This window comes from Salvelinus namaycush, chromosome 26 (assembly GCF_016432855.1).
Source record: "Salvelinus namaycush isolate Seneca chromosome 26, SaNama_1.0, whole genome shotgun sequence".
Taxonomy (NCBI): domain Eukaryota; kingdom Metazoa; phylum Chordata; class Actinopteri; order Salmoniformes; family Salmonidae; genus Salvelinus; species Salvelinus namaycush.
In genome coordinates this window covers 12,131,545-12,247,343 of record NC_052332.1, presented here as the reverse complement: position 1 = coordinate 12,247,343, position 115,799 = coordinate 12,131,545, and the positions used below count along the sequence as shown (strand labels likewise).

General features: G+C 42.1%; 6 protein-coding genes and 1 pseudogene across 7 annotated transcripts; 4 read left to right on the top strand and 3 right to left on the bottom strand.

Moving 5' to 3' along the window:
- Nucleotides 1–2,174: 2,174 nt before the first annotated feature.
- On the bottom strand, nucleotides 2,175–4,686 carry LOC120021772 (proteinase-activated receptor 3-like). The gene is made up of 2 exons (XM_038965621.1): nucleotides 4,559–4,686; nucleotides 2,175–3,857 (listed from the first exon to the last, which is right to left on the bottom strand). Exons 1-2 carry the CDS (start codon nucleotides 4,623–4,625, stop codon nucleotides 2,761–2,763), a joined length of 1,164 nt encoding a protein of 387 aa, XP_038821549.1. The 5' UTR covers nucleotides 4,626–4,686; the 3' UTR covers nucleotides 2,175–2,760.
- Nucleotides 4,687–31,283: 26,597 nt separating this feature from the next.
- Nucleotides 31,284–34,043, top strand: LOC120021237 (proteinase-activated receptor 1-like). Its single transcript, XM_038964909.1, has 3 exons — nucleotides 31,284–31,539; nucleotides 32,284–33,177; nucleotides 33,380–34,043. Exons 1-3 carry the CDS (start codon nucleotides 31,476–31,478, stop codon nucleotides 33,769–33,771), a joined length of 1,350 nt encoding a protein of 449 aa, XP_038820837.1. The 5' UTR covers nucleotides 31,284–31,475; the 3' UTR covers nucleotides 33,772–34,043.
- A 3,149-nt stretch (nucleotides 34,044–37,192) lies between these two features.
- On the top strand, nucleotides 37,193–40,727 carry LOC120021610 (proteinase-activated receptor 2-like). The gene is made up of 2 exons (XM_038965412.1): nucleotides 37,193–37,365; nucleotides 39,012–40,727. Exons 1-2 carry the CDS (start codon nucleotides 37,290–37,292, stop codon nucleotides 40,088–40,090), a joined length of 1,155 nt encoding a protein of 384 aa, XP_038821340.1. The 5' UTR covers nucleotides 37,193–37,289; the 3' UTR covers nucleotides 40,091–40,727.
- A 2,826-nt stretch (nucleotides 40,728–43,553) lies between these two features.
- On the top strand, nucleotides 43,554–46,277 carry LOC120021468 (proteinase-activated receptor 2-like). The gene is made up of 2 exons (XM_038965244.1): nucleotides 43,554–43,825; nucleotides 44,288–46,277. The coding sequence occupies exons 1-2, from the start codon at nucleotides 43,756–43,758 to the stop codon at nucleotides 45,376–45,378; spliced, it is 1,161 nt and encodes a 386-aa protein (XP_038821172.1). The 5' UTR covers nucleotides 43,554–43,755; the 3' UTR covers nucleotides 45,379–46,277.
- Nucleotides 46,278–55,004: 8,727 nt separating this feature from the next.
- LOC120021879 (cholesterol 25-hydroxylase-like protein 2) lies at nucleotides 55,005–55,925 on the bottom strand. The gene has a single exon (XM_038965722.1). The coding sequence runs from the start codon at nucleotides 55,923–55,925 to the stop codon at nucleotides 55,005–55,007; it is 921 nt and encodes a 306-aa protein (XP_038821650.1).
- A 705-nt stretch (nucleotides 55,926–56,630) lies between these two features.
- LOC120021878 lies at nucleotides 56,631–62,650 on the top strand (annotated as a pseudogene).
- A 17,990-nt stretch (nucleotides 62,651–80,640) lies between these two features.
- Nucleotides 80,641–102,788, bottom strand: LOC120021817 (corticotropin-releasing factor-binding protein-like). Of its 2 annotated transcripts, none has more exons than XM_038965668.1 (7): nucleotides 102,705–102,788; nucleotides 102,286–102,379; nucleotides 101,526–101,683; nucleotides 99,130–99,340; nucleotides 97,447–97,595; nucleotides 96,930–97,047; nucleotides 80,641–80,795 (listed from the first exon to the last, which is right to left on the bottom strand). In XM_038965668.1, the coding sequence occupies exons 1-7, from the start codon at nucleotides 102,783–102,785 to the stop codon at nucleotides 80,641–80,643; spliced, it is 966 nt and encodes a 321-aa protein (XP_038821596.1). In that variant the 5' UTR covers nucleotides 102,786–102,788. The 2 variants fall into 2 exon arrangements, with proteins under 2 accessions (XP_038821596.1, XP_038821595.1); XM_038965667.1 differs by having other exon boundaries at nucleotides 102,286–102,387; nucleotides 102,707–102,785.
- Between the last annotated feature and the right edge of the window lie 13,011 nt (nucleotides 102,789–115,799).

Here is a 115,799-nt window from a genome sequence, read left to right as displayed (position 1 = left end):
AAGACCTGAAAATGGTTGTCTAGCAATGATCAACAACCAATTTGACAGATCTTGAAGAATTCTGAAAATGATAATGAGCAAATGTTGCACAATCCAGGTGTGGAACGCTCTTAGAGACTTACTGTAACGGATGTTTGAAGAAGAGGACCAAGGTGCAGCGTGGTACGTGTTCATGATTTTTAATACAGCTGAACACTAAAACAAAAAATAACAAAGCGGAACAAACGAAACAGTTCTGTCTGGTGCAGACACACAAAACAGAAAATAACTACCCACAAAACCCATGTGGGCAAGAGCTACCTAAGTATGGTTCTCAATCAGAGACAACGATAGACAGCTGCCTCTGATTGAGAACCACACCCGGCCAAGCAACAAAGAAATACAAAACATAGAACACAAAACAGAATGCCCACCCGAACTCACGCCCTGACCAAACCAAAATAGAGACATAAAAAGGATCTAAGGTCAGGGCGTGACAGTACCCCCCCCGAAAGGTGCGGAATCCGGCCGCAAAACCTAAACCTATAGGGGAGGGTCTGGGTGGGCATCTATCCGCGGTGGCGGCTCTGGTGCGGGACGTGGACCCTCGCCGCCGACCCCGGACTGGGGACCCTCGCAGCGGGCTCCGGACAGGAGTGCGACTCTGGCAGCTCCGGACAGGAGGGCGACTCTGGCAGCTCCGGACAGGAGGGCGACTCTGGCAGCGCCGGACAGGATGCAGGCACAGGACTCACCAGGCTGGGGAGACCTACTGGAGGCCTGGTCCTTGGAAGAGGCACAGGATAGACCGGGCTGTAGGGGAGCACTGGAGTCTGGTGCGTAGTCTTGGGACCACTCTTCCAGGCTGAATGCCCAGTCTAGCCCGGCACGTGTGGGGAGCTGGAACAGGCCGCACTGGGTTCTCCTGGCAAACTGGGGAAACCGTGCTTAGAGCCGGCGCAGGATTTCCTGGCCCGAGGAGACGCACTGGAGGTCTGGAGAGCAGGGCTGGCACAATCCGTCCTGGCTGGATCCTCACCCTAGCCCGGCAGATGCGGGGAGCTGGGATGTAGCGCACCGGGCTAAGAACGCGTACTGGAGACACCGTGCGCTCCACCGCATAACACGGTGCCTGACTAGTACGACGCCCGCCACGGTATGCACGGGGAGTTGGCTCAGATCTCCAACCTGACTCTACCACACTCCCCGTGTGCCTCCCCCCCATTTTTGGGGAGGGCTGCCTCTCGGGCTTCCTTGCCAGCCATGTTCCCTCGTAATGTTGCCGCTCAGCCTTAGCTGCCTCCAGTTCCTCCTGTGGACGGCGATACTCCCCAGCCTGCCTCCAGGGTCCCTTCCCGTCCAGGATCTCCTCCCATGTCCAGGAGTCCATTACACCACGCTGCTTGGTCCTTTGGTGGAGGGTAGTTCTGTAACGGCTGTTTGAAGAAGAGGACCAAGGTGCAGCGTGGTACGTGTTCATGATTTTTAATACAGCTGAACACTAAAACAAAAAATAACAAAGCGGAACAAACGAAACAGTTCTGTCTGGTGCAGACACACAAAAACAGAAAACAACTACCCACAAAACCCATGTGGGCAAGAGCTACCTAAGTATGGTTCTCAATCAGAGACAACGATAGACGGCTGCCTCTGATTGAGAACCACACCCGGCCAAACAACAAAGAAATACAAAACATAGAACACAAAACATAGAATGCCCACCCCAACTCACGCCCTGACCAAAACAAAATAGAGACATAAAAAGGATCTCTAAGGTCAGGGCGTGACACTTACCCAGAAAGACTCACAGCTATAATCGCTGCCAAGGTGAATCTAACATTTATTGACCTAGGGGGTTGAATACGTATCTAATCAAGATATACTAGTGTTATATTTTTCATTCATGTTTTACAAATGTTAGAATTTTTCTTCCATATTGACATTACAGAGTATTTTGTGTAGATCTTTGACAGAAAATGCACAACTAAATTAATTTTAATCCCACTTTGGCCAAATGTAATATTTCACATGTATCCTTAAAAAAAAATCAAATAGGTTTTGTAAGGAAACAACACATACAATAGACATATATAGGCCCGCCTGCACACACACACACACACACACACACACACACACACACACACACACACACACACACACACACACACACACACACACACACACACACACACACACACACACACACACACACACACACACACACACACACACACACACAGAATTCCAGTCCAGTCTACTCAGAACACAGAGTCCCAGTATTGATACAGTAGTTGACGTTTTCCTCTCTCTGTTTGTGGTTGGAAGGGTCCCGTTTATGACTTGCCAACAACAAATTGCCAATTGACTCATTCATCCCCTCTTCTCTCCCCTGTAACGACTCCCCAGGTCGTTGCTGTAAATGAGAATGTGTTCTCAGTCAATTTACCTGGTAAAAAAGGGTTAATAAAAAAATATTTTAAAAGAGTCACACACAGATCTTAACCGATTTCACATATGAAACTGGATCTGAGATGAGAAATCTCACTGAGATCCATAACTGTCTCAAACCCTGATCCAGTTTCTGGCCTTATCATCCGATAGTCAGTCACATATTCACAGTTGAGATCTAGATTGAAGTGGCTGGCCCAAATGTATGCCTGATGTTGCGGTCCAAATTCGAATCCAGGTTACGTCAAATTCAGGTGGGGATGCTCATGGTCTTCCCCTTGAAGCTCATGGAATAAATGTGGATTCTTTTGTACGTTTGATCCGGATTAAGATTCAGGTGGAGATGCTCAGAGTCTTCCCCTTGAGGGTCATGAAGTGGAGTTTGGATCCGGCTGATTTGGACATAAGGAGGAAGAGGAATGGGTCCAGGCAGGCATGCAGACAGCACAGACACACTGCCACTTTGAAGTAGCCGTAGAAGCTGTCCTCTTCGTCCGCCAACCGACGCACATAATGCAGGAAGTGGAGGGTCCCGGCGGGGCCGAAACATGCCACGAAAATCACAAACACCAGCGAGCTAGCCTTGACATACAGCGCCCAGTCGTGGTGTGAGTGGTTGAGTTCTCGGACTATCCGTGCATAACACACAGCCGTGACCACCAGCGGGACTAGTAGACCCAGAAAGGTCAGGCCCAGCTTGTAGTAGAGCAGAGGAGCATGGGAGCTGTAGTCCAGTGGAAGAACATCATGGCAAGTGGTGAGGCCTAGCTGAGGGAGGTGGTAGCTCTGCCGGACCAGGAGCTCGGGTATGACAGCAGCCCCAAACACCCCCCAAACAACCACGCTGGCCCAGGCGGTATAGGCCCTCTTGGGGAGGCTCTTGTAGAGAAATGGGCGCACCACGGCCAGGTAGCGTTTGACGCTAATACAGGCTAGCGTGTGTGCCGAGCAGTACAGGTTGCCGTAGAAACAGGCTGTGACGATGCGGCAGGCAGTCTCGCCGAACACCCAGTGGTTGCCGTGGAGATGGTAGTGGGCCTTGAAGACGAGGGAGAGGAGGAGGAAGAGGTCGGAGACGGCCAGGCTGCAGTAGAGGATGGCCGACGACACCCTCCTGACTTCGGTGGCCACGGCGGACAAGATGGCTACGTTGGCCGGGATCCCCACGACAATGGCCAGCATGTAAAAACCGGGGATGACCCACCTGCTCAAGGGGCCGGCGAGGTACGTCGCTGTGTCGTTGCTTAGCAACCACAGCGCCGGAGGGGTAGGAGCAGAGGCAGTGGGGAGGCCAGAATAATGGGGTGCTTGTTGTGTCTGTGTCTGTTGGCTGGCATTAGGGAGAGACACAGACTTTAACTGTATGATTTTTCCTTTAAATGTTCTGGGAATTAGAGTGATGTTCCACTTGGATTTCTTGGCCCTTTTCCCTGGGGAAGTACATGAAGGGGGGGGAGACATTAGGATTTGGTACCATAACAACTCACACTGAAACTACAGGCTATTCAAAACAGCTTTTGTTGTTTGTTTTTCACGTATGTATTCATTTATTTGGTTAACGGTGTTCATTTCCATAGGGATACATAACAAGTGACAGTAAATAATTGAAAGAGAGAAATATGCAGGAAACAAAACACTATGCATTTGGTTTTCTAATATCCTAAAGCATACAGTCAATTTAGTAAAGTTAAGGTATTTTGACATGTAATGACTTAGTTTATTAACTATGGAAATGAGAAGAGCTGCTATGAATGGCCTCAGCTGTTAGTCAAAGTTGTGGTATTCACTGTAACATGCTGGAACACGTCAGGAGAGATAGAGAAACCTCTATCTGTACAAGGTAGATTCATCAAATCTTACACAATGCTTTAGTCATTCCCATAACTACTGTGTAAAGATATGCAAGTTACTGCAACAAAAAAAGGATTTCATAGCGCTAAACTTTCATTCAATTCTACAAAAAACTCCTTATAAATCAAACTTGATAAATCCCACAGTTGGCAAAAAAAAAGTGAACAAACATCTGTACTAAACATTTCCTAAATTATTAGATGAGCATTTTAGTTTCGAAGTCTTTAAAGAATTATAATTTTTTGATCAAATGTTATCAATAATATGTGGTTGTCTTTACCTTTGGATTGAAATGTCACATCCAGCAAAAGAAAAGAAACCATTAAAAATAGCAAAAGTTTCCCCATTGCCAGTTTGTCTGAATAGTCCTTTGAAATAATAAACTTCAGCTATCAACAATATAGGCAGATCTCTCTTGATGTCCGGGTAGGTCACATCTCTGTCAAGAAGTCTCTCTGTACTTCTCTCAAGATTTTCTCAGTGAGTTAAACCAGAGAGAGGAAGGCGGAGCAATAGGCTGTAGAAAAGTATTTGGCTAAGCTATGTCATCCTGGCAGCACACAAAAAACTAGCCACTACCTGTTTGAGCCTAGAGCTCTTTTGAAGACATTGTATTTCTAACATACAGTACCAGTCAAAAGTTTGGATATATCTACTCATTCAAGGGTTTTTCTTTATTCTTACTATTCTCTACATTGTAGAATAATAGTCAGAAAAAAAATCATAACTATGAAATAACACATATGGAATCATGTAGTAACTGAAAAAGTGTTAAACAAGTCAAAATATAATTTATATTTAGATTCTTCAAAGTAGCCACCCTTTGCCTTCATGACAGCTTTGCACACTCTTGGCATTCTCTCAACCAGCTTCACCTGGAATGCTTTTCCAACAGTCAGAATTTCCACATATACTGAGAACTTGTTCGCTGCTTTTCCTTCACTCTGCGGTCCAACTCATCCCAAACCATCTCAATTGGGTTGAGGTCGGATGATTGTGGAGGCCAGGTCATCTGATGCAGCACTCCATCACTCTTCTTCTTGGTCAAATAACCCTTACACAGCCTGGATGTGTATTGGGTCATTGTCCTGTTGAAAAAGAAATTATAGTCTTAATAAGCGCAAACCAGATGCGATGGCGTATCGCTGCAGAATGCTGTGGTAGCCATGCTAGTTAAGTGTGCCTTGAATTCTAAATAAATCAGAGACAGTGTCACCAGCAAAGCACCCCCACACCATCACACCTCCTCCTCCATGCTTCACGGTGTGAACCACACATGCGGAAATCATATGTTCACCTACTCTGCGTCTCACAAAGACACGGCGGTTGGAAGCAAAAATCTCAAATTTGGACTCATCAAATCAAATCAAATTGATTTATATAGCCCTTCTTACATCAGCAGATATCTCAAAGTGCTGTACAGAAACCCAGCCTAAAACCCCAAACAGCAAGCAATGCAGGTGTAGAAGCACGGTGGCTAGGAAAAACTCCCTAGAAAGGCCAAAACCTAGGAAGAAACCTAGAGAGGAACCAGGCTATGAGGGGTGGCCAGTTCTCTTCTGGCTGTGCCGGGTAGAGATTATAACAGAACATGGCCAAGATGTTCAAATGTTCATAAATGACCAGCATGGTCAAATAATAATAATCACAGTAGTTGTCGAGGTTGCAACAAGTCAGCACCTCAGGAGTAAATGTCAGTTGGCTTTTCATAGCTGATCATTAAGAGTATCTCTACCACTCCTGCTGTCTCTAGAGAGTTGAAAACAGCAGGTCTGGGACACGTAGCACGTCCGGTGAACAGGTCAGGGTTCCATAGCCGCAGGCAGAACAGTTGAAACTGGAGCAGCAGCATGGCCAGGTGGACTGGGGACAGCAAGGAGTCATCATGCCATGTAGTCCTGAGGCATGGTCCTAGGGCTCAGGTCCTCCGAGAGAGAGAAAGAAAGAAAGAAATAGATCATTAGAGAGAGCATACTTAAATTCACACAGGACACCCGATAAGACAGGAGAAATACTCCAGATATAACAGACTGACCCTAGCCCCCCAACACATAAACTACTGCAGCATAAATACTGGAGGCTGAGACAGGAGGGGTCAGGAGACACTGTGGCCCCATCCAATGATACTCCCGGACAAGGCCAAGCAGGCAGGATATAACCCCACCCACCTTGCCAAAGCACAGCCCCCACACCACCAAGGATATCTTCAATCACCAACTTACCATCCTGAGACAAGGCCGAGTATAGCCCACAAAGATCTTCGCCACGGCACAACCCAAGGGGGGGCGCCAACCCAGACAGGAAGATTACGTCAGTGACTCAACCCACTCAAGTGACGCACCCCTCCTAGGGACGGCATGGAAAAGCACCAGTAAGCCAGTGACTCAGCCCCTGTAATAGGGTTAGAGGCAGAGAATCCCAGTGGAGAGAGCGGAACTGGCCAGGCAGAGACAGCAAGGGCGGTTCGTTGCTCATCACTCATCACACCAAAGGACAGATTTCCACCGTTCTAATGTCCATTGCTCTTGTTTCTTGGCCCAAGAAAGTCTCTTTTTCTTTTTGGTGTCCTTTAGTAATGGTTTCTTTGCAGCAATTTGACCATGAATGCCTGATTCACGCAGTCTCCTCTGAACAGTTGATGTTGAGATGTGTCTGTTACTTGAACTCTGTGAAGCATTTATTTGGGCTGCAATTTCTGAGGCTGGTAACTAATGAATTTATCCTCTGCAGCAGAGGTAACTCTGGGTCTTCCTTTCCTGTGGTGGTCCTCATGAGAGCCAGTTTCATCATAGAGCTTGATGGTTTTTGTGACTGCACTTGAAGAAACCTTCAAAGTTCTTGAAATGTTCCGGATTGACTGACCTTCATGTCTTAAAGTAATGATGGACTGTTGTTTCCCTTTGCTTATTTGAGCTGTTCTTGCCATAATATGGACTTGGTCTTTGTTATGGGTATGTTCTGTATACCACCAATACCTTGTCATAACACAACTGATTGGCTCAAATGCTTTAAGAAGGAAAGAAATTCCAGAAATTAACTTTTAACAAGGCACACCTGTTAATTTAATTGCATTCCAGGTGACTACCTCATGAAGCTGGTTGAGAGAATGCCTAAAGTGTGCAAAGCTGTCATCAAGGCAAATGATGGCGACGTTGAAGAATCTCAAATATAAAATAGATTTTGATTTGTTTAACACTTTTTTGGTTACTACATGATTCCATATGTGTTATTTCATAGTTTTGATGTCTTCACTATTATTCTACAATGTAGAAAATTGTAAAAATAAAGATACACCATTGAATGAGTAGGTGTGTCCAAACTTTTGACTGGCACTGTACTTCAAATCATCATCAAATCAAATGTATTTATATAGCCCTTCTTACATCAGCTGATATCTCAAAGTGCTGTACAGAAACCCAGCCTAAAATCCCAAACAGCAAGCAATGCAGGTGTAGAAGTATACTTATACTTTCATTGCAGTAGAGTACTTCAAACATACTTGGGCTATTAAGTTTCTGCTGCTGAAGAACTAGTCTCGCAACATCCACAATAAGCAAACACCACCCTTTAGTGGTAACCAGTCAATCCCTGTCATGTGTCGTTTGGAAAACATTATTTTGCCTGGAGTTGTGCCAACCCCTCAGTGAAGCTTTATTGATGGGAATGACGTTTACACCTGCTAAAGGAGCAGGACTATGACACTTTTTTTTTAATAGATCAGATTTTTTAAAAATGGTGGTTAAAACTTCTTATGGCTGAGATCCCGTTAACGGGATGGACTTGACAACAGCCAATGATAGTGCAGGGCGCCAAATTCAAACAGAAACCTCATAATTAAAATTCCTCAAACATACAAGTATTTTACACCATTTTAAAGATAAACTTGTTGTAAATCCAGCCACAGTGTCCGATTTCAAAAAGGCTTTACGACGAAAGCATACCAAACGATTATGTTAGGTCAGTACCTAGTCACAGAAAAACACAGCCATTTTTCCAGCCAAAGAGAGGAGTCACAAAAAGCAGAAATAGAGATAAAATTAATCACTAACCTTTGATGATCTTGATCAGATGACACTCATAGGACTTCATGTTACACAATACATGTATGTTTTGTTCGATAAAGTTCATATTTATATCCAAAAATCATAGTTTACATTGGCGCGTTATGTTCAATAATGTTTTGCCTCCAAAACATCCGGTGATTTTGCAGAGAGCCACATCAATTTACATAAATACTCATAATAAACATTGATAAAAGATACAAGTATTATACATCGAACTTTAGATAAACTTCTCCTTAATGCAACCGCTGTGTCAGATTTCAAAAACACTTTATGGAAAAAGCACACCATGCTATAATCTGAGTACAGCGCTCAGAGCCCAAACAAGCCATACAGATATCTGCCATGTTGTGGAGTCAACAGAAGTCAGAAATAGTATTATAAATATTCACTTACCTTTGATGATCTTCATCAGAATGCACTCCCAGGAATCCCAGTTCCACAATAAATGTGTGTTTTGTTCGATAACGTCCATAAATTATGTCCAAATACCTCCTTTTTGTTCGCGTGTTTAGTTCCAAAATCCAAATTGATGATGCGCAGGTCAGACGAAAAGTTAAAACATTCCATTACAGTTCATAGAAACATGTCAAACGATGTATAGAATCAATATTTAGGATGTTTTTAACATAAATCTTCAATAATGTTTCAACCGGAGAATTCCTTTGTCTTCAGAAATGCGATGGAACGCAGGTCGCACTCACGGGAGTGCGCGTGACCAGCTCATGCCAGACACCTGACTCATAGAGCTCTCCTTCCCTCATTCTTCACAGTAGAAGCATCAAACAAGGTTCTAAAGACTGTTGACATCTAGTGGAAGTGCAATATGACCCCAAAGACACTGTATATTGGATAGGCAAACCTACAAACCTCAGATTTCCCACTTCCTGGTTGGATTTTTTCTCAGGTTTTTGCCTGCCATATGAGTTCTGTTATAGTCACAGACATCATTCAAACAGTTTTAGAAACTTCAGAGTGTTTTCTATCCAAATCTACTAATAATATACATATCTTAGCTTCTGGGACTGAGTAGCAGGCAGTTGACTCTGGGCACCTTTTTCATCCAAGCTACTCAATACTGCTCCCAGCCATAAGAAGTTAAGAGAACTACTCTATTGGCGTACTGATCAAGTCACTTGAGCTATTTAGTCAAACAGAGGGTAACACTCTAGTAAACTTCCGTTTGATGTATGATCTTATCTTAGTAACAATACTCCTAATACTGAATCATATACAGTGAAATATATGACGTGGTAAAATGACACACATTTCTGTCTATGTTTCCTGTTTGTCAGTGAGGCCCTTCAGTGACTTTTTCAGCCAGCACATGGGACTGCAGAGCGAGGAAGGAAATGCCTGTCTGAAGCTGATAAGCCAGTCTGAACAAGAGCCTTTCTACTCATATTTGTACATATCTTTACACGTCATCTTCACATATCTTCTGAGGGAACTGTTGCCTACAGAACAAAACGTTTTGCTAACAAAAAGCCCCCTGCTCTAACTATAGGAGGCAATTAGACAAAACCAATAATGTTTTTACAGATCACCAAAATAGAAGTCTAGAATAAGCCTGCTGATCTAAAGTGTTGTATTTATTTTTTTATTTTGCATTTTTGTTATTTCACTGTGAGTTTCCATCAGGCCCCAGCAGCTCCCAGGTGTGACCCTGTGGCACGTCTTGTTGTTCCTGTGCCTCTGACGCACAGGATGCTAGCTGACAGGAAAGAGATGAGTCTATTCTAATCATGTCTGAATGACCCTACCAGAGAGACCCAAACCACGCTGTCCTATAGACATTTCTGAGACGAATGATTCTCACATGTTACAGACAGGTAATAAATACAACATTTTGGGTGAATACTGTAGGACATGGTGGTGTAATTGATATATGACTGGATTGGGTGAATTCTGTAGGACATGGTGGTGTAATTGATATATGACTGGATTGGGTGAATACTGTAGGACATGGTGGTGTAATTGATATATGACTGGATTGGGTGAATACTGTAGGACATGGTGGTGTAATTGATATATGACTGGATTGGGTGAATTCTGTAGGACATGGTGGTGTAATTGATATATGACTGGATTGGGTGAATACTGTAGGACATGGTGGTGTAATTGATATATGACTGGATTGGGTGAATACTGTAGGACATGGTGGTGTAATTGATATATGACTGGATTGGGTGAATACTGTAGGACATGGTGGTGTAATTGATATACTGTATAATTGGAGGACTACAGTGATTCTTGGCATTTCCCTGACAATAGAGGGTGTAGGGCGTGAGTCCCAAAGACCCTCCCCATTATTGATTAAGGGGACCTTAAGGTTCACATGTTTTGCTGCAGATATAGTCTGATTGCTGATTTCAACAATAAGCCAATGATTGACAAGGAACAAGGAACCTACCCCGACAAGGGCTAGTCATTAACAACACACATGTTTTTAACACCCATGATGGTGCGACGCGTTAAAAACATGAATGCTTTTAGTGCTCTCATAATACAATATAACGTATGATGTTATGTTACAGCAGTGCTGGGCGCACCTGGCCTGGTACGTTCTGCAATACGAACCCGAAGTAAGTAATCTACAAGGATTAAGCAGAAGGATCCACAGGTTCTCTTGTCTCTGCCTTCCTCATTTGACCACTAAGGTCCGTCAGATCAGATTGTATTACAGCCTCTCTGGTCCTGATGACATTCTGCTAGTCTGTATATTACTATTGACTGGGGAGTTTTGCTATTTACCACTTAGTCAGTTATCTGATGTTGATTTAGGGTTTTATGTTATTACACAACATGGCATGGATTATGTAGCATTGCTATTCACATCATCAATGCATTGATACGTTCACTGAGGTTTATGAGTGTCTATTGCATTCATCTGTATATTAATTGGACTGCGTTTTCGGAGAGATATGACTGGGTTTGGCCTGGCTTGATTTTAAGGACAGAGCTAAGTATCTCCAACAGAGGGCAGTGTTGCCCAATTGGCTTTTTATTAAGGCTGACTACAAACTGATAGCTGTTTCAATGATGCACCATCCATGTTGGTCAGCACTGTGTCTCTTTCAGTGGCAGACATAATTGGTCAATTTGGACGTTTTCCCAGTGCTACCCCATTCCTGGTAGTCTAGCTGGTCATTACGTGCCTGTTATATAAACGTATTTAGATCTGGGCTGCGTCTCAAGCCAGGAGAGTTATCCCCTGGAATGATCCCTAGCCAACTAAAGTATGCCAGGGAGCTAAGCCCTCTGGCATACGTGACAGCATTAGTGCAGAAACAGGTTCTATCACAGCTGTCCAAGTGTCTGAGCTCTGTAGAGGGCAGTGAACAAGGACAGAACCGAGGGAACTATCTATAGGGAACCGCTTTCTGGAATGGAACGCAGCGCTGGCCTCGTGCCATAGAGTTAACCCCTGTGCTCTGTGTTGTCATGGCCAGTTTCCTGCCGTCTCCCGTAGCAAGAATGAGCTGGTGTTAGTGTTGAACCAGTCAGTGGTCTTCTGAGCAATGTGACCCAAACACAGGGTACTGTTTTGAAGTCTAGCTGCACCTTCAGTGGAAAGAACAGAATATGACGTAACACACACATGCAAGCACCACACACAAACTAAAACCCACAAACTGAATATATAACTTTACTGTGATAAATGCAACACATTTTTGGGGACAGTTCCACCTCAATGAAAATCCTGATGTTTCCCTAATGAGTAAAGCATGAGGCGGTTGAATGTGAGAGAGTGTGCACTGCTACTGTAGTATTAATGTGAGTGAGTGTGCACTGCTACTGTAGTATTAATGTGAGAGAGTGTGCACTGCTACTGTAGTATTAATGTGAGTGAGTGTGTGTGTTCTTGTTTGAACCCAGGGAATGTGGTTCTGTGTTTTCACGGCCTTCTCACTGCCCCAGGGTAAATGATCCATGCTTCCCCTCTCCCTCCCACACACACTCCTATTCCATCGCCCCACACACACACATATAACCTTTCCCTCAGCCCTCACACAGCACCCATGAATAGTCCCCCATACAGCCAGGCCTAGCTCAACATGATCTGATAGATGAGGATTCACTGATGATTTACTTGCAACATTAAAGTACTGGTGCAGGAAACTGCTTAAACATGTCTCTGTTATTTCAGTTTTTTAGGAGTTTGTAAAGTGTTAATATTGCAATGATTTCACTGTAAATTGTACAATTGTACAAGGATTTCTTGAACATATGTCTTTCTATAAGGGCACAAGGCGAGACCCAGATGCAGACACAGGAGGCAGATGGTTGGAGTCTTAGATGTTTACTCATTCAAAAAGGGGTAGGCAGGAGAATGGTCATGTACAGGCAAAAAGTCAAAACCAGTTTTGAGTCCAGTAAGTACCGAAGGGCAGGCAGGCAGAATAGTCAGGCAGGGAGGAATGGAGTCCAGAAAACAGGCAAGGGTCAAAACCTGGGAGGACTAGCAAAAGAGAATAGAAAAAGGAGTACAGGGAAAAAAACACGCTGGTTGACTTGATAAACATACAAGACGAACTGCCACAGAGAGACAGGAAACACAGGGATAAATACACTGGGGAAAATAAGCAACACCTGGAGGGGGTGGAGACAATAACAAGGACAGGTGAAACAGATCAGGTGGTGACACTTTCTCTCTCTCTAATTCTGGATAGCCATCTTTGTGAATATCTGCCTACCTCTATCATTAGAGGAGTCTTCAGGTCAGATTGCTGTAAACCACTCAGACAGACAGTAGTTGTTCAGTACTGTAACTTCAGCAACATAGGATTGGTTGAACTGGCCTTTACACCTCATTTCCTGTCTCTAGCTGTAACATGTCATGTGATCTCCGGGAAATAGCGGAAACCCAAACCCATGAAACAAAGACACCACCCTAAACACACACACACACACACACACACACACACACACACACACACACACACACACACACACACACACACACACACACACACACACACACACACACACACACACACACACACACACACACACACACACACACACACACACACACACACACACACAGAGACAGAGACAGAGAGAGAAGACAGTCTGTCTGTGCAGAAAGCTATGTCTGGACACAATAGCATCATATTTAATCTGCCTCTGTAGACAGGAAGGACATTAACAGATAACACCAGATGTACCCTGGTGCTGCTGTAGGTCAAAGTTTGACTATCCAGCCTCTTCCGTAAAGAACCATGTTTTTCTTACATGTTTACTTTGCAACTGTCTGTCTCCTACTAACTTTTCCCAGCAGTGGTGGCAGTTATCATGAACATGTCAGATCTGAGAATCCTTAACCAAACTAGAAGGCAGAACCCACCTACTGTTACTCAATTATAAGCCATCACTATGAGTTAATTGCAAACCAGATTCCTGGTAGTGTGTCTAGGGTCACAGTTTCGTTCTCGTACAGTGACTTTATTGCAAACACTGCTTGATTATTTTCTTGCCTTGTGTGGCTGGGAATGGTTTGATAAATAAAAAAAATAGGACAACTATTTTGTGTATGCCACAGATAATGACCATAAGAAGTAAAATATTTCAACATTGTTGTGCATTTCTGGCCAGTTGCCCTCATACAGCATTTTTGTTATTTCCATACTATGCTGAGAAATAATAATTTGCTTACATTCTGTTCAATCCTTCAGACTGAAGTTGACAACGAGACTTTCAGTAACTCCACAGCAAAAATAAGATTGGCACGGCTTTGTCACACTGAGACAACATCAGACATTCTTATCCAGAGTGCATTCACTTTTATACTGGTCCCCAAGGGACTCGAACCCACAACCCTGGAGTTGCTAGCGCCATGCTCTACCAACTAAGCCACACGGGAGCCATATGAGACATCTTTGTATATTACGTAGAGAAAGGTCAAGGTTAAGGCTTATCCTTACACAGCTACTTCAGTAGTGGACTCAAGCCTTCACGGTCAGACTGTTACGCAACTTTCCCCACCAAAATATTAGAAGGAAGGCGAAAGAGAGAGTTGTGGTACTTCATAATCAAAGGCTACGTTCCAATGTACCGTACTAGCATACCACTTTAAGGCATCGCCAGTACATTGCTCCATTGTAAGAGCCAGTAGGTCAACTATGGATATTGGAAAATAGCCTTGCCACGCCTCCAAAGCCGAATAGACTTCTATAAACAACAACAGGGTAACCACTAACCAGTGTCTAAGTAAAAATTACGCAAGTGACTTAGTCACTTATTAACTCTGATATAATCAATGAAGTCATCTGTGGATGTGGATTAGATGGACTGGATAGAGAGTGGACTCTGACCTATGGATAGAGTGGAGGCTTATGTTACCCTACAAGGAGAATTTAGTCATATCCAGTGCAGGGTGTGCTGCAGCGCAGTCAGATACAGCATCTCAAATAAAGATGTATTCGTCACATACACAGTTTACAGCAGGTATAAGAGGAAATGTGCTAGCTCCCTCAACAACGCAGTAACAATAAAAACAATAACATTAATAAGAAGAGTAAAACATAGCAAGTAATAGAAGTAATAAGAGCGGTAGTATGCATAATAATGGACTGTATTAAGCAACACTGTATTTACAATATAAAGTGAGCAGTGACCTTGGTCACGCAGTTCAATAAATAGTATATAATAGAACAGCAGCATTGACTGTGTGTGTGTGTGTGTGTGTGTGTGTGTGTGTGTGTGTGTGTGTGTGTGTGTGTGTGTGTGTGTGTGTGTGTGTGTGTGTGTGTGTGTGTGTGTGTGTGTTTATGAGTGGTTGTGTGTAAGTGTTGGTTGTGTGGGTGGTCAGAACATCATACATTGGCAATTTTGTAGGGCAATATTGCCGAGCAATGTTGCTGGCAACAGAGTGGGGTATGAGACACTGGAGCAGTGATGAGCAGTGAGCAACATGGACATGAATAATAGATTTCATATGAATCAAATCAAACTTTATTTGTCACATGCGCAGAGTTACTTACAAGCCCTTAAGTAGAAAATTGAAAATAAAAGTAAAAAATAATTAAACAGCAGCAGTAAAATAACAATAGTGAGGCTATATACAGGGGGTACCGGTACAGAGTCAATGTGCGGGGGCACCGGTTAGTCGAGGTAATTGAGGTAATATGTACATGTAGGTAGAGTTAAAGTGACTATGCATAGATAATAAACAGAGAGTAGCAGCAGCATAAAATAGTCTGGGTAGCCATTTGATTATCTGTTCAGGAGTCTTACGGCTTGGGGGTAGAATCTGTTAAGAAGCCTTTTGGACCTAGACTTGGTGCTCCAGTACCGCTTGCTGTGCAGTAGCAGAGAGAACAGTCTATGACTAGGGTGGCAGGAGTCTTTGAAAATGTTTAGGGCCTTCCTCTGACACCGCCTGGTATACAGGTCCTGGATGGCAGGAAGCTTGGCCCCAGTGATGTACTGGGCCGTACGCAATACCCTCTGTAGTGCCTTGTGGTCGGAGGCCGAGCAGTTGTTATACCAGGCAGTGATGCAACCAGTCAGGATGCTCTCGATGGTGCGGCTGTATAACCTTTTGAGGATCTGAGGACCCATGCCAAATCTTTTCAGTCTCCTGAGGGGGAATAGGCTTTGTCCTGCTATCTTCATGACTGTCTTAGGGTGTTTGGACCATGATAGTTTGTTGGTGATGTGGACACCAAGGAACTTGAAGCTCTCAACCTGCTCCACTGCAGCCCCATCGATGAGAATGGGGGCATGCTCGGTTCTCCTTTTCCTGTAGTCCACAATCATCTCCATTGTCCCGATCATCGTTGTTGGTGATGAGGCCTACCACTGTTGTGTCATCAGCAAACTTGATGATGGTGTTGGAGTCGTGCCTGGCCATGCAGTCATGAGTGAACAGGGAGTACAGGAGGGGACTGAGCACGCACCCCTGAGGGGCCCCCTTGTTGAGGATCAGCGTGGCGGATGTGCTGTTACCTACAGTACTCTTACCACATTTACATTTACATTTAAGTCATTTAGCAGACGCTCTTATCCAGAGCGACTTACAAATTGGTGCATTCACCTTATGATATCCAGTGGAACAACCACTTTACAATAGTGCATCTAACTCTTTTAAGGGGGGGGGGGGTTAGAAGGATTACTTTATCCTATCCTAGGTATTCCTTAAAGAGGTGGGGTTTCAGGTGTCTCCGGAAGGTGGTGATTGACTCCGCTGACCTGGCGTCGTGAGGGAGTTTGTTCCACCATTGGGGTGCCAGAGCAGCGAACAGTTTTGACTGGGCTGAGCGGGAACTGTACTTCCTCAGAGGTAGGGAGGCGAGCAGGCCAGAGGTGGATGAACGCAGTGCCCTTGTTTGGGTGTAGGGCCTGATCAGAGCCTGAAGGTACGGAGGTGCCGTTCCCCTCACAGCTCCGTAGGCAAGCACCATGGTCTTGTAGCGGATGCGAGCTTCAACTGGAAGCCAGTGGAGAGAGCGGAGGAGCGGGGTGACGTGAGAGAACTTGGGAAAGTTGAACACCAGACGGGCTGCGGCGTTCTGGATGAGTTGTAGGGGTTTAATGGCACAGGCAGGGAGCCCAGCCAACAGCGAGTTGCAGTAATCCAGACGGGAGATGACAAGTGCCTGGATTAGGACCTGCGCCGCTTCCTGCGTGAGGCAGGGTCGTACTCTGCGAATGTTGTAGAGCATGAACCTACAGGAACGGGCCACCGCCTTGATGTTAGTTGAGAACGACAGGGTGTTGTCCAGGATCACGCCAAGGTTCTTAGCACTCTGGGAGGAGGACACAATGGAGTTGTCAACCGTGATGGCGAGATCATGGAACGGGCAGTCCTTCCCCGGGAGGAAGAGCAGCTCCGTCTTGCCGAGGTTCAGCTTGAGGTGGTGATCCGTCATCCACACTGATATGTCTGCCAGACATGCAGAGATGCGATTCACCACCTGGTTATCAGAGGGGGGAAAGGAGAAGATTAATTGTGTGTCGTCTGCATAGCAATGATAGGAGAGACCATGTGAGGATATGACAGAGCCAAGTGGGCCATACCATACCACCTGGGGGCGGCCCGTGAGGAATTCCAGGATCCAGTTGCAGAGGGAGGTGTTTAGTCCCAGGGTCCTTAGCTTAGTGATGAGCTTTGAGGGCACTATGGTGTTGAACGCTGAGCTGTAGTCAATGAATAGCATTCTCACATAGGTGTTCCTTTGTCCAGGTGGGAAAGGGCAGTGTGGAGTGCAATAGAGATTGCATCAGCTGTGGATCTGTTGGGGCGGTATGCAAATTGGAGTGGGTCTAGGGTTTCTGGGATAATGGTGTTGATGTGAGCCATGACCAGCCTTTCAAAGCACTTCATGGCTACAGACGTGAGTGCTACTGGTCAGTAGTCATTTAAGCAGGTTACCTTAGTGTTCTTGGTCACACGGACTGTGGTGGTCTGCTTGAAACAAGTTGGTATTACAGACTCAGTCAGGGACAGGTTGAAAATGTCAGTGAAGACACTTGTCAGTTGGTCAGCGCATGCTCAGAGTACACGTCCTGGTAATCCGTCTGGCCCTGCGGCCTTGTGAATGTTGACCTGTTTAAAGGTCTTACTCACATCGGCTATGGAGAGCGTGATCAGTCTTCCGGAACAGCTGATGCTGTCATGCATGCTTCAGTGTTACTTGCCTCGAAGTGAGTATAGACGTAATTTAGCTCATCTGGTAGGCTCATGTCACTGGGCAGCTCGTGGCTGTGCTCCCCGTTGTAGTCTGTAAAAGTTTGCAAGCCCTGCCACATCCGATGAGCGTCAGAGCCGGTGTAGTACAATTCAATCTTAGTCCTGTATTGACGCTTTTCCTGTTTGATAGTTCGTAGGAGGGCATAGCGGGATTTCTTATCAGCTTCCTGGTTAAAGTCCTGCTCTTGAAAGCGGCAGCTCTACCCTTTAGCTCAGTGCAGATGTTACCTGTAATCCATGGCTTCTGGTTGGGGTATGTACAGTGGGGCAAAAAATTATTTTGTCAGCCACCAATTGTGCAAGTTCTCCCACTTAAAAAGATGAGAGCGGCCTGTAATTTTCATCATAGGTACACTTCAACTATGACAGACAAAATGAGAAAAAAAAATCCAGAAAATCACATTGTAGGATTTTTTATGAATTTATTTGCAAATTATGGTGGAAAATAAGTATTTGGTCAATAACAAAAGTTTCTCAATACTTTGTTATATACCCTTTGTTGGCAATGACAGAGGTCAAACGTTTTCTGTAAGTCTTCACAAGGTTTTCACACACTGTTGCTGGTATTTTGGCCCATTCCTCCATGCAGATCTCCTCTAGAGCGGTGATGTTTTGGGGCTGTTGCTGGGCAACACGGACTTTCAACTCCCTCCAAAGATTTTCTATGGGGTTGAGATCTGGAGACTGACTAGGCCACTCCAGGACCTTGAAATGCTTCTTACGAAGCCACTCCTTCGTTGCCCGGGCGGTGTGTTTGGGATCATTGTCATGCTGAAAGACCCAGCCACGTTTCATCTTCAATGCCCTTGCTGATGGAAGGAGATTTTCACTCAAAATCTCACGATACATGGCCCCATTCATTCTTTCCTTTACACTGATCAGTCGCCCTGGTCCCTTTGCAGAAAAACAGCCCCAAAGCATGATGTTTCCACCCCCATGCTTCACAGTAGGTATGGTGTTCTTTGGATGCAACTCAGCATTCTTTGTCCTCCAAACACGAGAGTTTTTACCAAAAAGTTATATTTTGGTTTCATCTGACCATATGACATTCTCCCAATCTTCTTCTGGATCATCCAAATGCTCTCTAGCAAACTTCAGACGGGCCTGGACATGTAGTGGCTTAAGCAGGGGGACACGTCTGGCACTGCAGGATTTGAGTCCCTGGCGGTGTAGTGTGTTACTGATGGTAGGCTTTGTTACTTTGGTCCCAGCTCTCTGCAGGTCATTCACTAGGTCCCCCCGTGTGGTTCTGGGATTTTTGCTCACCGTTCTTGTGATCATTTTGACCCCACGGGGTGAGATCTTGCGTGGAGCCCCAGATCGAGGGAGATTATCAGTGGTCTTGTATGTCTTCCATTTCCTAATAATTGCTCCCACAGTTGATTTCTTCAAACCAAGCTGCTTACCTATTGCAGATTCAGTCTTCCCAGCCTGGCGCAGGTCTACAATTTTGTTTCTGGTGTCCTTTGACAGCTCTTTGGTCTTGGCCATAGTGGAGTTTGGAGTGTGACTGTTTGAGGTTGTGGACAGGTGTCTTTTATACTGATAACAAGTTCAAACAGGTGCCATTAATACAGGTAACGAGTGGAGGACAGAGGAGCCTCTTAAAGAAGAGGTTACAGGTCTGTGAGAGCCAGAAATCTTGCTTGTTTGTAGGTGACCAAATACTTATTTTCCACCATAATTTGCAAATAAATTCATTAAAAATCCTACAATGTGATTTTCTGGATTTTTTTTCTCATTTTGTCTGTCATAGTTGAAGTGTACCTATGATGAAAATTACAGGCCTCTCTCATCTTTTTAAGTGGGAGAACTTGCACAATTGGTGGCAGTTTTGCCCCATTGTACGTACAGTCACTGTGAGGACGATGTCATCGATGCACTTACTGATGAAGCCAGTGACTGATGTGGTGTACTCCTCAATGCTTTCTGAAGAATCCCGGAACATATTCCGATCTGTGCTAGCAAAACAGTCCTGTAGCTTAGCATGTGCTTCATCTGACCACTTTGTTATTGACCGAGTCACTGGTGCTTTCTGCTTTAGTTTTTGCCTGTAAGCAGGAATCAGGAGGATAGAATTATGATCAGATTTGCCAAATGGAAGGCGAGGGAGAGATTTGTACGCATTTCTGTGTGTGGAGTAAAGTTGGTCTAGAGTTTTTCCCCCTCTTGTTGCATATTTAACATGTTGGTAGAAATTAGGTGAAAAGGATTTGAGTTTCCCTGCATTAAAGTCCCCGGCCACTAGGAGCGCCGCCTCTGGATGAGCGTTTTTCTGTTTGCTTATGGCCGTATACAGCTCATTGAGTGCGGTCTTAGTGCCAGCATCGGTTTGTGGTGGTAAATAGACAGCTACGAAAAATACAGATGAAAACTCTCTAAGTAAATAGTTTTATCTACAGCTTATGGTGAGATACTCTACCTCAGGCGAGCAAAACCTTGAGACTTCCTTAGATGTCATGAACCAGCTGTTGTTTACAAATATACATAGACCGTCACCCCTTGTCTTGCCAGAGGCTGCTGTTCTATCCTGCCGAAAAGCTTAAAACCCGCCAGCTGTATGTTAATCATGTCGTCGTTCAGCCACGACTCGGTGAAACATAAGATATTACCATTTTTAATGTCCCGTTGGTAGGATATACGTGATCGTAGTTCGTCTATTTTATTATCGATTGATTGTCCGTTGGCTAATAGGACCGATGGTAAAGGTAGATTACCCTCTCTGCGACGGATCCTTACAAGGCACACGGACCTTCGTCCACGATACCTCCGTCTCTTTCTCCTGTGAATGACGGGGATGAGGGCCTTGTCGGGTGTCTGAAGTAAAAGTATTCCTCCAGGTGAGTAATCACTGTCCTGATATTTAGAAGCTCTTTTTGGTCATAAGACACGGTGCCAGAAACATTATGTACAAAATAAGTTACAAATAAAGCGAAAAAACATACACAATAGCACAATTGGTTACGGGATCGTAAAACGGCAGCCATTTCCTTCCTTCTTTATACAGTGAGTATACGAAACATTAAGAACACCTTCTCTATGATATTGACTGACCAGGCGAATCCATGTGAAAGATATGATCCCTTATTGATGGCACTTGTTAAATCTACTTCAATCAGTGTAGATGAAGGGGAGGAGACAGGTTAAATAAGAACTTTTAAGCCTTGAGACAATTGAGACATGGATTGTGTATGTGTGCCATTCAGAGGGTGAATGGGCAAGACAAAATATTTCATTGCCTTTGAACAGGGTACAGTAGTAGGTGCCAGGCGCACCGGTTTGTGTCAAGAACTGCCACGCTGCAGGGTTTTTCACACTCAACAGTTTTCCATGTGTATCAAGAATGGTCCACCACCCAAAGGACAACATGGGCCAACATCCCTGTGGAACGCTTTGACACCTTGTAAAGTCTATGCCCAGACAAATTGAGGCTGTTCTAAGGGCAAAAGCGGGGGTGCAACTAAATATTAAGAAAGTGTTCCTAATGTTTGGTATACTTAGTGTATATCAACTGAAAACTCAATTTCCCCATTTATTTAAGAATATCCCATAGCTTTATGTTGCCTGTTGACTGTCACATCTGTATGGAATTTATCAGCTAACAAACAAGCAACAAACAGGTGTTTCCCCTACCCTGGGGATCCACTCAACCTACTTCCAGTCAAGTCAATGACAACGCAGACATAAGGAAAACTAGATTTTAGGAAGTGTTAATGGTATTCACCAAGCTAGCCCACTAGTAAATCATACAAAAAGAAATATAAAACGAGAAGTAGCCTGTTTGTCCCATTGACGTAACATGCATGGGTTGCGGTTAGCGTACTAATCGATTGGAATATTTCATTTACATTTACGTCATTTAGCAAACGCTCTTATCCAAAGCGACTTACAAGTACATACATTCATACTTTTTTTTGTACTGGCCCCCCGTGGGAATCGAACCCACAACCCTGGCGTTGCAAGCGCCATGCTCTACCAACTGAGCCACACGGGGCTATTTCAAAAAAATTTGGAACAGCAGCCTGTTCACATGACCAATATCTGTGCTCTGATTGGAGGATTCCTACAAATTGCCCAATAGGTGGAGCTGCCGATCAAGATTCCCCAGATAATAAAAAGTTGCTAATTTTCAATAAATGCAACTTGTAGCGCTGAAATTAAAGATCCCAGAATTGTTCTATACACACAAAATTCTTATTTCTCTCAACATGTGTTTACATCCTTGTTAGTGAACATTTTTCCTTTGCCTAAATAATCCATCCACCTGACAGGAGTGGCATATCAAGAAGCTGATTAAACAGCATTATCATTACACAGGTGCACCTTGTGCTGGGGACAATAAAAAGCCACTCTAAAATGTGCAGTTTTGTACACTGTAATAAAGCCTTTTTGTAGGGAAAAATCATTCTAATTGACTGGGCCTAACTCCCCAGTGGGTGGGCCTATCCCCTCCCAGGCCCACCCATGGCTGCGCTTCTGCCCAGTCATGTGAAATGAATAGATTATGGCCTAATGAATTTATATAAATTGACTGATTTCTTTATATGAACTGTAACTCAATAAATCATTGAAATTGTTGCATGTGCGTTAAAATTTTTGTTCAGTATAGTTGCCAGTGTTTCATGGCCTTTAGGTACAGATAGTCTCTGTAGATAGTCTCTCTATTCCCACTACGAGAGATGAAGGAGAGTCTGAGGAGCGGAGTGCTGAAAGAGATTTCTACTTTTCAATTCACATTAAGTCCTTAACTTTCGTTATGGCTGGTAAAGCAACATTCTTGGTCTTCAGCTCAAATTGATGATAACTTTTACAGTAGACCCTACTAGCCAGTAAGGACAAACTATTTAACAATCCAATAAACTTTTCTTCTAAAACATATTACAATAATGCAACTTTTTCTCATCAATTAATATTAAATTAGCTGACAATACACAGCTAACTCCTTAGCTAGCTAGCTAACAGACAACATGCTTCATGATCAAGTAATGTTAGCATATCAATAATGAACATTGACCCCTCCCATTCGAATATAAAAGTACAATAACGTTATCATACATTTCCATTCATATTATAATATAGCTAGGCTACACAGCTAAGTAATGTTAGCAAGCTAGCTAGCTAAATAAAACAAAATAATGTCTGCATCTTTCTCACATCAACATACTGGCTGTTAGCTGAATGCTGACGTTTAGCTGAACCATAGCTAGATTAAAGCGCTTTGGCTTACACTACATTAGAACAAACCTGGCTTTATTTAGTCAATATCATGGAAGTCATTAGGCCTATATGTAATAGGCTGTTACTACAATTTCAGGTAAAAACAAAATAAAACAAGTATCAAAAATAAGGAAAATGTCTGTACATTTCAGCTGTTTCAAAAACATTGCTCTGTTCTTGCATGTTTTACTGTAGCGTAAGGGTGTTGGCTCAATGAGACAATTTTGTTTACACTGCCCTGCTTAGAGGGGGTTAACTGTCAGGCGAGTGTCCTCCAGAGGCAGTGTCCTCTCCAGTGGTAAACTATGACTATAGGACCTAGGCCTTCAGAGGAACCAAATATATTCCAATATGTTGTACCAAACTAAAAAATCTATAAATGTTACAGAAAACATAGCTTCACTTAATGCGCCCAACATGATATATTCTGTAGTGGGACCATTCTAGTTCTAGCACAGATAGAACAACAAGACATATTTAACCGGATATATAAATGTGAAGCATCCGGTTGGCATTTCCACTCACTACCAAATATGGTGATGAGAGGAAGTCCAGTGGCCGACAGTGGGAGAAGATTGAGCGAGATATATTTTGGCCGACATTCTGCTAATTTTCTCATCGATTAAACATTTGCTCTCCATACAGTTTTCTGTTTCCAAAACTAGAATCTGTGACAAACGGAGTGTACTAAGTTTGGTACACTTGACATACCTAATTGTTTATAGAGATGACTTTGTTTAGGACGAGTGCACTAAGTAGTGGGCGTTTCCTAATGAACAATATCATGCATATTCAGTAGGGCACAAATGGTCCTCGTCCTCATCTTGAAGGTAGCTAGCTAACTTGGTGGTAGCTAGCTAGCTTGTCCCCCGTAGATAGAGCAAGCTAGCCCATTCACAACTCACAAAAAAAATCATTAAAAAACGTACTTGGCTTAAATAGCTAGGGTTAGTTAAAAAAAATATTTGGTTCTAGTGAAGGAGGAGCAATGCTTTTTGATGACATTATGAATGAATCAAACAGGCCTGGCCGCGCTTCGGCTGCGGTAAACACAGAGACAGAACCACCATGGACACAACATGACACATAGCATAAAATAATGCACTGTTTCCACAACCTATGGTAGCCGATCACCAATAGCGACAACAACAGTGTCACATCAAAGGTGGCAGGCTCATGGTGCTGAAATGACAGTGATCTAATACCTGTGCACTCCATGGCACTGAAGGAGAGCCCATTTTGGTCAAACACATACGCCTCAATCACACCGACAGCATCATTGCGTTTTAGTACACCAGAAGTACATTCATTTCCAATGGAACGCTGCGTTTGCCTTGCAGCATTGCGTTGCAGAGGCAGTTGCAGTGTGTTCTGTGAGGTGCACACGTTGGATTTATAGAACGCATACGTCAAACTGTATGCGTAGACGGCTTGACAGAAATGGTAGGAGAAGGTGAATGTTGAACTTTTGTTGCACATATATCCAGATGATGCTGCATACCATTTTGCTCAATGACACTGTCGGTGTGATCAAGGCTGATAGACAGGCGACAGCAGTCACACACAGCATCAAGTTCAAGAATAAGCAGCCCATTCACTCCAGTAGGCCCCATGTAATCATAACAATTCAAAAGCACAACAATTTAATTTCCACAATGAAATGAACAAACGAGCTATTACTTCCCATTGCAAAGATATTTGATTACATTTATCACACTAACCGGTGGTCTTAAGTATAAATGCAACAACGTTTCACAGTCATTTTTTTCAATGAGATTCCTAACAGCAAGCGAGTTGCAATAAAATACAGTACTACTCAACAGATGATTATCATTTGTAAACAAAGTTTGAAAGTTAATCTTGAAAATGGTAGCAGAAGGTGAATGTTTAACTTTTGTTGCACATATTTCCAGATGATGCTGCACACCATTTTGTGTCTCCATCGCACCACGCCTCAATCACACCAACAGCGTCTCTGCGCAAAATGACACCAACAGCATCATTACGCAAAATGGTATGCAGCATCATCTGGATATATGTGCAACAAAAGTTTAACCTTCACCTTCTGCTACCATTTCTGTCAAGCCGTCTACGCATACAGTTTGAGGCATACGTTCGATAAATCCAACGTATGCACCACACAGAACGCACTGCAACTGCCTCTGCAACTCAATGCTGCAAGGAAAATGTAGCGTTCCATTGGAAATGAATGTACTACTGGTGTACCAAAATGCAATGATTCTGTCGGTGCTTGCACCACTAATTATTTTCTCTTGAGCTCTCAATAGTGATTTGTCTAGGTCTAGGACATTTTCTTTTTTTGTGTGAAATTTCCATTGTTGGACATTAAAGACTGTAAAAAAAAACACCAGGAAATCAGCTCATGTGATTTTAATTTAAGAAATCTGTTCCCAAGTATTCCCACGCATAATAGAGAGGCAAGACGTGATGTCACACCCTGATCTGTTGCACCTGTCTTTGTGTTTGTCTCCCCCTTCCAGGTGTCACCCATCTTCCCCATTATCCCTGGTGCATTTATACCGGGGATAGTTCACCTGGTTTTCTTTTACCATTCTGCCTGACCTGAGCTGTTCTGTACCTCTTGACACTGCCCTGGATTATTGACCCCTGCCTGCCCTGACCCTGCCTGACATTCTGTACCTTACGGACTCTGCCTGCCCTTAACCTGTCGTTTGCCTGCCCCGTTTCGTAAATAAACATTTATTTCAAACTGTCTGCATCTGGGTCTTGTCCTGAGGTCTGATACGTATCTTATCTTATCTTAATTGTCCCACCCATTGCAAGTCAAAATGTGATTGGTTCATTCCACTGTCTCTCAAATTCTGCTCTAATGCCATTGAACGGGAGAGGCTTTCTTTCCAGCTTCTTAAGGCCTAGCCAATGGCTGGCTGAGCTAGATTTTTCTACCAAGAGACTAACAAAAAATCCTGATTGGATTTATTTTCTTCTTCATTATTAACCATTCTCTTTTCAACACAAACTGAAGAGGAAATCAGAAAATTATTGTAAAGATGAAATAGAAATTAAAACTGAATTCAATTAAAAATATACATGTTCTTAAATCCTTAGGCCTTCTCTGAAGTGTAAGTGTGAAGACCCTCTAAGGTGCAGGTCTGTGCAGGGAGAACTAGGGTTAGCTGTTCAGCAGTCTGATCACATGGGCGGTATTAGCTGTCTCAGATCCTGTTGGAGGAAGCTGAGCATGCACCCCTAGGTGGCCCCTGTGTTGAGGATCAGGGTGGCAGAGGTGTTTTTGCTTATTGGAGCTAATGAAGAGTTTTACACATTAATCACAGATCAAAAGTGCAGAGAATTCCAATTTTGTTTGGTCGTTTAATTTTACACCATGTTTTTCACTAGTTCAATCATCTAGAAACAGTGTTCATGATTGATTGAATGTGAACACGTTCTGAAGCTGGATGGGTAGACAGAACATTCGGGGGACTGTTTCTAAACAGCAAGGTCAGTTTACTTTCCCAGGGAAAAGCAGCCTCTGGGAATAGACAGGAAAACAGAGAGGTTTTTAAATGCTTGAGCAAGGTCAACATCAGTACAAATGCATTCCTCTTACAGGATTCACACCAAGCTGATATCAGACCTCAGGATAAGACCCAGATGCAGACAGTTCGAAGTAACAAAAGTGTATTACAAAAACAGGGGGCAGGCAAATGACAGGTCAAGGACAGGCAGAGGTCAGTAATCCAGAGCAGAGTCTGAAAGGTACAGAATGCCAGGCAGAACGGTTAAAACCGGCAAGACTAGCGTGAAAAACAGGAGTACAGGGAAAACTGTTGGTAAGCTTGACAAGACAAACTGGCAACAGACAAACAGAAAACACAGGTATAAATGCACAGGGGAAAATGGGGAACACCTGGAGAGGGGTGGAGAGAAGCACAAGACAGGTGAAACAGATCAGGGTGTGACAGCCGAGACATTTTGACTGGTAAAAAGTATAGCCGATTATAAATTCCATTATGAAGTACATTATATAATAATGTGTTGTCCCACAGTGATTTATTCAGTGTTATACAACGGGTGGGTGAATGCTGATTGGTTAAAACCGCATTCCAGTCTGGGTTTATTCCAAGAGTTACCATTGGCTAAATCTTTGACGTTAAAATGCCTATTTACTCTGTTCCATCTGACTGTGCAATCCACTGTCTCATCAGCCCAGCCAGGCAATTTATAAACTTGATCTCCACTATAAAAAGTATCTAGACATTATCTCACATTTCTTTTAGACTAACATTTAGTTTTCAACAGTTGAGATTTGTCTAAACCTTGCTCTCTGTATCTCTTACATTTGCAACATTGTTCCAATTTTCAAATTCGATCTCCAGCTGTCCCATCGTAATGAACATGTCGGGATGAGACAGACAGGCAGTCAGTCTTTCTAGCTTCAGTTGGAAGTGATTGTGTTAGTTGTGTTGTTGGCTAGCTCCTCTGAATAACAGTGTCCTGACGAGAGAGTTGTAACATCTGCTTCCAACTCACACTCTCAAACACGTAGATCCCCTGAACGCAGCTCACTTTCCAGCTCACACTCTCAAACACATAGATCCCCAGAATGCAGCTCACTTTCCAGATCCTAATCATCTGAATTCTGATCACCTGTTCACACACCTGTAAGTCATTATCACACACTATTTAGTTCAGTTCTTTGCACCCCATCATTGTGAGATATTGTTTGTTTTGTGACACACTTCTATTCGGAGTGCTGGGTTTCCAGGAATTTACCCCTGGACCCAGTTACCGACGTCATCCTTTGGTCCTTTACAATAAACACCTGATGTGCCCTGCGCTTCAAACCAACTCTCTGTCTCCCATCGTGTTCATTACAAGAGCACATTTTCTATGCCAGGTGAAATCGTGCATCATTAGTTCATTGTTATGGATTTTTCAAAATAAATGTCACTAGAGAACAGCTTAAACTAATGGAACTGCAGCCACTTTGCTGTTTTTCTGGCTGAGGTGACAGAGTTGGTCGTAGTTGGCTAGCTAGCAAGCAAGGAATAAGTACGATGCCAGCCGGTATGACAATGGAACATTTAGAACGAACGACTGGGTCGCGTCCATAGATGGAGAACAAAAAGACTGAACAACTGGGTCACAGCTCTGGCAACCGAACCGATAGAATGAACGACCAGCCAGCTTGGGTAGCAACCCTAGATTTGTGTTGGGACTATATCTTGTGATAGTATGAATAAATTAATCAAAATGTTTTTAATTGAAATGTCAATCATTATTTGAGTATGTTTGTAACCCATTGTATAAAAGTGGTAATGCCCTCGAAGCCGGTGTTTGGGGCCTAACAACACCCATGCCAATATATCCTCCAAACACCGGCTTCTCTGGCATTATCACTTAATTATAAATGTGCTCTGCTGTACCACAGAGACTCAGCTGCAACTGTTGTATCTGCTCTTACAGAAAGAAATTCCTTGCCATTCTTACACATCCTCTCTTGCTCACTCTCCCTCTTGAAAAATTGGGAAATTCCTGAAAATTCTGATGCCGACCATTATCAAAATCAGATCTGCACAAAATAGAGGAAATGCATCTTACAGGGGCACAACTTTCACTGGGGGAAATTGCATTTAGTCCCCCCCAGTTTTATCATTGGAATGTGATACAAACAAGGAAACGGTGTGCTTTAGGACCATGCGGACGCCTCCAAGCGGTCAGGTAGACAGTTTGGAGTGTTTATCTGACATAAATAAATAAATATATATACATACAGTACCAGTCAAAATTTTGGACACACCTACTCATTCAAGGGTTTATCTTTATTTTACTATTTTCTGCATTGTAGAATAATAGTGAAGACATCAAAAATATTAAATAACACATATGGAATCATGTAGTAACCAAAAAAGTGTGAAACAGATCAAAATATACTTTATATTTGAGATTCTTCAAAGTAGCCACCATTTGCCTTGACAGCTTTGCACACTCTTGGCATTCTCTCAACCAGCTTCATGAGGTAGTCACCTGGAATGCATTTCAATTCACAGGTGTGCCTTGTTAAAAGTTAATTTGTTGAATGTCTTTGCTTCTTAATGCATTTGAGCCAATCAGTTGTGTTGTGACAAGGTATACAGAAGATAGCCCTATTTGGTAGAATACCAAGTTCATATTATGGCAAGAACAGCTCAAATAACCAAAGAGAAATGACAGTCCATCATTACTTTAAGACATGAAGGTCAGTCAATGCAGAACATTTCAAGAACTTTGAAAGTTTCTTCAAGTATAGTCGCAAAAACCATCAAGCGCTACGATGAAACTGGCTCTCATCAGGACCGCCACAGGAAAGGAAGCAGAGAATAAGGCTGCAGAGGATAAGTTCATTAGAGTTACCTGTACCTCAGATTACAGCCCAAATAAATGCTTCAGAGTTCAAGTAACAGACATCTCAACATCAACTGTTCAGAGGAGACTGCGTGAATCAGGCCTTCATGGTCAAATTGCTGCAAAGAAACCACTACTAAAGGATACGATTTGCATGGGCAAAGAAACATGAACAAGTGCAGTCGCAAAAACCATCAAGTGCTATGAGGAAACTGTCTCTCATGAGGACCGCTACAGGAAAGGAAGAACCAGAGTTACCCCTGCTGCAGAGGATAAGTGCATTAGAGTTACCAGGCTCAGAAATGAACTGCACCTCAGATTGTGCTTCGCAGAGTTCAAGTAACAGACACATCTCAACATCAACTGTTCAGAGGAGACTGCGTGAATCAGGCCTTCGTGGTTAAATTGCTGTAAAGAAACCACTACTAAAGGACACCAATAATAAGAAGAGACTTGCTTGGGCCAGGAAACACGAGCAATGGACATTAGAATGGTGGAAATCTGTCCTTTGGTGTGATGAGTCCAAATTTGAGATTTTTGGTTCCAACCAGCATGTCTTTGTGAGATGCAGAGTAGGTGAATAGATGATCACTGCATGTGTGGTTCCCATCTTGGAGCATGTAGGAGGAGGTGTGATGGTGTGGGGGTGCTTTGCTGGTGACACTGCCAGTGATTTATTTAGAATTCAAGGCACACTTAACCAGCATGGCTACCACAGCATTCTGCAGCGATACGCCATCCCATCTGGTTTGCGCTTAGTGGGACTATCATTTGTTTTTCAAAACACACCTCCAGGCTGTGTAAGGGCTATTTGACCAAGAAGAAGAGTGAAGGAGTGCTGCATCAGATGACCTGGCCTCTACAATCACCCAACCTCAACCCAATTGAGATGGTTTGGGATAAGTTGGACTGCAGAGTGAAGGAAAAGCAGCCAACAAGTGCTCTGCATATGTGGGAAATCATTCCAGGTGACTACATCATGAAGCTGATTGAGAGAATGCAAAGCTGTCCTCAAGGCAAAGGGTGGCTACTTTTAAGAATATAAAATATATTTTGATTTGTTTAACAGTTTTTCGGTTACTAGATGATTCCACATGTGTTATTTCATAGTTTTGATGTCTTCATTATTATTCTACAATGTAGAAAATAGTAAAAATAAAGAATAACCCACGAGTAGGTGTGTCCAAACTATTTGACTGGTACTGTATGTCCCCCGACTTCTAAATCCAAAGTTGAGCCCCTGCAGCTTTATATTATCAAAAACAAGCACATACATACTGAACTAAAAAACATCAAACTGACAAAATAGCCATCTTCACATATGACCTCAGTGTTTGAAATGAATGAAATTGTTGAAAAATGTTATTGTCTGCTCTGGTCAAACTTTATGTTGTGGGTCTAGGAAGAAATAACTGGGACTATCAGTGTCAAAAAAGTAAGTTTTGTTTTCCAAAAATCCATAGGCTAGGTCTATTTAATAACAATTATCCTAACAAGAAAACAGCATCGATCTCCATTCAGTCAAAAATGTCATTCAACATTAAATATTGACCAACGTGAAATCTTTGACATGCAGCTGCATTATTCTTCCGTTCCGATCCTTGATCCCAACTGATGACATCAGAAGAAATGAACGCGCGCCCTGCTGAAAAAAATGCTATAATATGCGTCATGGTGGGACAGGCGACTGTGAGCTGTCTGAAAACGACAGTTTAGTACAGTTTAGTACAGCAACAGTGAGGAGACAGACCAAACATACAGTTTCAAAAACGTTTCCAGGTCTAGCAGGAGCGCTGTAGGCTTTATCAGTAAACCTGTTCATCTTTACGGAACTTCATTGCGGTTCTGGGAGGATGTTGTATAAACGTTTTCTTATCCTGGCAGCCGTGCATGCGGCGTCGTCCGCGGTTTATAACGGTGAGTAGAATTCCCCTTATGTGTGATGAAATGTTTGTTTCCTCATAAACTGTGTCACTTTTACTTAAAGTATTTCACACAAACAACGTGTAGGCGACACTTAGTAGACCCTCTTGATACATGGCCACACATATTATTTTCCAAATGTTAACTAATTATTCTAGGCTATAACAGGTCGGTGTGGAAGGTGACTTCATTTTTAAGCGCTGAATTATCACAACATAGGCCTAAATGTAGCCAACAAAATCATGCACGTTTCTTTTTTTTGTTGTAAATTGTCTCCAAACATTTATAGACAGTCAGGCATACATATTCCTAAATATAAATTACCAAGTCATGGTATATTTTGAATAGGCCTATAGACTATTGTAACCAGAAAGAATGGATTATATTCATTCTCTCACACATTGTGTACTTTACTGATATACCTTTCATTCATAGGCTGTGATGGATCAAAACACATTGAAATGAATTGCCATGGTCAGGACCCCAGAAGTGTTCTTTTGAACATATTTAAGTAGTTGGCCATTTTATTGACAGGATCAGCATTTTATTAACATTGTATCCCCTCATATCAGGACATGCCTCATCCCATTTCAAGGAAATCCTATAAAGAAAACCAAACAGTGATTGAGGCTCTCCACACCACTGGGCTTTATGACTGTATTACAATGTAGACTGCAGTGCTCCACACCTATCCTCATGTGTGGCTGACTCACATCTCTATGTTGTTTTTCTACTCAGGCAGCTCCATCGTTAGGACCTTTGCTAGGAGATTAGTCACGGAATGGCCCCTGGTCACAGACGAGCATATAGATCTGGACCTGCTGGACTACAACCCAAACGAAGACAGAAATGGGCCCGGAGGCAGACTTAACATTGGATCTGCACCAGGACAGAGAGTTGGGTTTATTAACGGGTCCAGACTGGGACAGGTGGAACTGGGCTCGGTCAGCAATGTTACAGGAGTCTGGTCTTACGCTATCTCTGTTACGGCCAACGACTTCCTCACAGGCCGTCTGTCCACCATCTTCATCCCGACGCTTTACACCGTTGTCTTCCTCATCAGCGTGCCCCTCAACACTGTTGCCATGTTGTCCTTTGCCCGACGGAGCCGGCCCATGAAGCCGGCGGTGATCTACATGCTGAACCTGGCGGCCGCTGACCTCGTGTTCACCCTACTGCTGCCCTTCAAGATCGTCTACCACTACAGTGGCAACGACTGGGGCTTCGGCGAGGGGATGTGCCGCCTGGTCACCGCCGCCTTCTACTGCAACATGTACTCCTCCATCCTCCTTATGACCTGTATCAGCGTGGACCGCCTGCTGGCCGTGGCCTACCCCATCAACTCCCTGGCCTGGAGGAGTCCATGTAACGCAGCCCTGGCCTGCAGCTCCATGTGGGTCCTGGCTGTGGGCGGCTCGCTGCCCCTGGTCCTCTCACAGCAGACGGTCTACTACGACCCACTGGGCATAACCACCTGCCATGACATCCAGGACCTGAAGCTGTTAGAGGGGCGCTACCTCTTCTTCTTCCCCATTCTCTCCTGCACCCTCTACTTCCTGCCGCTGTTCGTCACGGTGACCTGCTACTCCCGGGTGGTGCAGGTGCTCAACAGGGCTCCACGCGGCGTCATAGGTAAACAGAAACCAGACTCATGCACTTCACAAATGATATGCAGCACTGTCATCATGCAGTTTTACTAAGAGGAGCGGTTATCCCAGACCAAGTTTTTGGTCTAAAAAGTTGGCTATTTGTATTGATTCTCTTTTCCATGTCTTCTGCACAACAACCTTCCCCATAAGAGGATAACAGCGTTTTCTATTGGCATTTGATCTAGGTCGTTCAAGGCAGAAGGCACGAGCAGTGGTGATGGTGGTCATCGTGCTGGTGGTGTTTGTGATCTGTTTCACGCCCACCAACGCCATCCTCCTGGCTCACTACCTCCAGATTGGTGGGCGGGTGGCGGGGGAGCCGGACGCCACTCACGTGGCCTACCTGGTGTCTCTGTGTGTGGGGAGCATAAGCTGCTGCCTGGACCCCCTGGTCTACTACTTTGGCTCATCCCGGTGCCAGAGGCAGCTTGCGGGGGCTCTGGGGTGCCGGGCGGCCGCAGAGGGAGGGAAGAATCTGGCCTCATCCTCTGGTTCTTCCAGGACCAGCACCAGGATAAGTAAGGTGGATGCCTTCCAGGCCAGCCTCAGCAGCCAGTACAAGAAACTCCTGGTCTGATGGATGGAGATACAGAGAGCTGTTTCTGATTCATTTACTAAAGTGCAGAATATATATTTAATTGACTGAAGTGAAGAATATATATTTAGTATGTACACTGAGTATACCAAACATTCGGAACACCTTCCTAATATTGAGTTGCAAACCCACCCTTTTGCATTTAGAACAGCCTTAATTCATCGGGGCATGGACTCTACAAGGTGTCGACAGTTGTGTCAAGTTGGCTGGATGTCCTTTGGGTGGTGGACTATTCTTGATACACACAGGAAACTGTTGAGTATGAAAAATCCAGCAGCATTGCAGTTCCTAACACAAACCGGTACACCTGGCACCTACTACCATACCCTGTTCAAAGGCACTTCAATCTGTTGTCTTGCCCATTCCTCTGAAAGGCACACATACACAATCCATGTTTTAATTGTCTCAAGGCTTCACCTGTCTCCTCCCCTTCAACTACACTGATTGAAGTTGATTTAGCACGTGACATTAATAAGGGATCATAGCTTTCACCTGGTCAGTCAATGTCATGGAAAGAGCAGGGGTTCTTAATGTTTTGTATACTCAGTGTATTTCCCCTTTTTCAGACAGTGTACATATGGTCTTAAAGATAGCCATGGACCAAGCTAGGTTTTTTCTGAGGAGACAGAATGGATTTGGCTCGTACATTGAATTCAGTCAGACATTCATCTGTAGCCTGTGACTCCTGGGCCTGGTTTAGCTATGCCCAACTATATGAAGAAGATACATATTTAAAAAAAAAATTTTTTTTAACCTTTTATTTAACTAGGCAAGTCAGTTAAGAACAAATTCTTATTTACAAGGATGGCCTACCCCGGCCAAACCAGTGCAAGATGCTGCTGGTCTGATTGATATGGATCAAAGCTGTTTCTGACCTGAACCCAACCTCCAAGAAGGTACATTAGGGTGAGAGAAAAGGAACATTTCCATTTATAAAAATGGAATGCATGATAATGTATAACATCTTAAATTTGTATCTTAAATATATTTCCCATGGAAGTTGAAGTTGCTATTCTTGAAGTAGGTTTATGGTCCCCAAAGCAGTGTCTATGAAGTTTGATGGTTTGTGATAAGGGAATTACAAAGGGGTTATTGTTCAATCATGTATTGTACTATTTCTTAAAAGAACACTGTGGACAATACAAGGAAATGCTTTTATACGCAGGTTTAGTGAGCTCACGTCCATGCCTGTAGTGTAGGATCTGTTTCTGTTCCTTTTGTTAACATTTACCATTTTTTCTATGTACAAATATTTACTCAGCAAAGTGAAATGTATAGCCTATGTTGTCGATGTTGCATAGAAATACCATGCACTATATATTATATCGCTACAATAACTTTAGCTCAGACTCATTATTGCAGTAAATTTCCAATTGTGTGAATATATAGTGTTTGCAGAAATGGAAAAACTATTAGACAACTCCAATACACAGCCTAGGGGTGCTAAGTTGGAGTAAGTTATGCTGTGATGCCCCCTATTGGTCTAAATCATACTTACTTCAAGTCCATTTTATTTCACATTACATCCAGCGGGTGGTGCTTTGTAGCTACTTATACTGAACAAAAATATAAATGCAACATGTAAAGTTTTGGTCCCGAGTTTCATGAGCTGAAATAAGATCCCAGAAATGTTCCATACCCACAAAAAGCTTATTTCCCTAAAATGTTGTGCACAAATCCCTGTTAGTGAGCATTTCTCCTTTGCCAAGATAATCCATCCATCTGCCAGGTGTGGCATATCAAGAAACTGATTAAACAGCATGATCATTACACAGGTACCTTGTGCTGGGGACAATAAAAGGCCACTCTAAAATGTGCCGTTTTGTCACAGATGTCAGAAGTTTTGAGGGAGCGTGCAATTGGCGTGCTGATTGCAGGAATGTCCACCAGAGCTATTGCCAGAGAATTGAATGTTCATTTCTCTACCAAATTCCGCCTCCAACGTTGTCTCACAACCACAGACCACGTGTAATCACACCAGCCCAGGATCTCCACATCTGGCTTCTTCACCTGAGGGATTGTCTGAGACCAGCCACCCGGACAACTGATGAAACTGAGAAGTATTTCTGTCTGTAATAAAGCCCTTTTTTGGGGGAAAAACTCATTCTGATTGGCTGGGCCTGGCTCCCCAGTGGGTGGGCCTATGCCCTCCCAGGCCCACCCATGGCTGCACCCCTGCCCGTTCATGTGAAATCCATAGATTAGGACCTAATGAATTTATTTCAATTGACTGATTTCCTTATATGAACCTTAACTCAGTAACATTTTTGAAATTGTTGCATGTTGCATATTTTTGTTCAGTATATAGTTCAAACAAGTACTCAGCTTGCTAATAGAACATATTTGATTTGAATAAATTAAACATGCTGAATTTTAATGGTTTTAGGTGCCATAAAGACATTACAAAAAAGCAATGGTAAATATTTCTAATAAAGCATCCTTTCATTTTTAGTATCCTTTCATTTTTTACAATGTTTATTAGGAGGAAGGATTTCAAATAATGGACGCCCGAGGCATTGCGATTTGCTGAAATATGAAGTAATACATTTTAACGCACACACACACATATACACACACTCATGCATGTTGATAATTTTAGGTAGTTGACCAAATTAGTTCTACAATAAACAATACTTTTTCTTCTATTATGATCTTAAGACAAAAGGTCAGATAACATTGTTACTTCCCGTTCTCTCCTCTGTCCTCCCATACCATCCCCAATCACCAGCAATCCTATCCATTCCATTCCTCCTTTCCACCTGAAGAAAGACAAACAGAGCAGGAGAAAAGCACCTGAGAGTCCTCAAGCAACTAGCCTTCTGCATTAAATGACACATTTTATTGGCCAAACAGAGATGCTAGTGACTAAGTCAAACAAAAAGACCAAACCTTTGGAACTTCCACTGAGCCTGCCCTGAGGACACTGAACCTTATGCAACACACACCCCTCTCTCATTCATCTCATAAACCTTTGTTATGTGTTGCAACTGGGAACATAAAGAAGGAGAAGAAAATGGCAGAGGATAATCTATTTGATGTCAGCAAGGTTTGAAATTATGTTTTAGTCAAATCTGTTTGGGCTTCCTGTGGTCAATTTGCAGTCTACAAATTAATTATAATTATTTTCCAGCCCCCGACCATCCGCTCAAGAAAAAAATCGGCCCGCGCGCGGCTGAATCTAGTTCATGATCCCTGTCTTATACCTTCCCCAAATTCCAACTTGAAGCCTTAGTGTAAAAACACAAAACTGACCTTAGATCAGTGTCTGAGGGCGAGATCCTACTAGAGCCAGTCAGCCCGAGGACACAGGTGCGTACGGTCACATGACATCACACAGGTTTTTTTTTTTTCTTCCCACCTGTTATGTGAGGGCGGGATGTGGTACTTCCTCGTTAGTGTCATGCAGACAGAAGGAATCCACAAACAAACGCGCCGTCGGCATTCAACACTTTTCATACATCGCAAATAGATTGTTGTTGGATCCTTTTGTGGAAGTTAACATGAGTTTTAAGCCACATTGTTTGAAACTTATATTTTTATTGGCCTTTGCCGAGCACTGTCTGTCTCAGGAAACTGGTAAGAGCTGTTAGCCTTTCCCCTCGTCTAGTTATTGGTGTGTGTTTTTGTTCGTTGTGATATTCTTAAATGTATTTATGGTAAAAGTATTGAGTCGAATCCCCTCTCTGATTCCTAAATTAATAACAAGTTTGTGAAATACTCCTGCTTGTCATGTGATGTCGTCGTTCTTACCAACCTTAAGACATCGAAGGGTTCGATTAATGTAGCCCGGCGCCCGTATAGGGGTCTCTTGCACCTTCTGAAAGTTGATTGCATTCGTTTTGGAACCGGTGTTGTGCCGAAAATCTCACCACCTGCCAGAATCCCCCCCTTTTAATTTCCTTAACTTCGTGGCTAGCGTCAAATACTTTCTGTGGTACACAGAGTCAAATACTTTCTATAGAACCAACTTCAGGTCAGGCAACCGAAATTAATAATAAATGTATGTGTGTAATATTAAACATGGAGGGAGTAAAATGTTGGAAAGCAATAAACATTTCAGAACTGGCTGAATTATTATCCTTACACTTTCAAAAATACTAGTCGAAAAAATACTCGCCCAGGGCGCCATACAAGCTACAACAGCCACATACACTTGAAAGAGGGGGGAGGTTCGGCACAACACCGGGCACCTGACTCACGCGCAACCTCCTCGGGCGTGAGTCAGGTGCCTGGCTCTGTCCAGCGGCGAAGTCGGCTCCAAACAAAAGTGACTTAGGGCCTAATTACGGAGGTGTAGTAACCTAATTTGTAAGATTCGGTTTCCCTATGCAAAAGTGAACGCTTTCTGCCTTCCCAATGAAAAGTAATTAGAAAATTCAAACATTTTATTGAATGGAGAAGAGATGTTGTATCACAGAACAATGAGACCTATATTTCACTGGATGTATAAATCTGATTGGCGTTTCCACTCACTACCAAATATGGTGATGAGCGGGTGGCCAGTAGTGGGAGAAGATGGCGCAAGATGGATTTTGGCTCTGACAACCGCCTTGGAAACCTACTGTTCAATTTGAGAAGGGCACTCCTCCCTCCCCGCTTTCGCCCAATGACATGACTGGCCTCTGTCCAGTGTAAAATAAGTCCCGCATCAATTAGTATGGTCACATGGTACTTTCAAGACAACTGGGAACTTGGGGGGAAAAACGTGGTCAAACATGACGATAGTGAGCTTCAAGTCGGAGCGCTAGAAAGATGCCCAAATTTCAGTTTCCCATTTCCCAGTTATTTTGAACGTGAGCGCATTCCCCTGCTCAGACGTTGCATGCGTCAACCATTGGTTGCGTGCCACATCATCGACTGACATAGCAATCTGTATGTGGTTAGCTGATGTGTAAAATACTTATCCAGGTGTTGTAAGATCTGGCAAGGGTGAGCAACACCTGGGCAGAGGAACGCGCCCAAAATGTCATTACACATACTAATGACAGACTTTTGACAGTCAAGATTTAAGAGAAAATGACCAACTGGAGTCTTATTAGTTGACTTCATATAATTTGTCTTTATGTTGGCTCTATATAATTTCAAGTAATAGTTGAAGCATGAACCTGACAGAGAATTAAATCACATGTCTATTGTATTCAAATGGCATACTTTATAACCCCATTGTTTGAATTCCTTAAAAGCCCTGTTCCTACTCACCTTGTTCCTCTTCTCTTTCTCAGAGCAGATCAATGCTGATGTTGAAAACCGAGGCTTCACGGGGACCGAGTCACCGGAAGGAGTGTGGGTCTCCCAGACGGCCCACATGGTCCTGGACAGTCGTCTGACCACGGTGTTCCTCCCCATCGTCTACATAGTGGTGTTTGCTGTGGGGCTGCCCACCAACGCCATGGCCATCTGGGTCTTCCTGTTCAGGACCAAGAAGAAGCACCCTGCCGCCATCTACATGGCCAACCTGGCTCTGTCCGACCTGCTCTTTGTCATCTGGACTCCCCTGAAGATTGCCTACCACTTCAACGGCAACGACTGGATCTATGGAGAAGGGTTGTGTAAAGTCCTGGTGGGCTTCTTCTATGGGAACATGTACTGCTCCATCCTCTTCATCACCTGTCTGAGTGTCCAGCGCTACTGGGCCATTGTCAAACCACTCTCCCAGAATAGGAGAAACAACGAGGTAGCCATCGGCGTCTCTGTCACAGTCTGGGTGGGGGTCTGGCTGATGACCACCCCTCTCTACCTCTATGACCAGACGGTCAAAGTGACCAACCTCAACATCATCACATGCCACGACGTCACCCGACCCAGCCAGAATAGCATGGCCGCAGGCTACTTCCTGACCATGGGAATCCTGGGATTTGTAGTTCCCACCGTGGTGTGCGTGGTGGCCTACATTCTGATGCTCAAGTCCCTGAGGAACTCCATGACAGATGCCAGCATCACCAAGAATCGGCGCAAGGCGGTGGTGCTAATCATCACTGTGTTGGTCATGTTCCTGGTCTGTTTCACCCCCAGTAACATCATGCTGCTGGTGCACTACTCCCTCCTGCTGGCCGGAGGCGTGAACAACGGCTACGGCTTCTACATCTCCACCCTGTGTCTGGCCGCCCTCAACAGCTGCGTGGATCCATTCATTTACTACTTCATCTCAGAGGAGTTCAGGCAGCATGTGAAGAACACACTGAGATGCCGCAGTGAGAGGACGGTGGAGAGAATGAGGGTCTCGTTCAACGCTCTGAAGTACTCCAAAAAGAGTAGCACCTACACTTCCGACTCTGGGAAAACACAGAGCAGCTCCTGTTAAGGGGGGGGTTGTCATATGGAGATAGTTGGCTGTACTGATGTTTTTCGAAGAACTGGATGAGTGAAAGGGAATACCGGGTTGGTGTCGATTTACCATGGTTCTTTCACCTGACATCTGTTTTCATCAGTATCAATGGAGACGAAGCCATTTTAAATGGAGATGTAACCCCAGACTACTTCATATATTATGTGCTTATTACATTGCCTTCACTCTCCTCATACATTTTGTTTGTTTTTGTGCAGATTTTGTTGGTTTTATGTAGAGGACAAAATTGATAAGTGTGAAGAGGCATTGTTTTTATTCTGTGTTTCTGATCCATTCCCCACATTTAAATAGTCCGATGTCCATTAAGTTTTTTCCAGCACTGCAGCTCTCTGAAACTGTAAACTTAGTTCTCAGTGCCCTATAGCACTGACCCTTCACTTTTGGTAATGTGCACTGTTCTTTTATCAAATGAGCCATTACTTGACCTAAATCATGACGCGATGATATTTGTAGCACCCATGCATCCTTGTAAATGCACATCTGACTCAGGTGAAATGTATAAATAGTTTTTTTTTTTTTTTTTTTTTTAAATTGTGTATATGTTTTCTTTTTCTGCATGTTGTGATAGAAAGTATGTCATGTCTTTTTTTTAATAAAAAATAAATAAATTCTATGGCCTTGGTTTTCAGTCAGCCGAGTGGCATTTAGCATTGGTTCCTTCTGTTGTGAGTTTGCTTGCATGAACAAATAAAAAGGGGAAATTCTGATCATTATCTTGAATGCACGGCATAGCTGTGAGAAGTGGGGTGGGGGTGCTGTGATTTAAATAATCTTCGAAGGGAGTAGTTTGGGGATGGGAAGGATTTTGCCTATGCTGCAGACAGCTCTATTGGTCTGTTAATAAAGGTCCAGTGCATTTTATTTGTGATTTTTCATGGGTTGCTGCAGAACCCTCATACCCCTACTTCCTGTTTGTTGATGCACAGTATAGTTTTGTCTGACTTTAGCCTACACCCTGAGAGATGTTGCTGAAATGGCACTCTTCAAATTGGTTGACAAATCTATTTAATCAGAATAAAGAAATGGTGGAATGGGTTTACTTCAATGTGGAAAATCACATATCTGAAAAGCATTGCCTCAAAATTGACCATTGTCCAGGCATACATGAAATGGTGAATACTTTCTTTATTGCAGCAATGCCCAAGAGAACCAATACCAGATTGGCATAGTTCTGATTTATATAGAACTGGGTAAGGGAGACCAGGAGTGGTTGTAACACTTCACCGTTTCATCGGTTTCTCAGAGATCGTTTATGGTAGTGTATTCAGAACTTGATACAAACAACCTAAATCTGTCCTTTACAAATTGGTGTGGTAATATATGTAAATCAAACTGCAAATGCATGGTGTCTTAAATACAAGGAGTGAAGTGTTACAACTAAACCAGACCATGGGGTAAATTGTAACAGTGCTTGGGGTGAATTGTAACAGAATTTTAAAAAAGTACATATGACATGCAACTAATTATTGAATGCTTTTGAGACCATGAGAGCAACATTGCCAAGTTTACCTTGTGTTTGGCAGAAATAATACATGTAACATTTAGTGGCCGCTGCCAACATACTGACTCAACTCCAGCCACTTCAATAATGTGAATTGATGGAAATTATGTACAAATGTTTCACTAGCCACTTTAAACAATGCCACTTAATATAATGTTTACATACCCTACATTACTCATCTCATATGTATATACTGTACTCTATATCATCTACTGCATCTTGCCATCTTTATGTAATACATGTATCACTAGCCACTTTAAACTATGCCACTTCATGTTTATATACCCGACATTACTCATCTCATATGTATATACTGTACTCTATACCATCTACTGCATCTTGCCTATGCCGTTCTGTACCATCACTCATTCATATCTTTATGTACATATTCTTTATCCCTTTACACTTGTGTGTATAAGGTAGTAGTTGTGGAATTGTTAGGTTAGATTACTTGTTGGTTATTACTGCATTGTCGGGAACTAGAAGCACAAGCATTTCGCTACACTCGCATTAACATCTGCTAACCATGTGTATGTGACAAATAAAATTTGATTTGATTTATTATTTTACTCTTCTAAATGGTTCTCAACCAAACAACTTGGCTAAACTAAACACCTGAACGTGTGTGTTTGCGTGCGTGGCTGTGTGTGACAATTTTGGACATGTTCACTTAATCAGATTCACAGTTGTGACAGTGGTATGGCTGTCCTGGGGTACAGGCTTGGTGGGCCCATAATTTGCTTTCCCAGCAACACCCAGACCTCCTTGGACTCATGCACACAATGCAGAAGTTTTCTTCATCGGAAGAATCTGAATCTTCTGGTTCAATCTGCTTTGTTTTGGCTTTTTTCTTAGGCAGGACAGTTGTTTGATGTGTTTCAGTGTGGTTTGTCTTGGCTTGCTTCTTTCCAGCAGGTTTTTTAGGCAGGGCAATTACAATTTTTGCCTTCTGAGCGCTTGACTTTTTATGCTCTTCTTCCAGTGCCTGCTTGATGGGTGTATCCATCAAAATCACAGTTTCTCCTCTTCCTACCCCTTGTTGCAATTTTCCTGGGTCCTGGTTTTGAGAAGGGGTGTAGATCAACTGGGTTGAAATCGGAAGAGTAATCTGTGCAGAATCTGTACAGCGTCACATAACATATGCTCTACAATTTTGCAACTGACCTGATGGACTTCCCCTGCTCTGCTTTTGACGCTTTGTTCAAAGTGTGGAGAGGTCTGGCTTTCTTTTCCATAATCCAGGAATGCTGAAAGTAAAATAAAACATTCCGTTTTCTCACAAGTTGTACAACTAACCTTGACCCTTGCAGCCATTAGCTAGCTTAAATTTGAGCTAAATGTTAACTTTAGCATTGCTTATTTGAATCAAATATCTCTACACAGACTGGTTATAAACCTGATAAGTTTGGTGAACAGAACTACAAAGCAGTTTATATGCCATCACAAAAACAAATTTACCTAGAAACTAGATTTCTGTCAATAGAATCTGCAGTTTATTATAGAGACTTGCTTTTTCACATGAGGGTTCAATACTAAACTGAGCATGTGCACAGTGAATCATATGATTCTACCTCGCTCCCGATTGGAGTAATTGCAAGTGTTACAACAATCCCCGGTCTCCCCTATACATCCCTATAAGATTTACATAGAATTAATTGCGATTTGTCTGCGATCCTTAGATATGACCAGACAGGTAAGAGCCGTGTAAAGTATCGCGCTACTCAGCTACGTGATTACCTTCCCTGTTTAGACTCGAGATGTAAAAGCCAAAGGAAACGACTTGTATGCTTAGTGAAGGAGTATAGATTTGTAAGCAGCATACAAATATGGTGTTTCATACATTGTCATCTTTCCTATTGGTTTACTGATTCCTGTTAATCAAAGCACTATGCTCGAGGCAGGTGGAAACTTACAGACACTCGAAACCATGTAACGTGCGTGCAGAGAGAGGGCGCGCGGTGGTTGATTCCGTCAGTCTCTGGTAGTTGTTAGGGTGTGTCTTGTTTAGGGCAGAGGGGAAAAGAAAGGTATATTGGACATCGGAGTGAAGTTAACAACCATTTCGAACTCGGTAGGACTAGATACACAGACCATTCATTCTGTACAAAGTTCACGGACCATGGCCTCATCTCGAATACTTTCCTACTTATTGTTGCTCGGTTGCGCGTGTGCAACAAATCCGTTTCAAGGTAAGATTTACCTTTTGTAAAGTATCTCATGTCTTTTTCAGTAGACCTGTAAAGACCTTGTGTTGAGCTTAGCGTACTCGTCGGTTCCAACCTGTGGTTAACCTACTTTTTCAGAGTATCAACAGTTCTTTATTCAAATGCTTTTTCGTGTGCCAGGAATATGTATAGTTTGTTTTTACCCATTTAGTATGGATCGCCTAGAGATGGAACGACCCTATATATTTGAGATATTAAGAAGACTGTGAAAATCGAGTTAATACCTTATGTTTGACCTTTTTTAAGAAAATGTCTTAACAATATAGAGTCTGTCATTCAAATCATTGCTTAATTTAATGATTTGTGTATGTTGTTTAGCCATGTAGTTTTTTCTTACAGTAACGTATTGTGTGTTGCGGCTCACCAAAACCGTTCAACATTATAGGTCTTTGTCAGTGATGTTTCTCTCCTGTGCTTCATCAAAAGGTAAAGGACGAGGGTTCATCGGGGTGGTTGACCCTCAGGATGCTGACCGTGTTACAGTGTCCAAGGCGACCGCGGACACGCTGCGGAGCAGTCTGACCACGGTGTTCCTCCCCATCGTCTACATAGTGGTGTTTGCTGTGGGGCTGCCCACCAACGCCATGGCCATCTGGGTCTTCCTGTTCAGGACCAAGAAGAAGCACCCTTCCGCCATCTACATGGCCAACCTGGCTCTGTCCGACCTGCTCTTTGTCATCTGGACTCCCCTGAAGATCGCCTACCACCTCAACGGCAACGACTGGATCTATGGAGAAGGGTTGTGTAAAGTCCTGGTGGGCTTCTTCTATGGGAACATGTACTGCTCCATCCTCTTCATCACCTGTCTGAGTGTCCAGCGCTACTGGGGTGTGGCCCATCCTCTATCTCAGCAGAGGAAGAACAACAAAGTGGCAGTCGCTGTCTCCGTCTCTATCTGGGCCTTCATCTGGCTCACCACCACCCCTCTGTACCTGTACAACCACACGGCCAAGCTCAAGGACCCTAACATCACCACCTGCCATGATGTCAACATCATCCATGACCTGGAGGACCCCTTCCCTGACGTAGCGCTGCCCTACTTCTACTTCGTCCTCATGGCCGGCATCGTGTTCCTGGTCCCCTCGGTGGTCATCATCTTTGCCTACATCCTCCTCCTCAATGCTCTCGGGAACGCCATGGCGGACGGGAGCGCCGGGAAGAACCGTCGGAAAGCCGTGGTGCTGATCGTGACCGTGCTGGTCACCTTCCTGGTGTGTTTCATCCCCAGTAACATCATGCTGGTCGTCCACTACTCCCTCCTCAAAGACGGGGTGGTCAACAACGGCTACGGCTTCTACATCACCACTCTGTGTCTGGCCAGCCTCAACAGCTGCCTGGATCCCTTTATCTACTACTTTGTGTCAGAGGACTTCAGGAACCATGTGAAGAACACACTGCTGTGTAGGAGCAGCAGGACGGTGGAGAGGATGAGGGTCTCCTTCAGCTCCATGAAGTACTCCAGGAAGAGCAAGGCCTATGTGTCTGAGTCTGGGAACACACAGAGCAGTACCTGCTAGTAGTGGATGACTTGGGAAAGACGCTGGCAGAGGGTCATTGAAAAGGACTGTGATGCACTGGAACTGGCTGTACGCGCCTTGTAAAAATGTAGAGACCTAAAAGGGTCTCTCCTATAACTGTTGTGAAATAGAATCATTTACAAGAAAGGGATCATGATGGTGTGTTATTGTGTGGGACAGACGCACAACCTGACTTCTCACAGGACCAGGACATCGAGTCCAGAAGAGGAGAAAATGGGTCTCAGCACAGTAAGCGAACCACCCAAAAGAGGAACTATATTACTTATCTGTCTAACAGTGTGTCAGGAGTAAGTTTTAGTAAGTTTTAAATTAGGATTTTGGCCACCGCTGAGTCGCCTTAGACTACTAGTGAAAATGGCTGAATATATATAGCCTGGACTTGTTACACCTTTTGTGATTTTCATATGAATGACATTAGAGGGCAAATGTGAAAGATGTAAATATCTAGTTAGATATTGTCTTAATGTGAAGATCAAGAGGTCAAACAACAATGCATATCGGACATGTTATTGCCTAGCACATGGGGAAACAACATGTCTTATGAAATCCCCAGTTAGAGACTTTTACTTTGTGCTAAAGTTAAAGGAAATTGGTGTCAAATGTCATGCAGTTAGGTGTAAAGTATTGAGTATTATGGTGATGAGTTACCTATAATTTAGAAGGGGCAGTGTTGGGGCCAAACTGGCTTTAAGTCTATAATCTACCTGTCTCCACTGTTCTATGCCTTTATACTGTATATTCGCCTCAGTGAGATCATATAGGCTGTAGGCCAGACACATTAACACTGTGCATTTTTACTTTTGTGCCATTTGTTTTAAGCCATTAAAAGTTTGTTGTTTTTAAGTTTGTTTCTTAAATAAACGTATGACATACAATCAGCTAATGGTGTTAGCTAGTTTCTATAGTTATTATTGTTCTTTTAATGTGTAACTTTGTCTCTGTTGCGTAATCCTTATCATGTTCCAATGCCCTGGTGCTCATGGAAGGGGGTAGACTGACTCACTCCTCTCACATGGTGGCAAATGACTTTACAACAAGAGTCATTGTCTGTGATTATAGTCTTCTTCATTCACAGGCTGGAATTTGTGAAATGTGTCCTGGTGGCTTTGTGTGACAATCTGAGGACAGATGTTTCTGTGGATCAGTTAACAGCTTTTTATTTTGAGTTTTTTTTCATGAAGGTCAATGTATCAGCACAACTGTGAAACTACAGGGATTTTTAAGGTTCTCATCTATTACAAAAACGTTCTGTCTGTCATTCAGAGGTAGTCTAGGCTGGGGAGTGTTTCAGAGCGAGATGGGACATGTTTCCATGGTGTCAGTGATTTTCCCACAGATAACTAGTCTTGAGGAGCCTCTTGAGAGCAGGCAGGAACAACCTCTGATTACTGGTTTGCTGCGATACACTCCTCACCTTTTAATAGGTAGATATATTTTATGAGTATTGCAGAGATGGGATATTTCAATATAGAGTAAGCTGTGCAATGTTGCGCTGTGGAAACAGGTTTATTCTGTAGAGTTTGTGTAAAACTAAATGTAGTCTACTGGAAAATATAAGGATCTAGAGAGATGACCATGTTCAGCCCACCCAGCTCACTCCCTAGTTCTGTGTTTATACAGACACCTTAATCTGTCCTGGTATAACTAGACACTACAATATACACTCTTCATAGCTTAAATTCTTTAGGGATCTGTGTGTTAGATTGCTGCGTGATATTGCGCACTACAAGTAGCAGAAGGTATGTTTCTGCAGGGATGACCGGAGACAGCCAATTGGCACTCCCCCACGAGCATGCTGGAAGGGTGAACACCAGCCCAGCCGTAATCCTAAAGGGCCACAGTTTGAGATTGACCTAGTTTTTTTGTAATGGGGTTTCTCCCTATGCACCTGCCAATGTTAATCCATTGCACTATAATAGTAACCAGGCAGAATATAGTGCTAATGTTTCTCCCATTGATAACCTGAATGACAAAACTCGACTCTCGCCCTGAGGTCATGGCAAAGGAAAATACCCATTTTAAGAGGAAAAGCAGATTTTTACCAAAAAGAACAAGGTATTCCACAATATGTCCAAAGCAGAGAAAGAATCTCTTGTGGAACTCAAAAATGACTCGAGTATCATTATCAAACCTGCCGACGGAGGTGCGGTGGGGATACAAAATGCAGCAGACTATGAAAAGGTAATTCTGAGACAACTCAGTGATGAATTTTACAAAAGACTCCCTAAGGACCCTACTAATCAATTCAAGTCTCTGTTCCATGATAAATTGTCTGCATTTTTTTGAATGAAGTGGAAATGACAAAGACAGAATATTAATATATGAAAGTTGACTGCCCAACCACACTTGTCATATACACTCTGTCCAAAATTCACAACAGCATGACACCACCTATACTAAGCAGGCCCATTGTGAGCAGTAATGGATCTCTGACAGAGAATATCTCTACCTTTTGTAGACCATCTTGTGAAACCCTGGGGCCATCTCCCTCCCCACGTATACTAGAGTCTTGATTGTATCAGATCAGAAGAATATACAGCTCTGATGCTTCTTACCAGAAACCGACCACAGACCTCACACAAAGGTTTAAGGAAAGGGGACAAAAGACAATTGGGTAAAACATGCCAATGATCGTTTTGAAGGACTAACACAGTTGGAAGGCCTTCAACCAAAAGTTAAAGAAAAAGCAGAACATGTCCCCTGATGGGGAAGGCATTTAACTTCTCTAGGATAGGGGGCAGCATTTTCACTTTTGGATAAATAGCCTGCCCAATTTCAACTTCCTTCTACTCATCCCCAGAATATAATATATGCATATTATTAGTAGATTTGGATAGAAAACACTCTGAAGTTTCTAAAACTGTTTGAATCATGTCTGTGAGTATCACAGAACTTATGTAGCAGGCAAAACCCCGAGGACTAACCATTCAGATTTTTTTTTTTTGAGGTCACCGTCCGTTCAATGAGTTTTCATTGGGATACTAGATTTCTAATCAACCTGTTTGCAGTTCCTACCGCTTCCACTGGATGTCACTAGTCTTTGGAAATAGGTTGAGGTTATTCCTTTGTGCAATGAAGAAGAACGGCCATCTGGAATCAGTGTAACGTTATGTGTACTGTTTGAGAGTTGCGCAAGACTAGAAAAGTATCGTTAGTTTGTTGTCCTCCTGTATTGAAAACAGATAGACCCGTCTTCAATTTGATCGATTAGTAACGTTTACAAATACCTTAAGTTGTATTACAAAAGTAGTTTGAAATGTTTTGGCAAAGTTTAGAGGTAATTTTTGACATATTTTGTAGTGACGTTGCGCAAATTGGAAGCTGTTTTTTTCTGGATCAAACGCGCCAAATAAATGGACATTTTGGACATATATGGACGGAATTAATAGGCCTCCCGGTCGCGGCCGGCTGCGACAGAGCCTGGACTCGAACCCAGTGCCAACTGCCAACTAGTGGCACAGCTAGCACTGCGATACAGTGCCTTAGACCACTGCGCCACTCGGGAGGCAATGAAACCCATCTTTAAATATCCCCCACATATGGTCTTTAAAAGACCCCCAGACATGAGAGACGTGGTTAAATCTGATTATCCACCAGAGAAAAGGGAAACTTTCTTCGACGAGGTTCTGGAGGTTAATTACAAATGTGGCTCAATGCAGCTTCACATGCAAATGTAATGAATTTACCCACCCCCACACAGGATAAAGATCTAAGATCTGATTACCTGCATGTCCACCAATATTATTTACATCTTAATGTCCTTGTGGTCTGTCTCACATAGGGAAAACCCGTAGAACCCTTAAGACACGGATCAGTGAGCACCGCAGCAATATACGGACCGGTGAGACAAAAAATCTGGTTGCTGTTAATTTTGTACAAGCTGGACATCCTATTAGCTCTCTGAGATACATTGGAATAGAAATGGTCAAGATGTCACGCAGGGGAGGGGACTTTGAGAGGAAACTTCTTCAAAGGGAATCTTTCTGGATCCACAGGCTCAACACACTGTCTCTTGGCCTTAACGAGGAGTTTGACTTGAAACCGTTTTTATAGTTTCAAAATGTCAAAATGAATGTTTTTTATCATACTAATTTGAATATTGTACGTGTATATGTTACTGTAAATATTGATCATATATTTAGATACATTGAATGTTAATATTGTGAACCTATGTTATATTTTTTTTTACTTCCTGTTTCAGGAAGTAATGTCACTGAGTACTGCCCAAATATATATATATTAGGACCTTCCACCCCCACCTGGGATATGGATGCCTGATGCAGACCTAAGGGTCGAAACATTGTTATAAATAAGTATCAACTGGGAGTATGAGCAGCAGTGTGCAGCGTTTTCCTTTCTGTTTTTCTTAGAATGTTGCCCTCCCTTAACTATCCACCGTCTTGCATAATACAATTCTGCATCTTACATTTATGACCATTGAAAAGTGCTATTTCCTGCTGATATTTCAATTATCAAGTTAAAGTTAAAATGTTACAATGGAGAATGATAGAAGATAAGGAGGATTGTTTGGTGGCGAGACTGGATCCTGTCTTTTATCTCAAGATAATGATTAGACAAGGTGAACCCAGTCATCTCCTGTAGTCCAACACAATGACCCAAGTGTTACCATTGTGCTATAGAGCCCCACAGTGGAGGTGTCATAATACCCATAAAACCTAGCGGTCAAACAGGGAAATGGTTCCATTTTTTATACACCATTAATTTTTCCCACAGGGGATTTTAGAAACACTTAAAATAAGGGCTGTGTTTCGTGTAGGCTTACCCTGGCATGACGTTTTGATAACCATGTCAATCTCTCTGACAAGGTGACTTTATATTTTTGTTCAGTGCATATTCAATATACCAGGAACAGTGTTATTTGGGTTGTTAATCGGATTCGTTCCGACATTTCTTGATTAGTTTAAAAAATATATGTTTTTGTAAGTTTTTGGGCTATTATTTGTGTGCTGTTTGACATTAAACTGCGTTGTTATGAGCTAGTAACATAAGCGTTTCGCTGCACCAAGCAATAAATATTGATTTAATTTCTGATGTATTCATTGTTTGGTTAAGAGAAAGGCTGTACACAGCAACCTTTGATATGAGAGCAGAGCATTGTGTTTTCAGGGAGGATAGATTACTCCAGGTTCTTTCAGAGATTATATATTGCTGTGGGGTGTCACCTTCCCCCAGCCTATTGCCACTATTCTCTGTAAGTAAAATATCTGGTTCACACAACTAGGCTGTCACAGACAGGACCACTTCCTGACTACATTTCCTTCAGACAAACAGGAAGGGCCCCTTTAAAAAGCCTGTCATTATATGCTAATCGTATAGTCACAGAGGGCCCCTACGAAACCTGATTGAAGAGAGTAGTGAGGGTGGCTAGTACAGAGGTAATAGGAGTACGGTACACACACTATTACTTTAAACGAGACCTCCTTTCCTTTAAAATACAAGGTAGCTTTTATGTAGATCCGCGTCTGCCGATGACTGATTAGCCCAGGTTGTCCATTGTAGAGCATGATTTCAATATGGCAGAAGACTAACTCAGGTAAAACTCTCAGTGAGCATTACGTGTACACAACTCTCTACAAAGGTAGCATGTCAATGAGGCATGCTAGGTATGACAGGAATGGGAGAGGATGTTAGTACAGGGGTAGAAAAAGTACCCAATTGTCATACTTGAGTAAAAGGAAAGATACCTTAATAGAAAAAAAGTCACACAGTAAAATACTGCTTGAGAAATAGTCAAAGTATTTGGTTTAAATATACTTAAGTATCACAATTAAATGTAATTGCTAAAATATTCTTAAGTATCAAAAGTAAGTGTAAATATTTTCAAATTCCTTATATTAAGCAACCCAGACAGCATATTTATGGCTAGCCAGGGGCAGACTTCAAAAGCATTTGTGTTTAGTGAGGCAGATCAGAGGCAGTAGAGATGACCAGGAATGTTCTCTTGGTAAGTGTGTGAATTGTACCATTTTGCTGTCCTGCTAAGCATTCAAAATGTAACAAGTACTTTTGGGTGTCAGAGAAAATGTATGGAGTAAAAATAACTTTATTTTCTTTAGGAATGTAGTGAAGTAAAAGTAAAAGTAAAGTAAAATACAGATACCCCCCAAAAATGACTTATGTAGTACTTTGAAGTATTTTAACTTAAGTACTTTACAGCACTGGGTTAGTATATAGTTTGTACAACCAGCAGATTCTACAGATCCATGAAATACCATGAGAAAAGAGAGTACCCATACAGCCAGTTCTGTTGTAGCAGCATTTTGACCACTGTTGTGATATAATTACTCTAAGGACGTTGATTTGTTAAATCAGGTTTGTTATGGTAGGGCTGCAAGGAAAATCCTGCCTCTTCTGTAGATCTCCAGGGAGACGGTTGGGTGTTATTCTGTGTATCAGTCAAATGATCAGTGTGCTGAAACCCTTCGTGTTCACAGGGTAGACCACTGGATTTGCATCACATGAGGGGGAGAGAGGGAGGATTGTTTTACAAGTCACACATTATCCTCCCAATGATCATGAAATTATTCATTTCCATTTATTGGCAGGTTATGGAACAGTTTGGGACAAGAAGATAGGGATCTATTATGACAGATGGTTTAACAGAAGGGAGGGGGAGGTTAGGGAACAAGACAGAAAGAAAGAAAGGAAGAGAGAGGGGGGGGGCAGTAAAATGGTGACTGACAGGTTTTTGCGTCATCCAGATCACGCTGATATCATAAACTTTGTGGATGAGGGCAGGAAGGTATCGTCCTGTCCTGAAGGTGGCCAGGGGAGATACTGCCAAATAGTTCTATCAGTAATGTTTATGACTCACCTATGTGGTTTCGCTTAACTAAATCGCACACTGAGTCTCTGTTTCAACCAGTCCCTCAAGGGCCGCATTTCAAAAATAGGCACATTGTGTTGCAATGCTTGAGTTCCGCTCCATGCCTCGACACACCAAACTTGTTCGGCAAGTACCGTCACTCTATGAATAACAACAAGAAAAGGCACAGTGTGTCGTGACATGTTGTAGGTTTTAACCGCAATTACAATATGACCTCTTTGCCTAAAATAACAGAGATTCTATAGTAGCACTATAGGTTAATTCATAGTGATTGAATGTAATGTCAAGTGTGTGTGTGTGTGTGTGTGTGTGTGTGTGTTGAATTATTCAACAGTATCTATTACATTACATGACATAAATATTTGTTGAATATTGAACTTCATGACTGAAACTCCAAATGGCAGATGTTCCAATGAGGGGAAGTAACTGTGGTCTGCTTCAGGTTACAGGAATAAACTATACATGTTATAAAATGAATTAATGTCTGACCTTTTCCTATTTATGGAAGTCCAGGTGTGTCTGTGTCTAATTCATACCTTACTTCTCATTTCTTAACCAGGGTATGACGTCTCAAATAGTACTTTATGCTTAGCAGGACCTCTGGTGGATTGTTTGTGAAACTGCATGTATTAGTGAAGAAAGATACTGCATGTGGACACAGCCCAAGATGTACTGAAGGAGTGTAGGCTAGCTAGCCTACTCTTTTAGGGTCAATCGGCAGTTGCTACATCCATCTTTGGACTCATAAATGAATGATATGTACCCATTGATTCTTGAAGAATATAATGTATAAATAAATGCCTCATCATGAGCTTAGTTCAACTGTCATACCCCACCAGACCCCAAATATAAGCTTGTTTGTAACCAATGTAAACATGGTTAAAACTATAATTTTGATATCATGGATGGAAATGCAAAGATACACTTAGCCTACTGTACTCTGTTTTTACCAGGGGCGCAACTTTCACTGGGGACATGTCCCCCCCACATTCTGAAATTGCATTTTTGTCCCCCCAGTTTTATCATTGGAATGTGACACAAAACTAGGCAACGGTGTGCTCTAGGACCATGCGGACGCCTTCGAGCGGTCGGGTAGATGGTTTGGAGTGTTGGATCCGACTGGATAAAAAATATATAAAAACATTTATAAAAAGAGTTATGTCCCCCTCACTAAAACCAAAGTTGCGCCCCTGGTTTGTACACAGTTGCAGCCAACAGTATTTTTCAGTCACAACACTTTACTGGAAATATTTTTCTGTTTCACACAGGTGTTCGGAGACACTAGATTGCTAATTAAAACAGGTTGGCTTCTCTCTCTTCTGTAAACAAGCTGTAACATATGGCCTCGTTGGAATCGTGTCAAAAAAGTTCATAGTAATTGTACCTTTTATTTTTAGAAAATAATTTCTCAACTATATGAAAGTTAAGTTCAAAGGGTTTCAAAACTGTGACACAAGCGAGGATTATTAACGTGTAGATAGAGCACACATCGGCTGTGCCGGCGTCAATTAATGGAATGAAAATCCAAGAGGGGCCCTTTTGGGCGAACGATAGTTAATGCACACAGAACGAATGAAAAGGATGAAAGGATTCCATCTCACAGCGGATGATGACTTTTAAATGGCAATCAACATTCATATTTCTTTAATATTTCCAAAATTGTAGACACTTTCCCAACAATAGTTTGACAATCTGATTAAAACACAGCTGACATTTCACCCTGCTCTCTAACTCTTCACCGACCCTCTGCTCCAATCATCATCAACAGTACAAATATTCGGCAGTTTACCATATTAATAATCTATTTGAACACAAAGCACACTCTCTAGGAATACCAAGTATTCTTGATGCTCTGCCAATGACATGCTTGAAAAGAGAAATGGTTGTGTTTGGTTTTTGTTTAGGCCCCAGGCTGAAGATCATGGATCACAAGGAAGGTGTTTTGACGTGGGAGGGCAGTGTAGAGGTCTCTGCCAAAGAGATTATTGACAGCGTCTGAAAGAGAGGATGATAAATTAGTATTGGCCCCACGCATCGCTCTGGCGGCACACTGGACACCGCTAAAAGACTGCCATTCAGCTTTCTGGTTTGTTTGTGTGTGTGTGCGCGCGCCCACATTTCCCTTGTGTTACCCTGCTTGAATTGCTGTGCTGCAATTCTTCAACTGTGTTATTTCAACAAAACACACATTTTCCAAAAATACTACATGAGTTATTAAAATACCTATAAAACATTTGTGCAGTCTTATGTTTACATGTCTCTCATCTACCAACAGACAGTTATGCTATATCAGGTTATCCATACAGTATGTCATAGGATTTACCCCCAAAGAAATTATTCAAAAAGAGTTCAAAACAGAGAAACATAGGAAAATGTCAATAGCAAACAACTTAGCAAAAATATAAAACTCCATTCAGCATGGATTTTTAGCGGTATTAATATAACACACATTTCAAATGCAGGGAAGTCTGACCTGAGAATGCCATGGAAACCAATGAAAAAAAACACAGATTAATCCCAAACAAATCAATATCATACAAAACCAGAGATCTGATAGAGCGCTACAGAGCGCAGTTAGTGTAAAGTCATTACATTTCATGAACACAAAGAAAGATGGAAAAGAGGGAAGAGTGAGAGAGAGAGAGAGAGGTGGACAGAGAGAAAGACAGGAGAGATGGAGTAAGGAAGGGAGAAAGATTGGATGAAATACACACAAAAAGCGGTCAAGGGAGAGAGGGAGGAGAAAAAAAAGCAACACTCAAGGTCCTTTATCCTTCTTCCCTTTCAGACCTTCCTCAACATATTTATCTTTGGAGGGGGTGGGCACCATGTTAGTCCCCCCCAGCCAGTCCCAGTGGGAGAAGAACGGGGCAAAGTTTGTCCCGGGCATCCGGTGGTGAGCGTCGTGTTTGGGGGGTCCGCCCCACAGGCCGAAGGGCACCAGGCGGTGCAGCGACCAAGGGAAGTCGTAGCCACAGTGGTCCTCAGTGGACACACATATGGTGAACACCATGAAGCCCCAAGCGGTCAGGCAGTGGCACTGCAGCAGGAGGGGGTCCACAGTGGTCCAGAAGCCCGAGCTGATCAGCTCCCAGGCGGACACATACTGGGTAACCAGGCTGAAGGGCTGAAGGTACTGGTGGTGCATGGCATGGAAGGTACGGTACAGCCATGGGACTCTGTGGTGTAGAAGATGCCAAAGGTAGAACTGGAAGTCAAATACCACCATGCACCCCAGGATGCCCAGGAGGAAGCTCATTAGAGTGGGTGCGTCACGGGGGAGCGGGATAGGAGGCCTCCACAGCCACTGGCCCACAGCAGCAGGGAAGATATAGACCAGGTGGTTGTAGGCTGTGAGATACAGGGTGGTCCAGATGTTGTCCCAGGTGACAGGTCTGTCTGGGTGGAGCTTGTAGCTGTTGAGGGCTGGCCAGCTGGGGGCCAGAAGGTCTAGCAGGGTGTAGAGGGTCACCAGAAGAAGGTAGGTAGAGACAGAGATGACCACAGGAAACAGAGGGCTCCGCAGCTCAGCCTGGTGGTGCTGCAGGAGGTAGTCCCACGCCGGCTGGAGGACGGACTGCTCCGGGAGCCCCAGACCCAGGGTCAGGGTCAGGTTAGCCACGGTCAGGTGAGACATCCAGGGGAGAGACACACCGCTGAACAAACCGCCTGCACTCATTGTGTCCCAACTAAAGTCTAATAGTCTCAGAGGATTCATTTATATCTGGGTTGGTTGCAACAGACTCCACAAGAATGGCAAAGATACTTCCAGCTGTAATGTAATGTTTGTTTTTCTGCAAAAGGCAAATAATCTGGTGCCGTAGTGCCAAATTAGGTTGGCGGTCGATCTTAGCCTCTTATGTAGATCGAGGCGCCACCTCCTCCTCCCCCCCTCCCCCTCCCACATTTCTGACCCAGATCTGAGAGAGCTGCCTCCCGCTGTTCAGAAGTGACAAAGACAAAGTCAAGTGTGTTTTCTTTACTGGCATTGAGGAGAAACAATACACTGTGGTCAAAGCCAAACGTTGGTCCTCATGTATTAATGCAGAAACTTGTGAACTGTCAAATTTGATAATTTTGGTTAAATCAGTTGATTATTAATTAAAAACAACTTTTAAAAAATATATGTTTTCCAATTTTTCGTTTTTTCTTTCTTTCTCTCTCCATCTCCTCTCTTCCTGTCCCTCTCTTCCCATCTCTCTCTCTCTTCCTCTCTCCCTCTCCTCTCTTCCTCTCTCTCTCTCCTCTCTTTCTCTTATGGACTTGTTGTTGGAGGTCAACAGTAATAAATCATAGAAAGCTGTCAAAAGTGACTTTGAGTTCAAAGGCTCCACATTATTCATGCTGCATTACACTTGTGTTTTTGTGTGGTTCGTCTTGCATCATGCTGGTTAGAATAAGGTCTGATGGTTAGAAGTGAAAGGAGGCAAGTGGAGCGGACCACAGAGATGGTTTCTATGGTGGAGCTCAAGTGATCACTCTCTAACTCAAAGGAGGCTTTATATTATTATTATTATATTATCTAAATGAACCAAATAAGGTAATGAATTCTGATCCAGCGTTTTGCGATGGTCATGGAGCATTATAGCGTCATGAAACACATGTTGACTGCACAGGCTCTCTGAGAACGCTAGAGGGCAGTCAAGTATCATTGCACGAAAGACGGTTCTGCTCTGGAACAGAGAAGGTAGTTTCTGAAGTTTTACACTTACTTTATTGGAATGTTGATTCCAAAACATTCCGTTTTGTGGACACAAACTCCCTTCTGAGGGCTGCAACGGAAAATCCCCCTAATGTATAGTTTTTCATGAATACCTGAAACTGCATGTGAAGTTCTTCGTTTTTCTGTCTAATATTATAACAAGTTGATGTGCGGAGCATATTGTTGGGAAATCAAATTCAATGTGAACTGATGTCACTGTAAACTGTGTAATCTACAGAATAATTTACAGAATATCGTCGTTTAAATTGTGGCGGTGACTCATTCGTCTCGATCCAATGCGAGAGTAATCCGGTTAGGTTTACATATATCCTTTAATTATGACATCTTAGAGTATTGATGTATACACTGTCTAGGTGGCTGAGTACATCAGGAAGTGCATAGAGGATGTTGTTCCCACTGTGACGATTAGAACTTCTCCAAACCCTGTGCAACTGGGTCCTGGACTTCTTGACGGGCCGACCCCAGGTGGTGAAGGTAGGCAACAACTTGACTTGCCTAGTTAAATAAAGGTAAAATATAAATAAATAAAAAGACAAACTTCTACAGAGCGCATCCTGTCGGGCTGAATCACCTCCTGGTACGGTAATTTCACCGTCTGCATCTGCAGGGCTCTCCAGAGGGTGGTGCAGGCAGCCCAACGCATCACCGGGAGCACACTGGGCATCTACAGCAGCCGGTGTCACAGGAAGGCCAAGAAGACCATCAAGGACCTCAGCCACCCGAGTAATGGCCTGTTCACCCCGCTACCTTCTAGAAGGTGGAGACAGTACAGGTGCATCAAAGCTGGGACAGAGAGACTGTTAAATAGTCACCACCAGCCAGCCTCCACCCAGTGCCCTGCCCTGAACTTAGTCACTGTTACTAGCCGGTACTCTACCCTGCACCTTATAGACTGCTGCCCTATGTGCATAGTCATTGAACACTGGTTACTTTAATAATGTTTACATACTGTCTTACCCACTTCATATGTACACTGAGTGTACAAATCTCTTTCCATGACATAGACTGGCCAGGTGACTCCAGGTGAAAGCTATGATCCCTTATTGATGTCACTTGTTGAATTAACTTCAATCAGTGTAGATGAAGGGGAGGAGACAGTTTAAATAAGGATGTTAAAGCCTTGAGACAATTCAGACATGGATTATATACAGTATGTGTGCCATTCAGAGGGTGAATGGACCAGACAAGATATTTAAGTGCCTTTGAAAAAGGTTGGTATGGTAGTAGGTGCCAGGCGCACCGGTTTGATTGTGTCAAAAACTGCACCACTGCTGGGTTTTTCACGCTCAACAGTTTCCTGTGTGTATCAAGAATGGTCCGCCACCCAAAGGACATCGAGCCAACTTGACACAACTGTGGAAAGCATTGGAGTCAACATGGGCCAGTATCCCTGTGGAACGAGTTGGACACCTTGTAGAGTCCATGCCCCGACAAATTGAGGCTGTTCTGAAGGCAAAAGGGGTTGCAACTCAATATTATGAAGGTGTTCCTAATGTTTTGTACACTCAGTGTAAATACTGTATTCTAGTCAAGGCTCATCCTATATAACTAATGCTGTACACACCTTTTCTATTCATATACTGTCTATACTGTCTATATACACCATCATATATACAGTATTTACAGTGGTGTACAGAACTTAAGTAAAAATACTTTAAAGTACTACTTATCACCATCAAGCCAGGCCGACGTGAAGGTGCTCTGGACATGCTTACAGTAGAACAGTTTTCTACAACTACTCCGGGAGCGACGGAGACAAATACAAGCTCAACACGGGAGAGCTGAAACAACTATTGAACAGTGAACTCACTGTCTTCCACACGGTGAAGAAGATGTCCAATATCCATCATTTATCATTTTCAATATAGTTTTACAGTATTTTGATATTCTCTTCACTTGACCAGGTTTAACAGTTGAAAGGCCCATAATCGGTATATTTCTGAGGACCTTACATGAATGGGCCTAGGAAAAAATGTCTGACCTCTTATGACACTATTTCACTGTGTCACGATCGTCGTATGGTGAAAGAGAGGACCAAGGCGCAGCGTGATAGCAATACATCTTCTCTTTTTTAATGAAGACGAAACAACCACTTTTACAAACTAACAAAAAACCGACGAACGTGACGCTATACAAACAAAATGTGCTGACACTAAACAATACACCTAGACAATATCCCACAACCTACCTAATGACTATGGCTGCCTTAAATATGGCTCCCAATCAGAGACAACGATAGACAGCTGTCTCTAATTGAGAACCAATCTAGGCAACCATAGACTTTCCTAAACACCTACACTGAACACAATCCCATGAACTCTACAAAAAAAACCTAGACAATTCAACCACCCAAGACGAGACAAACACACACAAACATCCCCCATGTCACACCCTGACCTAACTAAAATAATACAGAAAACAAAGATAACTAAGGCCAGGGCGTGACACACTGTTGTTTTTGTGAAACTGTAAAACGTGAACAGGAAAAAGGAAAACGACTGTGTACGTTCTATTCGTGTTAAGCTGTTTTTACTTGGCACCACGTAGTAAAAAGTGGCACAAGGTATTGCCCTCTCCTCCTCAAACAGTGACATGTTTTTGAATAGATGTAGCACATTAGCTGTGTGCTGAACCTGAAGTAATATGTTGTCTTGAATTAGAGACATCCTTGTGACAGTTGGAGTAGTGGAACCCACGTATTTAGATGAAATAATAACAACACGTCCGGCTGTCGTTACGTCGACAACATGTTCATTATTGGAAATGCTTTGGTTTAGTGGAGCGTGAACTTTTCAACTTGTTTTCTTTCCTTCCGTTGATTTCATGGTGATCAACAGTGAGGATTATGCAGACTCGTGGATATGTTCGGGGGCTTCTTAATCCTACTTGATTACCCATTGAGACTTGAAAGATGAACAAGACAACTAAGTGCATATTGAATTTGCAAATGTCCAGTGTTTAAAAAAACACACTCACTCAACTCGTTGTTGTACAAATTCATGTTGTCTGTTATGTTAATTTTGTTCTAATTTTAGACCTAGGCCTACGACACACAATTTACATGATTCTCAAAGATGTGAAGAGTGGCAATTTCGTTTTTATGTTCTTCAATATACCTCAGTGGCTACAATTTGATCACTCTTTTGTCGCCGAGAATTTTCCTGCATAGCAGGAAATGCAAACTTGTAGTGTATTCAAGGTTTAAAAAGGTTTCTAAAGTTTGTCATTTCCACTTTAAAATGTCAGACTTGAGTTGCCCTAACGAAAAATGTATCAACCCCTAATAAATGTATCCATGAATTATAATCCACATAATAATTCACATTTTCTGTTGCTGCAGGAATATTTTCCTGCTGTAGAAAACTGGCTTGTATTAAGATCCTAGTCTTACATCTACAGAAAGCATACAACTAGAACACAGTTGATTAAGAGAATGGTAGAGTTATCCACTTGTCCAAAAAGGAAAGCAAGAAAGAAACACTAATGCATAGGGCAATTATTTGATATTCTCCTTCTACATTATGCTGGATTAGTTTCCTTGCTGTGAAGTTTTGAGTTCTGGTTAAATTGAGTATAACTTCATTATTTTGTTACTCTCCACTGCCCTCTGTGAGTGAGGGGTTGAAGAGACAAATCTCTCCTCCTTCGATTTTCCTCTCCCCCTCTATTCCCTCGTGTTTTCTCACTACATCTCCTCCCTCACTCTGATAGAAGGAAGCCTCAGGTGTCTACGCATCATCAGCAGTGGCCCACATCACCTCCAAATCTAGACTTAGACTACTCCCTTCTGATGTCACTAGTCTCCATCCACTGACGTACCTCTGACAAGTATAGAGACGGTGTCCTGGTACCAGTCTTGCACACATTTAGGACGCGTCACAAAAGTATTCCTAGTCCCTATAAACTACTTGTCAAAAGTAATCCAAGTCCCAATGAACTATTTGTCAAAAGTATTCCTAGTCCCTATAAACTACTTGTCAAAAGTATTCCTAGTCCCTATAAACTACTTGTCAAAAGTATTCCTAGTCCCTATAAACTACTTGTCAAAAGAATCCTAGTCCCTATAAACTATTTGTCAAAAGTATTCCTAGTCCATATAAACTACTTGTCAAAAGTATTCCTAGTCCCTATAAACTAATTGTCAAAAGTAATCCTAGTCCCTATAAACTAATTGTCAAAAGTATTCCTAGTCCCAATAAACTACTTGTCAAAAGTAATCCTATTGCCGATAAACTCCTTGTCACAAGTAATGCACTATGTAGTGAATATGTGGCCATGTGGGATGCAGACTCATACTGTAGCTTCATATCCTAGGGTCAACATTGAGCTAATTAGTGATTAAAACATTTAAAATTCATAACCTATCACTGAGTAATTCTGTCATTGATCAATCACACTGTATGCTGAGGCGATAGATACTGCTTACTGTTGAATTAGATCCAACGTTGTTAACTTGGGCCAAAAAGTAACTTTTCAAGTAAATGTCAATGAAGATTTGCACATATCCAATCAAACTATCAAATCAGGATATGGCCCCCTGAGCTGTGTGTTTGTGTGTGTGTGTTTGTGTGTGTTACATACCTCCATTAGCTCCATATCACCACAGCCTGAAGTCACCACAGGGCTCTGTATCCCAGACTGGCTTGGCTTGACTGAAAGAAGCCATCCAACGGTCACCAACTCACACACACGGGCAAACACACACACACACACACACACACACACACACACACACACACACACACACACACACACACACACACACACACACACACACACACACACACACACACACACACACACACACACACACACACCTCTGACAGGTCTCAGCTCATGTGTCATTGATTATTACCACTGTCACACTAGCTTCCAGTGGACATTGGCTGTGTGGTGAGGTGCTGTGCCAGTCAGTGCCTTAGGTGGTAATATCCTATCCTTCTAATATCCTGGATGGGACTTCAGCACCATGAATCCAATGACTCAGAGCCTGAGGCGTCTCTCCTCAGATCTCCATCTCAGATCTCATGCTGGGAGATTGACACAGGGCCTAATTGCAGTCTGTTGTCCGGAGGGAACTTATTTATTGGCCAGGCAGCTGAATCCAGACCGGTCAATAGGCGATATAAGACCTATCAGGATTCAGGACGGTCCATTTCCTGGTAGTGCTGTGTGGAGTAGTAGAGTAAGTCAGAGACCTGTGCGTGTCCTGACGTCAACTGGAATAAGCCCAGGGGAACAGAACACTAGAGTTACAGTCTGGAAGATTTGCAGCTGTTCAATGGTTGTTTCATTTATGAGATATGCCTATATCTTTGTAAAGACTTTATAGACTCAAAACGATGTTGATCTCATTGACTTTCAACCCTTGCATAATGGCTGTGCCTATGAATTTGAGCGTGGTTACATTCTCCCAGCCCCATCCCTTACATTATCAAATTGACTTAATCAGGGTTTGAAAATATTGATTGGTGGATAGATCTTTGATAGATTGATTAATTGTTCTTTCTTTTCATTTCCAGTCTCAGCAAGATCCCATGCTGCTGGAGAAGATCATGAATGTTCTGGACTCCAACAAAGACAACGAGGTGGACTTCAATGAGTTTGTGGTTCTGGTGGCGACCCTGACCGTAGCCTGCAATGACTTCTTCCAGGAGCAGCAGAAGAAGAACGCCAACTAACGGTTGAGGCCTAAATGGCTTCCTATTGCTTATATATGCACTATTATTTGCCAACCCTCATAGTGCTATGACCGGTCTATTAATGGTTCTGGCTAAAAGTAGTGCATTGCATAGGGAATAGGGAACCATTTCAGATTGCCCTGTGGATCAAAATAGAATTAGAAACCAACCACACCCCTCACGCTGAACATTGATTTACATTATGGTTTCAGTGCTACTAAAAGCCTCACACTAAATATGTTGTTGTTTTTTGCATCAAGAATGTCAACAGCAGAAGTGCACTAGACTAAAGTAGAAAGCATCCATTGACATACTCTTGCTAGAGATAGGATCCCTCTGTGCCTCCGACGCGTCAAAAACAGATTATTTCAAACAGATGTTAGCACGTTGTCACACTAGCCTAAGTGCCAGACTGTTTCTGTTCTCAACAACACTTCCTGCCGGAGAAGATAACCATAAAAGATCTGTCTCGACCAAAACAGACCGGCACCCAAACAATCATTTTCCTCTGATGCTTGGTTAGTTGATTGATTGATTCTGTCATTCATCCGCCGGTTGGTTCATAGATTTTTGTAATGTAACTCTGAATTTGTCAGAAATGTCAATCCGAAATGTACTTGAGAATGTTCTTGTCGTTGTAGAATTAACCTGTGTCACATGAACTGTGCGTCACGTAATGAGACATTTAAATCCAATGTTACAGTTGCATGAGCGTGTTTCTTATTCGTGCTGAAATTATTCATTTGCCATCCCATGTAAATGATTTTGACAGCATGACATTGTCAAGCAAAGCGATTAGCTTGACAATGATGTTCTTATATTGTGACAGTAACACAGCATAATACTGTTCTGATACCCAAGACCTTGAGTGTGTGTGTTTTAGAGTTTATGTTAGTGTGCACTGTAAAAAAAAAGTTTTTTTAAATAGCCGATTTAAGCAATTGCTTAATCAGCGTTATTCTGTGAGTTGAATGAACTTGAAAAGAACAATCATTTCAGCTACTGTTTTACATTTTGTTACTCAACACACTCTGCTCAAAGTGAGACGAATTTGAATAAGCTTGTTGAGTAAAATTTCAGATTCATGTTTGCTAAAATATCACTCAAAACACGCCCATCATTATCATATTTCCCAGCATTCATTATCGCAGGTTGATTTTCAGAATTGTTTGTTGCAATACCTGTGTTTTTGCATATAATTTGATTGGTTGATTAATCTGATGCTACACAAACATAAATAACATACATGTTTCTAAACTAATCCAACATGTTAATAGTTGGCCTTATTGCACCCGTTATTGAGATGGCTGTTCCAGTTTATATGATTAAGGTCGGCTCAATATTAACTTCTCCTTATCCTGGCAGTCATTCTCAATGTAGGTTGTGGGTCATTAAACGTTCCAATTGTTGGATCTCCTCATTCTGTCTGGATTCCAATAGGAATTACATGTCACTTTGCAAGCCAGCATTATGTGATTTGCAAGCCTGATGTGACCTGTAACCAAGGAGTATCAGACCACTGTGTTAGTGTGTATTTGTAATGTATTGTTTAAAGTGTTTAATTGAAGATAAAATATTCACTTAGACACTTACTTGGTGAAGGCTACAGGACTGAAAGCCATTGAATACAACAACCATGTCTCTGTCACTAACAAATACAGCCATTGGTGGTAACTACACTTCACACAAAAGGCACACTGGGAAATATGCAAAAAGGTAGACTATATTCTCAAATTGAATTGTAGGTTCCCTCAACCTCAAAAAGTTGAGTGAACAAACGTTCTAAGGTTGAATTGTATTTTGGTTCAGCCAGTGGTGGAAAAAGTACCCAATTGTCATACTTGAGTAAAAGTAAAGATACCTTAATCGAAAATGACTCGAGTAAAAGTGAAAGTCACCCAGTAAAATTCTGCTTGAGTAAAAGTATTTGGTGTTAAATATACTTAAGTATCAAAGTATAAATAATTTCACATTTCTTATATAAAGCAAACCAGACAGCATACGTTTCTTGTTTTTTGTATTTACGGATAGCCAGGGGCATGCTCCAACACTCAGACATCATTAACAAACAAAGCACGTGTTTAGTGAGTCCGCCGGATCAGAGGCAGTAGAAATGACCAGGGATGTTCTTTTGATAAGTGTGTGATTAGACAATTTTCCTGTCCTGCTAAGCATTCAAAATGTAACGAGTACTTTTGGGTGTCAGGGAAAATGTATGGTGTAAAAGGAAGTAGAAGTTGTCAAAAATATAAATAGTAAAGTACGGATACCCCAAAAAACTACTTAAGTCGTACTTTCAAGTATTTATACGTAATTACTTTACACCACTGGGTTATGCCCATATGCCCAAATGTTGAGCAACTCACAATCCAATTGCAGCTGGTTACCTTGCAATTGTACGTTGAATCAATATATTTTTTCTACAGCGTCTGTGTGTGCCTGTCCTGTGTGTCCTTCCCCATTACTCCCCTTGGAGGGTTCAGAACATTTCTCAAGGAGAGGTTGCGCTGTGCTTTTGGGAGGTCTCTATATAACGCGCCTGGTGATGCATTCGATGATGCATGATGATGACGATCCACATTAACCAGCTGGCCCCTCCACCACCTGTCAATCAAAGTGACACATGACATCCCTCCTTCAGCAGCAATCAGTGGTGTTTCTCCTTGCGATTCATAAAGTACGCCCATGCTAGAAAGGGCAGAAGAATAAAATGTTTAATTTACAAATGTGATTTTTAACCACTAACCTAACCCTTACAGAAAAAATGGCCATGATTTCACATGTGAAATTTTCACACATTTTGCTAAATCTTCCGAACACTTCACATGGATTTTTACAAGTGATCACATAACCTTTCCAATGTGAAATCATGTGGTTTTGGAACACTTCCCATGTGATGATATTTCACATAAAGTTTCACATGTGCATTCACATTTTTACATGATTCCCCGCAAACAAAAATGAGTCATTAGGATGTCTCTGAAAACCTCCAAATTGCTGAAATAAGTGAATAGAATCAATGATTAACTGATAACTAAAATGGCACTGGTTATGAGTTCAAAACCCAGGTGGGGTCATATTGAAACGTCTGTACTAAATGAACATGTCAAATGTAATCATATTGTCATTGATTCAATATTTGAACACAACTTTTTCTGAGCAGTGTACCACTTACCTTAAAACCCCCATACCATTTCATTACTTCCCTTACAAAAAAAAACACGTGAAATGTATAAAAGTTTTCACATGTTGAGCTAACATTTTCACATGTGAAAACATATTATCATGCTGGTTTTACACAGGGGTGCAACTTTCCCTGTGGACATGGTACCCCCCACAATCTGAAATTACATTTTTCCCCCCCCCCAGTTTTAGCATTGGAATGTGATACAAAAAGAGGCAACGTCGTGATTTAGGACCATGCGGAAGCCTACGAGCGGTTGGGTAGGCTGTTTGGAAAGTTTATCCGACTGAAAAAAAAATCTAATCATAATTATGCCCCCCCTTCCAAAACCAAAGTTGCGCCCCTGGTTTTACATGTCACGTTATCACATTTACTTCACATGTGATCACCTGAAATTGATGTGTTTTTTTTCTGTAAGGGGAACCTTAACTTTTACACTAACCTCACATCCAACCACTGACCCATTACAACCAACAAAGCATCTTTGGGTTTTAGAAAAGCGCCATATAAGAACCATTTTGTTAACAACAACATATACAGTATCTCATGAATTCTCAACAGTTCAAACAATATCACCAGTGTTGTCTGGAACCATCACATTTAGAAGTAGTAGTCTTCATTTCCTTTTTGCAAACCCACATCCACCTCTCTCTACTCTGACACAGACACATCTTTGTGAGGATCCTGAAGCAAAAAGATTAACGAGCCATCATCTACGTAAGCACTAATTCACACACACACACACACACACACACACACACACACACACACACACACACACACACACACACACACACACACACACACACACACACACACACACACACACACACACACACACACACACACACACGCGCGCACACACAAAGGTCATTTCTCAGTTCGGTGTGATTGGTTGTAATTGAGCAAGATAATGAGTCTGTCTGGAGGGAAATGATGTGATGATTATCTTTTTCTTTGACATTTCACAATAGCTGTAATCATAGAGGACCTCTCATCGATTTAGAAATAGTACTTATTTTTCAGAGAATTATAGATTCTCCCTTTGTTAGAGAACTTGTACTTGGCGTGACCCTCTTATCTTTTGCTAGCCCTCTCCCTTGGAGTGATGTCGTTTCTTACAGCTCAAGTTGGCTGTTGTGTCATTTTGTTCCAATGGAAGCATACTACACGAATGCATTGCGTAGCTTGTAAAGTCTCTTCACTTAATATTTGTGTACTGTAAGTGACATGATACGAACAGTCATTTTTACATCATGGCTTCCATGAACGAGCCTAGTGTTGGCAGTGTGTCTCAGTTGGCCTCGTTTGTAACACACACACACACACACACACACACACACACACACACACACACACACACACACACACACACACACACACACACACACACATACAGACACACACACACACACACACACACACACACACACACACACACACACACACATACATACAGACGTGTGCACAAAGCACACGCATGCACGCACCTTCCCTATCACAGCCCCATCTGAAGTCCAATCCCTCTCCTTGTCCTCCTGAGATACTGAGACGTAGCTGAAGCCATGCCGAGTTGGAAACATGAAGAAACACTGAGAGAGACACAGAGTCTATTCCCATACACGTCATGTCGAATTGGTTTACGGAACTGTGAACGCCATTATCCATGCTCCGCGTCACGCACACACACACACACACACACACACACACACACACACACACACACACACACACACACACACACACACACACACACACACACACACACACAGACGCACGCACGCACGCACGCACACACACACACACACACACACACACACACACACACACACAACGGCCTGGAAAGAAACTGAGAAAACCACACGACACAGAGCCTACTGGAGGAAATATATGGAATACTTATTCTGCAGTCCCCAAGCAACAAAATGTTTAATAGACGCACACACAGCTACAGTATGTACTTTACTGAGCATGAACGAAGTGTTGTTATGTGTAACGTAACTAAAGACCTGGAGGAAAGACCACACCTGGAACAATCTACGTCTCTTAACCTTTCAACAATCAAACCATTTACAACACCTCCCCTCCTGCTTATCAAACTATTTTCTACTCCTCCCTTCGCCAATCATTGGCTGTGTATCTACTCACCCAATCCAGTCCCTGTTATTGTAATATTGTCTGTCAAAACACCTTCTCCCATCATGTCTTGCTCACAAACCTCTACTACGCCGTTCGCCTCTCAGCCTCGCTGTTGAAATCAGTTGGTTCTTGGTGTTTCATGCTTTAGAGCAGGGCTCTCCAGCCCTGTTCCTGGAGCGCTACCTTCCTGCAGCTTTTCAATCCAACTACAGTTGTAACTAACCTGATTCAGTTTATCAACCAGCTAATTCTTAGAATCAGGTGTGCTAGATTAGGGTTGGTGCGAAAACTTTCAGGACGGTAGCTCGCCAGGAACTGGGTTGGAGAGCCCTGCTTTAGTTTTATATTCAGTCCGTTGCTGCCTTCGGGTTGTTTATACCTCGTTCCTCTCGTATCACGGACCAGCAAGCTACCTGCCTACCCAATGTTTCCTCTTCACCAAGCCATAGTCCACATAAGGGCAGGTCACACATGGCAGGCAGCCCACTTCTGATTTCTGCCAAATTAGCTGCAAAAGACTTGATCTGATTGATCAAAAAAACAATTTGTGGCAAAATAATCAGAATTGGGCTGCCTGTGTAAACACAGATGTCGCATCATGCTAATGTTAACCTTTTATTGGCCACCATACTATTTAGACTCACACAATCTAGGAATGCCTATCGCTATGTAATGGCATGGAGATCCATCCTGCCATGATTCATTTCTCTCTTATCTTGCTCCCTTCTCACTTTTCTTCCACTAAACTACAGTACTTCTCCCTCTCTCCGGTTGGTCGCCTAAAGCTGCCACTCCTCCCTGGGGCTACAACCACATCCACCTCCACCCATGTTGCCCGCCTCCTGATAATACCATGCTCCCAATAATGGTCTGGGGCTGTTTTTCATGGTTCGGGCTCGGCCCCTTAGTTCCAGTGAAGGGGAATCTTAACGCTACAGCATACCATCACATTCTAGACAATGCTGTGCTTCAAACGTTGTGGCAATAGTTTGGGAAAGGCCCTTTCCTGTTTCAGCATGACAACACCCCCATGCACAAAGCGAGGTCCATACAGAAATGTTTTGTCGAGATCGGCGTGGAAGAACTTGACTGGCCTGCACAGAGCCCTGACAGCAACCCCATCGAACACCTTTGGGATGAATTGGGAACGCCAACTGCGATCCAGGCCTAATCACCCAACATCAGTGCCCGACCTCACTAATCCTCTTGTGGCTGAATGGAAGCAAGTCCCCGCAGCAATGTTCCAACATCTAGTTGAAAGCCTTCCCAGAAGAGTGGAGGCTGTTATAGCAGCAAAGGGGGGACCAACTCCATATTAATGGCCATGACTTTGGAATGAGATGTTTGAGGGGCAAGTGTCCAACATACTTTTGGTCATGTAGTGTACTTCTCAGGCTCTCCGGGTTGGTCGCCTAAGGCTGCCACTCTTCCCTGGGGCTCAACCACATCCACATCCACCTCCACCCATGTTGCCCACCAACTGATAATATCATGCTTCCAAGGTCCACCATGATGACATCCCCTGCGGCCTCCACTGCCGTATTCCACCACCATCAACTAGGCCCAAACCAGCTCCAGACCTGGATTCTCACACAGCTTCCACAGACTACGACCTGGCATCCGACACAGCCTTCTGCTTTCACGTCGCTGCGGCTACAGCTCCACCTGACGGCCCAGCAGCTTCCAGCAGGCCACACTCTCTCCCTCTCCCCGCTCTCTCTTTTTACCTGGACACAGGTACTCTTCCCTCTCCACTATCTCCCCCCTTTCTCTTATGCACCCGAACAAAGATGACGATCCAGCATCTGCCACAGCCTCAACAGCTCCCTCTGCTGGCCCAGCGATGCCCATTCCTACTGCGTCTTCCAGCGCTGCTCCCCCTGCAGGCCCGGAGGTTGCAGCCATCTTGTCCTCATGCCACAGGCCACAATCCCATCCCTCCCCACCCCAAGCGCAACGTGCAACATCCCCCTTCACTATCCTGACCATCTCCAGGCTTGCCTGCACTCCACCATCAGACCACATAGGATTCTTCGCCTATGCAAGCTATCTGGCATCTTCCCCATTGAGTCTAGTTCTTCAAGGTTTCTTCCTTCTAGGGAGTTTTCTTCTGCTAGCTTTCAATGTCAACAGAATTGCTTCTTAACAAACTTCAATCTGATCCTGTCCGCAATCCACCATAAGACCCTCTACACATCAAGTTATGGCTGCCCGCGACTTCAAGATCATGACTAGAAGCTATCATACAACCACTATAGACTTCCTTTTCCACATGTGAACAATGCTATACAAGAACCATTCTTCCTAAGTAATTCTTCAAACTACAAGATCTAAGCTCAAGATTGCCCCATCTTCACCACCAAATGCAGTAAGAGGACTTCACTACCTCCTTCCTATCTCAACTCAGATGTTTCCCATCCACATAATCTGTCCCCTGGTCCCTGGACTCTTAGGCAATGAGAACTATGATCTTTCCATTCCAACCACCAAACCCTCTGACATGTTCACGCTGCTTTGTTCACAGACGTCTCGGGAGTCCTGACCCTTCCTTTTTGGGGATTAACTCTGCGCCGAGAAGCAGAGACCACCAATAATCCCACCCCAAAACTCAGTCTTCATCTCCCCTTCCCTATCCTGTGACGACCAAGCAACTATCCTCCCGAACCATCAAGGTCCACCAACCATAAGAACCATCAAGCTCCTCCAACCATCCTGTACCATCAAGCTCCACCAACCATCTGAACCATCAAGCTTCACCAACCATCCTGAACCATCAAGCTCCACCAACCATCCTGAACCATCAAGCTACTCCAACCACCCTGAACCATCAAGCTCCACCAACCATCCCGAACCATCAAGCTCCACCAACCATCCTGAACCATCAAGCTCCACCAACCATCCTGAACCATCAAGCTACTCCAACCATCCTGAACCATCAAGCTCCACCAACCATCCTGAACCATCAAGCTCCACCAACCATCCTGAACCATCAAGCTCCACCAACCATCCTGAACCATCAAGCTCCTCCAACCATCCCGAACCATCAAGCTCCTCCAACCATCCCTCCTTCGAGCATCCTGAACAGTCACGCTCACCTTCAATCATCTAGTGTCTTCCTCTCAAATCCTGCCTACAAAGACATTTCCATTCTACAACCACCTATCATCAAACCTCACTCCAAGCTCAAGCTCATTTCAGCATGACATCATTCTCTATTCATACCTTGCAACCTTTCCTGCATTAAGCTATCTCAAACGTGCATAGCTATACGTTGAAGGTGTGGTCTGTACCTAGTGAATACATGTTAGAACACCAAAAGAGCTGTGTATCCCATAGAAAACCTACTAGTCTTCAGTACTAGAAGCATGTCGTTGTCACAGTAGATAATCATGAAGAGTCCCACGTTGAGTTGAGTTTAAACTGGTGCGTCAAAGAAACCCCTTCTCCTGAACTTCCATGTCCCTCCAAGAATGTCTGAACACAGTATCTGTGGTTGATTAAGTTGGGCAATTATATGCAGCTAAAAAAAAAGTCAGCAGTGTGTGCGTGAGTGTGTTACAGTAGAAAGTTATTGGGGCCTGCCAACCTCCAGACAGCAGGGCAGGTACCAGAGCACGCTCTATAGACACCACAGGAGGTTGGTGGCACCTTAATTGGGGAGGACGGCTCATGGTAATGGCTGGAATGGAATACATGGAATGGTCATCGAACTCATCAAACACGTGGTTTCCATGTGTTTTGTTGCCATTCCATTCGCTCCTTTCCAGCCATTATTATGAGCCGTCCTCCCCTCAGCAGGCTCCTCTGATGGACACTATGAATATAACTCAGAACAACTATTACCTGTCCCTTAAGATGGTTTCCTTATATGGCTGCCCTGCAGCACACAAACAATCACACACACACCGTTCCTTTTGACCGCTGTCTCTTCCCATCACACAGACACAGCCCTCCCTCTCTCCTTCAGAAAGCCTCATTTATTTATTTGGTGGCAACATTTATCTCCTTCTCCTCTTGCCAAACCCTGAGCGGTCCCCATCAGCCTCTGACGTCTACAGAACTGATGATGAAGGGCTTGTTTTGCCATTTGAGCATAAACTGCTACCATCGATCACTCCCCCTCACGTCATGCTATGTTTGGGATAGGGAGATGGAGGGTTGTGATGGTAGATTTTTCTTTTCACAGCAACAGCCCATTTTTTAACACTAGAATAACTTCAGATGGTTCCTTGGTGTCGGTCTCTGTGTCTGTCTCCGTGGTCTTTCACCTAACAATGGGGCTTCATACTGAAAGGATCGGCTCTCGCTGGTGCCTGTTATCTGTAGTAGATCTGTGGTCCTTCTCTCTCTAATCAATTTCCTGAATGCAACAGGAAGTCAGCAAAGCCTGACAGGACTGACTGACTGTATGTCAGCGATAGCCACAACCAGGGTCTATCTACACTCCAATTGCCAGGGATCAGCCATCAGTAGGCTGATAGAGGGAAACGTTTCCTCCAATGGGGACGGAGGACTGTATTGTTCAGAGGCATATCAGCCTATTAGAAAAAGACACTCAAACCACTACATCCAAGGTTGTCCTTTACAGTTTCTCTCTGTATGCCCCCAAAATAACGTAAAGAGGGAAAGCGAGAGAATAATAGAGAGAGAGAGAGCAAGAGAAAGAAAGAGAGGGATAAGAGTGAGAAAACGAGAGAAGGAAAGGGATAGAGGGAGAAAGAGAAAGAATAAGTGTGAGATTTTTCTCCCCCGTTAGATGTAAAGAGACAGAGAGACGGATCGTTCAGACGTTTTCACACCGTGGTGCTCTCCTTCAGCGACAGATGGAAGCTCATGCTAACAAACAACACGTGAGGTCCAGCCTCCAGGACAGTTTTCCAGGACAGGTGGGTTTGTTCTGCCAAACAGCATTGGTCATCCCCTGGGGCCTAATGACAGACAGAGTGAACGAGAGATGGAGAGAGTTGCCATCATAGAAGTACAATGAACTAGATTACTAGAAAGAGAATCCCATTCAAATCTATACTCTGTGGTCATCACTATCTAACCATTCTATGTAACGCACGTACGCACGCGCACACACACACATACACACACATACATACACACACACCACACACAGCATGCCCCCCTCCTACCCTATGGGTTTCAGTATTGAGTGGGATAATCTTCCTGTTTCAGTGTAACTGAAGGGTTTGCATGGTCTTTGCGTCAGTTATGACTATGGTTGCACATTTTGGGGAATATTCAGAGGTGGAAACTTTCCGTGGGAATTAACGGGAATATATGGAATTAATGGAAATATTAGCAAATTAATATTAATACCATTTAAAACAAGATGTTTTTTGCATTGGATATATTTATCATAACATATGGAAACAGAAACATAAACCTTTTACCTTATCATAAGTAGACATAATTGCAAATGATTAAATCCTTCCAATAGAAATAAAAACAACAATTTAGTTACGAATTGAACTTTAATTAAATGAATTGACTCTTCACATGGGATGATTTCACTGAACAACAAAAGAAAGGGAATATTGAATGATCCCCAATGATCCATCGCATCTCCCAAAAACGTTTCCAACATACATCTGTAAAATGATAGTCTAGAAACTAAAGTTTTTGTTGTCTTCCTCTCAGGCTTCCATGTCTTCTCCCTGGACCTCCTCAATGTCCACCTCTTGAACATCAGACTCTGAGGCCTCCTCTTCACTGTCACTTTCCAACCTTGTTGAGGATGGCTCGTTGTCAGGCTCAAAAAGCCTCAAATTTGCCCGGATGGCCATCAATTTTTCAACCCATGTATTGGTCAGCGTGTTGCGTGCTTTAGTGTGTGTTCCCAAACAAGGACCAGTTGCGCTCTGAGGCGGCTGATGTTGGTGGGATTTGGAGGATGATGGAGGCAACAGGGGAAAGAGCCTCAGATCCACAAAGTCCCTTCCACCAGGTGGCTGATGAGATATGTTGGCACGACTGCCATATTGCATCTCCATGCCAAAGCTTTTGCTTGGAAGTGTACTTCGCCAGACTGCCAAGAACCTTGCCCTCATCCAGGCAAAGGTGGCGAGACACAGTAGTGATGACACCATAGGCCTTGTTGATCTCTGCACCAGACAGGATGCTCTTGCCAGCATACTTGGGGTCCAACATGTACGCTGCGGCATGTATGGGCTTCAGGCAGAAGTCTTCATGCTTTTTTATGTATTTCAGAACTGCAGTTTCCTCTTCTTGGAGCAACAGTGAAGTGGGCAGGGATGTCCTCTCTTACATCTGCAAGCAGAGTCTGAACATCAGACAGGATGGTATTGTCTCCCTCAATCCGTGCAATGGCTACTGCTATAGGTTTCTGGAGTTTCAGGCTGCTTTCCACTCTCTCCCAAAATACATCATCTAGGAGGATCCTCTTGATGGGGCTGTCCATATCGGCAGACTGTGATATGGCCATTTCTTAGAGACTCCTTCCCCTCCAGGAGACTGTCAAATATGATGACAACACCACCCGACAGGTGTTGTTGGCCAGCTTCAATGTGGTGCTCTTATTCTTCTCACTTTGCTTGGTGAGGTAGATTGTTGCTATAACTTGATGACCCTTCACATACCTAACCATGCCCTTGGCTCTCTTGTAGAGTGTATCCTTTGTTTTCAGTGCCATGATGTCCTTGAGGAGCAGATTCAATGCATGAGCAGCACAGCCAATGGGTGTGATGTGAGGGTAGGACTCCTCCACTTTAGACCAAGCAGCCTTCATGTTCGCAGCATTGTCTGTCACCAGTGCAAATACCTTCTGTGGTCCAAGGTCATTGATGACTGCCTTCATCTCATCTGCAATGTAGAGACCGGTGTTTCTGTTGTCCCTTGTGTCTGTGCTCTTGTAGAATACTGGTTGAGGGGTGGAGATGATGTAGTTAATTATTCCTTGCCCACGAACATTCGACCACCCATCAGAGATGATTGCAATATAGTCTGCTTTCTCTATGATTTGCTTGAACTTCACTTGAACTCTGTTGAACTCTGCATCCAGCAAATGAGTAGATAAAGCATGTCTGGTTGGAGGAGTGTATGCTGGGAGAAGAACATTCAGAAATCTCTTCCAATACACATTGCCTGTGAGCATCAGAGGTGAACCAGTTGCATACACAGCTCGAGCAAGACATTCATCAGCATTTCTCTGACTACGTTCCTCCATTGAGTCAAAAAACTTTGAATTCCAGGAGGACCATGAGCTGTTGCTATCGATAAGGTGTCTGATTCATCATTTTCACCTCGAAAAAAAAGTAGAGGTACTTTTGTCAGAGGTTGCTTGTTGTGAGCACTGAGGGAACTTTATGCACTTGGCCAGATGATTCTGCATCTTTGTTGCATTCTTCACATATGATTTGGCACAGTATTTGCAAATGTGCACAGCTTTTCCTTCTACATTAGCTGCAGTAAAATGTCTCCACACATCAGATAGTGCCCGTGGCATTTTCCTGTAAAGATTAGATTATTATATTTTTTCAACCAAATACAATTCCATGTACAGATAAATAGTTACGCAGTTAGATTAAACATCTCCTTTGTAAGATAAATGTTTTAAAATGAAACATGTATGGAAACAGGTGAATTTACACTCCTCAGTTAGCAGGCTCAAGAAAGCTAAAACCCACATGGTACAGCAGCAAAAACTAACTAGCAGAAATTGTTAACTAGTTAGAAATTATTTAAACACACTTTGCTGTAGTCTACTATTTACTAGTTAACAAAAAAATCATGTGTCATATAAAATATATTCACCCCACCCATTATTGTAATCAAAACTTACCAGAAAGCATGTAGCCCTTGGCTCAGGCAGTGTAGTAGTGTGGGCTCAATAGCATCTCATTAGCGTGCAAGATCTTGAGAATCAGCTGTACATGTGATGGAAGAGTGCACTGCACATGTGATGGAAGAATGCACTGTGCATGCAGAGGCTTGCAATTCCATTGAATTGGGGATAGTTTAACCAAAATATGCCACAAGACCTATTTCCTTATGTGTATCCCACAAAAAAGGTTAACCGTTATAAGCTAACTTTTTTGATGAATTTAAGAAAAATTCCCCAAATTCCAGGGCTTAACTTAACATGGAAAATTTCCGGGAAAATTCTGGGAATTTACCGGAAAGTTTCCGACACTTTGCAACCCTAGTTATGAAGTCCCTTGTGATTCCTGTTTTACTGTAAGACTTTCACTTCTTATGACTTGCTTGCTGCAGGAGAAATGGGACAGTTTCCATTGAGAGGGAATGTGGTGACTGACATGATTGCTGCAGTTTTTCCACCTGCACTAAAAGGTCAATGTCATCATGAGACAATCAAGGGACATGAAGAACTATAAAGAGGAAATATATATTAGGCAGTATACAGTATATATCCAAAAGAAAAATAGTAAAATAGAAAGAATCAGAGGAACGTTATCGCTCTTCAACAATGTCAACAGGAATCATTCCTGTCCTAAGAGGGGATCGGTGAGGCAGAAAGCACCATGGAAGCAGGGCCCAGGGTAAGGACATGTAAGCTTACACTGTTATCTGGAGACAAAGCTCAGGAGGCCCCTTCCGTGTCAATCTCCCTGCCGATCAGAGTCACTCTGTCAGGTGGTGGGACACTGGTATGTGGGGGTGGAGATAAGACAAGGGGTCACTGTCACGAGGGAGGAGAGTTAGCGATACGGCAAAGGAGAGGGGAGGGGATCAAATCAAATACATCAGAGAAGAGAGGAGATGAGAAAAGCTGTAATGGCTACTGCTGATACCAGGCGATACCTGAGAGGAAGAGAGGAGGAGGAGGAGGAGAAGCACAACCCAGTGGAGGAAGAGAGATTAAAGTCCAGTCATACAGGGGAAATACACTCAGATCGATAGTGTAGGTCTTAAACAGGCAGGGAGAAAATGGATGAAGAGAAATGAGATATGGTCGGCCCCTGATGAGTGCACATTGGTTCAGTTCTGCAGAGCTGTATAACCCTGGGCGCTGGATGATTTTCTGACCCCCTGAAAACATCTTTGTTTTATTATTAATATTTCTTCAGAGCTTCAGGGCATTATTTCCATTTGGTTGATTTGTCAGTCTCTCTCTCTCTATTTATCTCCCTCTCTCTCGTTTTCTCTCCCTCTCTCTTTCCTCTGTCTCTTTTCTCTCTCTCTTTTTTCAATTTTTCTCTCTCTCTTTCTCTCTCTCTCTTTCTTTCTATCTCTCTCTCTCTCTCTAAACACCAGTTTATAGTGTTTAGTGTTACATAATGGGGAAAAGAAAAGTGTGTCTAATTTATTCTTCAATATTTAGCCCCATTAGAGACTCGACTGCCTAAGTAGAAAATGACCATGTAATATGGTAATGAGGGCAAGAAATACCTCCATAAAAACACACAAAATATAGCTTTATTTTCAGATCTGTAATGGACTGTCATCCATTAGACAAAAAGTACTTTTATCACCCTGACTCTTTATGGCTGGGTTGAAGGTACAAACAATGCCTAGGTCACCATCAAGACCTACGTAAAATAATAATTACTCAACAGGACCATTAGCACGGTTCGGTTTAAAAGGACCTCATGCCTGATTCATCCTCTTTGGCATTTCCCTTCTATCAAAGTGCATATCCCCTTTGTCTATGTTTAGATTTAACATGCTTGGAAAACATTGCAAATCGTGTGCATTTTGTCCTGCTATGATGATGGACATTTATGTAATGTAACAAAACACCTGGCACTAGTGTCCTCTGTTCTGGAGTCTGGCAGTAGTGTCCTCTGTTCTGGAGTCTGACAGTAGTGTCCTCTGTTCTGGAGTCTGGCACTAGTGTCCTCTGTTCTGGAGTCTGGCACTAGTGTCCTCTGTTCTGGAGTCTGACAGTAGTGTCCTCTGTTCTGGAGTCTGGCAGTAGTGTCCTCTGTTCTGGAGTCTGACAGTAGTGTCCTCTGTTCTGGAGTCTGGCAGTAGGGTCCTCTGTTCTGGAGTCTGACAGTAGTGTCCTCTGTTCTGGAGTCTGACAGTAGTGTCCTCTGTTCTGGAGTCTGACAGTAGTGTCCTCTGTTCTGGAGTCTGACAGTAGTGTCCTCTGTTCTGGAGTCTGACAGTAGTGTCCTCTGTTCTGGAGTCTGGCAGTAGTGTCCTCTGTTCTGGAGTCTGGCAGTAGTGTCCTCTGTTCTGGAGTCTGACAGTAGTGTCCTCTGTTCTGGAGTCTGACAGTAGTGTCCTCTGTTCTGGAGTCTGGCAGTAGTGTCCTCTGTTCTGGAGTCTGGCAGTAGTGTCCTCTGTTCTGGAGTCTGACAGTAGTGTCCTCTGTTCTGGAGTCTGGCACTAGTGTCCTCTGTTCTGGAGTCTGGCAGTAGTGTCCTCTGTTCTGGAGTCTGGCAGTAGTGTCCTCTGTTCTGGAGTCTGACAGTAGTGTCCTCTGTTCTGGAGTCTGGCAGTAGTGTCCTCTGTTCTGGAGTCTGACAGTAGTGTCCTCTGTTCTGGAGTCTGGCAGTAGTGTCCTCTGTTCTGGAGTCTGGCAGTAGTGTCCTCTGTTCTGGAGTCTGACAGTAGTGTCCTCTGTTCTGGAGTCTGGCAGTAGTGTCCTCTGTTCTGGAGTCTGGCAGTAGTGTCCTCTGTTCTGGAGTCTGGCAGTAGGGTCCTCTGTTCTGGAGTCTGGCAGTAGGGTCCTCTGTTCTGGAGTCTGGCAGTAGTGTAGCGCTTAAGTGTAACAGCTAGAGCAGGCCTTGAACCAGCAACTCCTGCAGATACAGGTCATACATTTCTCAGGTCACAAAGGCTGTGTTCACACAGGCAGCCCAATTCTGATCTTTTGCCAAATTCTTGGTCAAAAGACCAATCAATGGAAAAAGATACAAATTAGGCTGCCTGTGTAAACGCAGCCATAGGCTCAGAATGAGTTTTCCCAACATGTAATCAGAAATCAATACATATGCCAAAATTGCCTCAGAGCTTCCATCATAGACCCCCCCCCCCCCCTTACACACACACTTATTTTCCACTAGTTTAGGCATTGATGTGAGTCAGTGTGAGACCCATTTCCAATTGAAGATGACTTACAGTCGTGACATCACTGCAGGACTCTTCACACACCTGCGTACCCTCAAACCCGACTGGGGTGATCTCAAATCCTTATCAATTAGCTGTGCTGCTCGGTGGGGTGGTGCACCAGGTGTCTCACCGTGACAATACACACTCTGACCTTTAATCAAGCCAGCACTCGTCAGCAACACCCACACCATGTGGAGAGAGGGGGGGGGGAGAGTATTACTCATACATACGTCAGACATACGGCACTTTTAATGAAGGAGAACTTGAAATGCGGCTTAATGAATCCTTCATGAACCCTTTATAAAGGAAATCAGAAGTAATTGATAAGTAATGTCATGCCATATAAAAGGTGGCAGAAAGGTTGATTGTGTTCAGGGTTTTTTCTTCTTCAACAAACAGGTAGAAGACAGTGGGCTTATTGAGGCTCCGATATTTGTATTTGGGTAATATCACTGAATATCTGTTTGTGATTAATTCTGTGTACAGGAAACCAAATATGAAGTACTGTTTGACCCTAAATAAACCATAAAGCTTTAAACCATCAACCCTTGGTATCAAAAGTAGCCCACTTCTAAAAGTGTCTCATCAAGAGAATTTGTTATTGGTTTGTTTCATGTGCGATGTGGAATAATGCTGCAAAGCAATATATGAATAATTTACTGAATTAATACATTCTAATCTAAATGTAATCATGAACTAGAGGGATTACGCTTCAGGATATGGAATGACTTGGATACCAAAATATCACAGTGTTCTTTCTGGTTCTATTGAAGTAAACTCAACTAATCAAATTAGATTAACATGTCTTTAACTATTGACTATTTTAAGGGTGCTTAAATTCTGTGTAATCGGGAACTGGAGAGAGTTTTCTTGTTAGGTTGAGACATGTGACTGATGTTGACATCTTCCATTCCTCTTCATAGTGACCCCACGAGACCCCCCCCCCCAGCATCCTTCCCCTGACAGCCAACCCTGTTAGTTCTGCGTCATTTTACTGATTCAAAAATGAAAGGAATTATCATCTCCAATGAGTGCTTTCTCATGCGATTCAGTTTTATTACAAAAAAATTGTTTGATACAAATAAATATAGATAACACTAATGAACATGTATTTTACATCCTCCATTGAACACTCGCCTCCATCCACAGTCCCGTAACCACATACATCGTCTCGCAAAATAAATAGATAGAAACATTCTGTTTTTTCAGAACCCTTTCTTGTAAAGAATGTGAACCAAAAACGCCCTGCTAACACCCTCACTGGCCCGTTTGTACAGTCATGTACTGCATATAATCACACAAGTTAAACAATCTAAATACAAAATCAAAACCAATATTAGAAATGCCCACAAACACAAAATAACACTTTATTAAGCTTGAGCGCCAGCCACAATTCATTGAACATATAGTGAGCAAAAGAAAAAACGAATGAGGTACAAAATTAATAAATCTCTTTAAACTCAAAATGTAGTACAGAACAGAATTTTATGGCAACCTTCAGGCTTTTTTTCTGTAATCAGTCTCATAGTAGATTTGGCAGCCGGTGACGGGTGGTCCCCATTAGCTAGGTGGTAGATAGACAAAATGTTGGGGGGGGGGGGTAGATAAAGAGACAGAGAGCTCAGCCAGTGAAGCAGAAATCCTCCACACTGTTCACCTTGATCCTCTGCAGCTCCTGCCGGTCCAGCAGACGGTACTGGAACACCACCCGGTTGACAAACTTCCCGCTGGACACCATCCTAACCACCGTGTTATCGCAACCTATCTTCATCTGGGCTGTAGGACGAGGGAAAGAGAGAGAAAAAGAGAGAAAGTCAAAAACAGTCAGACAGTATATTGCACACGGTAAGCAAAGCAACAACAAAAAACGTTCCATTCAGAAATGGGTAATAAAGATATATTCTAGTTAGGATGGTGGTGGGGTTAATAAAGATATATTTTAGTAGGATGGTGATGGTGTGGGTAATAAAGATATATTCTAGTAACAATGGTGATGATGGTTAATAAAGATATATTCTAGATAGGATGGTGATGGTGGGTAATAAATATATACAGTAGTTAGGATGGTGATGGTGTGGGTAATAAAGATATATTCTAGTAACGATGGGGATGGTGGTTAATAAAGATATATTCTAGTTAGGATGGTGATGGTGGGTAATAAAGATATATTCTACTTAGGATGGTGATGGTGGGTAATAAAGATATATTCTAGTTAGGATGGTGATGGTGGGTAATAAAGATATATTCTAGTTAGGATGGTGATGGTGGGTAATAAAGATATATTCTAGTTAGGATTGTGATGGTGGGGTTAATAAAGATATATTCTAGTTAGGATGGTGATGGTGGGTAATACAGATATATTCTAGTTAGGATGGTGATGGTGGGTAATAAAGATATATTCTAGTTAGGATGGTGATGGTGTGGGTAATAAAGATATATTCTACTTAGGATGGTGATGGTGGGTAATAAAAATATATTCTACTTAGGATGGTGATGGTGGGTAATACAGATATATTCTAGTTAGGATGGTGATGGTGGGTAATAAAGATATATTCTAGTTAGGATGGTGATGGTGGGTAATAAAGATATATTCTAGTTAGGATGGTGATGGTGGGTAATAAAGATATATTCTAGTTAGGATGGTGATGGTGGGTAATAAAGATATATTCTACTTAGGATGGTGATGGTGGGTAATAAAGATATATTCTAGTTAGGATGGTGATGGTGGGTAATAAAGATATATTCTAGTTAGGATGGTGATGGTGGGTGATAAAGATATATTATAGTTAGGATGGTGATGGTGGGTAATAAAGATATATTCTAGTTAGGATGGTGATGGTGGGTAATAAAGATATATTCTAGTTAGGATGGTGATGGTGGGTAATAAAGATATATTCTAGTTAGGATGGTGATGGTGTGGGTAATAAAGATATATTCTACTTAGGATGGTGATGGTGGGTAATAAAGATATATTCTACTTAGGATGGTGATGGTGGGTAATACAGATATATTCTAGTTAGGATGGTGATGGTGGGTAATAAAGATATATTCTAGTTAGGATGGTGATGGTGGGTAATAAAGATATATTCTAGTTAGGATGGTGATGGTGGGTAATAAAGATATATTCTAGTTAGGATGGTGATGGTGGGTAATAAAGATATATTCTAGTTAGGATGGTGATGGTGGGTAATAAAGATATATTCTAGTTAGGATGGTGATGGTGGGTAATAAAGATATATTCTACTTAGGATGGTGATGGTGGGTAATAAAGATATATTCTAGTTAGGATGGTGATGGTGGGTAATAAAGATATATTCTACTTAGGATGGTGATGGTGGGTAATAAAGATATATTCTAGTTAGGATGGTGATGGTGGGTAATAAAGATATATTCTAGTTAGGATGTGATGGTGGGTAATAAAGATATATTCTAGTTAGGATGGTGATGGTGGGTAATAAAGATATATTCTAGTTAGGATGGTGATGGTGGGTAATAAAGATATATTCTAGTTGTGATGGTGGGTAATAAAGATATATTCTAGTTAGGATGGTGGGTAATAAAGATATATTCTACTTAGGATGGTGATGGTGGTAATAAAGATATATTCTAGTTAGGATGGTGATGGTGGGTGATAAAGATATATTCTAGTTAGGATGGTGATGGTGGGTAATAAAGATATATTCTAGTTAGGATGGTGATGGTGGTTAATAAAGATATATTCTAGTTAGGATGGTGATGGTGGGTAATAAAGATATATTCTAGTTAGGATGGTGATGGATGTTAATAAAGATATATTCTAGTTAGGATGGTGATGGTGGGTAATAAAGATATATTCTAGTTTGGATGGTGATGGTGGGTAATAAAGATATATTCTAGTTAGGATGGTGATGGTGGGTAATAAAGATATATTCTAGTTAGGATGGTGATGGATGTTAATAAAGATATATTCTAGTTAGGATGGTGATGGTGGGTAATAAAGATATATTCTAGTTTGGATGGTGATGGTGGGTAATAAAGATATATTCTAGTTAGGATGGTGATGGTGGGTAATAAAGATATATTCTAGTTAGGATGGTGATGGTGGGTAATAAAGATATATTCTAGTTAGGATGGTGATGGTGGGTAATAAAGATATATTCTAGTTAGGATGGTGATGGTGGTTAATAAAGATATATTCTAGTTAGGATGGTGATGGTGGGTAATAAAGATATATACTAGTTAGGATGGTGATGGTGGGTAATAAAGATATATTCTAGTTAGGATGGTGATGGTGGGTAATACAGATATATACTAGTTAGGATGGTGATGGTGGGTAATAAAGATATATTCTAGTTAGGATGGTGATGGTGGGTGATAAAGATATATTCTAGTTAGGATGGTGATGGTGGGTAATAAAGATATATTCTAGTTAGGATGTGATGGTGGGTAATAAAGATATATTCTAGTTAGGATGGTGATGGTGGGTAATAAAGATATATTCTAGTTAGGATGGTGATGGTGGGTAATAAAGATATATTCTAGTTGTGATGGTGGGTAATAAAGATATATTCTAGTTAGGATGGTGGGTAATAAAGATATATTCTACTTAGGATGGTGATGGTGGGTAATAAAGATATATTCTAGTTAGGATGGTGATGGTGGGTGATAAAGATATATTCTAGTTAGGATGGTGATGGTGGGTAATAAAGATATATTCTAGTTAGGATGGTGATGGTGGTTAATAAAGATATATTCTAGTTAGGATGGTGATGGTGGGTAATAAAGATATATTCTAGTTAGGATGGTGATGGATGTTAATAAAGATATATTCTAGTTAGGATGGTGATGGTGGGTAATAAAGATATATTCTAGTTTGGATGGTGATGGTGGGTAATAAAGATATATTCTAGTTAGGATGGTGATGGTGGGTAATAAAGATATATTCTAGTTAGGATGGTGATGGATGTTAATAAAGATATATTCTAGTTAGGATGGTGATGGTGGGTAATAAAGATATATTCTAGTTTGGATGGTGATGGTGGGTAATAAAGATATATTCTAGTTAGGATGGTGATGGTGGGTAATAAAGATATATTCTAGTTAGGATGGTGATGGTGGGTAATAAAGATATATTCTAGTTAGGATGGTGATGGTGGGTAATAAAGATATATTCTAGTTAGGATGGTGATGGTGGTTAATAAAGATATATTCTAGTTAGGATGGTGATGGTGGGTAATAAAGATATATACTAGTTAGGATGGTGATGGTGGGTAATAAAGATATATTCTAGTTAGGATGGTGATGGTGGGTAATACAGATATATACTAGTTAGGATGGTGATGGTGGGTAATAAAGATATATTCTACTTAGGATGGTGATGGTGGGTGATAAAGATATATTCTAGTTAGGATGGTGATGGTGGGTAATAAAGATATATTCTAGTTAGGATGGTGATGGTGGGTAATAAAGATATATTCTAGTTAGGATGGTGATGGTGGGTAATAAAGATATACTCTAGTTAAGATGGTGATGGTGGGTAATAAAGATATATTCTAGTTAGGATGGTGATGGTGGGTAATAAAGATATATTCTAGTTAAGATGGTGATGGTGGGTAATAAAGATATATTCTAGTTAAGATGGTGATGGTGGGTAATAAAGATATATTCTAGTTAGGATGGTGATGGTGGGTAATAAAGATATATTCTAGTTAGGGCGGTGATGGTGGGTAATAAAGATATATTCTAGTTAGGATGGTGATGGTGGGTAATAAAGATATATTCTAGTTAGGATGGTGATGGTGGGTAATAAAGATACATACTAGTTAGGATGGTGATGGTGGGTAATGAAGATATATTCTAGTTAGGATGGTGATGGTGGGTAATAAAGATATATTCTAGTTAGGATGGTGATGGATGTTAATAAAGATATATTCTAGTTAGGATGGTGATGGTGGGTAATAAAGATATATTCTAGTTTGGATGGTGATGGTGGGTAATAAAGATATATTCTAGTTAGGATGGTGATGGTGGGTAATAAAGATATATTCTAGTTAGGATGGTGATGGATGTTAATAAAGATATATTCTAGTTAGGATGGTGATGGTGGGTAATAAAGATATATTCTAGTTTGGATGGTGATGGTGGGTAATAAAGATATATTCTAGTTAGGATGGTGATGGTGGGTAATAAAGATATATTCTAGTTAGGATGGTGATGGTGGGTAATAAAGATATATTCTAGTTAGGATGGTGATGGTGGGTAATAAAGATATATTCTAGTTAGGATGGTGATGGTGGGTAATAAAGATATATTCTAGTTAGGATGGTGATGGTGGTTAATAAAGATATATTCTAGTTAGGATGGTGATGGTGGGTAATAAAGATATATACTAGTTAGGATGGTGATGGTGGGTAATAAAGATATATTCTAGTTAGGATGGTGATGGTGGGTAATACAGATATATACTAGTTAGGATTGTGATGGTGGGTAATAAAGATATATTCTACTTAGGATGGTGATGGTGGGTGATAAAGATATATTCTAGTTAGGATGGTGATGGTGGGTAATAAAGATATATTCTAGTTAGGATGGTGATGGTGTGGGTAATAAAGATATATTATACTTAGGATGGTGATGGTGGGTAATAAAGATATATTCTACTTAGGATGGTGATGGTGGGTAATACAGATATATTCTAGTTAGGATGGTGATGGTGGGTAATAAAGATATATTCTAGTTAGGATGGTGATGGTGGGTAATAAAGATATATTCTAGTTAGGATGGTGATGGTGGGTAATAAAGATATATTCTAGTTAGGATGGTGATGGTGGGTAATAAAGATATATTCTACTTAGGATGGTGATGGTGGGTAATAAAGATATATTCTACTTAGGATGGTGATGGTGGGTAATAAAGATATATTCTAGTTAGGATGGTGATGGTGGGTAATAAAGATATATTCTAGTTAGGATTGTGATGGTGGGGTTAATAAAGATATATTCTAGTTAGGATGGTGATGGTGGGTAATACAGCTATATTCTAGTTAGGATGGTGATGGTGGGTAATAAAGATATATTCTACTTAGGATGGTGATGGTGGGTAATAAAGATATATTCTAGTTAGGATGGTGATGGTGGGTAATAAAGATATATTCTAGTTAGGATGGTGAAGGTGGGTGATAAAGATATATTATAGTTAGGATGGTGATGGTGGGTAATAAAGATATATTCTAGTTAGGATGGTGATGGTGGGTAATAAAGATATATTCTAGTTAGGATGGTGATGGTGGGTAATAAAGATATATTCTAGTTAGGATGGTGATGGTGTGGGTAATAAAGATATATTCTACTTAGGATGGTGATGGTGGGTAATAAAGATATATTCTACTTAGGATGGTGATGGTGGGTAATACAGATATATTCTAGTTAGGATGGTGATGGTGGGTAATAAAGATATATTCTAGTTAGGATGGTGATGGTGGGTAATAAAGATATATTCTAGTTAGGATGGTGATGGTGGGTAATAAAGATATATTCTAGTTAGGATGGTGATGGTGGGTAATAAAGATATATTCTAGTTAGGATGGTGATGGTGGGTAATAAAGATATATTCTACTTAGGATGGTGATGGTGGGTAATAAAGATATATTCTAGTTAGGATGGTGATGGTGGGTAATAAAGATATATTCTAGTTAGGATGGTGATGGTGGGTAATAAAGATATATTCTAGTTAGGATGGTGATGGTGGGTAATAAAGATATATTCTAGTTAGGATGGTGATGGTGGGTAATAAAGATATATTCTACTTAGGATGGTGATGGTGGGTAATAAAGATATATTCTAGTTAGGATGGTGATGGTGGGTAATAAAGATATATTCTACTTAGGATGGTGATGGTGGGTAATAAAGATATATTCTAGTTAGGATGGTGATGGTGGGTAATAAAGATATATTCTAGTTAGGATGGTGGGTAATAAAGATATATTCTAGTTGTGATGGACGGTAATAAAGATATATTCTAGTTGTGATGGTGGGTAATAAAGATATATTCTAGTTAGGATGGTGATGGTGGGTAATAAAGATATATTCTAGTTAGGATGGTGATGGTGGGTAATAAAGATATATTCTAGTTAGGATGGTGATGGTGGGTAATAAAGATATATTCTAGTTAGGATGTGATGGTGGGTAATAAAGATATATTCTAGTTAGGATGGTGATGGTGGGTAATAAAGATATATTCTAGTTAGGATGGTGATGGTGGGTAATAAAGATATATTCTAGTTGTGATGGTGGGTAATAAAGATATATTCTAGTTAGGATGGTGGGTAATAAAGATATATTCTACTTAGGATGGTGATGGTGGGTAATAAAGATATATTCTAGTTAGGATGGTGATGGTGGGTGATAAAGATATATTCTAGTTAGGATGGTGATGGTGGGTAATAAAGATATATTCTAGTTAGGATGGTGATGGTGGTTAATAAAGATATATTCTAGTTAGGATGGTGATGGTGGGTAATAAAGATATATTCTAGTTAGGATGGTGATGTATGTTAATAAAGATATATTCTAGTTAGGATGGTGATGGTGGGTAATAAAGATATATTCTAGTTTGGATGGTGATGGTGGGTAATAAAGATATATTCTAGTTAGGATGGTGATGGTGGGTAATAAAGATATATTGTAGTTAGGATGGTGATGGATGTTAATAAAGATATATTCTACTTAGGATGGTGATGGTGGGTAATAAAGATATATTCTAGTAAGGATGGTGATGGTGGGTAATAAAGATATATTCTAGTTAGGATTGTGATGGTGGGGTTAATAAAGATATATTCTAGTTAGGATGGTGATGGTGGGTAATACATATATATTCTAGTTAGGATGGTGATGGTGGGTAATAAAGATATATTCTAGTTAGGATGGTGATGGTGGAGTTAATAAAGATATATTCTAGTTAGGATGGTGATGGTGTGGGTAATAAAGATATATTCTACTTAGGATGGTGATGGTGGGTAATAAAGATATATTCTACTTAGGATGGTGATGGTGGGTAATACAGATATATTCTAGTTAGGATGGTGATGGTGGGTAATAAAGATATATTCTAGTTAGGATGGTGATGGTGGGTAATAAAGATATATTCTAGTTAGGATGGTGATGGTGGGTAATAAAGATATATTCTAGTTAGGATGGTAATGGTGGGTAATAAAGATACATACTAGTTAGGATGGTGATGGTGGGTAATAAAGATATATTCTAGTTAGGATGGTGATGGTGGGTAATAAAGATATATTCTAGTTAGGATGGTGATGGATGTTAATAAAGATATATTCTAGTTAGGATGGTGATGGTGGGTAATAAAGATATATTCTAGTTTGGATGGTGATGGTGGGTAATAAAGATATATTCTAGTTAGGATGGTGATGGTGGGTAATAAAGATATATTCTAGTTAGGATGGTGATGGATGTTAATAAAGATATATTCTAGTTAGGATGGTGATGGTGGGTAATAAAGATATATTCTAGTTTGGATGGTGATGGTGGGTAATAAAGATATATTCTAGTTAGGATGGTGATGGTGGGTAATAAAGATATATTCTAGTTAGGATGGTGATGGTGGGTAATAAAGATATATTCTAGTTAGGATGGTGATGGTGGGTAATAAAGATATATTCTAGTTAGGATGGTGATGGTGGGTAATAAAGATATATTCTAGTTAGGATGGTGATGGTGGTTAATAAAGATATATTCTAGTTAGGATGGTGATGGTGGGTAATAAAGATATATACTAGTTAGGATGGTGATGGTGGGTAATAAAGATATATTCTAGTTAGGATGGTGATGGTGGGTAATACAGATATATACTAGTTAGGATTGTGATGGTGGTTAATAAAGATATATTCTACTTAGGATGGTGATGGTGGGTGATAAAGATATATTCTAGTTAGGATGGTGATGGTGGGTAATAAAGATATATTCTAGTTAGGATGGTGATGGTGGGTAATAAAGATATATTCTAGTTAGGATGGTGATGGTGGGTAATAAAGATATATTCTAGTTAAGATGGTGATGGTGGGTAATAAAGATATATTCTAGTTAGGATGGTGATGGTGGGTAATAAAGATATATTCTAGTTAGGGCGGTGATGGTGGGTAATAAAGATATATTCTACTTAGGATGGTGATGGTGGGTAATAAAGATATATTCTAGTTAGGATGGTAATGGTGGGTAATAAAGATACATACTAGTTAGGATGGTGATGGTGGGTAATAAAGATATATTCTAATTAGGATGGTGATGGTGGGTAATAAAGATATATTCTACTTAGGATGGTGATGGTGGGTAATAAAGATATATTCTACTTAGGATGGTGATGGTGGGTAATAAAGATATATTCTAGTTAGGATGGTGATGGTGGGTAATAAAGATATATTCTAGTTAAGATGGTGATGGTGGGTAATAAAGATATATTCTAGTTAGGATGGTGATGGTGGGTAATAAAGATATATTCTAGTTAAGATGGTGATGGTGGGTAATAAAGATATATTCTAGTTAAGATGGTGATGGTGGGTAATAAAGATATATTCTAGTTAGGATGGTGATGGTGGGTAATAAAGATATATTCTAGTTAGGGCGGTGATGGTGGGTAATAAAGATATATTCTAGTTAGGATGGTGATGGTGGGTAATAAAGATATATTCTAGTTAGGATGGTAATGGTGGGTAATAAAGATACATACTAGTTAGGATGGTGATGGTGGGTAATAAAGATATATTCTAGTTAGGATGGTGATGGTGGGTAATAAAGATATATTCTAGTTAGGATGGTGATGGATGTTAATAAAGATATATTCTAGTTAGGATGGTGATGGTGGGTAATAAAGATATATTCTAGTTTGGATGGTGATGGTGGGTAATAAAGATATATTCTAGTTAGGATGGTGATGGTGGGTAATAAAGATATATTCTAGTTAGGATGGTGATGGATGTTAATAAAGATATATTCTAGTTAGGATGGTGATGGTGGGTAATAAAGATATATTCTAGTTTGGATGGTGATGGTGGGTAATAAAGATATATTCTAGTTAGGATGGTGATGGTGGGTAATAAAGATATATTCTAGTTAGGATGGTGATGGTGGGTAATAAAGATATATTCTAGTTAGGATGGTGATGGTGGGTAATAAAGATATATTCTAGTTAGGATGGTGATGGTGGGTAATAAAGATATATTCTAGTTAGGATGGTGATGGTGGTTAATAAAGATATATTCTAGTTAGGATGGTGATGGTGGGTAATAAAGATATATACTAGTTAGGATGGTGATGGTGGGTAATAAAGATATATTCTAGTTAGGATGGTGATGGTGGGTAATACAGATATATACTAGTTAGGATTGTGATGGTGGTTAATAAAGATATATTCTACTTAGGATGGTGATGGTGGGTGATAAAGATATATTCTAGTTAGGATGGTGATGGTGGGTAATAAAGATATATTCTAGTTAGGATGGTGATGGTGGGTAATAAAGATATATTCTAGTTAGGATGGTGATGGTGGGTAATAAAGATATATTCTAGTTAGGGCGGTGATGGTGGGTAATAAAGATATATTCTAGTAAGGATGGTGGTGGGTAATAAAGATATATTCTAGTTAGGATGGTGATGGTGGGTAATAAAGATATATTCTAGTTAGGGCGGTGATGGTGGGTAATAAAGATATATTCTAGTTAGGATGGTGATGGTGGGTAATAAAGATATATTCTAGTTAGGATAGTGATGGTGGAGTTAATAAAGATATATTCTAGTTAGGATGGTGATGGTGGAGTTAATAAAGATATATTCTAGTTAGGATGGTGATGGTGGGAAATAAAGATATATTCTAGTTAGGATGGTGATGGTGGGTAATAAAGATATATTCTAGTTAGGATGGTGATGGTGGGTAATAAAGATATATTCTAGTTAGGATGGTGATGGTGGGAAATAAAGATATATTCTAGTTAGGATAGTGATGGTGGGTAATAAAGATATATTCTAGTTAGGATGGTGATGGTGGAGTTAATAAAGATATATTCTAGTTAGGATGGTGATGGTGGGTAATAAAGATATATTCTAGTTAGGATGGTGATGGTGGGTAATAAAGATATATTCTAGTTAGGATGGTGATGGTGGGTAATAAAGATATATTCTAGTTAGGATGGTGATGGTGGAGTTAATAAAGATATATTCTAGTTAGGATGGTGATGGTGGGTAATAAAGATATATTCTAGTTAGGATGGTGATGGTGGGTAATAAAGATATATTCTAGTTAGGATGGTGATGGTGGGTAATAAAGATATATTCTAGTTAGGATGGTGATGGTGGGTAATAAAGATATATTCTAGTTAGGATGGTGATGGTGGTTAATAAAGATATATTCTAGTTAGGATGGTGATGGTGGGTAATAAAGATATATACTAGTTAGGATGGTGATGGTGGGTAATAAAGATATATTCTAGTTAGGATGGTGATGGTGGGTAATACAGATATATACTAGTTAGGATTGTGATGGTGGTTAATAAAGATATATTCTACTTAGGATGGTGATGGTGGGTAATAAAGGATATATTCTAGTTAGGATGGTGATGGTGGGTAAATAAAGATATATTCTAGTTAGGATGGTGATGTGGGTTAATAAAGATATATTCTACGTTAGGATGGTGATGGTGGGTAATAAAGATATATTCTAGTTAGGGATGGTGATGGTGGGTAATTAAAGATATATTCTAGTAGGATGGTGATGGTGGGTAATAAAGATATATTCTAGTTAGGGAATGGTGATCAGGTGGGTAATAAAAGATATATTACTAGTTAGGATGGTGATGGTGGGTACATAAAGATATATTCCTAGCTTAGGATGGTGAATGGTGGTTAATAAAGATATATTCTAGTTAGGAATGGTGAATGGGGGGTAATAAAGATATATTCTAGTTAGGATGGTGATGGTGGAGTTAATAAAGATATATTCTACGTAGATGTGATGGTGGGTAGATAAAGATATATTCTACGTTAGGATGGTGATGGTGGGTAAATAAAGATATATTCTAGTTAGGGATGGTGATGGTGGGGTAATAAAGAGTATAGTTCGTAGTTAGGATGGTGATGGTGTGTTAATAAAGATAATATTCTAGTTAGGATGGTGGATGGGTGGGTAATAAATGATATAGTCTAGTTAGGATGGGTGATGGTGGGTAATAAAGACTATAGTCCTACGTTAGGATGGTGATGGTGGGTAATAAAGATATATTCTAGTTAGGATGGTGATGGTGGGTGATAAAGATATATTCTAGTTAGGATGGTGATGGTGGGTAATAAAGATATATTCTAGTTAGGATGGTGATGGTGGTTAATAAAGATATATTCTAGTTAGGATGGTGATGTGTGGGTAATAAAGATATATTCTAGTTAGGATGGTGATGTAGGTTAATAAAGATATATTCTAGTTAGGATGGTGATGGTGGGTAATAAAGATATATTCTAGTTTGGATGGTGATGGTGGGTAATAAAGATATATTCTAGTTAGGATGGTGATGGTGGGTAATAAAGATATATTGTAGTTAGATGGTGATGGATGTTAATAAAGATATATTCTACTTAGGATGGTGATGGTGGGTAATAAAGATATATTCTAGTAAGGATGGTGATGGTGGGTAATAAAGATATATTCTAGTTAGGATTGTGATGGTGGGGTTAATAAAGATATATTCTAGTTAGGATGGTGATGGTGGTATACAAGGATATATTCTAGTTAGGGATGGTGATGGTGGGGTAATAAAGGATATATTCTAGTTAGGATGGTGAATGGTGGAGTTAATAAAGATATATTCTAGTTAGGATGGTGATGGTGTGGGTAATAAGATATATTCTACTTAGGATGGTGATGGTGGGTAATAAAGATATATTCTACTTAGATGTGATGGTGGGTAATACAGATATATTCTAGTAGGATGGTGATGTTGGGTAATACAAGATATATTCTAGTTAGGATGGTGATGGTGGGTAATAAAGATATATTCTAGTTAGAGGTGATGGTGGGTAATAAAGATATATTCTAGTTAGGATGGTGATGGTGGGTAATAAAGATATATCTAGTTAGGATTGTGATGGTGGGTAATAAAGATATATTCTAGTGAGGATGTGATGTGTGGGTAACTAAAGATATATTCTAGTTAGTGATGGTGATGGATGTTAATAAAAGATATATTCTAGAGTTAGGGACTGGTGATGGTGTGTAATAAAGATATATCTAGTTTAGGGATGGTAGTGGTGGGGTAAGTACAGCTGATATTCTAGTTAGGGAGGTGATGGTGGGTAATAAAGATATATTCTAGTTAGGATGGGTGATGGATGGGTTAATAAAGATATATTCTAGTTATGGTGATGGTGGGTAATAAAGATATATTCTAGTTTGGATGGTGATGGTGGGTAATAAAGATATATTCTAGTTAGGATGGTGATGGTGGGTAATAAAGATATATTCTAGTTAGGATGGTGATGGATGTTAATAAAATATATTCTAGTTAGGATGGTGATGGTGGGTAATAAAGATATATTCTAGTTTGGATGTGATGGTGGGTATAAAGATATATTCTAGTTAGGATGATGATGTGGGTAATAAAGATATATTCTAGTTAGGATGGTGATGGTGGGTAATAAGATATATACTAGTTAGGATGGTGATGGTGGGTAATAAAGATATATTCTACTTAGGATGGTGATGGTGGGTTAATAAAGATATATTCTACTTAGGATGGTGATGGTGGGTTAATAAAGATATATTCTAGTTAGGATGGTGATGGTGGGTAATAATATATTCTATTAGGATGGTGATGGTGGGTAATAAGATATATTCTAGTTAGGATGGTGATGGTGGTAATAAAGATATATTCTAGTTAGGATGGTGATGTGGTAATAAAGATATATTCTAGTTAGGATGGTGATGGTGGGTAATAAAGATATATTCTAGTTAGGATGGTAAATGGTGGGTAATAAAGATAATATCTAGTTAGGATGGGGATGGTGGGTAATAAAGATATATCTAGTAGGATGGTGATGGTGGGTAATAAAGATATATTCTAGTTAGGATGGTGATGGATGTATAAAGATATATTCTAGTTAGGATGGTGATGGTGGGTATAAAGATATATTCTAGTTGGATGGTGATGGTGGGTAATAAAGATATATTCTAGTTAGGATGGTGATGGTGGTTAATAAAGATATATTCTATTTAGGATGGTGATGATGTTAAAAAGATAATAAAATATTCTAGTTAGGAGTGGGTAATAAAGATATATTCTACTTAGGATGGTGATGGTGGGTAATAAAGATATATTCTAGTTAGGATGGTGATGGTGGGTAATAAAGATATATTCTACTTAGGATGGTGATGGTGGGTAATAAAGATATATTCTAGTTAGGATGGTGATGGTGGGTAATAAAGATATATTCTAGTTAGGATGGTGTGTGTAATAAAGATATATTCTAGTTAGGATGATGATGGTGGGTAATAAAGATATATTCTACTTAGGATGGTGATGGTGGGTAATAAAGATATATTCTAGTTAGGATGGTGATGGTGGGTAATACAGATATATTCTAGTTAGGATGGTGATGGTGGGTAATAAAGATATATTCTAGTTAGGATGGTGATGGTGGGTTAATAAAGATATATTCTAGTTAGGATGGTGATGGTGGGTAATAAAGATATATTCTAGTTAGGATGGTGATGGTGGGTAATAAAGATATATTCTAGTTAGGATGTGATGGTGGGTGATAAAGATCTACTGGGTAATAAAGATATATTCTAGTTAGGATGGTGATGGTGGGTAATAAAGATATATTCTAGTTAGGATGGTGATGGAGGGTAATAAAGATATATTCTAGTTAGGATGGTGATGGTGGGTAATAAAGATATATTCTAGTTAGGATGGTGATGGTGGAGTTAATAAAGATATATTCTAGTTAGGATGGTGATGGTGGGTAATAAAGATATATTCTAGTTAGGATGGTGATGGAGGGTAATAAAGATATATTCTAGTTAGGATGGTGATGGTGGAGTTAATAAAGATATATTCTAGTTAGGATGGTGATGGTGGGTAATAAAGATATATTCTAGTTAGGATGGTGATGGTGGGTAATAAAGATATATTCTAGTTAGGATGGTGATGGTGGGTAATAAAGATATATTCTAGTTAGGATGGTGATGGTGGAGTTAATAAAGATATATTCTACTTAGGATGGTGATGGTGGGTAATAAAGATATATTCTAGTTAGGATGGTGATGGTGGGTAATAAAGATATATTCTAGTTAGGATGGTGGGTAATAAAGATATATTCTAGTTAGGATGGTGATGGTGGGTAATAAAGATATATTCTAGTTAGGATGGTGATGGTGGGTAATAAAGATATATTCTAGTTAGGATGGTGATGGTGGAGTTAATAAAGATATATTCTAGTTAGGATGGTGATGGTGGGTAATAAAGATATATTCTTGTTAGGATGGTGATGGTGGAGTTAATAAAGATATATTCTACTTAGGATGGTGATGGTGGAGTTAATAAAGATATATTCTAGTTAGGATGGTGATGGTGGGTAATAAAGATATATTCTAGTTAGGATGGTGATGGTGGAGATAATAAAGATATATTCTAGTTAGGATGGTGATGGTGGGTAATAAAGATATATTCTAGTTAGGATGGTGATGGTGGGTAATAAAGATATATTCTACTTAGGATGGTGATGGTGGGTAATAAAGATATATTCTACTTAGGATGGTGATGGTGGGTAATAAAGATATATTCTAGTTAGGATGGTGATGGTGGGTAATAAAGATATATTCTAGTTAGGATGGTGATGGTGGGTAATAAAGATATATTCTACTTAGGATGGTGATGGTGGGTAATAAAGATATATTCTAGTTAGGATGGTGATGGTGGGTAATAAAGATATATTCTAGTTAGGATGGTGATGGTGGGTAATACAGATATATTCTAGTTAGGATGGTGATGGTGGGTAATAAAGATATATTCTACTTAGGATGGTGATGGTGGGTAATAAAGATATATTCTAGTTAGGATGGTGATGGTGGGTAATAAAGATATATTCTACTTAGGATGGTGATGGTGGGGTTAATAAAGATATATTCTAGTTAGGATGGTGATGGTGGGTAATAAAGATATATTCTAGTTAGGATGGTGATGGTGGGTGATAAAGATCTACTGGGTAATAAAGATATATTCTAGTTAGGATGGTGATGGTGGGTAATAAAGATATATTCTAGTTAGGATGGTGATGGTGGGTAATAAAGATATATTCTAGTTAGGATGGTGATGGTGGGGTTAATAAAGATATATTCTAGTTAGGATGGTGATGGTGGGTAATAAAGATATATTCTAGTTAGGATGGTGATGGTGGGGTTAATAAAGATATATTCTAGTTAAGATGGTGATGGTGGGGTTAATAAAGATATATTCTAGTTAGGATGGTGATGGTGGGTAATAAAGATATATTCTAGTTAGGATGGTGATGGTGGGGTTAATAAAGATATATTCTAGTTAGGATGGTGATGGTGGGATTAATAAAGATATATTCTAGTTAGGATGGTGATGGTGGGGTTAATAAAGATATATTCTAGTTAGGATGGTGATGGTGGGTAATAAAGATATATTCTAGTTAGGATGGTGATGGTGGGGTTAATAAAGATATATTCTAGTTAGGATGGTGATGGTGGGTAATAAAGATATATTCTAGTTAGGATGGTGATGGTGGGTAATAAAGATATATTCTAGTTAGGATGGTGATGGTGGGTAATAAAGATATATTCTAGTTAGGATGGTGATGGTGGGTAGTAAAGATCTACTGTAGTTAGGATGGTGATGGTGTGGGTGCCGCTCACCGGGACCGTTAAAGTTGTAGCAAAGGTCAGCTACAGGGAACATTTTAGACGGGTCCATTCCGTTCCCTCCCAGCAGCTCCACAAAGTCCCCTGCTCCCGCACAGCCTGGGATAGACCTCTGTAGAGAAAGACCAGCTCAATGGATTAACAAGTATTTTTTTACTTCCCTCCCTTTCTTTCTTCCTTCTTTCCATCTTTCTTTCTTTCCTTCTACCCCCTCACACTCATCTCCACCGACTCCAAGCATCCACTCATCTTCACTGGGAGCTAACACAGTTCTCTAGGTCTTTGGCAGGGTAGTTCACTAAACCACCTCCTGCCAGAAGCCAGAATCGCTGATGTTTTTTCTATTCTTCCCCTCTTATCAGGATTTTTGATTGACCTGTGACACCTAGTTAGTGGAATCTCTGGCTAATTAGTGAGTGACATTAATCAACCAAAACATATCCCGGGGCGAAAAGAAAATGAGCAGTGCTTCGGACCTCTAGGCTCAGATGTTTCCCTGCTCAGGGCTCACCTTGATGGGGAAGTCGTTGAGGTGTCCCAGGCTGAGCTCAGCAATCTTGATCTCTACAGGGTAGATGATGGAGAAGCTGCAGTTCCTGTGCTGCTGGGGTATCACCATGGTGAAGCTGCCCTCTGGTGTCTGTGAGATGATATTACAGGCTGTAGGGGGAGAGGTGGGGGTGGCATGAGATAGGAAAGGGATAACTCGTCAGTTGCACAACTGAATGCATTGAACAGAAATGTATCTTCTGTATTTAACAACACCCCTCTGGATCAGAGAGGTGCGGGGGGCTGCCTTAATTGACGTCCATGTCATTGGTGCGCGGGTTGGGGGATATATCAGTGTCTCTAGGCGTGTTGACCTTATAGCAAAAATGTATCCATTTAAGTGGGCAAAATTGCTTAGTACAAATGCAAACACACACACACAAGTACGGCTTAGACGTGAGCAGCTTGAACAACCTAAAGGGTCACCTAAAACATTAGCACACAACCCTGGCATTATAACGTGGTATAAAGTACTATTATAGCATTACATTGGCATCCTGCCCCATGTTGGCACACCTAATAGCACGCCTGTTATTACAGCCCTTGGCATTTCTGTACAATGTTTTCCAGTATTTTATTAATATTTTTCACTGGCATTGGACGTGGGAACGGGAGAACCCTTTTTCTCTCATTCGGGACGATATCTCTTCATAAATATCCTTACTTCTATATGCGTTATCTAATTTCGATTGGCCTGTGGCATCCGACCACAGTGCCAGTATAGGCACTTTGTTTCTAATGAAGAATGTTAATTCTGGAGGAATTGTAGAGGTAACTTTGTCCATAATTACTACTTCAACTGGCCGGTGTGATTTCTTTTTAGAGAGCGGGACAAGCGTGAATTTGGCCAAAAGGTATAAAAGGCTCTACATGGTCAATCCGAGACATCTTTTTATTTATTTTTACTTAATCTTTATTTAACTAGGCAAGTCAGTTAAGAACAAATTCTTATTTACAATAACGGCCTAGGGACAGTGGGTTAACTGCCTTGCTCAGGGGCAGATTTTTACCTTGTCAGCTCGGGGATTCGATCTAGCAACCTTTCAGTTGCAGTGGCCGTACAGCATTTACTGCACTGAGGCCTCTGCAGAAGTCAGATCATTTATAGGCCTACTTCTTGCACTTCGTGGAGCAGATCAGAGCTGTTGTCAAGGAAATGAGTTTGTGTTTATACAGGAACTCTTGCTCCCACCTACCATCAACTAATCATGTCAATGCAGAGCTACACAGAGCCCGACGCATTGTTACAACATTTGGGAGGTACGCGGCGATGCGGTACGGAGCTCGATTTGGCTTCCGCAAGCCTCCGGAGACTCTGCAATTGCTTCAAGCCTTCTCTACGGTGCCCACCAGAGCAAGCATAAATTGGCTTTAAGCTTTAGTTGTCCGGATCTGTTTACACTTCAAGGAAATCCGTACAAGTTATATCTTCGACTACCTCTGGAGGTGGTCAGGAAGATCTAATCACAATCAGTTCACAATGCAACTTTTGATTGTCTACACCTGTCGACAAATGTGGGCACAATCAGAATGTGGAGAAGATCAGGACAACTGATGCGGGGCTTCAGTTCATGCACTCAAAGTACAACCTTAAAGGTCATTAACACGAAAACTGGCCATCAGGCTGGTGCAGGTCTCTACTCACGGAAAGGGTTGATGGGTTTCCTGACTGTCAGCGTGAAGGAGCTCCCGGCAGTGTGAATGCGGAAGAACAGCATGGCAACGTTCTGAGACGACCGCACGGTTCTCCTGACTGTCCCAGAGTCGCAGTAGTCCACATAGCGTTCCATCAACGGCAGGGCGTGGTCCTGGGAACTAGGGAACTTCTCTCCCTTCATCACCCAGCCGTCAAACACCTGGGAGAGGAGAGAGATGTGGACTTCATCAAAAGCATTCAATCAAATCCAATCTCCAGAAGTTTTCTCTGTACGCAAAACGAGGGTTCCAAAAAATGCAGATGAACAACCTGTTCACTGTAATTGACTTTTAAAGGTGGATTCCGTTTGCGCCAGTGTTCAAATCAAGAAGTGACTCTGTTGTGTCTGTGTGTGGTTAATTCCCAACAAGGTATCACCTAAGAACTAACCCAAGATAGACCACAGGGTATCGTTTCCAATGGGAGCAAGTTAAGCATAGTGGGCAGAACAAGCAAGGCGGTGGGCAGAGCCAAGCACAAGCTAGCGAGATCCTATTGGCGCGTTGTAGCATGTATTTGCATATTTCCGTTAGAAAATGCGTACTCTGTGACTCAATTTGCCCTTGCACTCCTTCTAAACAATGCAATTTTTTTTAAACGTCAAATTTCTACAGTTAAGTTTAGCCATTAATTCCGACTGATTAACCCTTTACACTCGAGGGAATTGGCCGATATGAATATGGCTAAATTGAAATGTTTCTTACAGAAGAAATGTGAAAAGCAAATGCATAAGCATGGTAGCAATTGAAAGGAACAGTTTTGAGATCATGGGGAAATTATCTGACCAAAGTTGATGAAACAACAGTTCACCTGACACAAGACTGAATCCAAACATTACACTGTTGATTTTATGTGCATTTGACATTTACTGTACTTTTCACCGCATTTGTTGATAACGAAATCTGATAACGATTCTGAACATTTAGTAAGATGATAAGAATATTCCTGGAAAATTTGAGGTGGGTGCAACATAAGACAGAAAAATGACAAGGATTTGAGTGAGAGGACTAACTCCAAGTGGCCAAACATCCCTCCAAAGCGTTTACAGTTCCAAAGTAATTCCAATACACTTTTATGACTCAAAGAAGAGTCCTCAACTATATGGTGCTGTAGCTCTCCCATGTGCCGTTAAGGAACTAGAACAAGCACACTTGTAGTTGTTTTGTTTGGAACACAGCCCTGCATCCAAACACAATTACTGTAAAAAAATAAATAAAATAAAAACATTATAAATCGCAATCTGTGTCAGGTGGGTGTTACTTGCGAGCTTGTTCTGTTGCCAACATATCTAGCCAAGTTATAAAATATGATCTTACAGTGTAAGGCTTTCCACAAGGCAATTCAGAGAAACCGATCGCCATTTTGGGGCGCAGAGAAAGGAGTCATGCGAGCGTTCAGGCGGGTGTTCTTCACAATGAACAACCCAGGGTACGACCCCATGTCATCTTGTAACTGTACATCAAACACAGCGATGAAAAAAACGTTGACACTGTATATGACATGAGTTGTATAATATAGAAATGTGAAGTGCACATTTGGACTCACGGGTGTTTGGCTTGCTTGTACGACATCAAATCAGTATTTATTATAATCCTCAACGTCTCATCTTTCAAAATACTGCTTTCCGATTAGGTGCTTATTAGTGCCCAAAGATGCCATTTTCAACCCACATATGCGTATGAGTGTAAAGGGCTATGGTAAGGCTTAAGGTTTGGGATAGGGTTAAAACAGAAAAATACAAAGAGTGCCTAGCACTGGGATTGAACCCGCCATCCTTGGAGCCTACTAGATGGTAATAGGTGCTCAGGTTGCCCCTAGTGGACGGTATTGGAGGTATCTCCTGATGTCCTGGGGACTTGGACAAACGTTGAATACTGAAGTCGATCTGGTATGACCTGGCTGTAAATCAAGGGTGGGACTCAATTGAAGCCTTAGCACAAATTCACAAAAGTCAAGTAAGAAAACGACACCGGAAAATACCCTATGTTACCCTTGGTGACAGCATCTGCTAAGTGACTGTATCATTTTGTGGTATTTAGGAGTCTGTAATTATCTTCTACTGAGAACGAGTGTTCCCAGGCCAGGGGGTAAGGTGAGGGATTACGCCTAGCCTCGGGGGAAGAGCACTACTCAGACCTGGGCACGAATAACAACAAAATAATCTGCCGGGAATTTCATCCCATCAATTGTCTGGAAAAGTGAATCTATCCCTGGACCTGGTGGTGCTGATGTCAGTCAAGGTGAAGGTGGGAGGGGAATAGTATTTGGGATGTATGTGGGTGTGAAAGAGGTGGTGTGTGTGTGTTTGCTGTGCGTGTGTACTTTGCATGTGTGCGTGCGGTTACCTTGATGAAGTCTCCTCCCCTGCAGTCGATGTCGACGCTGTCATACTCCACACTGATGACCTGTTCGGGCTCAGCGATGAAGAAAGCAGCACAGCTGAGCTGAGACCGGTCTGCTGTGAAGGTGAACTGACCCTCTACTGCCACCATGTCCAGACAACCTGAGAGCGGGAGAGGATGAGGACGGGAGGAAGAAAGGGAAGGTGGTAGAGAAGGATAGGGAGAAGGAGGAGAGAAAGAGGGGAGAGATAGGGAAGAGGGGAAGAAGGAGGGAGATGGGTGTGGGAGTAACAGAGAGGGGGAGAGTGGGAGATATAGAGACAGAAAGAGAGATGACATGGAGAGGGAGAGAGAAATGGAGACAGAGACAGGGTTAACATTAAATTGTGTGCACATTGGCTGTTTATCTTTTTTTCTAACAAAAAAATGCAATCTAATATACATTTCCAATTCCTCAAGTAGTATACATCAATTTGTAAATTTAGTCAATAAAGTTATATTCAGATTATAATTATATAAATTACAAGAGGCCTAAATCACACATTTATTATTTTCGATTATATAGTATTCACACAAATCCGTTCACAATTGTGACTGAAAAATGCAAAATTTACATTTTTATATACCTTTCATGCTAAATAAAAGCATTTTTGAAGATTTCAACATGTCAGCAATTTTTTTTTATTGCTTCACAGATCGACTGTGTATACGGCAAATATGCATAATAAAGGCTTTTAAGAAATTACTTCAGTTAGTTACTTACGGAGGGGTCGCCTGTAAATTAATGTCTCGGGTATTTCTCTTTTGAGCTCTGAATTAAGAAGTGCAAATAATCCCTCTGGTGTAATGTCATTTTCCTGCACACAAAAACAACCACATTTAGATAATATTTAGAAAAAGAAAGTCAAGATTTAATGTGGACAAGTGACAACAATATACCGTCAAGCAAGATAACTCAAGTGTTTTAGTAAAGGTTAGAAGCGTACGTAATGCATAAATCAAGTGCACAATGACAGTTATTACAATGATAACATTATTTGACTGAGTACAAAAAGTTGTAACAACTTTTCTCATACAGAAAACATTATTGCATTAATTGAGCTCGTATGACAAAGTCTAGTACATTAAACACATGGGAACGAAAAAGGTAAATTAACGGGCAAAGTGACTTCTGAGGCTTACCTCGATGTATCTGGTGTCTCCCTTCAGAAATGACAGACATAACACAAGGAAGAAAAGCTGCTCTCGGAAAGTCCCCTCCATATTGCTCAGTATCTTTGTATGGAGTCTCTATCGCACCTCAAGAACAGAACAGGGGAAAGTCTGGTCCCGCGCTCCAAGCCGCACTCCTCTTTTATAGGTCGACACACCGCGCGCGCCTCAATAAAAACGTACGCGGTAAAGATCAATGGATACACTGTCCCTCATATAGGCTCTACCAACCAGATTGCGTGTTTGTGACGAGAGCAAATCAGGAATCACCGTGTGCCTGTGACTCTGTGTCAGATGAGCAGAGAGAGAGAGAGAGATGAGCAGAGAGGGGGGGGGGGGGGGGGCTTCACTTCCTAACCTCCTGCTAGAGACACATATTTCCCTCAGATTACACAGACCAACAAAGAATTTGAGATCCAATTTTGATAAACTCTCATATCTATTAGGTTAAATACCAGTGTGTCATCACAACAGCAAGATGTGTGACCTGTTGCCACAAGAAAAGGGCAACCAGTGAAGCACAAGCACCATTGTAAATACAACCTATATTTATCAGTTTATTTATTTTCCCTTTTGTACTACAACTACACAATTTGCACATTGTTACAACACTGTACATTTGAAATGTCTCTATTATTAAAAAAATGTTGTGTGTGTAGTGCTTACAATTTCGGATTGTTTATTTCACTTGTGTTTATGATCTATTTCACTTGCTTTGGCAATGTAAACATAGGTTTCCATGCCAATAAAACCCTTTAAATTAAATTGAATTCAGAGAGAGAGAGAGAGAAAGAAAGAGATAGAGAGCGAGAGAGAGAGACAAAGCGAGAAAGAGATAGAGAGAGAGAGAGAGAGAGAGAGAGAGAGAGAGAGAGAGAGAGAGAGAGAGAGAGAGAGAGAGAGACAAAGCGAGAAAGAGACAGAGACAGAGAGAGAGAGAGAGAGAGAGAGAGAGAGAGAGAGAAAGGGGGGAGAAACAGAGAGAGAGAGAGAGAGAGAGAGAGCACTTTGCCCATCCTTTAGCTCAACTGTCCTGTGTTTTAAGCTGTCATCACAAGGTGTAAGGTACAGAACAATACCAGTTCAATACCAGTGTTTATCTAAAAATATCCTTCTGAACTGTAAATTAGTGTTACAGTTGGCAGCCATTTTGTAAGATGGCCGCTACGGCCCCTAAGGCCCATGTCTAGGGTGTCTCCACATCAAAATCTTTTCACAAACCGAACGATTGAGTCAAATTTTGCAACTTAGCCTTTCCACTTTTACCGGAAACTTCCACAGATTTATATTTTTCCATACCATTCACCTCCTTCACAGTTCTCCCTCTCATCACCTCCCTCCCACCTTCCTTCCCGACCCCCAAGCCACCAGGTCCTCCAGACGTTAAGAAAGGTCAGCTCCATCCCAGCATGGCATTTAGACCTTTCTATACCTGTCCCTCCTGTCCTCCTGTTCTTTGTCACTCTCCATCAAAACCAGTGCCAGGGGGTTAAACAATGGCTGGAGGCCTTAGCCTACATCAGCTAGCTTAGCCTTGCACCATGAGTTGACCTCTGTGACTCATAGTGACTGATTTTCGAGAAGCTTGAACCTCACCGGGTTCCAACACACCGTTGCCTTGGTAAATCATTCTAGCTGATGTCTGGCTGGTTTAATTCTTCCCTCTATTGTTGTTTAAGCAGATTTCTTGGAGCACTGACGCACTTGGCGGGTCCTGGGTGTTGTCTTAGCATAAATCACTCCGTTCCCTGTGGTCTCCTCTCTCTCTGCCATACAGCGGGAGTGCCAGGCAGACTATTGGATTGGGATGCTCTGTAAACAAAGACTGGCCTCGGTCCAAATGTAAATGTATTCCTTATGGAGCTTTGAAAATGGAAAGAGTGCTATGTCTTGTTGGGTTTGTAGTTTAATTGCAACACAGGCTCAGTTTGGTTTGGTTTGGTTGGCTTTGATTTGGTGTTTGCTGAGCGTAAGTGGACACACTTGGGAAAACAAAAGGATTAATCCCAAATGGAGTTGGTTTCCCAATGTTAAAATGGAATTTATTTTTAAAAAGGTGCACAAATGCGTGTGTCCGTGTGCGTGCGCTCACACGAGTGCTCTTTAAACCCACCACCCCTGCCAAAATGCAATCGAGCTGATTACATCTAGTCCCATGTAAACACTGCATCCACCGCCTCTCTCTATCTCTAAAAACATGGTGCTCTGGCACTGGCCTACACGACATAACAGGCAGGGTCCTTGGTGGCCTTTCATTGAGAAATGTCAAGTGGGGCCTCAGGGGAGCTGATGGTAGAGTAAACAATTGCTCTCCATAGTCACTGAATGGCCATTTCAAGGTAAATGATGTTGTTAGCATCTATTAGCCATAATTGTTTCCTCTCTGTCTGCCTAGCATGTACACAGAGAGGTAAAATACTGTAATTGCTTATGAGGTCATGTGTTCGACGGTGGACTTATACAACTCCTTGTATATTTTGGGATATGAACACTCCGCGTGTTTGACCTGACGAAGATCCTTTTCGGATGGAAACGTCGTCAATAAAGCTATGAAATGGGAGCTTTAACAATGTACAGGTCTTCTTGTTCTGTACATTCACAGCTCTGTAAAATAAATATGGGATTTTGAATAATCTGCATTCTATATATAACATTTATGAATATGAAACATTAAGGGTCAAAGGGATCAAGGTCCATTTCCATTGAATATTAGGCCTATTGTGTTTGAGAGCTGCTTCTCCATAGGAACTGACTGAACTGATTTGAACCCACTTGACCTTTTCAACTGAACAGGTAATGAACCTCTTTGGAGCATTTGGAGTAAATCACTCTTCTTTGGCAGTAATTTGTCCCATTTATTTACAGCAGCCATCACAGTGAAATGCTAAAGACAGGAAGACTGTGTTAATTGTTAATTGGCCTGTTACCAAGTGTATTCAGAAATGGACTTTTTCCAAATTTTGTGACGTTACAGCCTTATTCTAAAATGGATTATATTGCTTTTTTCCCTCATCAATCTACACACAATACCCCATAATGACAAAGCAAAAACAGGTTTTTAGAAATGTTAGCAAATTTATTAACAATAAAAAATGAAAATTACACATTTAAATAAGTATTCAGATCCTTTACTCACTACTTTGTTGAAGCACCATCGGCAGCGATTACAGCCTCGAGTCTTCTTGGGTATGACGCCACAAGCGTGGCACACCTGTATTTGGGGAGTTTCTCCAATTCTTCTCTGCATATCCTCTCAAGCTTTGTCAGGTTGAATGGGGAGCGCTGCTGCACAGCTATTTTCAGGTCTCTCCAGAGCTGTTCGATCGGGTTCAAGTCCGGGCTCTGGCTGAGCCACTCAAGGACATTCAGAGACTTGTCCCGAAGACACTCCTGCGTTGTCTTGGCTGTGTCCTTGGGGTCGTTGTCCAGTTGGAAGGTGAACCTTTGCCCCAGTCTGAGGTCCTGAGCGCTCTGGAGCAGGTTTTCATCAATGATCTCGCTGTACTTTGCTCAGTTTTATCTTTCCCTCGATCCTGACTAGTCTCCCAGTCCCTGCTGCTGAAAAACATCCCCACAGCATGATGCTGCCACCACCATGCTTCACCGTAGGGATGGTGCCAGGTTTCCTCCAGATGTGACACTTGGCATTCAGGCCAAAGAGTTCAATCTTGGTTTCATCAGACCAGAGAATCTTGTTTCTCATGGTCAGAGAGTCCTTTAGGTGCCATTTGGCAAACTCCAAGCGCGCTGTCATGTGCCTTTTACTGAGGAGTGGCTTCCATCTGGACACCATATAGGCCTGATTGGTGGAGTGCTACAAAGATGGTTGCTCTTCTGGAAGGTTCTCCCTTCTCCACAGAGGAACTCTGGAGCTCTGTCAGAGAGACCATCAGGTTCTTGGTCACCTCCCTGACCAAGGCCCTTCTCCCCCGGTTGCTCAGTTTGGTTGGGCGGCCAGCTCTAGTAGAGTCTTGGTGGTTCCAAACTTCTTCCATTTAAGATTGACGGAGTACCCTGTGTTCCTGGGGACCTACAATGCTGCAGAAATGTTTTGGTACCCTTCCCAAGATCTGTGCCTCGACATAATCCTGTCTCGGGGGATTTGTGTCTGACAATTCCTTCGACCTCATGGCTTGGTTTTTGCACTGTCAACTGTGGGACCTTATATAGACAGGTGTGTGCCTTTCCAAATCATGTCCAATTAATTTAATTCACCATTGGTAAGTTGTAAAAATATCTCAGGGATGATCAATGGAAACAGGATGCACCTGAGCTCAATTTCGAGTCTAATAGCAAAGGGTCTGAATACTTATGTAAATAATGTAAATAATGTATTTCTGCTTTTTATTTTTAATAAAGTTGCAAACATTTCTAAAAACGTGTTTTTGTCACGACTTCCGCCGAAGTCGGCTCCTCTCCTTGTTCGGGCGGCGTTCGGCGGTCGACATCACCGGCTTTCTAGCCATCGCCGCTCCATTTTTCATGTATCCATTTGTTTTGTCTTGTTCCCTACACACCTGGTTTTCATTCCCCAATCAATTTACATGCATTTATTCCTCTATTCCCCATCATGTCTTTGTGAAAGATTGTTTGTGTTAAGTGTTATTTGTTGACGCGTCAGACTGGTTTGTTTTTTCCGTGGTATATCACGAAGATGTTTATTGTTTAACATAATTCTTGTGACTGTTTTGCACGTTTTTCACTTTTGCCTTAATAAAGTGTGCGCCTGTTCACAAATCTCTGCTCTCCTGCACCTGACTTCGCTACCAGTACGCACACACTTGACAGAATCTTTCACCTACCATGGAGTCAGCAGGAGCAGGTACCCCGGTCAGAGGAGTCGAGGAGCGCGTCCAGGAACACGCGGCAATGCTACATCATCTCGGTGCCATGATGGATCGCGTTGACCAGGCCATAGACCGCTGGGAGAGACAGGAAGTCTCTCCAGCGCCTCGACCAGCGCAACCGGGGTTACCTCTACCCGTCCCGTCCGGATCCAGCTCCAGTGGGATGCGTATCTCCCTTCCCAGGGAGTATGATGGGATGGCAAATAGTGTATAGTGCCAGGGGTTCCTTTTACAACTGGACCTATACCTGGCCACCGTTCACCAAGCTCCCTCAGGAAGGGAGAGAGAATCCGCCGTAAAAAGAAGGCAACTCAATTACCACCCCATCAACGGGGGGATTGTGCGATAAATCTCCTGGTAGATGCTGCACTTCCCAGGAGCCACGTGTATCCCCTGTCGCAAGCGGAGACGGTGGCTATGGAGACATATGTCTCCGAATCCCTGCGTCAGGGGTACATTCGGTCCTCCACTTCACCCGCCTCCTCGAGTTTCTTTTTTGTGAAGAAGAAGGATGGAGGTCTGCGCCCGTGCATTGACTATAGATGTCTCAATCAAATCACGGTGAGGTACAGTTACCCGCTACCTCTTATCGCCACGGCGATTGAGTCAATGCACGGGGCGCGCTTCTTCACTAAACTGTATCTCAGGAGTGCGTACAATCTGGTGCGTATCCGGGAGGGAGACGAGTGGAAGACGGCGTTTAGTACCACCTCAGGGCATTATGAGTACCTCGTCATGCCGTACGGGTTGATGAATGCTCCTGCATGGGCAGGGTGTAGTGGTGTATATCGATGACATTCTGATATACTCCGCTACACGTGCCGAGCATGTGTACTTGGTGCACAAGGTACTTAGACGACTGTTGGAGCATGACCTGTATGTCAAGGCTGAAAAATGTCTGTTCTTTCAGCAGGCCGTCTCCTTCCTAGGGTATCGCATTTCCACATCAGGGGTGGAGATGGAGAGTGACCGCATAGCAGCCGTGCGTAATTGGCCGACTCCCACCACGGTAAAGAAGGTGCAGTGATTTTTAGGGTTTGCCAATTACTACCTCCGGGGTTTTGGCCAGGTGGCTGCTCCCATTACCTCACTGCTGAAGGGGGGTCCTGTACGTCTGCAGTGGTCGGTTGAGGCGGACAGGGCTTTGGGTACCTAAGAGCTCTGTTTACCTCGGCTCCCGTGCTGGCCCATCCGGATCCCTCTTTGGCATTCATAGTGGAGGTGGACGCGTCCGAGGCTGGGATCGGAGCCGTGCTCTCTCAGCGCTCGGGCACGCCACCGAAGCTCCGCCCCTGTGCTTCTTCTCGAAGAAGCTCAGCACGGCGGAGCGGAACTATGTTGTGGGGGCCTGGGAGCTGTTGGCTGTGGTTAAGGCTTTCAAGGCGTGGAGACATTGGCTTGAGGGGGCTAAACCCCCTTTCCAATTTGTAAGTCGCTCTGGATAAGAGCGTCTGCTAAATGACTTAAATGTAAAATCTGGACTGACCACCGCAACCTGGAGTACATCCGGGCAGCTAGGAGACTGAATCCTCGTCAGGAAAGGTGGGCTATGTTCTTTACCCGTTTTGTGTTTACCCTGTCGTACAGACCAGGTTCCCAGAATGTGAAGGCAGACGCAGTGTCTCGGCTGTATGACACAGAGGAGCGGCCCATGGATCAGACTCCCATTCTCCCGGCCTCCTGCCTGGTAGCACCGGTCGTGTGGGAGCTGGACGCGGATATTGAGCAGGTGTTGCGTACAGAGCCCGCTCCACTTCAGTGTCCCGTCGGGTGTCAGTACGTTCCGTCTGCTGTCCGTGACCAGTTGATCTATTGGGCCCACACATCGCCCTCCGCTGGTCATCCGGGGATCGGTCGGACGGTGCGCTGTCTGACTGGGAAGTACTGGTGGCCAACCTTGGCTCGGGACGTGAGGATTTATGTTTCCTCCTACTTGGTGTGCGCCCAGTGTAAGGCTCCTAGACACCTGCCCAGAGGTAAGCTACATCCCTTACCCGTTCCACAACGGCCTTGGTCACACCTGTCGGTGGATTTTCTAACGGATCTTCCTCCCTCACAGGGACCCACCACGATCCTGGTCGTTGTGGATCGTTTCTCTAAGTCCTGTTGTCTCCTCCCTCTGCCCGGTCTCCCTACGGCCCTACAAACTGCGGAGGCCCTGTTTACACACTTCTTCCGGTTCTACGGGGTGCCTGAGGATATAGTGTCTGATCGAGGGCCCCAGTTCACTTCAAGAGTCTGGAGGGCGTTAATGGAACTTTTGGGGGTCTCAATCAGTCTCACCTTGGGTTTCCACCCTGAGAGTAATGGGCAAGTGGAGAGAGTGAACCAGGATGTGGGCAGGTTTCTGCGGTCCTATTGCCACTTCCGGCCGGGGAGTGGGCGGCGTTCGTGCCCTGGGCAGAGCTCGCTCCGCCACTCCACCACTAACCTCTCCCCCTTTCAGTATTTATTGGGGTACCAGCCGGTTCTGGCACCGTGGCATCAGAGTCAGACCGAGGCTCCTGCGGTGGACGATTGTTTCATACGCACGGAGGAGACCTGGGAAGCCGCCCATGGTCACCTCCAGCAGACCGCGCTGTGCCAAAAGACCAGCGCGGACCGTCACCGCAGTGAGGACAGGGTCTGGCTCTCGATCCGAAACCTGCCCCTTCGCCTGCCCTGCCGGAAGCTGGGCCCGCGGTTTGTGGGGCCATTCAAAGTCCTGAGGAGAGTGAATGAGGTATGTTACAGGTTACAGCTTCCCCACGATTACCATATTAACCCCTCGTTCCATGTGTCTCTCCTCAGGCTGGTCTGCTCCAGGAGTCTGAGGTGCGGGAGGTTCCTCCTTCCGTTCCATCCTGGAATCGAGGCGTCGGGCGAGGGGCCTTCAGTACCTGGTGGAGTGGGAGGAGTACTGTCCGGAGGAGAGGTGCTGGGTTCCGGTGGCTGATGTATTGGATCCTGCACTGCTGTGTGAGTTCCACCGTCGCCGGCCGGATCGCCCTGCGCCTCGCCCTCCAGGTCGTCCCCGAGGCCGGTGTCGACGCACCGCTGGAGCCGCGCGTCAGGGGGGGGTACTGTCAAGACTTCCGCCGAAGTCGGCTCCTCTTCTTGTGTCGATGGCACCGGCTTTCTAGCCATCGCCGCTCCATTTTTCATGTATCCATTTTGTTTTTTCTTGTTCTCTACACACCTGGTTTTCATTCCCCAGTCACAAAGATGTTTATTGTTAAACAAAGTTCTTGTGACTGTTTTGCGCGTTTTGCACTTTTGCCTCAATAAAGTGTGCGCCTGTTCAACACACTTGACAGTTTTCACTTTGTCATTATGGGGTATTGTGTGTAGATTGATGAATTAGTAAATTGTAGAATAAGGCTGTAACGTAACAAATTTTGGAAAAAGGGAAGGGGTCTGAATACTTTCCGAATGAACTGTAAGTCAGAATATGTTTAATGATAAGAAGTAGAAACTCAGAATTAAGTCAGAATAAAAACAGAACTTGACCCATCTTGAGTAGTCGGCCCTGGAAGCTCATGGACCTTTACAAATGCTAATAACGCTAACACCTTGTCTATTGTCCTCATATCACACCCTAGTTCAGCTCAGCAGGCAATCTACTCCAAACATTTATTTAGTAGTCCTATAACCTAGTTCATACATTTGAAAAACGCTCCCTCTAAATCTCTCTCTCTCCCTCTCCCTCCCGGAGGACCTGAGCTCTGGAACCATGCCTCAGCACTACCTGGCCTGGTGACTCCTGGCTGTCCCCAGTCCACCTGGTCTTGCTGCTGCTCCAGTTTCAACTGTTCTGCCTGCGGCTATGGAACCCTGACCTTTTCACCGGACATGCTACCTTGTCCCGGACCTACTGTTTTCAACTCTCTCTCGTTACTGCACCTGCTGTCTTGAACTCTGAATGCTTGGCTATGAAAAGCCAAATGACATTTACTCCTGAGGTGCTGACCTGTTGTACACTCTACAACCACTGTGATTATTATTATCTGACCCTGCTAGTCATCTATGAACGTTTGAACATCTTGGCCATGTACTGTTATAATCTCCATCCGGCACAGCCAGAAGAGGACTGGCCACCCCTCAGAGCCTGGTTCCTCTCTAGGTTTTTTCCTAGGTTCTTGCCTTTCTAGGTAGTTTTTCCTAGCCACTGTGCTTCTACACCTGAATGTCTTGCTGTGTGGGGTTTTAGGCTGGGTTTCTGTATAGCACTTTCTGACGGCTGATGTAAAAAGGGCTTTATAAATACTTTTGATTGATTGATCTTAATAAAAATGATAGACTATAAAGTTAATGGAGTCTATATTCATGCAATCATCCATTAAAGATGCGATATCAAATCAAACTTCAATTCAACATTTATTTGAAGTGCATTTAAAATAGCAACACAATTAAAACAATCAAATGAAAAAACAAGCCCACAATAAAAGAGGTCAAATGTTATCAAAGAACATCAAACACAAAGGAGTGATTGATTGAAGGCCAAGCTAAAAATTGGATTTTACCACGTCAAGCAGTTTCACAGTACAATGCAAAGTTGCATATAAAAAAATGGATAATAAAACTTTTTTTAAAGTATGATTGTCACATTCGTTATAAGGATCGGACCAAGGCGCAGCGTGGTATGCGTACATTCTTATTTATTTAAAGAATGAACACTGAATAAACTAACAAAATAACAAAACGAAACGTGAAGCTATACAAACAAGGGCTGACAGGCAACTACACATAGACAAGATCCCACAACAGAAAGTGGGAAACAGGGCTGCCTAAATATGATCCCCAATCAGAGACAACGATAAACAGCTGTCTCTGATTGGGAACCATATCAGGCCAACATAGAAATACAAAACCCCTAGACCTACAACAACCCTAGACATACAAAACCCTAGACATACAACACTAGAGTACCCACCCTAGTCACACCCTGACCTAACCAAAATATATAGAAAACAGAGATATCTAAGGTCAGGGCGTGACAATGATACACTTTGTAAAATAAACACAATGATTAATAATGAAATGTTTTTTACCTCTACAATTTAAGAAGTGAACAGTAGCTTTGCTCTCAAGTTCCCAATGCTAGGCCCCTTGATTTCTCACAGTTTTTCCTCCAAGCAGCCGAATGCCTAAAAAACAGCCCTGCTTGAAAGGGTTACTACCACTCCCCCTTACTCTCTGTAGTTCTGGAAAATTGCACTTTATCCTGGCAAACTGCACTTTTTACTGGCAAACTGCACTTTTTACTGGCAAACTGCACTTTATACCGGCAAACTCCACTTTATACCGGCAAACTGCACTTTATACTGGCAATACGCACAACGGTTCATAATTCTCTGAACTGGAATAAATTGTGCCTCTGAAACAGATTTCAATGCCTTGCCCCAAACCTCAACAGGGGGCTTGAAATTATATTGATTCGGATGTTTCTGGAACCAATTTACACGAGCTATGACATGAGAAATGCATGGATTTTCATGTGCTGGACCAACAAGCACATCACAAGAGAACAACTGTGTTACTACGCCTGGTGTTAGCTCTGCATCTGGTTGAATGTGTGGTAGGCCCATCTGTCTGTCAGTGGCGAACCACTTTGCAAGTACACACGATGAATGAAAACTTTGACTTTGATCAGTGCTTAGAACCTCTCCCAGCATGTCTACCTCATCATGTTGCTCTGTCAGCTGTACGATGGTGAGATCTTGTTTGGATACATTCATCTGAAGACACTCTTCAGATCATTCCTTTATTCACTTGTTATGACAAACAGCTGTTTTACAGGGCAGGCAAATGTCTTGAGATTTTAGCATGTAGTTGGCCTATCACACTGGGCACACAATTCAACGTCTATTCCAAGTTAGTTCAACGCAATTTCTTTGTGGTGACGTGGAAACAACGTCGATTCAACCAGTGCGTGCCCAGTGGGATCTCTGCAGGTGTTTTCAGTGCATCAACTTTAAGCTGAATATTTCTTAGTACGCCATCATCCAGCACACCAACATTATTTCAGATTCTTAAAACGTGCTTTGCTGTCCCCAGTAACATATTATGCATAGGGTCCACTACATCCATGTCTATGGGCATGAAATATGTAAATTTAAATAGCTCAGAGAATCTGGCCCCAGTTTTGGTCTCCATTGTTTTCCCCTCTGCCTTGGTCTTTGCCTGTATCCACATAGGCCTACTCCTTTGCATTTTGTGAACTTCATTCTGACGTTGCAGTACACGGTTGTCCGTCCAGCCCATGATGGAGTAATCTGCTTATTCACCTCATTTCCATGGAAAGGTGGCTGTGTCTTGCTATTCAACTGTCCACTGACGAGTGAATTTATCCTGGAACTTAGCTTCATGACAGAGCATGCTGTCTTTCCCAAAAGTCTGTGGCAGTGGATACAGTCTTTCATGGGCCAAGTCCTGGGTTTGAGATAATCTGCCTTGTGCTTTGACATGATAGTGACATTAAATCTGTTTTTACAGCCAATCGTCAATAAATAATGTCAAATGTATGTAAAATGACGGTAGCACTTTACTTGACACCGAGCGTCAGAACACGTTATGACACGGTCATAACCATGTTATAATATGTCACAATGGCTGACATAACCTGTTATATGGTCATAACACTGTCATGACACATATATTAAGACCTGTTGTGACATAAATTGCGTTATTTTATGGCTGGTTATGACACCAACATAAGAGTGTCAAAACATACCACGGTAGTTATTTTATTTAATGACACCTACATAAGAGTGTCAAAACATACCACGGTAGTTATTTTATTTAATGACACCTACATAAGAGTGTCAAAACCTACCACGGTAGTTATTTTATTTAATGACACCTACATAAGAGTGTCAAAACATACCACGGTAGTTATTTTATTTAATGACACCTACATAAGAGTGTCAAAACCTACCACGGTAGTTATTTTATTTAATGACACCTACATAAGAGTGTCAAAACATACCACGGTAGTTATTTTATTTAATGACACCTACATAAGAGTGTCAAAACATACCACGGTAGTTATTTTATTTAATGACACCTACATAAGAGTGTCAAAACATACCACGGTAGTTATTTTATTTAATGACACCTACATAAGAGTGTCAAAACATACCACGGTAGTTATTTTATTTAATGACACCTACATAAGAGTGTCAAAACATACCACGGTAGTTATTTTATTTAACCTTTAACGAGTCACCAACCCGGATCCGGGATCACCCCCCACTCCCCCCCCACTGAGTAGCATAGCTAGCATAGCGTCACAAGTAAATTGTAGCATCTAAATATCATTAAATCACAAGTCCAAGACACCAGATGAAAGATACAGATCTTGTGAATAAAGCCACCATTTCAGATTTTTAAAATGTTTTACAGGGAAGACACAATATGTAAATCTATTAGCTAACCACGTTAGCATAAGACACAATTTTTTTACTCCAACAGTTTTTTCCTGCGTCAGTAGCTATCACTAATTCGACTAAATAAAAATATATATAGCCACTAACCAAGAAACAACTTCATAAGATGACAGTCTGATAACATATTTATGGTATAGCATAGTTTTTTTTTTTTAAATGTGCATTTTTCAGGTATAAATCACAGTTCTACATTGCAGCTGCAATCTGAAATAGTGCTGACGCAGCCAGAACAATTACAGAGACCAACGTCATATAACTAATTACTTATCTTAAAACATTTCAGAAAAATACACAGCGTACAGATATTGAAAGCCCAACATCTGGTGAATCCAAACAATATTTCAGATTTATTAAATGTTTTATAGCGAAAACAAAATGTAGCGCTAAATTAGCATAGCCACGCCAGCCAGAACCAGCTGGGCGCCCGCGACCAGTTCACATGCACGACAGATATATGAAATAACATCGTAAATTGGGTCTTACTATTGCTGATCTTTCATCAGAATGTTGATCAATGTGTCCTTAGTCCTGATGAGTCGTTCAATCCATTCATAATGGCAACTTTCCCTCTTCATTTAGCATATGTACTGGTCGACTGGCCAAAGTAAAAAAAGTCACAGAACGGAACACGGCAAAACTCCCGAAAAAATTCAAATAATCTGATTAAACTATATTGAAAAAACATACATTAAGATGATATGGTCACATGTATCAAACAAACTTCGAGACGGAGATAGTTTTCATCCGTAACGGCAGCAAAACAGTAGACAATCGCACCTCCAAATAGCGCG

Bases quoted from the DNA above. Each gene is read 5' to 3' on its own strand.
- LOC120021772 (XM_038965621.1), bottom strand. From the start codon at position 4,625: ATGGGGAAACTTTTGCTATTTTTAATGGTTTCTTTTCTTTTGCTGGAT. The intron at 3,858-4,558 runs GTAAAGACAACC...GTACTTCCCCAG, and splicing joins TGTGACATTTCAATCCAAAG to GGAAAAGGGCCAAGAAATCC.
- LOC120021237 (XM_038964909.1), top strand. From the start codon at position 31,476: ATGTTGTATAAACGTTTTCTTATCCTGGCAGCCGTGCATGCGGCGTCG. The intron at 31,540-32,283 runs GTGAGTAGAATT...TTTTCTACTCAG, and splicing joins GTCGTCCGCGGTTTATAACG to GCAGCTCCATCGTTAGGACC. The intron at 33,178-33,379 runs GTAAACAGAAAC...CATTTGATCTAG, and splicing joins GGCTCCACGCGGCGTCATAG to GTCGTTCAAGGCAGAAGGCA.
- LOC120021610 (XM_038965412.1), top strand. From the start codon at position 37,290: ATGAGTTTTAAGCCACATTGTTTGAAACTTATATTTTTATTGGCCTTT. The intron at 37,366-39,011 runs GTAAGAGCTGTT...TCTCTTTCTCAG, and splicing joins CTGTCTGTCTCAGGAAACTG to AGCAGATCAATGCTGATGTT.
- LOC120021468 (XM_038965244.1), top strand. From the start codon at position 43,756: ATGGCCTCATCTCGAATACTTTCCTACTTATTGTTGCTCGGTTGCGCG. The intron at 43,826-44,287 runs GTAAGATTTACC...CTTCATCAAAAG, and splicing joins TGCAACAAATCCGTTTCAAG to GTAAAGGACGAGGGTTCATC.
- LOC120021879 (XM_038965722.1), bottom strand. From the start codon at position 55,925: ATGAGTGCAGGCGGTTTGTTCAGCGGTGTGTCTCTCCCCTGGATGTCT.
- LOC120021817 (XM_038965667.1), bottom strand. From the start codon at position 102,785: ATGGAGGGGACTTTCCGAGAGCAGCTTTTCTTCCTTGTGTTATGTCTG. The intron at 102,388-102,706 runs AGGTAAGCCTCA...GTGGTTGTTTTT, and splicing joins GGGAGACACCAGATACATCG to GTGTGCAGGAAAATGACATT. The intron at 101,684-102,285 runs GTAAGTAACTAA...TCCCGCTCTCAG, and splicing joins AATTTACAGGCGACCCCTCC to GTTGTCTGGACATGGTGGCA.